General features: G+C 42.6%; 1 protein-coding gene across 2 annotated transcripts; it reads right to left on the bottom strand.

The window, feature by feature from the left end:
• Positions 1 to 53,392: 53,392 nt before the first annotated feature.
• Positions 53,393 to 143,633, bottom strand: tll1 (tolloid-like 1). 2 transcript variants are annotated; one of them, XM_060916581.1, is made up of 23 exons: positions 143,412 to 143,633; positions 137,472 to 137,850; positions 112,425 to 112,535; positions 110,947 to 111,027; positions 108,426 to 108,602; positions 104,801 to 104,918; positions 94,046 to 94,224; positions 93,816 to 93,921; positions 93,598 to 93,722; positions 87,243 to 87,358; positions 87,063 to 87,165; positions 86,799 to 86,915; positions 86,445 to 86,590; positions 84,716 to 84,911; positions 84,452 to 84,577; positions 77,196 to 77,356; positions 72,403 to 72,583; positions 71,288 to 71,389; positions 68,614 to 68,739; positions 66,817 to 66,944; positions 59,955 to 60,168; positions 55,660 to 55,910; positions 53,393 to 55,503 (listed from the first exon to the last, which is right to left on the bottom strand). In XM_060916581.1, exons 2-23 carry the CDS (start codon positions 137,647 to 137,649, stop codon positions 55,369 to 55,371), a joined length of 3,177 nt encoding a protein of 1,058 aa, XP_060772564.1. In that variant the 5' UTR covers positions 137,650 to 137,850; positions 143,412 to 143,633; the 3' UTR covers positions 53,393 to 55,368. The 2 variants fall into 2 exon arrangements, with proteins under 2 accessions (XP_060772564.1, XP_060772563.1); XM_060916580.1 differs by lacking the exon at positions 71,288 to 71,389.
• Between the last annotated feature and the right edge of the window lie 546 nt (positions 143,634 to 144,179).

The following is a 144,179-nucleotide window of genomic DNA, read 5'->3' as shown; positions in this document are numbered from 1 at the left end:
TTTTGAAGTTGGGGCACAAAACTGGGGAAAATCATACACAACTTGACAATATGGTTGTGGTTCTTAGTTCTGATTTGTTTTTACTCCAGCTGTCTACAAACTAAGACACTTCGTTCAAAAATAATATCTCAGAGTCATTGTGAAAACACATCTGTTCAAACAACAAATACTGTACAGTCCCACCAGGATTGCGCGATGTTTTTTCGTGAATTATGCGATCAAAATCACTGATTTTGCGGCGGCATTTTCTCATTTTATGTGAAGAATTATGCGCCCCTTTTTTGTTGTTTTATTTACTTTTAAACGACATCAAAAAGTGAATACAGGCTTAATAAGACTAAATCACGACAGACAGGTTGAGAAACACTGTTTCCTTTTTATTTTTTTGCCAGAATCATTACTTTTCTACTGGAGTGTAAAACCGAACTTAACCCAGTACTGAGTGATGCTAGATAATTATTAGTTATCCAAAACAAAAAAGACAAATGATTGGCAGTCTCTCATATTCACAATACATAAGTGATTCCCATCCCATCTGGACAATGAGAAAGGTCTAATGCTTTCCATAAGTCAAGAACACATTTTCACATGATGGCGCTGCATTGTGGGTGATTGTGGGTGCATTGGCATTTTTGTGACTCCTCAACACACTGAAGACAACATGAACAGACAACCGAACAATAGCAAAACGAAAAACATAGTCCCATGGGCATTTACATGTCAATTTCATCATGTGGCTCTTCTGACTCAAAAAGACCACACTGAATTTTCTGGTTGTAGTAAAGGAAAACTAGAGCCTTCAGGTTGCTACATGATGTTGACCGCCTCCTGTTGGACAGAACAAGTTTGTATATGCTGTTGCTGCGCTCGGCATCGGCTGAATTTGACACAGCATTCATGTACATCAAAGCCAACTGGCTCATGCTTGGGAGCCTTTCTCGCAGGCCAAGCCAAAACACATCAAGGTCGACAGTTCCACTGTCAGCAACTTGTAGTGCTTCCGGACCAAACTTGTTGAGGTAGTTGCTGAGCTCCTCACTTGGCACTGAATCGAAGCCAGGGATGGCATTGTAGCTTTTTGGGCAAGTTGGCATGAAAGGAATGCATTTTGGTTGGAAGACCCTGACCTGTTTCAAAAACTCAATCCCAGGTTATCCGTTGGACATGTATTTTGTAACCTTTTCTTCAGCTGCACCCAATGCTTCCTCAACCTGCCTGAGAATTTCTGACTTTTGCACCCCAGTCAAGGGAAACTGAGAGAAGTACTCAGCACAAACATCTTCATGGAGCGCTTTGTTTGCTGCTAGGTTCATCTGCAAGTCTTCAAGGTAATTAAACACCGTTGTGACGGGGGTTCTGCTTTGGAAAACATCCAACAGTTGCAACATCACCTTGCACTTGTCTGAAATGATTCTCAACTGGATTTGTCGACACTGGACTTGGACAGGATCTTCGAATACTTCATGAAGTTTTTCCACTGACATTGGGGCACTACAACCACAAACCTGAAGGAGTAAAAGGAAAAAAGACAAAAGGATGTGATGAGATTAAACAAATAAAGCTAATGTAAATTTCACCTGTTTCATTACTATTATCTGAGTATTGGGAGCAGCAGGGCCTATGGAATTGATGGATAATGATTATTAATACTAGGACAATGAGACATAACACAAGCAGCCTAGCACACGGGTCCCAAACAATACGCCTCTATACATTTTTAATCACTTAGGTATTTTAGCTTTTTTCACAGCAGTGTTAATGTTACATGGCAAATTTACATGATGAATTTACTTTTGTGCCTACCTGCATTTCTGACTGAAGAAACTCTCGGTAGAAAGAGAAGTGTCTTGCGTGGTATTCTGCTGCACAGAACCAGGAGTTCCAACGGGTAGCACAGGGATTGGGTGCCATTGTTGCCTTGGAGCCTTCCATTTTGGCTGCCAAGTGGGACAGGTATCTTCTTTTTCGTCCTCCTGCCATGTAGAACATCTGACTAAAGTGCATCATGAATGCATTGAGTTCAGTGAAAGTCTTGCGGAAAGCACCTCCAATCAAATTCATGATGTGTGCCGTGCAGGTTATGTGAATGGACTGTGGAAACAAAGACTTCAAAGCTTCGCGATAAGCTTTCAGCATGTATGCTGCATTGTCTGTGTCAAACACAATGACATTTTCATTGGCGATGTCAAACTCCTGCAGTGTTTTTACCACAGACATGGACACAGTGGAATGGTTGCACACATCCAAAAAAATGGTGTTGGCCAGGTAAGCTACAATTCTTCCAGATGGGTCTTTCTCCAGGGGCGCAAGCAAAATGTTGAGAACGCACCTTCCCTCAACATCAGGTGTCTCATCAAATATGACTGCGACATGTTTCCCAGATACCCTTTTCTTTAATTCAGACTTCTCCTTTGCATAAAGATCTCCCAAGTACTTTTCCTGCAGCTGGTGAGACCTTGGAATGCTCCCTCCATTTATTACTTTTTCTGACAGGAATAGTCTCACCAGGGGATGGTCCGTCTTTGATAGTGGAATATTGAGTGCGGTGCACATGCGGACCCAGTCTTCACAAGTCTGCAAAAATACCAAAATACAAAATTTGAGTGATTTTAGTCCACTTCACCACACAAATCACTGCTTCAACCATCTGCCATATATTCATTCGTTATTTTAAATTAACTTTGGTAAATGTAGTAGAATGCCTCTCAGTCCTGAACAGGAAAACTTATTTCTTTAATTAATTCACTCATTCATTCAGCTCCAGACACACCATCGGTGCCTGCACAGGTATGTGTTGGAGCTGTGTCTGAGTGCCCGTGAATGAGGGGGAGACAGACAAATGAAGAGAACAACAGTCATTTGTAGGTGTTGTATGACGGACCATTTTTTAAAACCATGAATAGGACTGATGTTTTCTCTTGCCAATCTATTTTTATTTTTCTGACGGCTGGTCGCAGAGGTATGACTTCAAGTGCATTTTAGTCATGGCACTGAGTAGACCTAGGCTAAGTCGCTCCAGCCGTCTAAGTTCCATCATGTATACAGCCACATGAAAATCTTGCGGATGTTACAGACATAAACAGCGGCGTTCATGCGCCATACTGTTGTGCGAATTTATGATCAGTCATGTTACGTTTGTATGCCAAAACGCATGCAAACGTTCCATTTCAAGAGCTAGCATTACCTCGATTGACCCCAAACGAGCTCGCTAGCAACAGACCATCACACTTAGCGGACGCTTTTTAAACCCAAAGCGGCTTCGACAATCGTTTACAAATAGTTGTCAAAACCTCAATTCTAGACTTTATATGACAATAACGTTGTGTCTTACCTGTACACGTTCAGCTGTTGCCACCGTTGTTCTGTTTTCTGATGATTCTGTCATTGTCATTTGTCTTTGCCTTCTGGACCGCCAACTCTCTTCAGCCTTCAGGTGCTTCTGGCCTAATAAGTGGTGTTCTATAGTTGACTTTCGGCGATGGTCTAGTACTTTGTTACATGGGCTACAAAATAATTTTCCCCCACTGGCATGTAAAATCGAGGGATATTGCTTCGCTCGGTCACTTGCTGATATAAATGACGGCAGGTGCGACTTGTTAGTCGCCATGACTAATGATTGTTCCAATCCTTTCACGTGAGTGTGTGCGCATGCGTGAAAATGAAATGATCAGTGAAAATGGCTGTGCACGCGACCGATGATGTCACTTTTCCCCACAATGCCACCAGTAGATTGTGTTATTTTGCGATAATTATGCGACATAGTAGGAAATATGCGGCCTCGCGGAAATATGCGGCATATGGCTGATTACGCGTGAATCCACGCGATCGCAGAATCGCGAAAAACTGGGGGGACTGACTGTAGCACAACAACAGATGAAAAGAGTAGAGCATTGTCCTTATGAGCCAAGTTTTGCAAAATGCGTGAAGGCAATACAAAAACTGTGAAGTTTTCAATTAAATTTGAACTTGATTTAAACTTATTTGAATGACCGGGATGGCATTGTCAGAAAATCAGTGTTCCTGCACTTCTTTTTTTCCACTTCAAGCACTGTCCTCAGGGAGCGAGTTTCAGTAGACTGCGAGACTAGAGACATGAATAAAGAAAGGAGCGAGGCAAAACCAAAAAAGGTGTATTGCCGCTACTTGCCCAAATGGCAGGACGAATTTAATTTTGTGAAGAAAAGTCAGTTCGATTACCGACTTTCTGAAATTTTCGGAAATTTCGACTTTCTGAAATTTTCCCTTATTTTGAGTTAAAAATCTGGGAAATATCCCTTTTTTCAAACCTCAAAGTTGACAGGTATGCCATTACCTCCTCTTATTTTCTCAACTTTATCCCCATTCCTTACATATCTTTATAGCGCTCCCCTTCACTGTTTTTTTTTTTTTCTTTTCCATTTCAGTCTCTGGTCATTTTTTGAACAGCTCTTTTACTATAATTATTTTTACAGACATTATTTCAGTTTATCTTTCTCTTTTGTATAGTTCTTCCTTCCTTTCTATCTGTTTATTTAAATACCACCCAGTGCTTTAAGTGGGAAAAAATAAGTGCCGGTACTCACATTATTCGACTGTTGCCAGGTAAATTACGCGGTGGGTGACAGTAACAGCAGACCAAGTAATATTTCAATAATTTTTACATTTTACAAATATTTTTACAAAATAAGTTTGTTTTTTATTGAGCTTTCACATTTCCAGATAATTTATGTTTATCTTGTTCATTTGGATATTGGCCCAAGGGAGGTCATCGGGGGGGAGAACCTCAGGCTGATGCACAAGGGAACTGTGGACACACATGAGAGAAATACAGAGATGAAAGATGTAGACAGTCCATGTCATGGAGAACATTGGAGAAGTAAGCTATGCAGTTGACAAGTAAATCAATCAGACTACATGACACACTCCTGAGATTGTGTCTATCATAACACAACAGTAGACAGAGACTGAAATATGTTAGACCTGATTGTGGTGTGTAGCTTAGCTGGGCAAATTCACACATTTGGGTGGACCAAAAACATGACATTATAGATGAACAAGATATCCATATACTTACATAATTAAGCTCAAGTCCTGATGGTAGGTTAGTTCGCTAAATTAAACTAAATTACCTCAGACCAACCGCAGAACCAGAGACCACCACAATGACCGCCCAGTAACTCAAACTCGCGCTAATGTTCAGCAGCACTCAACGTTCGCGAGACCTAGCGACACTTCAATATCCCTCCTCCTCTTGTCTACTCCGTCCTCTGTCCTCCTCTGCTGTCAAACACACAGACTGTATACGGTCTATGGCAGCCCTATGGTCAAACACAGTGCCGGAGGGCAGAGGACACGATTGGAGGAGAGATATTGATATGCGTGACCATACAGGAAGAGTATGATCACAAATCGCAAGGAGAGAAATAGAACTTTCTAGACAGAGTACGATGAGCTCACGAGAAGTGCCGGTACGCCGTAAAAAGGCCCGGTACGCTAGGGGCTAAAATTGATAAGTGCCGGTACTCCGTACCGGTGCGTACCGGCCCACTTAAAGCACTGATACCACCACAAAGGCTATCCTTCCTTTCTGTTTAGGACAGCTGTTGAAACAGGAATATTTTCTCATGTGATTTGCCATTTTCACTTCATTCTTACAGTCAGGTTTTAACAGTATTTATTGGTCACAAGCTGCATGGATATTGTGACAGTGAATTATGTGACTTTGCAGCTTTGCTGAGATTTCGTCCATATAGCGTTCCAGTGTTCTCCCAACTGAGCTGCTTTGCCTGAAAATCAGTGACGTATGAGGCAAAAATCAGACGCTTGGTCCAGGAGCAAGGTGAATCCCATTTGATCTGATGACCACGTTCGTAGAACAAGCCCGACCCTGCCACCATCAGAGCTCTGTTCTAATGCTCCCCGAGCCACCATGTTGCACCCAGTGCACACATTTCTTTAACTGCATGGACCAAAATTCACAGCCATGACCCATTTTCATCTTTAACAAAAGTTATTTCTTTGTCCATCATTCAAAGTGGGCAAAAGCTTTTAAAGGTTCCACCAAGAATTGGACTCGGATGACTGGATTCAAAGGCCAGAGTGCTAACCGTTACACCATGGAACCAAGTTATGCTCCGCTTTTAATTTTTAGAAGATGAATACAGACCCGGGGTGTTGCTAGACATAAAGCTCTATTGGGGCACAGTCTCCCCCCCCCCCCCCCCCCCCCCCCCCCCAATATCAAAGGTTTATGGTAGTTATTGATTTTCACCCTGGCAAGACTGCATAGTTTTTGTAGCTTATATAAATGCTAGTGTGCACTGGCTTTTGAGTGCTACGGGATTCTGTAGATTAGAACTAACTAACTACTTTTTACAATGCAGTGAACTTACTGAAGGTTGACAGCCGTAAATCAAATGCATACAGCATCAACAACTAGCATCACTGTTGCCAGCTGACAGAGCATAGCTCAATGATGATAACATTAACATACAGCTAGATCATCTTACCTCCCTCCACCTTATCCACATCTCTCCTTACTGCTTCTCTCCCTGCCTCTGTTTTGGATGAAGAATTTCCTGATGCCCATCTGCAGAGGTAATTCAGTAATGTTTAGTGGAATAGAACATACAGTTTCACTTAAAAATATATACTTTTGCTGCGGGAACTTGTGTCCCTACAGGCCTGTACAAACCAGCCATCAACAAACAATTTGGAAAGATCCATTTGTATGTTTTTAATATACTTTTTGAAACTGTACTTTTAATATACTCTTCTGTTTTATCTAAATGTTCTGTTGTGAATCTGGTACAATACAATTAATATCCTGCACAATGTGTTCAGATCATTAGGGGATTTTGGCACAGGCCAGAGTCTCCAATATACAGTGCCTTGAAAAAGTATTCATACCCCTTGAACTTTTTCACATTTTTCCACCTTACAACCACGAACTTAAAAGTTTTTTATTGAGATTTTATGTGATAGACCAACACAGAGTAGCACATAATTGTGAAGTGAAATGAAAATGATAAATGGTCTTCAAAATTTTAAACAAATAAAAATCTGAAAAATGTGGTGTGCATTAGTATTCAGCCCCCTGTACTCTGATACCTCTAAATACAACCCAGTGCAATCAACTGCCTTCAGAAGTCATCTAATTAGTTAACAGAGTCCTCCTACTGTGTGTAATTTACTCTCAGCATAAATACACTTGTTCTGTGAAGGTCTCAGTGGTTTGTTTGAGAACACTGAAGAACAAACAGCATCATGAAGACCAAAGAACTCACCAGACAGGTCAGGGATAAAGTTCTGGAGAAGTTTAAAGCAGGGTTAGGTTATAAAAAAATATCCCAAGCTCTGAACATCTCAAGAAGCACTGTTCAATCCATCATTCAAAAATGGAAAAAGTATGGCACAACTGCAAACCTACCAAGACATGGCCGTCCACCTAAACTGACAGAGCGAGCAAGGAGAGCACTGGTCAGAGAAGCAGCCAAGAGGCCCATGATCACTCTGGAGGAGCTGCAGAAATCCACAGCTCAGGTGGGAGAATCTGTCTTATAGTTATAAGTCATACACTCCACAAATCTGGCCTTTTTGGAAGAGTGGCAAGAAGAAAGCCATTGTTGAAAGACAGGCATAAGAAGTCCCGTTTGCAGTTTGCCAGAAGCCATGTAGGGGACACAGCAAACATGTGGAAGAAGGTGCTTTGGTCAGATGAGACCAAAGTTGAACTTTTTGGCCTAAATGCAAAGCGCTGTGTGTGGTGGAAAACTAACACTGCTCATCACCCTGCACACACCATCCCCACTGTGAAGCATGGTGGTGGCAGCATCATGCTATGGGGATGCTTTTCTTCAGCAGGGACAGGTAAGCTGGTCAGAGTTGATGGGAAGATGGATGGAGCTAAATACAGGGCAATCCTGGAAGAAAACCTGTTGGAGGCTGCAAAAGACTTGAGACTGGGAAGGAGATTCACCTTCCAGCAAGACAATGACCCTAAACATACAGCCAGAGCTACAATGGAATGGTTTAGATCAAAGAATATTCATGTGTTAGAATGGCCCAGTCAAATGGCCCAGTCAAAATAGTTATATAAATGTCAATGAACATGCCATTAATTTATCTAAGTTACCAGCAGCAGCACAGAAAGGAACGCAATAACAAATATCAGACCGTACTTTATCAGCTCTCACAAATGCAACATTTAATACAGAATCTATAAAGTTCTAAATTCGCTGCATTTTCACCAACACTAACCTCATTCTTAAACTCCAATTTTCATTTACAGGGAAATCTTATTCATTTCACCAGTTGGGCAAAATAAACCAACATGCAGAACATCAAACCCATCTGTCAAAATAAAGCCAGCGCTCTAATGAACACACTCAGCACTGTCTACTCCCAGGCCTTTTCTTCTCTATAAACACAATGCTCGAAGTAAATGGGGGTTTAAGGCCCATCATCTTCCCAATCTGGGTTACAGTAAATGTATATACAGCTACACTCTGTTTTGACCAGATCGATGTATTTATTTAGTTTTGTGATTATTTATTTTGATTATTTTTGATCTAACTACTTAATGTATTACATGTCTACAATATTCCTCAATTCCCACTCCAGTGTTGATCAAACTGCCATGCAGTACAGTGGGTTGAACGCAGGCATTAATACACAATGGTGACAAATAAACCCACGCTTTTCACATCTCTCATGGATGAATGGGATGGGAGCGGCATGCATCCATATCCTACATTACAATTATTGGATCATTTCATTATTTCAACTGATTTATTGACTGGGGCGGCACAGTGATGTAGTGGTTAGCGCTGTCGCCTCACAGCAAGAAGGTCCGGGATCGAGCCCCGTGGCCGGCGAGGGCCTTTCTGTGTGGAGTTTGCATGTTCTCCCCGTGTCCGCGTGGGTTTCCTCTGGGTGCTCCGGTTTCCCCCACAGTCCAAAGACATGCAGGTTAGGTTAACTGGTGACTCTAAAATTGACCATAGGTGCGAATGTGAATGGTTGTCTGTGTCTATGTGTCAGCCCTGTGATGACCTGGCGACTTGTCCAGGGTGTACCCCACCTTTCACCCGTAGTCAGCTGGGATAGGCTCCAGCTTGCCTGCGACCCTGTAGAAGGATAAAGCGGCTAGAGATAATGAGATGAGATGAGATTTATTGACTGAAAATGCAGCGAGTCAAGTTTCCAAATGTGGCCACATGAGGGAAACCAACAGCCATCCAGTACATCAATTATTACAACCCCGATTCCAAAAAAGTTGGGACAAAGTACAAATTGTAAATAAAAACGGAATGCAATAATTTACAAATCTCAAAAACTGATATTGTATTCACAATAGAACATAGACAACATATCAAATGTCAAAAGTGAGACATTTTGAAATTTCATGCCAAATATTGGCTCATTTGAAATTTCATGACAGCAACACATCTCAAAAAAGTTGGGACAGGGGCAATAAGAGGCTGGAAAAGTTAAAGGTACAAAAAAGGAATAGCTGGAGGACCAAATTGCAACTCATTAGGTCAATTGGCAATAGGTCATTAACATGACTGGATATAAAAAGAGCATCTTGGAGTGGCAGCGGCTCTCAGAAGTAAAGATGGGAAGAGGATCACCAATCCCCCTAATTCTGCGCCGACAAATAGTGGAGCAATATCAGAAAGGAGTTCGACAGTGTAAAATTGCAAAGAGTTTGAACATATTATCATCTACAGTGCATAATATCATCAAAAGATTCAGAGAATCTGGAAGAATCTCTGTGCGTAAGGGTCAAGGCCAGAAAACCATACTGGGTGCCCATGATCTTCGGGCCCTTAGACGGCACTGCATCACATACAGGCATGCGTCTGTATTGGAAATCACAAAATGGGCTCAGGAATATTTCCAGAGAACATTATCTGTGAGCACAATTCACCGTGCCATCTGCCGTTGCCAGCTAAAACTCTATAGTTCAAAGAAGAAGCCATATCTAAACATTATCCAGAAGCACAGACATCTTCTCTGGGCCAAGGCTCATTTAAAATGGACTGTGGCAAAGTGGAAAACTGTTCTGTGGTCAGACGAATCAAAATTTGAAGTTCTTTATGGAAATCAGGGACACCGTGTCATTCGGACTAAAGAGGAGAAGGACGACCCAAGTTGTTATCAGCACTCAGTTCAGAAGCCTGCATCTCTGATGGTATGGGGCTGCATTAGTGCGTGTGGCATGGGCAGCTTACACATCTGGAAAGACACCATCAATGCTGAAAAGTATATCCAGGTTCTAGAGCAACATATGCTCCCATCCAGTCGACGTCTCTTTCAGGGAAGACCTTGCATTTTCCAACATGACAATGCCAAACCACATACTGCATCAATTACAGCATCATGGCTGCGTAGAAGAAGGGTCCGGGTACTAAACTGGCCAGCCTGCAGTCCAGATCTTTCACCCATAGAAAACATTTGGCGCATCATAAAATGGAAGATACGACAAAAAAGACCTAAGACAGTTGAGCAACTAGAATCCTACATTAGACAAGAATGGGTTAACATTCCTATCCCTAAACTTGAGCAACTTGTCTCCTCAGTCCCCAGACGTTTACAGACTGTTGTAAAGAGAAAAGGGGATGTCTCACAGTGGTAAACATGGCCTTGTCCCAACTTTTTTGAGATGTGTTGTTGTCATGAAATTTAAAATCACCTAATTTTTCTCTTTAAATGATACATTTTCTCAGTTTAAACATTTGATATGTCATCTATGTTCTATTCTGAATAAAATATGGAATTTTGAAACTTCCACATCATTGCATTCCGTTTTTATTTACAATTTGTACTTTGTCCCAACTTTTTTTGGAATCGGGGTTGTATTATTATTCTCATCTCATTATCTCTAGCCGCTTTATCCTTCTACAGGGTCGCAGGCAAGCTGGAGCCTATCCCAGCTGACTACGGGTGAAAGGCGGGGTACACCCTGGACAAGTCGCCAGGTCATCACAGGGCTGATACATAGACACAGACAACCATTCACACCTACGGTCAATTTAGAGTCGCCAGTTAACCTAACCTGCATGTCTTTGGACTGTGGGGGAAACCGGAGCACCCGGAGGAAACCCACGCGGACACGGGGAGAACATGCAAACTCCACACAGAAAGGCCCTCGCCGGCCACGGGGCTCGAACCCGGACCTTCTTGCTGTGAGGCGACAGCGCTAACCACTACACCACCGTGCCTAGCACTGAAGCACCCCACCCCCAGCTATTTCCTGCAGATTTATTGCTGAAACGCTGACTTTAATCAACAAAGGGAACGTGCACTTCCGAAACTTGGCCACACGATGGAGTCAAGAGCCACGCAGAACACACAGCGCTGTCTAACACACCCATTATTATTTACATTATTCGTCAATCTTTAGCATTTCTCCTAGTATTTCCCTACTTAGTTAATTTATTATTATTATTATTATTATTATTATTATTATTATTATTATTATTATTATGTGTTTCTACCAGGCCTGGAATTTCGTCATTTTAGGGGCAAGGCCACTTGGCCTTTTGTGCTGTCAATTTTTTGAGGGCACCAAGGCCAAAAGCCAGGGCACCAAGGCCATAAAATAAAACAATGATTTTAAGTTCACGTCTATAATGAATTTAATTTAAGGACTAATGACTCTTCTGAGGAAGATTGGAGTCTCAGTTGAAACTATCAAGCACGTAAAGAAATGTCTCCTACACTATTATGTCTGAAGAGAAGAAAATATTGAACACATCTAAACTTATCAATCCATCACTCACTTCAAAAATTGTAAAACTTATTAAACCTATATCCTCCCATAATTTTTGTTCAATTGACACCGAATGTGCAAGAGCATCTTCAGACTGTACTACTACGCAGATTTTTGATTAATCAAAATTGAGCCTGGAGTTCATCAAAATGTTTGACTGTAAATGGAACATATACTAGCATGCAGGCTACTGGTTAACCCATAAGAGCCCAGACCGATTTCTCAATCAAGGAACATTATTGAGGAAATAAAATGAACTAAATAGATGACAAAGAAAACATTTCTGACCTTCTATTTTTTTTAAATAGCACGTTCATGTCTCAAGATCTGAAATATTAAATTGCAAATTTGCGGAACACTGCAACACTATTACACTGTTAACCCGAAAGTTCATTCTATGCAAACAGTTTGAGTAAATACCACTTTTAAAGATTAGTTTTATTGCATTACTTAAACAGTATGAGTATATGAAGAGTATATGAGACAGTCATTGGGTGTACTCATTTTTGTAATTTAAACAAACTTAAACTATCATGTTTTACCTCAGGCCACAGTGCTGCCCTGTTGTGATTGGCTCAAAACTCAAGACAAGTCTGTGCTTGTCCGTTGACGGCTACAGAGGAAGTTACGCCATTTTCTAATTTACACAGAGCAATTTAAGGTCTTTGCACTTTTGACAGCAAGCTAATTATAGCATTTGTTACCGGCTACAGTCGGTACTCGGCACGTTAAAAGTGGGTCAACGTTGTAACGACATAACATTACTGTACAAGCAATGCTTATTTAATGGTAACAAACTTAAGCCCTATATGTTTAAATTCCTATCTTATTCGTTCGTTAATTTATCATACAGTCTTACCTCAGTCAACTTCTTCCCTCCTTCTGTGAAAATTCAACGTCTCAGATGTGGACACGAGTGGGCAGGGGATGCGTTTGATTAAGTATCCTGGTTGGCTGGTGATAGATTGGCGTCATTATAGCACGTCGGCGCGGTTCATGCCAGGCTTGAGTCCGATCCACCACTGATGAGTTGCCCAAAAAGAATCCAGAATGTCATCAAAAGACGTATTTTTTTCTCAATAGACGCAGGTGATGTTAAAGCCTATTAGCAGTCATGAGGCAGAGTACAAAACCGCAAAACCACAGGGCATCAAGGCCACTGTGGCCTTATGGCATGTATTTTTTTCCAAGGGCACAAGGCCAAATTGAGAGGGCATGAGGGCCATGGCCCTCGTGGCCCTCATGAAATTCCTGCCCTGGTTTCTACATTTCTCAGTATATAGATGTTAAACCGGATTTGTCCTCAGGAGCGAGCTACAACTAGTAGCTGAAGGTCCAAAGGAATTTGTTTCTTCATAAGCATCATTTTCATTTTTCCAAAACTTTCCGCAATATTCTCGCTGTTCCTAACAAGGCAGTCTTTTGGATATGCTCTATTTTAATACTTATGTCGATCTTTTTAATCCATTGACCTAATTATTTGGTTCATTCTATAATTAGGGGTACATGTCATGTCCACAGGTTGTATTTATCAATTTTACGAAATATTCACTTCAAAAAATTATCAATTTTACATTGGTACACATTCTTTTTTAATTTGATACAAAACGTCAGCAAGTCCCATCGTTTATTTTGCAGAAATTGCGTACACTACATTGGAATTTTTTTTTGTGCTGTCCGATTTGTTAAAGGTCAAGGTTTGCTCTCCAAATTAACAGTAGGATGCATGTTTTTGTATATTATTTCCATCATTTCCATTATTTCCATCCATATATACACAGATAGACATGGCCTTATATGCGCAAGCTTTACTGATACAGACACACACATATATACAGATAGACATGGCCTTATATGCACAAGCTTTACTGATACAGACACACACACACACATATATATATATATATATATATATATATATATATATATATATATATATACAGATAGACATGGCCTTATATGCGCGAGCTTTACTGATACAGACACACACATATATACAGATAGACATGGCCTTATATGCGCGAGCTTTACTGATACAGACACACATATATACAGATAGACATGGCCTTATATGCGCGAGCTTTACTGATACATACACACACACATATATATATATATATATATATATATATATATATATATATATATATATATATATATATATATATACAGATAGACATGGCCTTATATGCGCGAGCTTTACTGATACAGACACACATATATACAGATAGACATGGCCTTATATGCGCGAGCTTTACTGATACAGACACACACATATATACAGATAGACATGGCCTTATATGCGCGAGCTTTACTGATACATACACACACACATATATATATATATATATATATATATATATATATATATATATATATATATATATATATATATATATATATACAGATAGACATGGCCTTATATGCGCGAGCTTTACTGATACAGACACACACATATATACAGTGGTGCTTGAAAGTTTGTGAACCCTTTAGAATTTTCTATATTACTGCATAAATATGGCCTAAAACATCATCAGATTTTCACACAAGTCCTAAAAGTAGATAAAGAGAACCCAGTGAAACACATGAGACAAAAATATTATACTTGGTCATTTATTTATTAAGGAAAATGATCCAATATTACATATCTGTGAGTGGCAAAAGTATGTGAACCTTTGCTTTCAGTATCTGGTGTGACCCCCTTGTGCAGCAATAACTGCAACTAAACGTTTGCGGTAACTGTTGATCAGTCCTGCACACCGGCTTGGAGGAATTTTAGCCCATTCCTCCGTACAGAACAGCTTCAACTCTGGGATGTTGGTGGGTTTCCTCACATAAACTGCTCGCTTCAGGTCCTTCCACAACATTTCCATTGGATTAAGGTCAGGACTTTGACTTGGCCATTCCAAAACATTAACTTTATTCTTCTTTAACCATTCTTTGGTAGAACGACTTGTGTACTTAGGGTCATTGTCTTGCTGCTTGACCCACCTTCTCTTGAGATTCAGTTCATGGACAGATGTCCTGACATTTTCCTTTAGAATTCACTGGTATAATTCAGAATTCATTGTTCCATCAATGATGGCAAGCCGTTCTGGCCCAGATGCAGCAAAACAGGCCCAAACCATGATACTACCACCACCACGTTTCACAGATGGGATAAGGTTCTTATGCTGGAATGCAGTGTTTTCCTTTCTCCAAACATAACGCTTCTCATTTAAACCAAAAAGTTCTATTTTAGTCTCATCTGTCCACAAAACATTTTTCCAATAGCCTTCTGGCTTGTCCACATGATCTTTAGCAAACTGCAGATGAGCAGCAATGTTCTTTTTGGACAGCAGTGGCTTTCTCCTTGCAACCCTACCATGCACACCATTGTTGTTCAGTGTTCTCCTGATGGTGTACTCATGAACATTAACATTAGCCAATGTGAGAGAGGCCTTCAGTTGCTTAGAAGTTACCCTGGGGTCCTTTGTGACCTCACCGACTATTACACACCTTGCTCTTGGAGTGATCTTTATTGGTCGACCACTCCTGGGGAGGGTAACAGTGGTCTTGAATTTCCTCCATTTGTACACAATCTGTCTGACTGTGGATTGGTGGAGTCCAAACTCTTTAGAGATGGTTTTGTAACCTTTTCCAGCCTGATGAGGATCAACAACACTTTTTCTGAGGTCCTCAGAAATCTCCTTTGTTATTGCCATGGTACACTTCCACAAACATGTGTTGTGAAGATCAGACTTTGATAGATCCCTGTTCTTTAAATAAAACAGGGTGCCCACTCACACCTGATTGTCATCCCATTGATTGAAAACACCTGACTCTAATTTGACCTTCAAATTAACTGCTAATCCTAGAGGTTCACATACTTTTGCCACTCACAGATATGTAATATTGGATCATTATTCTCAATAAATAAATGACCAAGTATAATATTTTTGTCTCATTTGTTTAACTGGGTTCTCTTTATCTACTTTTAGGACTTGTGTGAAAATCTGATGATGTTTTAGGTCAGATTTATGCAGAAATATAGAAAATTCTAAAGGGTTCACAAACTTTCAAGCACCACTGTATATATACAGATAGACATGGCCTTATATGCGCGAGCTTTATTGATACAGACACACTTATATATACAGATAGACATGGCCTTATATGCGCAAGCTTTACTGATACATACACACACACATATATATATACAGATAGACATGGCCTTATATGCGTGAGCTTTATTGATACAGACACACATATATATATACAGATAGACATGGCCTTATATGCGCAAGCTTTACTGATACATACACACACACATATATATATACAGATAGACATGGCCTTATATGCGCAAGCTTTACTGATACATACACACACATATATATATATATATACAGATAGACATGGCCTTATATGCGCGAGCTTTATTGATACAGACACACATATATATACAGATAGACATGGCCTTATATGCGCGAGCTTTATTGATACAGACACACATATATATATACAGATAGACATGGCCTTATATGCACAAGCTTTATTGATAAAGACACACACATATATATACAGATAGACATGGCCTTATATGCGCGAGCTTTACTGATACATACACACACACATATATACAGATAGACATGGCCTTATATGCGCGAGCTTTATTGATACAGACACACATATATATATACAGATAGACATGGCCTTATATGCACAAGCTTTATTGATAAAGACACACACATATATATACAGATAGACATGGCCTTATATGCGCAAGCTTTATTGATACAGACACACACATATATATATACAGATAGACATGGCCTTATATGCGCAAGCTTTACTGATACATACACACACACATATATATATACAGATAGACATGGCCTTATATGCGTGAGCTTTATTGATACAGACACACATATATATATACAGATAGACATGGCCTTATATGCGCAAGCTTTACTGATACATACACACACACATATATATATACAGATAGACATGGCCTTATATGCGCAAGCTTTACTGATACATACACACACATATATATATATATATACAGATAGACATGGCCTTATATGCGCGAGCTTTATTGATACAGACACACATATATATACAGATAGACATGGCCTTATATGCGCGAGCTTTATTGATACAGACACACACATATATATACAGATAGACATGGCCTTATATGCGCGAGCTTTACTGATACATACACACACACATATATACAGATAGACATGGCCTTATATGCGCGAGCTTTATTGATACAGACACACATATATATATACAGATAGACATGGCCTTATATGCACAAGCTTTATTGATAAAGACACACACATATATATACAGATAGACATGGCCTTATATGCGCAAGCTTTATTGATACAGACACACACATATATATATACAGATAGACATGGCCTTATATGCGCAAGCTTTACTGATACATACACACACACATATATATATACAGATAGACATGGCCTTATATGCGTGAGCTTTATTGATACAGACACACATATATATATACAGATAGACATGGCCTTATATGCGCAAGCTTTACTGATACATACACACACACATATATATATACAGATAGACATGGCCTTATATGCGCAAGCTTTACTGATACATACACACACATATATATATATATATATACAGATAGACATGGCCTTATATGCGCGAGCTTTATTGATACAGACACACATATATATACAGATAGACATGGCCTTATATGCGCGAGCTTTATTGATACAGACACACATATATATATACAGATAGACATGGCCTTATATGCACAAGCTTTATTGATAAAGACACACACATATATATACAGATAGACATGGCCTTATATGCGCAAGCTTTATTGATACAGACACACACATATATATATACAGATAGACATGGCCTTATATGCGCGAGCTTTATTGATACATACACACACACATATATACAGATAGACATGGCCTTATATGCGCGAGCTTTATTGATACAGACACACATATATATACAGATAGACATGGCCTTATATGCGCGAGCTTTATTGATACAGACACACATATATATACAGATAGACATGGCCTTATATGCGCGAGCTTTATTGATACAGACACACATATATATACAGAGAGACATGGCCTTATATGCGCGAGCTTTATTGATACATACACACACATATATATATATATACAGATAGACTTGGCCTTATATGCGCGAGCTTTGATTGTGCACTGCTTGCCTGTGACCCTGTAGAACAGGATAAAGCGGCTAGAGATAATGAGATGAGATAAAATCAGCCCATTTGGTACTAACAACTATGTCACTGAGATATCTTTTTACCCCCCAACTTATTCTGATGCTTGATGTGAACAGCTGATAACTGAAGCTCGACTGATCATTTCATACATTACAGTGACTGGATGATTAGATAATTGCATGAATATTCAAGTGTATAGTTGTTTTTACATTTCACATTCGAGACATTTAATTTTTTACGTGGCAGATAGTTTCAGCCATAACAACATATAGGTAATGCAGAATCCTATCACCAAGCCATCAAAGGTTAACCACTCAACAATTACACTTTTTTTTTTTAGTTCTGGGATTTTGAACTCACAACCATACCACGCCCGATCAATCTACAAAAGATTGTTAAAGTAAATATATTCCTCTACCACATCCTTATGTCCTAAACCACAACAGCAACTGACATGTAAATGGAAAATGCCTTCAGAAGAGTTATGGGAGTTACTCAAGGGTGCAATAGTGGCATCCATTAGCTAACGCCAAATCCACTGAGCAATCTGATTGTGGACATGCCCTGATTTGTGGTTGGAGGATGTAGTTTCTATACAGGGGCGATTTCTCAGAGACAACAAGGGAAGCCGAGCTTCCCCTAAAATTCTCTCCCCAAACTGTGGCATCTACGACGTTGAATTCTCATTAAAACAATAACTTGCATAACATAATATATGCCCAAGATTGTATTTACGTTCATAACTATCCTGTAACTTATTTGAGTGATGTCTGACGAACTTGCAGTTCGCTACGAGAATCACCTTTGCTGCCAGGCTGTAACCAGCGTTGCCAGATACTGCTGACGTTTTCCAGCCAAAATATGTTCAAAACCTGCCAAAATGCACTTAAAACCGCCCAATCTGGCAACACTGGCTGTAACCTTTCTTATTTCAATGGGCTCTATGGCTGGCAGCCGGGTATCCGTTGCAGTCTATGAGAGGGCTCTGAACAGCCAATTTCGGCTAGTTGTTATTGGTTAAAATCGACAAAATCGTCACTTCCAGGGAAGCCGGGCTTCTCTGGGACTAAACGAGACAGTGGGAGGGACAAGAAGCCGGGCTGATGAAGGATTATTGGAGGTAGTGTTTGAAAGACATGAGGAGGGCGGGCTCTGTACTTCGGCGTCGGCGAGGAACACGGAAGTATGATCAGTCAGTCCCCAGCGGATGTCAAGAAAGTGTAGTCGTGTGCCAAAGTGCTGTCCGACTTTTTCATATAAACGTTTCTTCTCATTGATGTCTCTGTACATTACTCTGTAAATAAATGTAAATATTACTCGTTGTGCTCCGTTAACTTTCATCCATTCTATCAGTTTGATCATTCGCAAATTCACTCCTTTATTTCATTTGTAGTTCAATCTGGTTGTAGGCTAGCTTGAGCCTTATTGGGATCTGCAGTGCTAGCTGCTAACAGAAATTGGTGAAGTCTCTGGAAAGCACAACCAGCTGGTATGACAGGGTCACAGACCATTTTCTGGAAAAGGAGCGGAGGGCAGAATTTGTGTATAAATAGTGTGCATCATATAATGTTCATGAATCTGAAGTGTGTATATTGTTCAGTAATGTTAAGAGAATGGTGGGCTCTGTGTTATAGGTTATACCTGGGTATAATATTCAAGGTTCTGTGTGTTGCATAGCCTACCTGGTTATGAATTTCCAGACTGTGTTGCAGAAGATGTTCAAGGATGTGTTGCACAGCTGGGTGTTGTGTTAAAGACTCTGTGTTGCATATCAGGGTATGATGTTCAAGGCTCTTCGTTGAATAGCCAGTGATTTTTGGATGTTTGATATTTTTGATTAAGGATATGAGGCACTAGCCTGGCAAGCCAGACTATAACATGAAATGTACAAGCAAAAATACTTTCTGCCACTAGGTAGTGTTGTCTAGTTCACTATGCTAATGGGGCACACCTTTCTATGCTTTGATATCCGGCCTACAGGTTTTACGATGAATGCGTAAAATGGGCTTCCCCTGTTTTAAAAACCAGCAGCCGCCACTGTTTCTATATTTATCTTTGACTCAGGAAGTGCTAGTGTGAATGCTCCACTTCTGCTTGGAGTTTCTGCACTTGTGTTGCTGTGTTTTTACTTCGGTGGATAATCTTCAGGGTGGTGGTAACAATAACTTTATTGTTCTTATATCAATGCACCCTCAAGTGTTTTACTCCTTACTTTATTTTGAACTTGATTCCTGGTTAAGATACATGCAATGATAAGCTGTCGTCTTATAAAATACTGTAGTATTCAGGCACCACAAATTACACACATTAATCCTTTGTGGCGGGTGGCATGGTGGTGTAGTGGTTAGCGCTGTCGCCTCACAGCAAGAAGGTCTGGGTTCGAGCCCTGTGGCCGGCGAGGGCCTTTCTGTGCGGAGTTTGCATGTTCTCCCCGTGTCTGTGTGGGTTTGCTCCGGTTTCCCCCACAGTCCAAAGACATGCAGGTTAGGTTAATTGTGGCCGGTTTCACTAAAGTAGTTTAGACTGGTCTATGGGTTAAGATTGGTCTTAAGTTTCTTTATAGACCAGTCTAATGCAAGTAAGACAGTTTCACAAAAGTTAAGACTAATTTTTTAAGTCTAATTTTAGGCTTAAAAAGTAAGACACCCTCCCCCCAGTCTAATATGGGTCTAAGGGCTATGTCCATCACAGCGTAGAGGACAGAGAGGATGAAGAGGACCAGCAAGGAGCTGGTCGATTTGTGCGCCAAATGTATGTGGAGAGAATCTTCAATGCACAAGACTGACCAATCTCCAACAGAAACTAAAGACCACTTGCATTGTGTGTTAGCGAAATAGTGTGTGAATCAGTGTGTGTGTGTGTGTGTGTTATTATTATTATAGTGTTGTTATTGTGTTCTTGTTATTATTCCTATTGTTATTATTATTACTATTGTTACTATTATTACTGGACATACTTTCTTAAATTAATAAAATTTAATTTAAAAAAAAACAGTCAAGCCATAAGTGCCATCAATGTCAATAACTACAAGAAAGCTTGAAATGTTAAGGCAGTGAAGTACATTGCAAGTATGTAATACACAAATTTAGGCTATTATAATCTAACTATAAAGTATTCAATAAAGAACAAACAGTGTAATGCCAGCTTATTCATTTTATTACTTATAAATAATATAAATATATATAAATAATATAAATATATCAATTCATTTATGCATATGATTACATCACCACTCATCACTTATCTCTCTCATACACTCACACACACACACACACACACACACACACACACACACACATTACTACATCACTCCTCCATCTGCGCGAGTCTCTTCAATTTAAGTTGCAGTCTTTCCTTTTGGAGCTGCAAGACCTCAATCTCCAGAAGGAGTTTTTTCTCCTCCAGATGAAGGTTGTTGTATTGCTTGTCGGTGGTGGCAGATGTCTGGGAGTCCTCCACAACCGGTTCAGGGATCAAGGAAACTTAAAAAAAAAAAATCAGACCAAGGTTTTCATTATTCGAAACTGTAGTCACACCACAACATAGTATTTAGGTCAGCTTGTTCCAAATGTTTTTCCTTACGTGTACTACCTACTGTAGCAGAATTTAAATCTATGTTGGTCAAACCAATGACTGTATAGTCTATGGGTCAAACCTCTGTTCCATCGTTTAGTAACAGACCTTGGTATCAACCGAGTGGAATAGCTATTTCGCCATCGCAAGGTAACTGTAGCTTAGCTCAGTGCTGTGGGACCATAATCTCCCTTACCGTTTATGCTGAAATGACAATAAAACCCCACTTGACAACGTTTATAACTTAAACAAGACTCTACCTGTAATTTCCTCCTGATCGGTAGGCTCTTCGTGTAGTGTCACATCCGCGCAGGTACTGGGTGATAACAACTCCGAGGGTGAAGGAGCCTCAGCTTCAACGTTGCTAGCAACGTTGCTAAGGGAGTTGCTGCTGGATCTGGCGAAGCCGGTTACTCCGCTCTCCTTTCCTCCTTTCACTCCCCAGAATAAGGGCGACTCGTCACCATAAATGTTGATGACCATTTCGGTGGTTACTTTTAGTTTCTTCAAACCCCCTCCTCCAGTGGGGGTGTTTTTACGTTTGAAAATTTCTTTTTTTTGCTTCTTGGACCATATTTTTAAACCGTTTCTGCACGGCAGCAACATCTCTTCTCGCAGATGGATTAGCGCTATTCACAGACGACGTTATTTTTTCCCACACTTCATGTTTTTTCTTATTGCTACATTCTTCGCTGAATTTGCCTAATAAAACGTCTTTGTAGGAATTAAATTCCTCTAATATAGCCAAATTTTATATATTTTATATATAAATATATATAAAATATATAAATAAATATATATATATATATATATATATATATATATTTATATAGCCCTCAATCCCAGCTACATCAACTGACTGCAGCTGATCTCAAGCCAGCCCACATCAGCTGTCAGCTCAGCTGATTCCCTTCTATGCATTCTATTGGAAAATCTCTCATAGAGCACCTTATTTAAGCTGCCTTAACCTGCCTGCCTTTGCTGCTTCCTCTGCAAGCCATTTTGCAACCCACCTCCAACTCCTCCCCTTTCATGATGTCGAAATTTAAACAATGTAATTTCTGTATCATTGATGCCAGCTCACAACCCAGTCCAGGCCACCTTCTTCCATTACTCCATGGTCCAGTTCTGATGTTCACATGCCTATTGTAGGCACTTTCCTTGGCGGACAGGAGTCAGCATGAGCAGCCTGACCAGTCTGCAGTTCCTCAGCCCATACAAAGCAAGCTGTAATGCACTGTGCATTCTAACACCTATCATAGCCAGCATTAACTTTTTCAGCAGTTGTGCAGATACTCTTCTGTGGTCACAGATTGTCTTTCCTCAGCCCACTTCCTGATGGATGATAATTGCTGCATACTGGGAACACCCCCATGACCTACAATTTTGGAGATGTGTTGACCCAGCCATCTAACCATTGCATTTGGCCCTTGTCAAAGAGGCAAAGATCCCTAATCGATGCCATTTTCATTGCTGCCACCTTCTTTGCTTTAGCCATTCCATGTAGGCACATGGAAGGGCAGGGAGGTGTGCTCTTCCTGCCTCAAGGCTTTCCACGTAGGCACGTGGAATGGTAGGGAGGTCGCTTAATCCATGACATTTCCATTGCTGCTGCCCTCCCTGCTTTAGCCATTCCACCAGGCACATGGAAGGGCAGGGAGTGTGCTGTCCCTGCCTCAAGGCTTTCCTTGTAGGCACGTGGAATGGCAGAGAGGTACCTTAATCCATGCCATTTCCGTTGCTGCTGCCCTCCCTGTTTTAGCCGTTCTATGCAGGCACATGGAAGGGCAGGGAGGTCCCATATTCCAACTTTAATCAATGTCATCTCTGTTGTCATTGATGCCTGCTCTGTTCTGTACCCTATTGGGGGGGGGGGGGGGGTTTGCTGTGGCTCTCCCTGCCTTAGCCTTTCCATGTAGGCACATGGTAGGGCAGGGAAGCGTGCTCTCCCTGCCCCAAGGCTTTCCACTTATGCACATGGAAGGGCAGGGAGGTTCCAAAACGGGTCCACCTGCCAAATACAACTTGTTGCAAATATTGCAATATAAATAATGTTCCTTGACAGAGTGGTTCTGACAGAAATAAAGTCAGGAGATTGGCGAGGCCATGCAAGAACATTCACCAACTTTTTTAGAAACAAGTCTTGAGTTATTTTGGCTGCATGTTTGGGGTTGTTGTCTTGATGAAACATCAATCTTCTCCCGAGGTATAGTTGTTAGCACTGTCACCTCACAGCAAGAAGGTTCTGGGTTCGAGCCCAGTGGCCAACAGGGGCCTTTGTGTTGAGTTTGCATGTTCTCGGCATGTCTGCATGGGTTTCCTCCAGGTGCTCCAATTTCCCCCAAAGTCCAAAGACATGCAGGTCAGTGTTGTTTTTGGCAGCCATTTTTGATTTAGTTTTAGTCTTTTGGATGAAATGCTTATTAGTTTTAGTCACATTTTAGTCAATTCCATCCTTGATAGTTTTGGTCTAGTTTTAGTCGACGAAAACTAAAATGGTTTTAGTTCAGTTTTAGTCATTCATTTTAGTCGAAAAAATAATTACTTTAAAACATTAAATTAGGCCAATACAGAGATAGGAAATTGTAATCGAGGTTGACAGGTTGTGCATAACATACTCTCTACATAAACGCTGTCTAGTGTGCATGCTCTCTACATAAACGCTGTCTAGTGTGCATGATCTCTACATAAACGCTGTCTAGTGTGCATGCTCTCTACATAAACGCTGTCTAGTGTGCATGCTCTCTACATAAACGCTGTCTAGCATGCATGATCTCTACATAAACGCTGTCTAGTGTGCATGCTCTCTACATAAACGCTGTCTAGTGTGCATGCTCTCTACATAAACGCTGTCTAGTGTGCATGCTCTCTACATAAACGCTGTCTAGTGTGCATGCTCTCCACATAAACGCTGTCTAGTGTGCATGCTCTCTACATAAACGCTGTCTAGTGTGCATGCTCTCTACATAAACGCTGTCTAGTGTTCATGCTCTCTACATAAACGCTGTCTAGTGTGCATGATCTCTACATAAACGCTGTCTAGTGTGCATGCTCTCTACATAAACGCTGTCTAGTGTGCATGATCTCTACATAAACGCTGTCTAGTGTGCATGATCTCTACATAAACGCTGTCTAGTGTGCATGCTCTCCACATAAACGCTGTCTAGTGTGCATGCTCTCCACATAAACGCTGTCTAGTGTTCATGCTCTCTACATAAACGTTGTCTAGTGTGCATGCTCTCTACATAAACGCTGTCTAGTGTGCATGCTCTCTACATAAACGCTGTCTAGTGTGCATGCTCTCCACATAAACGCTGTCTAGTGTGCATGCTCTCCACATAAACGCTGTCTAGTGTGCATGCTCTCTACATAAACGCTGTCTAGTGTGCATGCTCTCCACATAAACGCTGTCTAGTGTGCATGCTCTCTACATAAACGCTGTCTAGTGTGCATGCTCTACATAAACGCTGTCTAGTGCGCACTCAGTCTACTTACCTGAACCTGTCGCCCCCCCCTTTACCAGAGCACACCTGCTGTGCCACGAAGTAAGCCCATCACTGAAGCTGTGCCTGATGTCATGGCTGTTCTGCATAGGATAGTGGAGGATAACCAGAAAATGCAGCAACAGATGTTGGACCTGCACAGGCGACTCGACACTAACGCTGCACTGCCACACTCACCGTCTCAACCGCCATCTGCCCCTCCTCCTTCTCTTCATATGCCTGCACCATATCCACGACTGCGTCCTATTAAGCAGGAAAGGGAGTGGTCCCAGTCGTTTGGACCGCCACCGCCACCACCTGCTCAACCCAGTGCATACATGTTGCCTCCAGGAGATGACGGTGACTGGCCACTGCCTCCACCTCCCGTAGCAGAGGAAGCGGAGCAGCCAGCCTCTCCGGTAAAGGACTTAATGGAAGAGCTTACAGCACGCCTGAGGGCATTGCACCCAGTTCAGCCGCGCCCAGTGCTGTCTCAACCTCCACCGCCAGTACCCAGGGTACTAACACCAGAGTATTGTCTACCATACACGCCATCAGCATCAGAGTTTGGTGAGCCAATATCTGCCCCCCAGAGGGAGAGAGTGTACCGTGGGCCCAAGGCAAAAATCCCTCCATTCACCAAAGGAGATCCAAGGGAGTTCGCGAGGCTGAAGGATGCACTGGAGAATCTGCTGCCAAGGGACGCAACAGAGTGCTTTAAGTTCCAGATACTGGTCGATCACCTAAAGTATGAAGACGCTCTGCTCATCGCCGATTCATACACCAACTCCCCTCAGCCCTACACCAATACAATGGCCAGCCTTACAGAGCACTACAGACAGCCACACCAGCTGGCACTCAGGTACATCGCGGACCTGATGGATGCCCAGAGCGTTGCACATGGCGACACCAAAGGCTTCAAGAGGTTCACACTCCAAGTAAGATCACTGGTGGGCCTACTGAATCAGCTTGGGACGAGTGGACAGACCGAACTCTGTTGTGGCTCACACGTATCCTGGCTCTTGTCTAAGTTGCCCCAGGACATGAGGGCAGAGTTCAAGAGGCTCCTGTACCCGCAGCAAGTCACCATACCTACCCTCCTGCACTTCTCTGACTGGCTCAATTATGAGTTGAAGATGCAGCAGTCTATGTGTGAGCCTCGGGACCATGATAAGAAGAGCAAGGCAAAGTCTAGGACTGACCGTCGCCAAGACAGCAAGGGTGCCAAAGTCACTAGCGTTTTGCACACTACAGATCAGCCTGAAAGTGCTCCAGTAGCAGCTACGCCACCCTCCAATGCCAAGCAGGTGGAGAAAACCTCATATTGCCCCTACTGCAACAACAACCAGCACTTCCTTGATCATTGTGCTAACTTTAAGCTGCTCACTGTGGAACAGAAGACAGCGTGGATCAAGACCAACAGAAGATGCTGGCGTTGTGGCAGACTGCACCAGGCCGCCCAGTGTCATCTGAAAATGCTGTGCCAAAGGTGTAAAGGCAAACATCTGCATGCCTTACATGATGTGAATGCCAAGTCTGAAACCGAGACAAAGAACCTAGCCTGCTTTGTTAGCACACCCAGTGTCAATGACGTCTTGTACTTGGACAGGCGGTCAGGCTGCAATCAGGTACTCCTGAAAGTGAGTCGAGTGTTACTGCGGAATGGCCCTCACGCCCTAGAGACATATGCCATTCTCGATGATGGTTCAGAGAGGACCATTCTACTCCCAGCAGCTGCCCACAGCCTTAAGCTCACAGGCCAGCCCGAGGACCTGGCCTTGAGGACAGTCCGCCAAGATCTCAGAGTCCTACATGGCACTACCGTGTCGTTCTCCATCTCGCCAGTGGACCAGCCAAAGCAGTCCTTCAAGATACAGCGGGCCTTTACAGCTGAGCAGTTGAGTCTGGCAGAGCATTCATACCCGGTGAAGGCTCTTCAACGAAAGCACAAGCACCTGAGAGGTATCCCGTTCAAGGCTCTAGATGGAGTGCACCCACTGCTTCTAATTGGGTCCGACCACCCTCACCTCGTCACTCCAGTGGAACCAGTGCGCCTGGGACCACCCGGAACTCCAGCAGCAGTGAAGACGAGGTTAAGCTGGACACTACAAGGGCCAGTTCTGCAGAGGAAGCCACAGCCGTCTGAACAGAGCTGCATGCATCTGTCAACCTTCTCCCCCCGCTGAGCTCCTGCATAGTGTCGAGAGATTGTGGCAGTTGGATGTTCTCCCCTACAGGAGTGAGAAGCTGGTCACCCCCTCCAGGCAGGATCAGGATGCTATCCACCTGTTGGAAGAGAAGACCACACGCATCGATGTAGATGGTATCCAACGATACGCTGCTCCACTCCTACGGGTGAAGAATATGCCACAGCTGCATGCACCCAAAGAGGTCGTGCTGGCTAACCTCCGCAGCACAGAAAGGCACCTACTGAAAGACACAGAGCGTGCAGCGGCGTACTGTGCAGAGATCGCCAAGCTGGAGACGGCCGGCTACGCGGTCAAGGTGCCAGAAGAGGATCTCAAGAGCGCAGCAGAATCGTGGTACATCCCGCACCACATGGTGTCCCACAACGGCAAGAACAGGATTGTCTTTAACTGTTCATTCGTGTACAAGGGAGACAACCTGAACGAGCTGCTGCTGCCAGGGCCCACTCTAAGCTCCAGCCTAATTGGTATCCTACTGCGCTTCAGAGAGCATGCCGTTGCAGTCAGCAGCGATATCAAGGGCATGTTTCATCAGGTGAGGCTACTCCCCAAAGACAAGCCCTTGCTTCGCTTTCTGTGGTGGAACCTGGAAACAGAGAAACCACCGAACACCTACGTCTGGCAAGTCTTGCCCTTCGGCACAACATGTAGCCCCTGCTGTGCTATCTTCGTGCTGCAGAAGCACGTCCTTGACCACAGCCCACAGCTGCGTCAATGGGCTAGTAACGTCCCTGACTCGATCAGCCACTTGCCAAGGGAAGCCAGGTCGGAGAGCAGCGAGCTATGGCTCAATGAGTCCAGTGCCGACCCACAGGAGCTAGCTCTAGGGCTCCATTGGCTCTGCAACTCGGACACCTTGAGGTACAAGTACCGGATGCCAGACCATCCCATACCCACGATGCGGAACATTTACAGAGTCCTGGCCCGCTTGTATGATCCCTTGGGATTCATTGTCCCTTTCACGACACGAGCCAAAGTCCTAGTGCAGCACTTGTGGGACAAGCGAAGGGAGTGGGACGATCCCTCACTTCCAGAGGATGTGCTGCAACCCTGGCTGGCATGGGAAGAGGAGCTGCAGCATCTCTCAGAGATCTCCCTACCCCGTTGTTACATGAGCCGTGAGCTGGACATCTCAAGCTGCCAGAGAGACCTGCATGTCTTCGCCGATGCATCCGAAAAGGCCTACGGTTCTGTAGCCTACCTGAGAACGAAGAGTCCTGATGGTCGTGTGGAGGTGTCCTTCTTGTCTGCAAGATTGCGAGTAGCCCCAAAGAAACAGCTGTCGATGCCCAGGCTCGAGTTGTGTGCTGCACTGACAGCAGCTCAGTTGGCTTCACTTCTGCAGCGAGAGCTCACATTGCCCATCAATGAAGTCGTGCTGTGGACCGATTCCACCACAGTCCTTACCTGGCTCCGTTCTGACTCCTGCCACTACAAAGTGTTTGTGGGGACGCGGGTAGCCGAGATCCAGGACCTGACTGATGTCCATGTGTGGAGGTATGTGGACTCGGCCAATAACCCAGCTGATGACATCACGTGAGGCAAGACGCTGCTAGAGCTGAGCGGCAACAACAGATGGAGCGAAGGCCCAGGTTTCCTACAGCAGTCGGCTGACTTCTGGCCTACAACACCTGCCACAGCAGAGCTGGAGGACACTGCTGAGCTGCGGAAACCTACAGTCTGCTGCCTCAACACAACTGCTCAGAGCTCATTGCCTCCTGCTGCTCAGTTCTCCTCCTTCAAAGACATGGTCGAAACTGTTGTGCGATCCCACCACGAGGCGGCCACTGACCAGGCCAATGTCTCGGCTGAGGACTACAGGGATGCGGAGCGAGAAGTCCTGAGACAAGCCCAGCAGGAAAGCTTCCCGGAGGAGTTCGACCTGCTATGTGCCGGCAAGCCAGTGTCTATGACCAGTCGGCTACGTACTCTAGCCCCAGAGTACGATGACACCATGTGTCTCATTCGGGTCGGAGGGAGGCTTCGCCGCAGTGACCAGCTGGACCTGGATGCCATCCACCCAGTGGTCCTCGACCCCCAGCATGAAGTCACCCGCCTCATCATTCAAGACACAGACAGGAGACTGCACCACCCTGGTTCAGAGCGCTTGTTTGCAGAGCTGCGTCACAAATACTGGATCCTACAAGGCCGTGAAGCTGTCAAGCGTCATCAGCATGCCTGCACAGATTGCCAGCAGTGGAGAGCTACGCCCTCTGTGCCCAAAATGGCGGACCTCCCACCAGCAAGGCTGCGACTGATGAAGCCCCCATTCTTCTCGACGGGAATGGACTGCTTTGGCCCCTTTACAGTGAAGGTGGGCCGCCGTCATAAAAAGAGGTGGGGTATCCTGTTTAAGTGCCTCACAACCCGGGCAGTACACCTGGACAACCTGTCCAGCCCCGACACAGACTCCTTCCTAATGGCCCTCCGCAGGTTCACTGTACGGAGAGGCAAGCCTGCAGAACTCCTATTGGATCAGGGGACAAACTTCCGTGGTGGGTATCGAGAGCTGCAAGAAGCCTTCAGAGCCATGCATGCCACTCTTCAAGATCACCTGATGAAGTACCAGATCCAGTTCCAGTTCAATCCTCCCAGCGCTCCACATTTCGGAGGTGTTTGGGAGCGGGAAGTGAGATCCATCAAGGCAGCACTATACTCCACTATTCAGCTTCAGCCTGTCCCTGAAGAGGTTCTTAGGACAGTGCTGATAGAAGTGGAGGGGGTATTGAATTCGAAGCCTCTAGGCTATGTTTCCACAGACGTAGCTGATGTGGACCCCGTGACACCCAATCTGCTCCTCATGGGGCGGCTGGATCCCTCACTCCCCCAAGCAGTCTACACAGAGTCTGATCTGCTGAGCCGCCGCCGCTGGAAGCATGCTCAGGTGTTAGCAGATCAGTTCTGGACCCACTTCATCCAGCGTTACCTCCCGTCACTGCAGACCAGGTCCAAGTGGCACAAGGACCCACTGCAGCTGCAGCCAGGAACTGTTGTGATGGTGGTGGACCCCCAACTGCCAAGGGCCCTGTGGGTCGTGTCACCAGCGTCATCCCAGGCATAGACGGACGAGTCCGCACTGCTGTCGTCCAGGTGAAGGAGAAGACCTACACCAGGCCCGTGGCACGCCTCATCGCCCTCCCTGACCTTCCGGACATGGACCCTGTCAGCCCTTCCGCAAGTGACAAATTTGATGGGACAAATTTGGGGGCGGCTGTTACAAAGGGCTGACCTGTGCCAGAGTGCCTATTCTATTAATATTATTATTAGCCAATCAGAGAGCGCCTCCTCCCGCGCAGGCATGCGAAGGACGCCTGCCACTTTAATATTCCAGAAAAAAGTTCGGGGTGAGGTCGCCATTTTAGACTGATGAGTCAGCAGTGTTTCTAGGTTTACTTAGTGCCTTGATTTATGCCATTGGTTTCTTGTGTGCGTCCAGAAATAACAACCACACACACACACACACAATCTAATTAATATGTCATTGTTGAGTTCTTATTAATAAATCCCCAAGAACCTTATCTTCCACATCTTCAATTGTGCATTCTTACCGATGCCCCTCAGTGGCCACAACTTTCCGCAAAGAACATATCATTCACCAAAACAGCAGACATCCCAAGTCTCCCGGAAGTTCCGGGAGTCTCCCGCATATTGATAGTGGCTCCCTGATGCCCGCAAATTGGATAATATCTCCCGGAATCTAGAGCAAGCGAGCAAGAGCGTGCACGTGAAACATTAATATCTGCATCGCGCATATGATGGAGTGCGCAAGGGAGAGCGAGAGAGACTGCGTGTGTGCCTGTTCATGTAACGCATGCTAGACAAAGAGCATCCTGATTGGTTTACAGACATGCAAACTCATTTCAGGGAGGTGTCATGACACACACCCCACTGATGGGAAAAAAGTCATGCGTCACAACACCTCCCTGAAATGAGTTTCTGCAGGTTGGGATGTCCGCTAGTGTGTATACTCTCTACATAAACACTGTCTAGTGTGTATACTCCATTGTTCACAGACTCGTGTTTCTGCCTCCGTTTAACATGTCACAATGTGCTGATAGAGCACAAACATGTCATGATGAACACACAACTAGAAGATGACCACGCTGTCCGTTTATGTAAATATGATGGCTAAATGTGCTGCTAACGTTAGAGTAGCCAGGTGTGCTGCTGCTCATTTAGACATATTAAGGCACAGCAACCGGTCTGAAAAGCGACATTTCCCCCCATATGTTTCACAGTAACTCAAATATGGGTCAATATATGACAAAGCATTCAGTTGCTGTCCCACCAATAATCCCTGCAGGACAAGTTTTACTCATGACATATTAATTGAATTTAAGTTAGCTTAACCAAGCCAATTTTAGCATGAAGCTAGCGGTCCCATTCATTTTCGCCAGGTCACGGTATTTTGGAAAACTTCATAGGAAATTCATCACATACCAATTGTTGAATGACATTAACCAAAGCTAGCAAACGTATACATGATCTGTTAAGGACTTCTTGTAACGTTAACTTACCGTCGCAGAAATAGCAGCATGGTGAGCCTTTAGATGCCTCTTGAGTTTGGTTGTATTCTTGCCACGTAGTTTATAGCCACAGCGTGTACCTCTGTCTCCCACTACAAGGCATTCCATTTTATTTTCTGCTGGATTACAGTATGTGTAAAGTATGTCCATAAATCATTGCGTCTTTTCCGCCCACCAAGCCCTTGTGCTGGCATTGCCGATGGTCCATGAACTGTGTGTGGCTGCCCCGGTGTGCACTGTGCCCGGACATGCCTGGTGGTGGGCATGACCAAACAAGGACAGGATGCAGGTGCATTGCTGATATTTTCAGCATTTGGCAGACAGGTTGCACGCACCGTTGGAGGAAACGCCATGCATTTTGATAGTCCTATATCCAACCCACTAACATTTTTGTCTCGTCTCATCGACGAAAGCAACAGATACGTCTCGGCATATTTTCGTGATCAAAGAGTTATATTTAGCTCGTCACTGTCTCGTTTTAGTCATGAAAAAAGGTGTGTTAACGAAATAATTTTGTCATCGTCATCATTAACGAAAACAACACTGATGCAGGTTAAGTTAATTGGTGGCTCTAAATTGACCATAGGTGTGAATGTGAGTGTGAATTATTGTTTGTCTCCTATGTGTCAGCCCTGCGATGATCTGGCGACTTGTCCAGGGTGTACCCCACCTCTCACCCATAGTCAGCTGGGATAGGCTCCAGCTTGCCCACAGCCCTGCACAGGATAAGCAGTTACAGATAATGGATGGAATGGATGGAATTTAACTTCTCCTCTAATACGTCCTGGTACAGCTGTCCATTCATGTTTCCTTCAATGATGTGTAAAACCCTAGTACCATTTGCAGAGAAGCAGCACCAGATCATGAAGCTCACACTCCATACTTCTCTGTGGGTATGGTAGTATGGTGCACATAACCCTTCTTTCTTCAAAGAGGACAGGCTGAATTATCTCCAAATTATTGTGCATCTCTGTGCTTCTTGGAATTTTGCATGAGGTGCAAAGTTCCTACTTTGATTGTAGTGCCATTAATTGAGTTTTGTTTTCTGTATACCGTATTTTCTGGACTATAGAGCGCACCTGTATATAAGCCGCATCCGCTCTATTTTTAAAAAAAAATTAAAAAAAAGATATACAAGCCGCACCGGGCTATAAGCCGCAGATATCTATGTTGAAAAATTAGATATTTACTGCATGTACAGAACGATTTTGTACTGTAAATGTACATGTATGTACCTGAACAGATTCTTTCCGAACAGTGCCTTTTAACACAGCAGCAACTTTGCTGATTAAAACGGAACAGAACCAAGAGAAAATAACCGGTATTTATTTACCTTCATTTCTCCTGTGTTTGAAACCACAAGTCACTTTAATCATCTTCGCTGGATTTGAAAATAATTACCAGTTAGTAATTTGTCGTGCGTGTTCTATCTGCTAAAGATCTGCTAATTCTTCTTTGCATTGATTTTTCGTCTATCTTATTTTTGATTCTACTTCCGGTTAGAGCGCCCCTAGCGGTGGAAGAAAAATCCACAGAATAGCCGCACCTTTGTATAAGCCGCATGGTTCAAAACCTAGGAAAAAAGTAGCGGCTTATAGTCCAGAAAATACGGTAACTGTTGTTCCTGCTACTTTCAGGTCCTCCTGCAACTCTTTTCAATTGACTGCTGGCTTCTCTTGCTCCTTCTTTATCATTAGTCAGAGAGTTTGGAGTGAAATCTTCCTGTCTTGAGTTGATTATCTGAGGTTCCATAAAATTTTCACCTGCATATTATCAAATTAATTGGAGTGAAAAGTCTTTGCTATGAGTCTGTATTGCTCTTTCTATTTGAGTGTTGTTGACGAGAGAGAGAGAGAGAGAGAGAGAGAGAGAGAGAGAGTGTTAATGCTGTCCCTAAGAACTTTAGGAAGCTCCTTCACCTTCAGTAGAATTGTTACTTGTTGTGTGAAATTTTCCCAAACAATGGCAGTGCCTTTTAAAATGACATCAGGTGCAATTTGCCTGAGAATTTTTGCAGCTTTGTCATGTAACCTTTACAAATTGTACTTTGCAAATTGGTGTTTCAAAGATTCTTCCTCATAGTGTGTTAGGACATTTCTCACTTAAAGTATACAATGAAGACTTCATATCTTCTTTCAAAATGACTGTACTAGGGCAACACTGAGCATGGAAGAAATTCTCAGTCCTTCTTCCTTCTCCTGCTTGCTGTTTCTTCCCATTTTAAAGTGAAAAACATTAGCTTCAATCCAGTGGCGGCTGGTAGTCTTTCAAACAGGGGAGGCTGGTCGGTTACGATATTTCCAGATTTTAAAAGAAAAAAGAAAAAACACATCAATTTTGCCCATACTCTTGCCTCTGATCTGGCTGATTGTTGGCAGGGTCACAAACTGTGAAATAACAGGTTCTTTTGGCCCATTAGCCTACTGTCCAATATACATGATGGTGGTGTTGGGGGGGGGGTATATTTTAACATTTTATATTTTAAAATTGTGGCATGTGGCATGTTGTTTAAAAATTTATCATTATTGAAAGCAGCTCTTTGTCAGGAACCTCAGCAGTAACAGTAGAGTGTTCTGGAATAGGCACAAGCACTGACCTTGGGGAGCCAAACATAGAGCTGGGTGCCACACATTTCATTCAATGACACTTTCCCTATATTTTACTTATTTTGACTGAGAAATGTTTTATTGACAATTTTGATAACCCTTCACTTTTAATCCAGGTCTGTAATGTGAAATGTTCTCGGCTGTGTTTTTGTTTAAAAATGTTTTCCAAATTGTAGCTGTGTTTAATTCATATCCAGAGAAATATATATTCCAATATAATATACTCAGCATAAACATTTTAAATAGATTCTATATTTTTGATCCATCCATGACATATTACTAAAGTAGCCTATTTACTGTTGTTGATGTGGGTCACTTGCTGTTAGCCAATTCACTTTCTCATACCAGGAGAGCTGAAAGGAACGAGTATTATTCCCTACCTTTTTCACCAAGTCAATTTGAGGCATTGGTCTACCCTGCTCTTTAATTTTAATTTTTTCCTCGAAAGGAAGACTGGCAAATGGCTTCACCAAAATTAAATCAACAATGCTTGGCATCCGTGCGCAGCTTTCTTGCTAGCTGACTAGCCCCCTCAAGTTCAAGTTCAGTCACTCAAATAAACGAAATTTCTGGAACTAAGATAGCAAACTTGACAACACTATATTTACACTTTATTTACAATGAAAATAATTACAAACTAAAAAAGCTGGTAGAAACCGTATGTAATGGGAGACTTCCGGTTGCGCGATGTGGTGTTAAGACGTGTGAGCCTGAGCTCCGATACTTTCCAGTTTATAACTTAACGAAAGTGCCTTTACCTTTCACGCCTCTTACATTAGGAGTGATATTGGAATATACTAGTATTTTACAGCTATTTGCAGGACAAAGAGTAATGCGCAAGATGAGGAAAACCAGTGGAAGAACAACGCCGTCCCCGACCGACAAATCTGCTGCTAGCAACATGGCGGATAGTCCTCCGCTAACCACTGAGACACTGGTTGTGGAGCTTGAAAAACTCCGAAAAACAATGACTGACGAACTGACTACTCTGTTGAGCAGCTCGTTGGAGTCTGTGCGTTCTTCTGTGGAGTCGATAGAGTCTACGCTAGTTACTCAGGCTGGTACAATCAGGGAAATGGAGTCTACCCTAACTGACCATAGCGACCGCGTTACGCAGCTCGAGCATGATATGTGCGTGCTTCAATCAACGGTGGAAACATTAATGGAGGAGAATGCTGCGCTCCAAACTAAGGTGGAAGATTTGGAATCTAGATCTAGGCGTCAAAACCTCCGTGTCCTGGGACTTCCGGAGGGTACCGAGGGGAAGGACTGCAGAGACTTTATGGCCAAAATGTTCCATACCCTGCTGGGCGGGCTGTTGTCTGAACTACCTGTATTGGATCGCGCTCACAGGAGCTTACAGAACCAGCCCAACAAGCGAGCAGCCCCGCGCGCTCTGATTGTTAGGTTTCATAGATTCCTTGAAAAGGAAACGGTGCTGAAGTGGGCAAAAGCGCACAAAGATATTTCATACGAGGGCCACCGAATCAGAATTTTCGAGGATTTCAGCGCAGCAGTGGCGAAGAAGCGCTCAGCCTTTAACGATGTCAAAGGGCTCCTCTACAAAAAAGGCGTCAAGTTTGGCATGATCTACCCAGCCCGTCTCCGTCTCACTTACAGGAGCAGAGTGCACACCTTCGACTCCCCAGCGGACGCGGAGGCATTCTACGAGCGACACATCTCAACCACTGACCGTATACAGCCACTGGTTCCAATTACGGAGGACTCATCTGCCGCGGACCCGTCCGATTAAGCAACGCGCTGACCGCAGGTGATAACTAGCCTTTGGCTGGCTGGTTTATTTGTTAAGAAAGAACATTTAGGGGCTGAATGTTTACCCTGACATAGTGAACTGCAAAAGACTTTTCAGTTTTTCTCCCCTTTTGTGTTCTTATAATTTTTAGCAGTCATTTTTCTCTTTGACGCTTAGTTTACTATGTGATCCAGAGGGGTTTATTTTTACTCAGATATCTGGGTTAAAGCAACTGGTGCTGGCAACACTGCACTCTTTGAGGTCGCCTTTAGTGGCTATCTTGCTGTTTGCTTTTCAATGACGTGTTCTCTCTCCTTACAGCTCCATTTATTTCCTCACTTATTGATTATTTGCTGGTTCAATGTATAATGCCTTTTTAGTTCAGGAGCAGGATTAACACAACACAATTAATCGGATGCATGTTTACCATTTCTGGCTACTCGCCGCTCTGGCGGACGAGCTTCAGAATCATTTGTCTGTTATGTTTACTGTTTTAATTTTGGGGTCGTGGGGGTGGGGGGGTTGGGTGGTTTTTCTCTTAGGCCAATTGTCTCTTTTTTGTGTAATTTTTCCTTCTTGTTTTTCTTTCTCTCTTATTTATTTTTTTATCTTCCTTTTAACTTTGTGTCACGAATCCCCATTTTTACTTAAATTGTCTCTGATACAGCTCCCATATGATTCATGTAGAACTAATTATCTCCAAGACTTGATATAGATGTCAACTTCCTCTACAATGCAAGGTGGGTCGAATAGGCACCCCATTAAAATAGTTACCTGGAATGTACGTGGGTTAGGTGGGCCAATTAAACGATGTAAAGTTCTCTCACACTTAAAGAGCCTTTCTACTGGTATAGCTTTTTTGCAGGAGACGCACTTACGCAGGGAAGATCAGGTGAGACTACGCAAACCTTGGGTTGGTCAGATTTTTCACTCCAATTTTAATAGTAAATCCAGAGGTGTGGCTATTTTAATTCATAAAAGAATCCAGTTTTCTCCTGACCAGATACACTCTGATCCCTGTGGCCGTTATATTATAGTTTCTGGCTTGCTCTTTAAAACTCCTGTGGTTTTAGCGAACTTGTACGCACCAAACTGGGATTGCCCAAATTTCATGTCCACTGTTTTTTCTCATTTACCAAATTTGGATACTCATCAGCTAATCCTGGGTGGAGACTTTAACTGTGTCACTAACCCTGCTATTGACCGCTCTCAGTCTAAAACAGTAACACCATCAGCTATGTCTAAGGCGTTAAAAACTTTCATGGAACAAATTGGATGTGTTGACCCCTGGCGCTTTTTCCATCCCAGCGCGAAGGATTTCTCCTACTATTCTCCTGTCCATAAGGTTTACTCACGTATTGACTATTTTTTTATTGATAAATCTCTTCTACCTCTTGTTGGTACTACACAATACTCCGCCATTGTAATTTCTGACCACGCCCCCCACATTCTAGACCTGTGTTTACCATTAAGTTCCCTCAGTCATAAAGGTGGTTGGAGGCTTAATTCCAGCTTGCTTGCTGATTCTGATTTTTGTGATTATGTTTCTACAAACATTAATTTTTTCTTAGATACTAATAGATCTGAGCATGTATCGCCATCACTCTTATGGGAAACATTAAAAGCCTTCATTAGAGGGAGTATTATATCTTTTAGTTCTAATTTAGCTAAAAATAGAAGATTGAAGCAGCAAGAATTAACAGATGCCATTCTAAATATAGATAGGCAACAGGCATTATCAATTAATCCTGATTTAACTGCCAGGCGTTTACAATTGCAGACTGAGTTTGACCTATTATCCACTGGGAAAGCAGAATACCTATTGCAGCGCACAAGAGCCACATATTATGAGCATGGGGATAGAGCTGGCCGCCTTTTAGCCTCACAGTTGAGACACGAATATGCTTCACGTTTTATTTCACAGATTTATGACACTTCTCATAATCTGACTACAGACCCCGCCTCCATAAATTCCGCCTTTTCCTCTTTCTATTCTACTCTTTACCAATCAGAACCTCCTTCTAATAGCTTTTCCATGGACTCATTTCTAGATAACTTAGAATTTCCAACTTTAAGTGAGGATATGTCGGGAAGTTTAGATGAACCCCTTAAGTTAGAAGAAATCACTTCCTGCATAGCCCAAATGCGGAGTAACAAAGCCCCTGGCCCAGATGGCTATCCAGTGGAGTTTTTTAAGAAGTTTTCTATTCAACTAGCCCCTTTACTACTGGATGTTTATAATGACTCATTGGAGCAGGGAATTTTACCTCCAACTCTCAATCAGGCTTTGATTTCCCTTATATTAAAGAAAGACAAGGACCCAAATCTATGCGGCAGCTACAGACCCATCAGTCTTCTTAACAACGATGTTAAAATTCTGGCAAAGGTGCTAGCACGTAGACTGGAGACATGTCTCCCTAAAATTATTTCAGAAGACCAAACAGGTTTTATCCTGGGCCGTCAACTATCATTTAGTGTACGCAGACTCTTGAACGTGGTTTTATCTCCTTCTGCCTCTCCAACCCCTGAGCTGGTCATTTCCCTTGACGCAGAAAAAGCGTTTGATCGCGTAGAATTTAATTACTTATTTTCTGTATTGCACAGGTTTGGGTTTGGAACTAAATTCATTTCTTGGATTCGTCTTCTGTACTCTGCCCCAACTGCTAGTGTTAAAACCAACTCTGATATATCTCCTGCCTTCCCTCTAACACGTGGCACACGTCAGGGGTGTCCCTTGTCACCTTTATTATTTGCAATAGCCATAGAACCACTTTCAATTGCCTTGAGAACTTCCCCACTATTCTCTGGTATTATTAGAGGAGGCCTTGAACATAGAGTCTCGCTCTATGCCGATGATTTATTGTTATATGTGTGTGACCCTCTTAACTGCACTGAGAAAATAGTGGATTTACTTAAGACATTTGGAACATTCTCAGGTTATAAATTGAACATTGATAAGAGTCTCTGTTTTCCTGTCAATCAATCTGCTAAATTAATCCTTCCAGGTACACTACCCTTTCAGTTATCCCCTAATAGCTTTAAATATTTAGGCGTCAATATCTCTCATTCACTTAGCTCTCTTCATAAAAACAATTTCATAAAACTTGTTGAGAATATAAAAGCAGATCTTCAGAGATGGCATGCTTTACCCCTTTCACTTGTTGGCCGAATTGAGACTATTAAAATGAATGTGTTACCCCGTATCTTATTTCTGTTTCAGACACTCCCTCTTTTTCTTCCGAAATCTTTTTTTAAGTCACTGGACAGAAGTGTGTCCTCTTTTATTTGGAATGGCAAGATCCCCAGGATTCAGAAAAGAATGTTAGAGAGACCCAAGCTTGTTGGGGGTTTTGCTCTACCAAACATGCTGTTATACTATTGGGCCGCTAACATTCAAATGCTTAAGAAATGGTGTCATTACCCAGACATTAACTGGTGTGTAATAGAAGCAAACTCTTGCATTACATCTTCATTACCAGCCTTGCTTTTTGGTCCTCTCTCTATACGCCCTTCTCAACACACTAATAATCCTTTGGTGCGTTCCTCCTTAAAAATCTGGAAGCAGTTTAGAAATCACTTTGGTTTAAAAGCTCCATCTGTCCTTCTTCCCATCTGCAATAATCACTTGTTCTTACCTTCCAGTATAGATAAGACCTTCATGTTGTGGAGAAATATGGGCCTGGTCTCTTTCAATGACCTATATTCAGTTAATTCTTTTGTAAGCTTTGCTGACCTGGTCAAAAACCGTGGTGTCTCAAATCAAGGTCTTTTTAGATATTTTCAATTAAGAGACTTTGCAAAAACTCATTTTACTTCCTTCCCTACATTGCCAGAAAAAACTCTGTTGGAAGACATTATGTACAATCCAGTTATAAACAGCCGCATTTCCTCAATACACAATCTCCTCCTCTCATCCCAGTTGTCTCCTCTGTTATGGCTTAAGGAGAATTGGGAAAAGGAACTTGGTCTTCCATTGGAAGATGTCTGGTGGATGGAAGTCTTGGCCAGGATTAACACCACCTGTATTTGTGCACGAATGAGTCTTATTCAGTTCAAAGTGGTTTTCAGACTTCACTACACCAGGGCCAGGCTGAAAAAACTGTTCCCTGAAGCGGATGATCTCTGCATCAGGTGTTCTCACTCTCCAGCAGATCATACACACACTTTCTACACCTGCACCAAACTTAATGCTTTCTGGTTATCTTTCTTCACCACCCTTTCTGAAGTCCTGAATATTCCTATCTCCCCATGTCCTTTAATTGCAATTTTTGGTGTGTCCCCTGTTTTAGGGAAATTTAACAGTTACCAAGCTGATGTTATTGCATTTGCTGCACTAATAGCCAAACGTCAAATACTTCTTCACTGGAAGAGCCCTAAACCACCTGGCTCTTGTTCCTGGCTTGGAGAGCTTATGTCTTTCCTACACCTAGAGAAAATAAAGCATACTGTTAGAGGATCTTTGAGAACATTCTATAAAACGTGGGAGCCCCTCCTTTCCTATGATCTACTTAACATAAACCAACAATTAGACATTGAAGACTAGTGACACTTTCCCCTTTTTTTTTTTAATTTATTGTACATATTGTTTTAAATTGTTTGCTTTTTATTAGTAGTTGTATCATTATTTTATGTTTATTATTATTATTATTTATTTATTTTTCACTCTGCTTCATTTTAATGTCTTTGTTGTCTTTGTGTATATGTATGTATCTTTATGGGTAGATATGCATCTACTAGTTCAGGCCGATTTGCCCTTTCTTTATAATATTTTAAGTTTCATTTTCAGTTTATGGGAATTATTGGGATGGGGAGGGTGGGTGTTTTGGGTGTTGGGTTCTTGATTTAAAAACAAAAACAAACCCATGGCCTGTAAACATTTTATACTTTGACTGTGATTCTCTTTGTGGTTTGCCCAATAAACATATTAATAAAAAAAAAAGAAACCGTATGTAATGAATGAAATTGAAATGTAAGCTGATCTCTTACAATACACCACACCACTTGCGAATCCGCATGGGACTGAACTGAAATTCACCGCTGCCTGTCTATAGTTGAAACGAGCTGTCGATCAAAGAAACTATCCGGCCGCTTTCACCAATCACCAGTCTCCTCGTGGAAAGCTTTGCCATGCCCCTCTCATTGCCTCCCACTGTGAGGCTGGGAGTCCGTGGGCGGGTGTTTTCGCAGTATTTGTCCAATAATCGTCTTGCATTTTGATATTGAAAAGCGCATAGCTCCCAAATGCCATTGAAGTCCACTGAGGCTGGGCTGCATCGCGTTGTCACGAGGGGGAAAAACTCACGCACACATTAGGCGAACTGGGGAAAGTTATAACGGAATGATTTCGCACTGTAGTTGGGTTGAGCACATATATTTCTATGATTCTGGATCTGAAATAGCAATGTTATAAGGTCGGCTATAACATAAGCCTAGCGCAATTCATCCTACACGATGTTCGTCATTTTTAGAGGAGGCTGAGCCTCCCTCGTTGTCTTAAGCTGGGCATACACTGTGCGATTTTTTTCAATCGCGGTATTCAGCTGCTGCTCACACTGTACGAGTGAATCGCAGGGGTAAACAGCACACAGCTTACGATTCCTGTTCTCACACTATACGATCCGATGCTCGGATGCGATGCTCGCATGCGATGCTCAGGATTTCTAACAGGTTTGATTTTCATCCGATTGATCGGGAGGAGGTCGTGAGGTGTTAATTGCTTGTCGTTACCCCATGTATACTACACGATCCGAGACGCACGATTGAGCCAAAACTCGGCCCGATCTCCAAAATAGTCGCACGAGTGAAAATCGTGTCAAAATCGGGCCAAAAATCGCACAGTGTATGCCCAGCTTTAGAGCAATCGCCCGTGCTTCAATCAATGACTCTTGCTCACCATTTGGCAAGTGAGATGAAGCACTTTTCTGGCTACATCAGCAATTAACAATTACATCAAATAAGAACTGCCTGTGGTAAATTCTGTGAACTCCTACCCATTCTGACAAGTAAAAGCCTTTCCATGAAAACCCAGGGCAGTATTTATAACATCTGTGTGAGAGGCGCAATGCTATATGCCAGTGAGTGCTGGGCCTTGAAGAAGGCTGACTTTTGTAGACTGCAAAGGAACGAGCAATCAGTGATCAGGTGGATTTGCAGAATGAGAGGAGACAAAGACATCCCAACCTCTTCCCTGTTTGAGTGGCTTGAAATTGTGGACCTGAAGACAGCCAATTCAGGCAGTCACCTAAGATGGTTTGGACACGTGCAATGCAGAAATTCGTGGATTGCCAAGGTGACCAGCCTTAGCATGGAGGGACAGGTGCCTAGGGGCAGGCCACGGAAAACCTGGGCAGAGGTCATCCAGAGTGACCTCCATGAATACACGCTGGAGGCCTCTGACACATTGAATAGATGGGGATGGAAAAGAAAACCCAAAATTGCCATGCAATGTCATACTTGCCTCCTGGTAGAGAAACCAACATAAAACCGGCTAGAGAGAGAGAGAGAGCACAGCAATACAATAAAAGGTTATTATAAGCAGAAAAAATATAATTATTGCATTTCCTGTTTAGTGTACACAATCATTTTTGTTTATTATTAAGGATGCCAATAATTCTGGAGCTGTCCACAGGCACACATCCATCCATCCATTATCTGTAGCCGCTTATCTTGTGTAGGGTCGCAGGCAAGCTGGAGCCTATCCCAGCTGACTATGGGCGCAGGCACACATCCATTTGGAGCTCATGTGCTACCACCTGGTGGCTATTTACCATCACACACCTATTTACAGTTCAAGTGATATTTCTCATCTCATCTCATTATCTCTAGCCGCTTTATCCTGTTCTACAGGGTCGCAGGCAAGCTGGAGCCTATCCCAGCTGACTACGGGCGAAAGGCGGGGTACACCCTGGACAAGTCGCCAGGTCATCACAGGGCTGACACATAGACACAGACAACCATTCACACTCACATTCACACCTACGGTCAATTTAGAGTCACCAGTTAACCTAACCTGCATGTCTTTGGACTGTGGGGGAAACCGGAGCACCCGGAGGAAACCCACGCGGACACGGGGAGAACATGCAAACTCCGCACAGAAAGGCCCTCACCGGCCACAGGGCTCGAACCCGGACCTTCTTGCTGTGAGGCGACAGTGCTAACCACTACACCACCGTGCTGCCCAGTGATATTTCAGTTCCAGATATTAAAACAGGGAAAACTCTTAAAATGTCAGTGTCAAATTAAAAAAACACATTGACTTTGAAAGTTTATCTGGGTGCTGCAAATACAAATGGTGGGAAAGTGCAAAAGTTTGTACACCCTTAACATCTCATCTCATTATCTCTAGCCGCTTTATCCTTCTACAGGGTCGCAGGCAAGCTGGAGCCTATCCCAGCTGACTACGGGCGAAAGGCGGGGTACACCCTGGACAAGTCGCCAGGTCATCACAGGGCTGACACATAGACACAGACAACCATTCACACTCACATTCACACCTACGGTCAATTTAGAGCCACCAATTAACCTAACCTGCATGTCTTTGGACTGTGGGGGAAACCGGAGCACCCGGAGGAAACCCACGCGGACACGGGGAGAACATGCAAACTCCACACAGAAAGGCCCTCGCCGGCCCCGGGGCTCGAACCCAGGACCTTCTTGCTGTGAGGCGACAGCGCTAACCACTACACCACCGTGCCGCCCCGCCCCACCCCACCCTTAACATATCTCACGTATATCATTCTGTGGATAATATGTGTAGTGTTTTGTCATGTTTTGTTATGGATCTTCATAATAGTTTCTATTCTGGCATATTCCCTTCTTTCTTTTAATCTATTCTGTTGTATTGTCACGACTGTCTATTCTTTTCTACAAACTAAAAAGAATATGTGTAGCATTTTGTCATACTCTTTTCTACATCTTCAAAATGCTTCCTATTCTATCATATTCCCTTCTATTCTCTCATAGTATACTCTATTATTTTTCTTTGTCATGTTCTCTTCTATTCTGTAAACATACATTCTATTTCCCTGTGTTCTATCTTAAGATATACTAATTTGTCATATTCTATTCTCTCCTAAGTTATCCTACTCTATTCTCTATTTCTATCCATAAAGCATTATACTGTCATTCTTGGTCCTGGGTATGACTTTAAACTGCAACTGGTGGTGAGTCTTAGGTCCAGGAGGACTTGAGTATTGGGGAAAGTGGAGTTACCCCTTAATCACCATTGCTCCCAGGTCCGCTCTGACCCGGAGTGGTAGCACTTGCCTGGGTTCCAGCTATGGGTTAAATAGTACATCACCAATAAGGCGCTGGCAGCAGGACACTTTTCAGTGCAATGTGGCAGATGAACCCAATAGCATACCTGCCAACCTTGGAAAAAAATTCTGAGTAGCAACTTATCGCGTCGGTGCAGCGCAGCACGGCGTGAGGTCAGGCACATTTGCTGATCAGTATTGATTGTAATGAGTGAGCATGTGAACAATGTATTACTAAGCACAGAGTTCCCACTCACCACCATATCTAGTTATTCAACATACAAGTAGACTATGAAGAAAACAAGAACTCTTTTCATGAAAAGGCATGAATATGTACTGCCTTTGGCATATTGTGTCTTAAATACATTGGGAATTATAAACAACAAAGAATCCCAAATAGCATGCTATGTCCCTTTTGACATTTAGCATTATATTGTATAGATAACAGAAAAACCAAAGGGCTATAGCCTATCTCTTTTAAAAGAGACGCCGGCAGTCTGCAAAATACACACACACACACACACACACACAAAATCCTTTTTTCATAAATTTAGTTTTGACCATAAAAAAGATTCTGTTGCTCCTTCCTACACTTTGAACTAGGCTACACTAAACATCTAAAGTGAATATTCCAGAGTACCTATATAAATATATATTTTTCAATATTAATATTTAGTAAATGCAAACTGATAACCACACTTACAGAAAAAATTATAGGCTACTCTGGCCTATCCAATAGCACAGGCTTTATAATATTCATATTCACTGACCTGGCCTAATTTGGAAAAAATAATGGCCTATGTATATAAATGCAAGCATTTCTATGTTAGCAATATTATTACCTGTATTTCCTTGATGGCTAATGTCAAAATCATAATTGCACACTGTGGAAAACGCATGATTAGGCAGTTTAGAGGGGCGGAGGCATGGCCATTGATCTTGATACTTCGTTAGGAACTTCTGAGGGGCATAGACTCGCTTCTTTTTAGATTTGCTTCCCTCTCTCTCTCTCTCTCTGTCAGTATCCTCATCTGACGTCATGTGTATTATTAACTGCAAGGCACGCACATAAACACATCATCATCCACCACACACACTTACGTGAAAACACTTCATGCGCTGCTCATTGAATCTCACATGCACGAGTAGCCTAGTTCAGAAGATTTTACCGTGTCTATCGGTTGATTGGATGGAAACGTCAGTAGGCCACTATATTTTCACTTTAGGCCATGCAATATTTTTTGGATTGAGAAGCCTGGGTCAAATATCAAAACAAGCTGGAACAAATATTTCCTTCAGATAAGGCGGAACACTGTGCTTTGAACTATGACGTTAGGACGGTTGTCCTTGCTTTATTCACAATACCCTTGCCCTGCCCATTTACCTTCGAAACGGTGTTTAGCGCCGTCCTCCCTTGTAAAACCAGTCACAGTATGAAGATCAACTGAGAGGGATGAAAATCAATTTCGTTACTTTCGTTTTGACGGTTCCTCGGCTCTCCGCTTAGCCTCATAGCCTAGGCCTATTTGAAGAGTTTAAAACTAGCGCTGTGATTGGTCGAAGTCTTCTTTTCTCTACAGGTTGCTGGTCAATGCGGTTACACCCATAGACGAGTTACCTAGTGCACGAATGCACAGACGGTTGAACCGGAATATTAAAGATCTTTGAACTCAAAGCCATCAATGGCTTTTTGCGTATTTTGAAGTGTTAAATCGTAGCAGTGTAGTTTGATGTCTAAATGCGTATCTGCTAAGCAAAATGTGTAAAGGTTGGCAGGTCTGCAATAGGGTCAATGGCACACCACAAGATGGCATGCGGAAGAGACACTCAAATGGCCAACAGATGGCATCACCCGGCAAATCAGTTGTCACTGCAGGGCAACTTCCGTACCTATCAGGTCTGTGGCACTTTTGTGCACCACTTGGCATCAGGTCTGAAAGTCCAGAGAGACAACATGATGGGGGCACGACATCATTTGTCTTACCTTACTGTGCAAGGCACTTCATTAGGAAAGGAGCTCTGGTGCAGGCCTCGTGGCTCATCTCTGTTTCTGCATGTCCTAATGAAGCAGTCATCATCGTTCGCAATGGACAGCCGATGACAACAACGATCTCACATATAAGAAGTAACAATTTATCAAATAGTGTATGGAAGATATTATTACTATTATTTCCTGACATCTGTTCTAACTTTGCCAAATCACTTGGAAAATTGTTGCATCCTTCTTCTTGACATATCTCTGATAACCAGATGTCATACACAGATTTCTTCATATCAGGTCTGGAGACACAGCGGATTGCCGCAAAACCTGTTTTCAATTTATATTTCTGTTGATTTTTCCATATGTTTTAGATTTTTATGCTGCTGCTGATGTCATTGGAGAGAAAAAGATAAAATGCAAAACACGTGTATACATGCTATATATATATATATATATATATATATATATATATATATATATATATATATATATTCTATATTCCTTTCAAAAACCATGGGGGTGAAAACTCGGGGCACCCAACTGTAGATAAATGAATCCACGTGTGGCTCCTGAGTGTAGGGGAGAGCGGGGAAACTTAGGAGGAATAGTTTGTATTCCCTTGAATTAATTTTAACCTCTCAGGTTTTAGATGACATCAGAAGTTCGATGTTGCCCTTCAGAGTAACCTACTTCCTTTGGAGACACAAAGTTGGACACTGCAGTAAGGTTTGTGCAGTTCAATATTTTATCAACCAAAACTTGTATTTTCTACTTCCCCTTCACCTCCATTCTATGGTGGAATGTACGCTGGTGAATTGGGGATTTGTTAGGAATTAAAGTCTGTAGCTTAGAGTCACCATATATAGTATTATTTATTAAACTTACATTCTTGGGAAAAAACATTTAAAGATTTTTTTTTTCAAAATGTCTAGATGGGGAGAGCTGGGACAGTTCATCATGTTACAGGTTTTTTCTTGTGGTTTACAAATATAAAATTGTTTAAAATGTGCGTTAAAAATGTGGGTGTCCCCCTGCATGAGGATGAAACTTATTTTTTTTCCTTCTTGAGAATGGAACTGTTTTGTTGAGTCAGGTTCTGGGTAAATTGACATTTTTCAATTGTTGTACCAGTATTGTGTGTTCATACAGGTCATATGGTACAAGTTTTGATAATAAATAAAAATTAAACGTGTATAATCAAGGTATTTTATTTTTGCCCCAAGTCTTCCAACATAATGTCCCATGTCTCCCCTCAATATCTCATGTCTCCCTGTAAAAAATAATGACAGTAAACGTGAAGCCTGAAGGCCAAGAGATGTGACAAGCTGAGAAACTAATGTTGTGGTAAGAGGGTATAGTAAATACACTCTAATGCAATATGAATATGACGCTACCTGCAAAGAATTTCACACAATCTACAAAAGCTGAAAACTTCTTGAAAACCAAGTCTCCCCGCATCCTCATTGTAAAACAATAATAATAATAAAGAATGCCATTATGTCAAAATGCAGCTTTACTGTACATTATTATACAGTATAATTAAACACGACTGTTGGATGTGGCACGGTGGTGTAGTGGTTAGCGCTGTCGCCTCACAGCAAGAAGGTCCGGGTTCGAGCCCCGTGGCCGGCGAGGGCCTTTCTGTGCGGAGTTTGCATGTTCTCCCCGTGTCCGCGTGGGTTTCCTCCGGGTGCTCCGGTTTCCCCCACAGTCCAAAGACATGCAGGTTAGGTTAACTGGTGACTCTAAATTGACCGTAGGTGTGAATGTGAGTGTGAATGGTTGTCTGTGTCTATGTGTCAGCCCTGTGATGACCTGGCGACTTGTCCAGGGTGTACCCCGCCTTTCGCCCGTAGTCAGCTGGGATAGGCTCCAGCTTGCCTGCGACCCTGTAGAACAGGATAAAGCAGCTAGAGATAATGAGAATGAGATGTTGGATGTGTATCTGAATACATGAATACAGATCATAATATAATCTCATGTTCTATATGTAAATTCAAATTCTTCGCAAACAATGGTTAAGTAATGTTTTTGTTGTCATTAGTGTCAAATGTGAGCTACAGTGATGACTGAAAATTTGTGAACCCTTTAGAATTGTCTATATTTCTGCATAAATATGACCTAAAACATCATCAGATTTTCACACAAGTCCTAAAAGTAGATAAAGAGAACCCAGTTAAACAAATGAGACAAAAATATTATACTTGGTCATTTATTTATTGAGGAAAATGATCCAATATTACACATCTGTGAGTGGCAAAAGTATGTGAACCTCTAGGATTAGCAGTTAATTTGAAGGTGAAATTAGAGTCAGGTGTTTTCAATCAATGGGATGACAATCAGGTGTGAGTGGGCACCCTGTTTTATTTAAAGAACAGGGATCTATCAAAGTCTGATCGTCACAACACGTTTGTGGAAGTGTACCATGGCACGAGCAAAGGAGATTTGTGAGGACCTCAGAAAAAGCGTTGTTGATGCTCATCAGGCTGGAAAAGGTTACAAAACCATCTCTAAAGAGTTTGGACTCCACCAATCCACAGTCACACAGATTGTGTACAAATGGAGGAAATTCAAGACCATTGTTCCCCTCCCCAGGAGTGGTCGACCAACAAAGATCACTCCAAGAGCAAGGCATGTAATAGTCGGCGAGATCACAAAGGACCCCAGGGTAACTTCTAAGCAACTGAAGGCCTGTCTCGCATTGGCTAATGTTAATGTTCATGAGTCCACCATCAGGAGAACACTGAACAACAATGGTGTGCATGGCAGGGTTGCAAGGAGAAAGCAACTGCTCTCCAAAAAGAACATTGCTGCTCATCTGCAGTTTGCTAAAGATCACGTGGACAAGTCAGAAGGCTATTGGAAAAATGTTTTGTGGATGGATGAGACCAAAATAGAACTTTTTGGTTTAAATGAGAAGCGTTATGTTTTGAGAAAGGAAAACACTGCATTCCAGCATAAGAACCTTATCCCATCTGTGAAACGTGGTAGTATCATGGTTTGGGCCTGTTTTGCTGCATCTGGGCCAGGACGGCTTGCCATCATTGATGGAACAATGAATTCTGAATTATACCAGCAAATTCTAAAGGAAAATGTCAGGACATCTGTCCATGAACTGAATCTCAAGAGAAGGTGGGTCATGCAGCAAGACAACGACCCTAAGCACACAAGTCATTCTACCAAAGAATGGTTAAAGAAGAATAAAGTTAATGTTTTGGAATGGCCAAGTCAAAGTCCTGACCTTAATCCAATGGAAATGTTGTGGAAGGACCTGAAGCGAGCAGTTCATGTGAGGAAACCCACCAACATCCCAGAGCTGAAGCTGTTCTGTACGGAGGAATGGGCTAAAATTCCTCCAAGCCGGTGTGCAGGACTGATCAACAGTTACCAGAAACATTTAGTTGCAGTTATTGCTGCACAAGGGGGTCACACCAGATACTGAAAGCAAAGGTTCACATACTTTTGCCACTTACAGATATGTAATATTGGATCATTTTCCTCAATAAATAAATGACCAAGTATAATATTTTTGTCTCATTTGTTTAACTGGGTTCTCTTTATCTACTTTTAGGACTTGTGTGAAAATCTGATGATGTTTTAGGTCATATTTATGCAGAAACTGATTTTATTTTGAAATATAAATATCTGCTAGCTGAACTTCAGTCCTGAGTACTCTGGAAGTTTCAGTTTAAGTAAATTTCATGTAGCTATTATTGTATTATTGGTATGTTTTACCAATGTTAGCTACTAGCTACATTATTAGCTTTCTGCTACCATGTCACGTTTGACTAATCTAAGACAAAACAAGGTTCAATTGTACCAGGTTATACATTATCCCTCGCATTCATTAGCTCACAGTGCACAACCACACCTCCACATTCTACAATGAAGAACTGAAGACATCCCAGTTTCTACATTTCATTTTTCAGAATTTATCCCCTTTCTATGGAAAGTAGGAAGTAGGAGGGGCTAATCTTATAACCATTACGCTTACCAATCACAAGGTGGATGTTGCTTGTCCTCTTACGGTACTTTTTTTTTTAAATCAAAACTGTTTGCTTACTCTGCACATGATTGTAAACAGTCTCTGAGTCTCACCACCCTAGTGCATAAAAGCTAACTAGTGAGCAACAGCTAACCTGCCATTTTTGGGTTTGTTGTTGCATTTTCTGATTCGTTGTTTTTAGTTTTCTCCTCACACTTTCTGATTTTCTGTTGCTTTTTTTTCCCCATTTTGTTTCCCGATCTGCTGTATATAGTTTACATTTTTTCTTTGATATTCTCCTGGATTGTGGATTTATCTGTGTGGTTGTTGTGGTTTTTGGTTTTACTGTTGTGTTTTCTTAACTTGTTGCATTTTTTGTTAGATTTTTGCATTTCTTGTTTTATTGTCATGTTTTTGAGTTTGTTGTATTTTTATTTTTGTTATCTGATTTTTTTGTTGTTTTTCTAAATTAATTGCTTTTCTGATTTGCTCGGTGTTTTTGGTTTGTTGACATCTTTTGCAGTTCTTGAACCACTGTAACCCTCACCGTCAGCTGAACAAAAACACGCATGAGTAAAAAGGGAAGGAAACAGATGAAAAGACTGAAAATAACACAAAACACATCTTTGACCTGACACCAGTTTAATCACCAGCAGGGTGATGAGTCTTTTTTTTTTTTTATCAGACAGACACAGAGAGGGAAGAAAATCATATTTCATATTCTATCAACTGAATTAGGGTGGAGTGGGAACTTGGCACATGAAGAGACACCCACAGCAGAAAGAGTTATAAAATATCCCAGGGGCTTAGGTGTGTCTGAGTCGCATACATACCCATGCACACAAGCATACACACACTCACATACACTGCTCATTATCAGACATACCATGGGCTTCGATTATCAAGCTGGATACAAACAAATGTATTTATTCGTAAATCATTCTTAGGAGCATTTATACAAGAAATGTAGTATTTGTGAGAAACCAGTTTGTTCAGGAAAGTTGTTTGTATCCTATGAGAGCTCCTGAGTTCATGGACATTTATGTAAAAGGAGACTCACTAAAGTGAACATCGAACAACCGGCTACAAATAATATCACTGATGATGAGTTACAGCAATACACACACATTTTATATATATATATATATATATATATATATATATATATATATATATATATATATATATATAAAACTGTCAAATTTAAATGCGCATTTATTTTAATGACAAGAATTTAGTGGATTTTCTTGTCAGCTGTTTCATATAAATAATTTGCAAAAAAGCATTCGAACACAAATCCATAAATTAAGTAAAATAAGTCTGTTCCATTAGATCAAAAGAAATGGCACCTTATAAAAGAGGAAAAGTTAACGTGTGTCTGTTGTAGCCGATGCGCTGCAGTTGCTGAGCTGCATTACTGGAAGATTTGGTATACACCGTATTTCAATCTTTTTGTGTATGAGCATCACATAATGTAAAATCAGCTGTGCTGTGAACACACTTGGTTATTTACAGATTATCGTCACTTATCAACATACACTCGCCAGCCACTTTATTAGGAACACCCTGCTGTTTTTATGCAGTTCTCTAATCAGCCGATCCCTTGACAGCAGCACGATGCATAAAGTCATGCAGATACAAATCAAGAGCTTCAGTTCATTTTCACTTCAAACATCAGAATGGGAAAAATTATGATCTCAAAGTGACTTTCACTGTGGTATGGGTGTTGGTTTGAGCCAGATGGACTGGTTTGAGTATTTCAGAAACTGCTGATCTCCTGGGGTTTTCACACACAACAGTCTCTAGAGTTTACACAGAATGGTGCGAAAAACAAAAAACACTGAGTGAGTGACAGTTCTGTGGGTGGAAACAAATGCCTTGTTGATAAGAGCGGTCAGAGGAAAATGGCCAGATTGGTTTGAGCTGCCAGGAAGGATATAATAACTCATATAATCACTCTTTACAACCATGTTGAGCAGAAAAGCATCTCAGCATGCAACAGCAGAAGAACACATTGGGTTCCACTCCTGCAGCCAAGAACAGGGATCTTAGAATCATCTCATCTCATTATCTGTAGCCACTTTATCCTGTTCTACAGGGTCGCAGGCAAGCCGGAGCCTATCCCAGCTGACTACGGGCGAAAGGCGGGGTACACCCTGGACAAGTCGCCAGGTCATCACAGGGCCGACACATATGCCGCTTTTCCACTACAAACGCGGCTGAGCCATGCCGTGCTGAGTTGGGCTGAGTCGAGCTGAGTGGGGCTATTGGAGTTGCATTTCGACTACAACCGCGCTGAACCGTGCTGGCTGGAAGTGGGTGGACACATTGGGTGGAGTTAGCGAAAGTGGGTGGACGTCACGTTATGTCGTTAAGCGGCGCAAACAGTGACATCAGTGATCTTTTAAGTGGTAGTCTCACGCCCCGGATAGTAAACAATAAACATGGAGGACATGGAGTCGTTAGTGTTGCTGGTCTTGGTTCTGTGGCTTGTTGTCACCGACAACGCCAACAGATACTGGCAAGAGCGTATAGATGAGGCGAGGCGCATAAGGCTTCAGAAATTCTCGTAATTCTTCTTCTTCCAGGTTTACGGTGTTTACAGATCCCAGCGTGCTCGCGGGGCGTGTGTGGGCATGTGAGGACACTCCTCCTCACCAGTCAGTGCACAGGGGAGTGTCTGCTCACGCCCCCAGCCTCACTCAGCTCGGTTTGGCTTGCTTCAGCCCCACTCCAAAACCGTGCGAGTTTTGGGTGCTAAGCAGGGCTGAAGCGAGCTGAGTCGTGCTGTTCTGAGGTAGTCGAAACACAAGCCGTGTCGGGCTGAAGTGAGCTGAAGCGAGCTGAAAAAGGGTAGTGGAAAAGGGCCAATAGACACAGACAACCATTCACACTCACATTCACACCTACGGTCAATTTAGAGTCACCAGTTAACCTAACCTGCATGTCTTTGGACTGTGGGGGAAACCGGAGCACCCGGAGGAAACCCACGCGGACACGGGGAGAACATGCAAACTCCACACAGAAAGGCCCTCGCCGGCCACGGGGCTCGAACCCGGACCTTCTTACTGCAAGGTGACAGCGCTAACCACTACACCACCGTGCCGCCCTATCTTAGAATCAACAAGTTCCTATTAAAGTGGCCGGCGAGTGTATGTGCATGAGTATAAAGTGAAACTGCGTGACTGAAACTTTGATCTGGAAACACAATTTTCCTAAAAGATTGATAAATGGGACCCATTGTGTCTTGTTACAAACCAAACATTTTAAAATCGTGTGTGTGTGTGTGTGTGTGTGTGTGTAAATCTGTACTGGAATTTGGAGAGAAAGGAAAAACTTTCGGTCAGACTTTGTTTTTTTAAGGATGATTGTTCAAGTTCATTAAATTCAATATCAAATAAAATACATTAATAATTAAAAAAAAACATTGACACAACAAACATTATCTACATAAACATCCACATGTGCAATAATATACATTTTGGTTCTAAGGCCATAGTTGCTCGTCCACAATAGACGTGCTGTCAATGATGTGAGTGTGCTAATGTCACAGCGTTCCTTTAGCGCTGCCTGTAAATCATGAACAGTGCACACCGAGTGTCTGGATCATTGCATCACAGGATCTGTAGTTCTGAAGCTCTGAGTAGCACCATTAGGATTTCCCTTCCACAGCGTTCGCCTCGCCGTCCGCTTGCCTCGTGTGTGTTTTGAGGAGAATAAATCTCAAAAAGAATACGAGTTCCAGGAAAAATGTGTCTCAGTGATCGTCCCAGGAAAGTTTCCCTGTGACTGAGTCAACTCCGTGGGACTGAATCGACTCTGAGACTGAATCGACTCCTTGTGACTGAGTTGATTCTAGTCCAGTTGCCTCCAACAACACTGGAAAAGTTAGTTAGCTTGGAGAGCATGAAGAGTTCGGCGCACAGCGGGACAGAGTCTCTCTTCCTCATCCTCTGTGCTAAGTGCATGTTAAGCGCACAGGATTCTGGGAGTTTTCAATCGCTGTACAGTAACACTCACTTCATACAAGGCTTCACTTCTGCTTTACAGCTTTTGTAAGAAAAACACTCATTGTGTACACCCTCATAAACAAACAAGACAAAGTTCATGTACGGGTTTCACGGACTGGGAGAAAAAAAAAAACACTATATATGCGAGCTCTATGCTCTTAATCAGAATGAAATGACGTTGAAAATATGGTAGACCTTACAAGCCTGTTGACACTGAAAAACATGATTTCATCCGTCGAAGTAATGAGAGTCGGATTCTAAGGTTGCTCTTTATCTCTGCATACTTCCTTATATTCATATATAAATTAGATATCATTGCATGTAAACAGCCACAGACGTCATAACATTAAAGAATTCTTTTTGATTTCTTTTCTCTCTTTTTTTTTTTTTAAAGAAAAATCCCACAGGCATGTACACGCACCGAAATGAAAACATGCAGACGAGTGCACACACATTTTAACTTACAGTGTGGCGACAGCAGCTTAGTTGCTCAGAATCAGACTTCGCATTTCGTCCTTAGCTTGTAAAATTATGACACATAACACAACAACAGGTTTTGGTTTTTTTTTTAAATCCACAGGCTTGAAAATGGCCTACTCGTTTTAAGACTTTGTCTCTTTTCATGTGCAGCATCATCTACAATAAGCTTGTCTCCTGAAGAGAAGCTTTTCAGTTTTTTTGAATATTATTGTGTGTTTTGTGTGAATAGTATAGACAGGAGTTTGAAAAGGGCTGCCCGCTACGGTCCCATCGAGCGTCAATCTGTTGGAAAACGGGCGGAGCTTGCCTCGATTTTAGGGATTGGAGCAAGGAGTCTGATGAGCGGCTCGCTCCTAGTGGCTGATACATGGAGGCAAGTCCAGTGCCTTTGAGTAACTTTACTCTCGAGTGTTTGTGTGCCGAACTCAGTGTCCTGGAGGCATTCGGTGTGTGTGTGTGTGTGTGTGTGTGTGTGTTTGAGTGTGTGTGTGTGTTACTTGTGCATGTGTAACTCCTCCTGGAACTTGGTGCTGGTGTAACGGATATGAAATCCTTTCTTACTGATGGTGTCGTCGCTGTGGAAGCGAATCATCATGGTGTCGCTGGCGGAATACAGTTCCTCACGAGGCTAGAGAGAGACAGAAGGAGAGACAGACAACAGTTTTAGTATATAACAGCAATAAAATACAAACGTGAAAAGCCTATTTGTGCAGTACTGAGAATTAACATCAATACTGAGTTCATCAATAAATATGTTCGTCATGCGCGCTGCTTAGGTCCTCACCCCTGAACCACAGAAGCGTCCCAGTTTGTGAGCTGACGTATCATGCCCATCGTAAAGCTCGATGTAGTCATACCCACACTCTGCTTCTTCCTCCAGCTCAAAGGTGGTGAAGGTGAGCTCAATGCTGTAACCGGCCTCGGCTGTGATTAGCCACTCGCAGTCTGTGTGGCCCGGATAGTTATTATCTCCGAACTGTGCGTGAGAGTACAGGTTCTTGTGCCTCGCCTCGGCCCTCAGCCTGCCTCCACACTCTGCACACGTGGACACAGAATATGATATTGTTATTTATTACTGAAGTTTCATATTCTATTCATTTCTATACCTGACAATGGCAGGACCAACGTAATTACGATATTTAGTGCATCTCAGTTTATGAAAGTCAAAAATCAGTCATTTTAGACAACTATTTCACGTTAATGACTATTTAACTTATTAATTCTCTGTAATATACACTACCGGTCACTTTGAAATGTCCTTATTTTTGAAAGAAAAGCACTGTTCTTTTCAAGATCACTTTAAACTAATCAGAAATCCACTCTATACATTGCTAATGTGGTAAATGACTATTCTAGCTGCAAATGTCTGGTTTTTGGTGCAATATCTCCATAGGTGTATAGAGGCCCATTTCCAGCAACTCTCACTCCAGTGTTCTAATGGTACAATGTGTTTGCTCATTGCCTCAGAAGGCTAATGGATGATTAGAAAACCCTTGTACAATCATGTTAGCACAGCTGAAAACAGTTGAGCTCTTTAGAGAAGCTATAAAACTGACCTTCCTTTGAGCAGATTGAGTTTCTGGAGCGTCACATTTGTGGGGTCGATTAAATGCTCAAAATGGCCAGAAAAATGTCTTGACTATATTTTCTATTCATTTTACAACTTATGGTGGTAAATAAAAGTGTGACTTTTCATGGAAAACACAAAATTGTCTGGGTGACCCCAAACTTTTGAACGGTAGTGTAAATGTTTTTGCTCAGAATCATATACTTTTTTAGGTTTTTTTTTTTTCACATTTAATAATAGGACAAGACGGTACAGGTTTATGCCAAGGAAGAGCACGTCGGACGCAATTTTTGCTTTAAGAATGTTAATGGAGAAGTACAGGGAAGGCCAGAGAAAGCTACATTGTGTGTTTGTAGACCTGGAGAAGGCATACGATAGAGTGCCGAGAGATGAGTTATGGTATTGTATGAGAAAGAGTGGAGTGAATGAGAAGTATATTAGAGTGGTGCAAGACATGTATGAGAACAGTGAAACGGCAGTGAGGTGTGCAGTTGGAACGACTGAATGGTTCAAGGTGAAGGTGGGACTCCACCAAGGATCTGCTTTGAGTCCTTTCTTGTTTGCCATAGTGATGGATAGCTTGACGGACGAAGTGAGGCAAGTGTCACCATGGAACATGATGTTTGCGGATGATATTGTGATATGTGGTGAAAGTAGAAAGGAGGTTGAGTTGGGTTTGGAGAGATGGAGGTATGCTTTGGAACGAAGAGGAATGAAGGTGAGCAGTAGCAAAACAGAATACATGTGCATCAATGAGAATGCGGATGAGAGTGTAATGAAGATGCAAGGAGTAGACGTAAAGAAAGCTGGTGAATTCAAGTACCCGGGGTCAACTGTGCAGGAAAATGGGGGCTGCGATAGTGAGGTGAGAAAGAGAGCGCAGGCAGGCTGGAGCAGTTGGAGAAGGATTTCGGGAGTCATTTGTGATCGGAAAGTCCCAGCAAAAGTGAAAGGTAAGATGTATAAGACAGCAGTGAGACCAGCTGTGATGTACGGATTGGAGACCGTACCCTTAAAGAGACAGGAGGCAAAGTTGGAGGTGGCGGAGTTGAGGATGTTAAGGTTTGCGATGGGAGGTTGGACAGGAACGAGCACATCAGAGGGACAGCACATGTGGAGAGCTTGGGAATGAAGCTAAGAGAGATGAGACTGAGATGGTATGGGCACATCCTGAGAAGAGATGCAGAGCATGTTAGAAGGAGAATGTTGAGGATGGAGCTGCCAGGCAAACGAAAACGAGGAAGGCCAAAGAGGAGATACAGTGCCTTGAAAAAGTATTCATACCCCTTGAACTTTTTCACATTTTTCCACCTTACAACCACGAACTTAAAAGTTTTTTATTGAGATTTTATGTGATAGACCAACACAGAGTAGCACATACAGTAATTGTGAAGTGAAACGAAAATGATAAATGGTCTTCAAAACTTTAAACAAATAAAAATCTGAAAAATGTGATGTGCATTAGTATTCGGCCCCCCTGCGTCAATACTTTGTAGAGCCACCTTTTGCTGCAATTACAGCTGCAGGTCTTTTGTGGTATGTCTCTACCAGCTTTGCACATCTAGACACTGAAATTTTTGCCCATTCTTCTTTGCAAAATAGCTCAAGCTCAGCCAGATTGGATGAAGAGCATCTGTGAACAGCAATTTTCAAGTCTTGCCACAGATGCTCTGGACTTTGACTGGGCCATTCTAACACATTAATATTCTTTGATCTAAACCATTCCATTGTAGCTCTGGCTGTATGTTTAGGGTCATTGTCTTGCTGGAAGGTGAATCTCCTTCCCAGTCTCAAGTCTTTTGCAGCCTCCAACAGGTTTTCTTCCAGGATTGCCCTGTATTTAGCTCCATCCATCTTCCCATCAACTCTGACCAGCTTCCCTGTCCCTGCTGAAGAAAAGCATCCCCATAGCATGATGCTGCCACCACCATGCTTCACAGTGGGGATGGTGTGTGCAGGGTGATGAGCAGTGTTAGTTTTCCGCCATACATAGCGCTTTGCATTTAGGCCAAAAAGTTCAACTTTGGTCTCATCTGACCAAAGCACCTTCTTCCACATGTTTGCTGTGTCCCCTACATGGCTTCTTATGCCTGTCTTTCAACAATGGCTTTCTTCTTGCCACTCTTCCAAAAAGGCCAGATTTGTGGCGTGTACGACTTATAGTTGTCCTGTGCACAGATTCTCCCACCTGAGCTGTGGATTTCTGCAGCTCCTCCAGAGTGATCATGGGCCTCTTGGCTGCTTCTCTGACCAGTGCTCTCCTTGCTCGCTCTGTCAGTTTAGGTGGACGGCCATGTCTTGGTAGGTTTGCAGTTGTGCCATTCTTTTTCCATTTTTGAATGATGGATTGAACAGTGCTTCTTGAGATGTTCAGAGCTTGGGATATTTTTTTATAACCTAACCCTGCTTTAAACTTCTCCAGAACTTTATCCCTGACCTGTCTGGTGAGTTCTTTGGTCTTCATGATGCTGTTTGTTCTTCAGTGTTCTCTAACAAACCACTGAGACCTTCACAGAACAAGTGTATTTATGCTGAGAGTAAATTACACACAGTAGGACTCTATTAACTAATTAGATGACTTCTGAAGGCAGTTGATTGCACTGGGTTGTATTTAGAGGTATCAGAGTACAGGGGGCTGAATACTAATGCACACCACATTTTTCAGATTTTTATTTGTTTAAAATTTTGAAGACCATTTATCATTTTCGTTTCACTTCATAATTATGTGCTACTCTGTGTTGGTCTATCACATAAAATCTCAATTAAAAAAAAAAATTTAAGTTTGTGGTTGTAAGGTGGAAAAATGTGAAAAAGTTCAAGGGGTATGAATACTTTTGCAAGGCACTGTACATGGATGTGGTGAGAGAGGACATGAAAGTGGCAGGTGTGGTAGAGAAGGATGCGGAAGACAGGGAGCAATGGAGACGAAAGATCCGCTGTGGCGACCCCTAATCGGGAGCAGCCAGAAGAAGACGAATAGGACAAGACATAATATTTAAATATTGCTAAATAAAATGTCAAGCAATCTTCATTTGATATTGATTGTTGTTTCATTTCATTTTTATGTGATGAAAAAATTCCTGGTTGATCTCAATTTTATCCATTACACACATTAACCAAACACTAGTTTTATGTATGACATGTACTACTTTGGCCAATAGAGAGCACTGCTGGACATAAAGTCTGTTAATCTGTTAAAGCCCCTTGGAAGAGTTCAGTTACCTTAACTTACAGTTAACTCGAATAATTTAATAACCTGGATATCTGAACGTCATACATCTTTGTTTTATAAGTTGAAATGACTGAAAGCTATTGAATCAGGATGTTTAAATAACTATGCAGTCACAAAAACATGGATTCCTGTAATCGGCGCTCTGTTGGTAATCTTGAAGCATTATGCTGGTCCTGCAAGTGGTATCTTCTCTGTCTAAATGTCCTAATAAATCCTACAGTGAAATAATAACAGACATATAATAATAGCCAAAAACTGTAGCACGCACACATGGACTGACCTGTGGAGTGTGTAGCGTGGAAGCCCTTGCGCTGCACTGACGCGTCGGAGATGAAGCGGAGGTAAATCCTGTTGCTCGTGGAGACGAGGGGCTCTGGAAGCTTGCTACCACAGAGCCGACTCAAAATGGGCGCCTTGTCCGAGTCACCGTCGAAGGCCTCAAGGTGATCGTACGCGCATTCCTGGTGCTGCTCAATCTCAAACTCGTTAAACGACTGCAGAAGACAGAGGAGGATGAAGAAAAGACGTCAGTGAACCATCAGTCGCCGTTATGTCCAAAATCTGGAAGGAAGCCTTCTGATCTGTTTCTTCTCCTTTGCCTGTTATAATTAGTATCTCCCTCTCCATCTACAACCCCGATTCCAAAAAAGTTGGGACAAAGTACAAATTGTAAATAAAAACGGAATGCAATGATGTGGAAGTTTCAAAATTCCATATTTTATTCAGAAGAGAACACAGATGACATATCAAATGTTTAAACTGAGAAAATGTATCATTTAAAGAGAAAAATTAGGTGATTTTAAATTTCATGACAACACCACATCTTAAAAAAGTTGGGACAAGGCCATGTTTACCACTGTGAGACATCCCCTTTTCTCTTTACAACAGTCTGTAAACGTCTGGGGACTGAGGAGACAAGTTGCTCAAGTTTAGGGATAGGAATGTTAACCCATTCTTGTCTAATGTAGGATTCTAGTTGCTCAACTGTCTTAGGTCTTTTTTGTTGTATCTTCCGTTTTAGGATGCGCCAAATGTTTTCTATGGGTGAAAGATCTGGACTGCAGGCTGGCCAGTTCAGTACCCGGACCCTTCTTCTACGCAGCCATGATGCTGTAATTGATGCAGTATGTGGTTTGGCATTGTCATGTTGGAAAATGCAAGGTCTTCCCTGAAAGAGACGTCGTCTGGATGGGAGCATATGTTGCTCTAGAACCTGGATATACCTTTCAGCATTGATGGTGTCTTTCCAGATGTGTAAGCTGCCCATGCCACACGCACTAATGCAACCCCATACCATCAGAGATGCAGGCTTCTGAACTGAGCGCTGATAACAACTCGGGTCGTCCTTCTCCTCTTTAGTCCGAATGACACGGCGTCCCTGATTTCCATAAAGAACTTCAAATTTTGATTCGTCTGACCACAGAACAGTTTTCCACTTTGCCACAGTCCATTTTAAATGAGCCTTGGCCCAAAGAAGACGTCTGCGTTTCTGGATCATGTTTAGATACGGCTTCTTCTTTGAACTATAGAGTTTTAGCTGGCAACGGCGGATGGCACGGTGAATTGTGTTCACAGATAATGTTCTCTGGAAATATTCCTGAGCCCATTTTGTGATTTCCAATACAGAAGCATGCCTGTATGTGATGCAGTGCCGTCTAAGGGCCTGAAGATCACGGGCACCCAGTATGGTTTTCCGGCCTTGACCCTTACGCACAGAGATTCTTCCAGATTCTCTGAATCTTTTGATGATATTATGCACTGTAGATGATGATATGTTCAAACTCTTTGCAATTTTACACTGTCGAACTCCTTTCTGATATTGCTCCACTATTTGTCGGTGCAGAATTAGGGGGATTGGTGATCCTCTTCCCATCTTTACTTCTGAGAGCCGCTGCCACTCCAAGATGCTCTTTTTATACCCAGTCATGTTAATGACCTATTGCCAATTGACCTAATGAGTTGTAGTTTGGTCCTCCAGCTGTTCCTTTTTTGTACCTTTAACTTTTCCAGCCTCTTATTGCCCCATCCCAACTTTTTTGAGATGTGTTGCTGTCAAGAAATTTCAAATGAGCCAATATTTGACATGAAATTTCAAAATGTCTCACTTTTGACATTTGATATGTGTTCTATGTTCTATTGTGAATACAATATCAGTTTTTGAGATTTGGAAATTACTGCATTCCGTTTTTATTTACAATTTGTACTTTGTCCCAACTTTTTTGGAATCGGGGTTGTACACTCCCTTCCTTCTTAGCAAGCCACAAATCTACGAAGCAGTCTAATCAAAGGTTATTAAGTGATATTATCTTTGTGCGTTGGCAAATAATGTCTCTATTAAGAAATAAATTCTGAAAGGATTTTGGAATTAAGAAACTGATCTGCGAGTCTACATGTATACATAAATCCCCTTCTGAACATTTCACAGACTGTAGCCCCATGACCTGGCTTCTCATCGTTCATTCCCGTGTGTATCTCTGTTTCCTGAGACATTAAAAGTCACTTAACACATGCAACCAGGCCTCTCCTGACAGCTCTCTTTGATCACATGGACCTGTTAAAATGCCTGCGCCGACCCCCCTGGCCAAGAGGGATTTCCTGCGTAGACACACAAATGTACTAAAATCATAAAATATATTTCAGAAGAGCTTCCAGATGAAGCAGCTGCTCTGGGAGTGTGTGATTTATGAAGTTAATAGATTCACTTCAGTGATGATTTATATGTTTGAGGCATGGGACAGGGCATGAATATATGATATGATAAGATATGGGAATAACGCATATGTGTGCATATCATATAAGATATACAGTATGTGTGCGCGCGGGCGTGTGTGTGTGAGGGATGTGTTTTTGCATGCCTGACAGTAATTAATGCCCGAAGGTGCGTATAAGTGTGTGAGACAGTTTGACATGAAGACAAAAAGAGTCTGTGTGTGTTATGCTAATACTGATATGATAATTTAGCAAGAGCAGGTTATGTAAGAAATAAAACACTTGGGAGTAACAAGGTGGTGTGTTTTACTCCTGCTATAATTTAACAATTAAAGAATGACATGCCATACTTTTTATCTGGTTGTAGGTGGACCGTCTGTGAAACCGGCTTCTCTTTTTCTCTCTTAAAGTTGATAATACAGAGAAGAAAAAAAAAAAACTCTGACCTGAAGACTTTGTCCTGAAAACTCTAAGGAACAGCTTTACTCTGACTGGTACAAAGGACTGACACTGGAGACTCCTTCCATAAACGCTCAGTAAGCATCTCTTCATATCAACAATTACATGTTTTTTAATCTGTTTATGTAAGATGTCCACCATACACGTCCCAGTGTACGAGCTTACAACAGAAATGATAATGAGATCGAAAGAGTGCATTAATATTACTACTGCCTGAGCTGCTGTTATAGAAAATTATTGTACATACAGGACACTTTTTTGATGGAATAAAAACGTGTTCTGTTCCCTTCTAGCGGGTTTCATTCATTCGGTTTGATAGCATGCGATATTGTTAGCATATCGCGTATCCTACGTGTATTACAGTACGTCACTCTACCCAGTGGAGAATGAGCGATGAATACGGTTTACGATATTGCATGGTTGTCAAGACAACATGATGTCACATGTCGGAGCTGATGCGAATATTCAATGAGAGAGTTTTCTGCTGCGCGTGCGCAGAAGCATTTCTTTGTTCGCCGGGAAAGAGAAAGACGCGTTGAAAACCCGAAAGGCTACCAAAAGTTCATTAGGTATTCTTCACACATATTTACAAGAGAGAAGCAAAAAAACAGAAAAGAGAGTCTCATTCATCTCATTATCTCTAGCCGCTTTACCCTTCTACAGGGTCGCAGACAAGCTGGAGCCTATCCCAGCTGACTACGGGCGAAAGGCGGGGTACACCCTGGACAAGTCGCCAGGTCATCACAGGGCTGACACATAGACACAGACAACCATTCACACTCACATTCACACCTACGGTCAATTTAGAGTCACCAGTTAACCTAACCTGCATGTCTTTGGACTGTGGGGGAAACCGGAGCACCCGGAGGAAACCCACGCGGTCACGGGGAGAACATGCAAACTCCGCACAGAAAGGCCTTCGACGGCCACGGGGCTCGAACCCGGACCTTCTTGCTGTGAGGCGACAGCGCTAACCACTACACCACCGTGCCGCCCAGAAAAGAGAGTGTGTATATATAATAATAATAATAATGGCTTTTTTCCGTGGTATATCATATATATTTAGAGATGAAAGTGGAACAAAGAAAAAAATCCTGAACTTTTGAAAGTCAAACGAAGATGGCGGGGGGCAACATCCCCTGAAAAAACTTTAATAACATAACACGCAAACCCCTGCATTCTAGTGCATTTTAGTACTTACTTTCACTAAAACAAGTTATAACTTTTAAGCCTTTTTCTTTCATGCACATTAATAATTAACATGTCAAAAATATCTAATTTAATTCCCCGAGTTAATGAGTAATTTTCAGGAGTGCGTTTAGAAAACGCAGTGATTTTCCTGCTACACAGTTCATTACTTTGAAAAAAATCAGACAGTTGAAGGTAAACTCAGCAAAATCCCAAAACAGTCCTGTTAAAAAGTAAAGGTCTGTTAGAGTTTCTAAAGCTTTCAGGTTTCAATGTTGGGGACATTGAGCCTCGTTTATCAATCTTTTAGTCGAGTTGTGCGTTTGCAGAAGCTAAAGTGAACAAAACATTTCCAATTCATGTTTATGCGAGTTGAAGCCAATTGTTTACATTAGTTCGTATTGTCTGTAAATTTAAACACACCAATGAATACCAAATTTCTCATGTAAATCAGGGCCGTAGCTAGGATTTTTCAGGGGGTGTGTGTGTGTCACACACTGACTGGCAGCCTGAGTACAGTATGTAACAAAAAATAATTCCCATTGCTAGTTTTAGGCAGCTTAGAAACCGGCTCTTCCATTACTGCTGTTTCTTCCACGTTTTCTTGATGTTGTGTTCCAGAAATGGCACTAAAACTTGGCTTCGATGCCACAAAATGCAACTTTGATGGAAAAAAATCTATAATAAATTGCTTACCTCTCTTCACGTCGAAAGGAGGAGGAAAGTTTTGCTTGTTTTGACATGGCGAATTACTAACACGAGGAAATACTTGTAATTCGCAACTAAAAATACTGTAGCTACACTGGCAGCTTGAACACGCTTTCTGGTGCGATTGTGTTGCGCAGAACGGTGTCAGTCCTGCGCGCCTTAGCTCGTGCACCTGAAGGCGCGCCGTTAACAAAGAACACCTGTCTTTAATCAATGAACTATGGTTGGGCTATTTAAGGACCGCACCCATGCAAGGACGATGCGAAGTATTACGCCGCATCTAGGAACGCAAAAAATCCGAAAAATAAATTTCTCCATTCGGAAAACCGGAGATTTTCAAGAGTTTTGTCAAATATCCGGATTTCCGGGTAAATCCGGAAGACTTTCATTTATATATATTCCATTCAGCTACTCGTCTTCGACTCGTTCAATATCATGCGAAGCTGAATGGAATATATCTGATATACCACTCAAAGCCAGCCAATATTATTTAATTAATCAACACCTTCTGGGCACTCAGAATGGAGCATTCAACAGCACCGTGGTCTAAGTATGTTTAACAAATCGCTCACCAAGTAGGATTACAGTGTGCACATCAGGGGCGATTTCTCAGAGACAACAAGGGAAGCCGAGCTTCCCCTAAAATTCTCTCCCCAAACTGTGGCACCTACGACGTTGAATTCTCATTAAAACAATAACTTGCATAACATAATATATGCCCAAGATTGTATTTACATTCATAACTATCCTGTAACTTATTTGAGTGATGTCTGACGAACTTGCAGTTCGCTATGAGAATCACCTTTGCTGCCAGGCTGTAACCAGCGTTGCCAGATACTGCTGACGTTTTCCAGCCAAAATATGTTCAAAACCCGCCAAAATCCACTTAAAACCGCCCAATCTGGCAACACTGGATGTAACCTTTCTTATTTCAATGGGCTCTATGGCTGGCAGCCGGGTATCCGTTGCAGTCTATGAGAGGGCTCTGAACAGCCAATTTCGGCTAGTTGTTATTGGTTAAAATCGACAAAATCGTCACTTCCAGGGAAGCCGGGCTTCTCTGGGACTAAACGAGACAGTGGGAGGGACAAGAAGCCGGGCTGATGAAGGATTATTGGAGGTAGTGTTTGAAAGACATGAGGAGGGCGGGCTCTGTACTTCGGCGTCGGCGAGGAACACGGAAGCATGATCAGTCAGTCCCTACCGGATGTCGAGAAAGTGTAGTCGTGTGCCAAAGTGCTGTCCGAATTTCTTTTCATATAAACGTTTCTTCTCATTGATGTCTCTGTACATTACTCTGTAAATAAATGTAAATATTACTCGTTGTGCTCCGTTAACTTTCATCCATTCTATCAGTTTGATCATTCGTGAATTCACTCGTTTATTTCATTTGTAGTTCAATCTGGTTGTAGGCTAGCTTGAGCCTTATTGGGATCTGCAGTGCTAGCTGCTAACAGAAATTGGTGAAGTCTCTGGAAAGCACAACCAGCTGGTATGACAGGGTCACAGACTATTTTCTGGAAAAGGAGCGGAGGGCAGAATTTGTGTATAAATAGTTTGCATGTTCATGAATCTGAAGTGTGTATATTGTTCAGTAATGTTAAGAGAATGGTGGGCTCTGTGTTATAGGTTATACCTGGGTATAATATTCAAGGTTCTGTGTGTTGCATAGCCTACCTGGTTATGAATTTCCAGACTGTGTTGCAGAAGATGTTCAAGGATGTGTTGCACAGCTGGGTGTTGTGTTAAAGACTCTGTGTTGCATATCAGGGTATGATGTTCAAGGCTCTTCGTTGAATAGCCAGTGATTTTTGGATGTTTGATATTTTTGATTAAGGATATGAGGCACTAGCCTGGCAAGCCAGACTATAACATGAAATGTACAAGCAAAAATACTTTCTGCCACTAGGTAGGGTTGTCTAGTTCACTATGCTAATGGGGCACACCTTTCTATGCTTTGATATCTGGCCTACAGGTTTTACGATGAATGCGTAAAATGGGCTTCCCCTGTTTTAAAAACCAGCAGCCGCCACTGGTGCACATATTATGCTGATGCTTTTACAGGCAGAGGCACTCACGATTTTGACGCGATGGCCTGGAGTGGCAGTGATGTCCCAGGTACACTCCTTCCTGCTGGGGTACTTATCAGGCCAGTTGGGGCTACTTATGGTACCGGTGGGGCTGTGGATCTTGTGCTCACACTCCGCTGCAGGATCAGAGAGAGAGAGAGAGAGAGAGAAAGAATAAAAGGAAGGTGCAGAAGAACAGAGGAATGTAATGAATCATGTAAATAAATACAGGTGAAAAGGCAAACAAGATTTAGAGAACGTGTTATAGCATGAAAACTCCTGAGTCTACACTAACTGCAGGTGGAAAAAAACATTCTTCTGCAGAGAATTAGTGAAAGAATGTTTTCTGAACTCTGGCCCAGTTCCCAGGTGTCAGTGCTAGTTCACTGTCACCTGAGATGCACCTTTAAGAGAAGAGGCAGTTTCTCCTTCCCTTTAAGCTGAATCCATGTTCACTTTGAAGCCACATCTGCCTTTTCCCTCTAAGGGAGATTCAGGAACACTAATGGCTGCAGGAGAAACCGCTTTCGCGTAACCCGAGTTTCTCCCTCGGGAAAACTGAGTCAAGTCACCGGAAAGGTTTCGGTCATATGTCTTTAAACAAAAATAGGCTGAAACCTCCACATTAAAAGAAGTCACTCCACCCTCTGGTTAAAAAAAGAGATGTTAGTCACTAATCGAATCATACATTTGTGTGTGAGTCAAAACTGCCCTTTAAAGACAGTGAACTGCACTCTTGGAGTTTCAAAGATAGGTGGAGGATCATTTCAGGCAGTACTGGACTCATACACTCACACAATAATATAGTGGAACACTTAACATAAAAACCTTTGCTGTTAATTATGCTTTGTGTGTGTGTGTGTGTGTGTGTGTGTGTGTGCATACACGCGTGTGTTTTGATATACTACTGGGGACCAAATGTCCCCACAAGGATAGTAAAATATGACAATTTTGGCCTTGTGGGGACATTTGGATGGTCCCCATAAGGAATATGTCTGTGAAGGTTCTCAGTCACTCAGGTCATTGTAAACCGTAGGTGCTAAAGTAGGCAACCGGACTTGCTTGAAATTCTTGAAGTCTTTCATCCGAAAGGCTTCTTCAGTTCTGTCTGACTAAATACCTGGAACTCCCCACTAGTCAGACAGAACTGAAGAAGCCTTTCGGATGAGAGGTGAAACGGCTTCAAGAATTTCAAGCAAGTCCGGTTGCCTACTTTAGCACCTACGGTTCCCCATAAGGAAATTGCTGTTGTTGTGTTTTGTTTTTTTTTAAAACAAATTTTAAAAGACGGCATGGTGGTGTAGTGGTTAGCGCTGTCGCCTCACAGCAAGAAGGTCCGGGTTCGAGCCCCGTGGCTGGTGAGGGCCTTTCTGTGCGGAGTTTGCATGTTGTCCGCGTGGGTTTCCTCCGGGTGCTCCGGTTTCCCCCACAGTCCAAAGACATGCAGGTTAGGTTAACTGGTGACTCTAAATTGAGCGTAGGTGTGAATGTGAGTGTGAATGGTTGTCTGTGTCTATGTGTCAGCCCTGTGATGACCTGGCGACTTGTCCAGGGTGTACCCCGCCTTTCGCCCGTAGTCAGCTGGGATAGGCTCCAGCTTGCCTGCGACCCTGTAGAACAGGATGAAGCGGCTAGAGATAATGAGATGAGATGAGACAAATTTTAAAAAAAGAAAAGAGCTAAAAAGTTTCCTTTTCGTTACTGAGGTTAAGGTTAGGGTTAGGTTGAGGTGCAGGCACAGCATTAATTAACTGCAATAATAATGTCAATACAGGAAAAGAGAAACAAGTGTGTGTGTGTGTGTACCTTCTTTGCAGTCATGCTTGTTCTCGTGCAGTATAAAGCCATTGCGACACTGGCAAACATAACTACCGATGATGTTGACGCACTCATGCTGGCATCCGCCGTTATCCTTTGAGCACTCGTCCTTATCTGACACACACAACAGAGAGACGTGCAGCAAAATCAGTCATGCAAACAATGTAGGAATATCTAGGAATATCCATCACCCAGCAAATAAAATAGTCCATTTTTTATTTAAAAAAATATGTCCAATTAGCCCATATCTACTGTAAGGCTTCTTTGTTAGACCAAATAATTTGGTCAAAGCAAAGGCAAAAATGAAAGGAATAGTAAGAAAAGAACCAACATGTGCATCCATTCATCCTGTAAGAAAATGGATATTGAATTCCAGAGGAAGAAAATTATTTTGTTATAAACAGGAATAAAAACATAGGCCATGGTGTTTGTGTATCCATCCATTATCTGTAACCGCTTATCCTGTGCAGGGTCGCAGGCAAGCTGGAGCCTATCCCAGCTGACTACGGGCGAAAGGCAGGGTACACCCTGGACAAGTCGCCAGGTCATCACAGGGCTGACACATAGACACAGACAACCATTCACACTCACATTCACACCTACGGTCAATTTAGAGTCACCAGTTAACCTAACCTGCATGTCTTTGGACTGTGGGGGAAACCGGAGCACCCGGAGGAAACCCACGCGGACACGGGGAGAACATGCAAACTCCACACAGAAAAGCCCCTGTTGGCTACTGGGCTCGAACCCAGAACCTTCTTGCTGTGAGGTGACAGCGCTAACCACTACACCTGCTAAGGAATAGAGAAATCATTAAAACTTTAGCTATAGAAGAGGCTTTTTTTCCTTCTCTGGTTGCAAGTGCAAGTGGAACTGGAGCTGATCCCAGCGGACTTCAGGTGAGAGGTGGGGTTCACCCAGGACAGGCTGCCAGTCTATCACAGGGCTAACACAGAGATGAACAGCCATTCACACTCACACCTCTGGACAATTTAGAGGAGCCAGTTGACCTAATCTGCATGTCTCTACCAGAGCACCTGGAGGAAACCCACACACGCATGCAAACTCCACACAGAAAGACCCGCAGGTTTGAACCCAGAACCTTCTTGCACCACCGTGCCACCCAGCACCACTGTAGATCTGAATTCAATAACTAGTGACTAAAATCTGATCGTTGGAGTCTACAGTATTTCCCTGAAGACACGTGGTTTGCATTTTGCCTTGCGGTATGTTACCATGACTAATCCAACATTATCAAATTATTGCAAATGCTCCACTGGCTTGCAAACCTCTAACACACTTGGTCACACACACATGAGGATTAGGAATGTGTGGGAGGGCTGTGGGACCTCACGGAACTTGATGGCACAGGGCCAGCAAAGATCTAATACTAGAAGCCTCCTGACAATCACTGAGTTTTTTCTTAATTTACCCACTGAATGAGATTATCGCTCTCTCTCTCTCACACACACACACGTGCGCATGCTCTCGCTCCCCTTTTCTTCTCTGTGCTTCTCCACTTCCCTTTGTATCTATCTCTCTCTCTCATTCCCTTAAAAAGTGCTTCTGTATACCTTTAATCAGGTTTGGCATGTTTTAGTAAAGAGATACACAGTGTCTGTGTATGTGTGTGTGTGTGTGTGGGGGGGGTTTAAACAGTTATTCCATGAAATCGAATTGTACATGAGCTGATAAGTCATGTATGACAAGATTGAGTGGAATAATTGTTTTATTCCATCCACATCCGCCGGATTTTGAGAAAGAGCCTTTTTATTTTTTGCATACACACCAAGTACTCCTTGAATATCTCATCTCATTATCTGTAGCCGCTTTATCCTGTTCTACAGGGTCGCAGGCAAGCTGGAGCCTATCCCAGCTGACTACGGGCGAAAGGCAGGTTACACCCTGGACAAGTCGCCAGGTCATCACAGGGCTGACGCATAGACACAGACAACCATTCACACTCACATTCACACCTACGGTCAATTTAGAGTCACCAGTTAACCTAACCTGCATGTCTTTGGACTGTGGGGGAAACCGGAGCACCCGGAGGAAACCCACGCGGACACGGGGAGAACATGCAAACTCCGCACAGAAAGGCCCTCGCCGGCCACGGGGCTCGAACCCAGGACCTTCTTGCTGTGAGGCGACAGCGCTAACCACTACACCACCGTGCCGCCCTCCTTGAATATTATCAACGCAAACTCTATTATCTCTATTATCATTTCAATGATTAGTCTGGTCACATCACAGCATCATATCGTTGACTGTTTTCCTGTAACAGCACCCCCCCACTGCTTTATTCTGACTTCTCTAATGAGATCCTGTGATCAGTGTTGGTACTCTGAAGGGTCTAGTCAAAACGCTGCTGCTAGCAAAAGCACCTTTTTGTGAAGAGGTAACAGGGGTTTTGACTCTTTAGCTTGGTTTAGTGAAAAGAAAGCTGTGACATGAAAGTCAAGCTTGTCTTCCTTAAACCACACCGTAAACCTTTGCTTGAATGGACTGAACTGATCGATCTGTTCATAGAATCTGACATTAGATCAACAAATGCTGTTGAAGGTACATTTGTTGGCACTAAAAGAAAACACCTCATATGCAAGATAGGTTATAGAAAGGCCAATCCATTCCCCAAAACCAGTCATGGGAGAAGCGGCCATACCTGTGACCTGCCCTATGGCTGCCCTATGAGCAGAAGGACGTGAAGCTATGTCCTGACAGGACTTAAATATAAAGATCCGTGCTTTGCAGGTAGCAGGTTTATCTGTGGAAGAGAATGCTCTGAATATTATAGCATACACACAGTATACACACGCATACCATAAGATTACAGAGAACTACTACACCAAATTATTTACAGTCATTTTTTATATCAGTGCACACGACACACATAGTTTCACAAATATTCTTTCAGCTTGGATTTCACTTTCAAGTTTCTCACAGCCAATCTGGCCTGAATTTTAGTGTAATATATACATTTTTTAATATTCCACATATTTTTCTAGACCTGGCACACTGTAGTCACCCGCATTTTTTGGCACCAAGGTCCACATTATAACACATAAAGAGAATGGATGCAAATGAGGTGTAAAGCAGCATCTCAACCGAGACTATTACATTTTTGGGAAATGATTTCACAAAAGAATGAATCTGTGGGGTTTGTCTGGTTCGGAGCTACGAATGTGAAAGAACAGGAAATATGCCATTGCAACAACACACTGAACGTTCCAGTCATGCTGGTGGTCGAAGTTTGTGTTGGGTTTGGACTAAATTTTGGGTTCAGGTTCAATATTTGTCGCTTTGGGTCAGTCAGCTCAGCCGGAATGTTCTCTACTGTACTAAAATTGGGCAGCGATCAAAATTTCAAGCTGGGTCAAATCTTTAGCGCGCACACACACACACATGATATTTGAAGAGCATTGTATGAGCATGTGTAAATCCAGGCTTTGTTCAAATTCTGCAAAATTCCCAGGACAACACTGTGAGAAAGAACAGGGTTAGAGAAACAGGATGACGGACAAAAAAATGTTAAAAAAGGAATCCAAAAAACATCTTCTGAAATCTACACCACAAAACAACAGAACTTGGTTTATATAACCAATGCCACAAAAGTTGGTTTATACAACCAAGTTCAAAAGCTTTTTTGATGTAATTCAATAACGTCAAACACACACACACACACACACACACACACACACGTCAACCAAATCCGCAACAGAGGCATTTTGGGGTTTTGTTTTTCATTATTGCTCGGACCGAGTGTGAAAGTTCACGTACCAGAAAAGAAGTGTGCTTTGAAGCCTTTCTTTGAAACCGTGTTGTCCGACTTAAACTCGATGCGCATGTTGTTGTACTGGGAAGTGATGACCTCAGGAACTTCTGTGCCACAATATTTCCCATGAAGCTTCGAGTCAGATGAGAGGCCGCTCCGCACTTCCACAAAGTCATACTTACACACCTTTCGAAACAATATACAGACATGCTCTCATTGGATATACAGTACACGTTACTGTTCTTTAACATTATTCATAGAAGTCTGCGCAAAGAAGGTTACGCGCAAAATGAAGTAGATCGTCTCTTTAATGCGAAAGTTCTCCAGAAAATATTGTATGGCCTTCAAGTTTACGCTGCTAGTGTTTTAGGTCTTACTGCTGTCCGATGCTTTTAAAAAAGATGCTGTAATGGACGCGATACATCAACAAGTTTTAACATCTTGGAGCTTTTGGAGAAGCATGACCGATGGCTTTTTAATAAAATCAAAAATAGAGACCATAGCTTCCTCGCTGCTTATAAAGAATCACCTGAGCGTCTTAGAAATAGAACCTGTATCAGATCTAAGATAAACACTGAACATTTTTTTTTTTAAAGATATTTTTTTGGGCTTTTTGCACCTTTATTGGATAGGACAGTGTAGAGACAGGAAATGAGCGGGAGAGAGAGAGACGGGAAGGGATCGGGAAATGACCTCGGGCCGGAATCGAACCCGGGTCGCCCGCATTCATGGTATGGCGCCTTAACCACCTGAGCCACGACGCCCCCAACACTGAACATTTTAAGGATAGTTTTTTAATAGGTTAATATTTAAATATAATGTAGCTATATAATTTTTTTTTAGATTTGGGTTTTTTTTTTCATAATTGTAAATATTATAATTACTGCTCATCTTTTTTAATCCATACTAAATTGTAACGTCTGATATGTACTTTTATCTGGTGAAATAAAAACATTTGAAGTGAATTTGAATTCTGTACGCACAGCTAGGGCTGTGCTCGTTTTCCATCAGTTGCTCACGATATCGTACCATATATATCGCGATATATCGAGTTAAACTATGTCTTTAATGTATTGTAAGCAGAGGGCGTGAATACGTTTGGCGCCAAAATTATTCAATCGATGAGTCTCGAGACGAGGCCAGGGAGACATGGGGGACGTAATTAGCGGCTTGCAGCGTCTGTAGCAGAGCGCATTGAAACTTAACAATCTACTGATAACAACATACCGATTGAGCCACTTCCAGTTGATATTATCCAAGCAAACTTCAGATTTGGGTCACCAAATGTCTAAAGATGTTATCTACTTCGTCATTTGTTGTGTTTTAATAACAAAAGTCGGACAATAAAGGCACAAATGACAGAAGGGGTGCTCACACGGCACATATTTGCATCGATGCTGCACCGATGTATTTTGTTGCGATATATCTTACACCGGTGTAAATTTTGTGAAGCGTTCACACGTCACAACCCTGCTTACTAGAGAGAAGCGTGTTAGCACCGGTGCAGCCCCACTTGCGTTCACACGGCAGTTTTTGCGACCGTGCTATACGATAGTAATAATGCGGAAATGAAATATGCGCATGCGTGAAAATGTACTTCCTTTTCCCGGTTGTCATGGCATCACCAAGCGCCGGGAAAACAACGTGGATGAAGACACCAGTGTTGCCAGATACTGCTGATGTTTTCCAGCCCAAAATATGTTCAAATCCGCCAAAATGCACTTAAAACCGCCCAATCTGGCAACACTGGAAGACACGCAGTTCGGTTGTTGTTGATATTCGCCATTTTGGAAGCGCAAAATACCAGGATGCAAATTATGCAATGCCCGTATGTAATCAACTGTCCTCACGCGTAGTGAGTCTACCCCTGTAGCGTTCAGACGTCCCATTTTATATCGGTGCTGCCCCGCAAACTAGCATTTACTCCGGAGTAAATTTCTTAAACCACCTTCCGAGCAGGGTTAGATTTGCACCGGTTTAAGCAGCTTTCAGGGGCTACACCGCTATAACTTTGTACCGTGTGAACGCTCTACCGGGGCAGCCCCGGTGCTACACCGGAGTAAAAGTTGCCGTGTGAACACCCCTAGAGATATTGGATACTAATTAGACAACAAACAGCCATTACGGCATGCTGCTGCCTTAAGACACTGATTCTGATTGGCTGGCTTATAATCCATCAGCCAATCAGAATGAGGGCTGGCCTAATTTCTAGTGCGCATGCCCTGAGTAACTGGAAGCGCCATTTGTAAATAAAAACGTTTTTGGTTGGAACAGGTTGCAAGCATGAATTTCCATCGACTTCTGGCATGAAACATGCTTTAAATCAAGTGAAAATTGATGACAACCTGCTACAGAACCGGGAGATATGCATGAAATATGTCATATATGGGATTTTTGATTTTCAAGTGAGTAAACGATATCGGATCGTACCCCCGAAAATCGTGCATGATCGAGTATCGCGAGCTGTGAGCACAGCCCTATCAAATTAGTGAATCTGATCAGTTAGAAGGTTGATTCATTTTCTCTAACAGCAGCTCTGACTGAAATATAATTCGAATCTCAGGTTTATGTTAACACCTTCGTTCTAATACGTTTCTATATTAAGGAGCAGTTTATTTAATATGTACGGAAGGAGTCTCCAGTGCAAATATATTGTAACAATCAGGATGTTTTCTGACAAGGGAAAGTCTTCAGGAGAGGGTTTGATTTGGTAGCATCACCATTTGTGATTACAGTATGTTTCTGATAACAGCTTGCTCCAAAGTGTTTTATATCACATTACAGGCATTTAGCAGATGCTCTTATCCAGAGCAGCATACAACAGGACCCTGACACACCCCACCTAGCGAGCAACTGGGGGTTAGGTACCTTGCTTGAGGGTACTTCATTCGTTCCTGCTGGTCTAGGGAATCGAACCAGCAACCTTTTAGTCCCAAAGCTACTTCTCCAACCTCTAGGCCATGGCTTCCCCCGTGTATATTTTATTCCTTACGTACACTACCGTTCAAAAGTTTGGGGTCACCCAGACAATTTTGTGTTTTCCATGAAAAGTCACACTTTTATTTACCACCATAAGTTGTAAAATGAATAGAAAATATAGCCAAGACATTTTTCTGGCCATTTTGAGCATTTAATTGACCCCACAAATGTGACGCTCCAGAAACTCAATCTGCTCAAAGGAAGGTCAGTTTTATAGCTTCTCTAAAGAGCTCAACTGTTTTCAGCTGTGCTAACATGATTGTACAAGGGTTTTCTAATCATCCATTAGCCTTCTGAGGCAATGAGCAAACACATTGTACCATTAGAACACTGGAGTGAGAGTTGCTGGAAATGGGCCTCTATACACCTATGGAGATATTGCACCAAAAACCAGACATTTGCAGCTAGAATAGTCATTTACCACATTAGCAATGTATAGAGTGGATTTCTGATTAGTTTAAAGTGATCTTCATTGAAAAGAACAGTGCTTTTCTTTCAAAAATAAGGACATTTTAAAGTGACCCCAAACTTTTGAACGGTAGTGTAAGGCCCTGTCCACACGGCAACGGATTCAGGTGAATCTGATAAAATTGTTTATCATTTCGGCCTGGCGTCCACACGGCACCGGCGTTTTGGGTGCCCCAAAATGAAATCTTTTGAGAACGGGTTCCAGAGTGAAAAAATCTGGCAACGGATCCGTTGCAAAGTCGTCTGGATGAGTAGAACGGATTTGTTTACGATGACGTCACAACCACATGTGCTTCACGCCGGGTAGAAGTGTAACGAACTCGATGCGAGTTGTCAGCAAATCCTATAACTTGGTTCATGAAACGCGCTTACAAAATATTTTCACTGTGAATATTTATTGTGTAATGGTGCAAAGTGAGAGAGAGAGAGAGAGAGAGAGAGAGAGAGAGAGAATAGCCCTTAGGGCAGAGTCAATCCCGCCAGCAAAAATAGGGAAAAAAAGGAGCGATCTCACCTCTTCAGATGTTTATTCCGGACAATTAAAGAATTCTGGAGGATATCAGAATGTTGGCGTACCGGCTTCCATCTACCCCCATTCATTCCTCTTTCCGCGTCTCCATTCAAAAAACGAGCACGTGATTTAAAGGGACTATATCCATAGGATAGGGAGTGAGAAAGTGTGTGCATGTGACAGTGACAGGGATAGTCACTGTGCGCATGCGCAGTTATGCGCATGCGTCTACTTCTATTGTTCTGGTGTCTCCGATGGGACCGTCTTACAGCGCACGTTGCGGTGTGGCATGTGTATTGCATCGTTTTCAGCAAGCGTTGCGTTGCCATATGTACCTGATATTTTACTGATCCGTTGCCCATGTGGACACGATATTTTTAAAAAAAAATCTCGTTGCCGTTGTCGTGTGGATGTAGCCTCAATCTGCTCAAAGGAAGGTCGGTTTTATAGCTTCTCTAAAGAGCTAAACTTTTTCAGCTGTGCTAACATGATTGTACAAGGGTTTTCTAATCATCCATTAGCCTTCTGAGGCAATGAGCAAACACATTGTACCATTAGAACACTGGAGTGAGAGTTGCTGGAAATGGGCCTCTATACACCTATGGAGATATTGCACCAAAAACCAGACATTTGCAGCTAGAATAGTCATTTACCACATTAGCAATGGATAGAGTGGATTTCTGATTAGTTTAAAGTGAGCTTCATTGAAAAGAACAGTGCTTTTCTTTCAAAAATAAGGACATTTCAAAGTGACCCCAAACTTTTGAACGGTAGTGTACATTATATAATTCTGACACTTCTGACCATGCATGCACGCGCACACACACACACACTTCTCACCTCGTTCCCCTCCAATTCAAAGGCCTCAAACTGCACTGATATGCGGTACTGTGTGGGGGCCACCACTTGCCAAACACAGTTCTTGTTGGGCGGGTATTCTTTTGGCCAGCCTGGGGTCGTGATAGTGCCATTCAGTTTGGACAGCAGACCTCCACATGCGGCTACGAGAGCACAGGATACAGAAACAGAAACAAATATTAACATCTGTTTGGCATTACATAACAGATGAATGATGCACTTGTAAGTCTGCATAAAAACAAAAAGGGTTTGAACGTTTGATGGTCGCTGCATTATTTCAGAGTCACCACAATACACTGTGCCTTGCACTGTAATCTAATTAGAGGCAAAAGATTCACATGGGCTATATGCGGATGTGTGCGCGGTTGTGTATTTCCGATTGTGCTTACATGTGGCAATGTGGTGTGAGGTCACAGTGTGAATGCAGGGTTTCTTAAAAAAAAAGTTTCCTTCTAGCACCCTTTTTCTTTGATTTGTCCTTTTTCACTATATATGCTCAATACATATATAAAAAAGAGCAAATTTTTTTTCCAGTGACATAACATTTCTCACAAAAGGTTCGCATAAGCGACTACCATGACTGAAAGGACGGCGGTTATCTTTTAAAGCATAACCGTTAGTGATGAGACGATTTGAAGAGGATTTGTTCTGTAATACCCCTTCACATTTCCGTTTATGAGTAGCACTGTGAACTTTGAAGAATAAATACACACTGGGAGAATAAATACACAATTCTTTACTTCTCAATCCATGTCGTCAGTTAGCTAATCAATAAAACAAACTAAAAAACTGAAGAACTACTGATCTGAATTTCTGATCTGCCTCTAGCCCTGTCGCTAGTCTATTGTGTGATGAGATGCCTCCAGCTAAATAATTTACATAAATTAATATGATTTACTAAAACAGAACATCTGCTACAGAAGTTGTCTATGTTAAAAAAAAAAAAGCCACAGTCGCGAAATGAAAGGGAGTTTAATTTTTCACATCGCTCTGCTCTGTTCGTCATGCTGAAATACTCTGCTGGATCCACTGTCTGCTGTCCGCCCCTGGTATAATGTGATCATGTCGTGCAGTTCTAACTACTGATGTGTAATATTACTTGGCACACTTTAAATGGAAAATAACGTATGGTATATTATTATGCATACAGGGCACTTTTTCGATGGAATAAATTTTTTTTTTTTTGCGGTGCGGTTTCCATCAAATCCTGTGCTCTGATTGGCTGGCGAGCGGGTCCGTATCCTATGGTACGGACCCCGGTTACGGACCTCTGGCAACTCGCTCGTTCACAACAACAACAAACATAGTAGCATTTTTTTGTCAACATTTATCTTTTTTTTAATAAGATTTATTTATAAGATTATCAAAAATCTTATAAATTTTTGACAGCATTTCTCAGGAGAATAGCATCAATTTTACAGCATGGATAGCGATAACGACAGTGTTCACAGCGAAAGCGAGTTTTACTACCCTGAGGAAGAAGAAAGAAAGGAAAACATTTCAGGAGAAAGCTAAAAACCTGTAACTAACGCCAAGCAAAAACATGGCTGAATCCTGAATGACTCCTATTTGTATAAATAGGGGACTACATAGGCAGCAAAATGTAGTTTTTTTTCCTGCCATGGAAGTGCACTTGTATACCGAGGAGGAAGCCATTTGCATTACAGCCGTGAATGAGGATTCAAAATGGCGGCTCGGCTCGGTTTTCCCTTTCGAGCGCTCTCGTTTTCTGTTAGAATTTGGTAAAGAAAAAAATAAATATATTATTTACCAGCTTAAGGTCGGTCCGTATCGCGAAATACTGTGACCTCGGCCCAGAGGGCCTCGCTCAGTACTTTCAAGACCTCGGTCACGGTATTTCGCGATACGGACCTCCCAGCTGGTAAATAACATATATGTATTCTGTTCTCTTCTGGCAGGTTTCATTCATTTGGCTTGACAGCATGCGATATTGTTAGCGTATCACTTATCCTACGTGTATTACGTCACTCTACCCAATGGAGAATGAGCACTGAATATGGTTTAAGATACTGCATGGCTGTCAAGACAACATGACGTCACATGTCAGAGACGTAAAACTTCCGCACTAGCTAGTGAGCGACTGAGACAATTTGTAAACCAACATGGCCGCCAGGTTTGCTTTGTTAAATACGGAAGATTTTGGGAGAATTCTGAAAGAGAAAGATGCGTTGAACACCTGAAAGGGATGTGTATGTATTATAATAATAATGTTGGCCAGCTTTTTTTTTGTGGTATATCAGATATGTTACCATGAGTTGGCCTAGTGGTTAGCGTGTTGGCCTCTTGATCGGGAGATCGGGAGTTCTACTTGCAGTTGGGTCGTACCAAAGACCATCATAAAAATGGTACCTACTGCCATCTGGCAAGGCATGCTGCAATACAGATGCGAGTGGGGAGTCAAACTCTTGCGGTTACCAGAGGAGCCGCCCCTCACTGTAACCCTAGCTATGCAAGAGGCCAAGGGAAACGGAGATCGGCGCTGCCACATGGCGTGGGAAAGGACTTTGACTTATTTCAGATATGTTCCACTCAGCTAGCAACTTGTCTTTGACTCGTTCAGTATCATGCTAGCTGAATGGAATATATCACCAGAGCTTTTTTTTAATTTTATTTTATTTTTCTATTTTCATTTATTTTTTTTTTTTTTCTGTGTGTTTGTGTAGTTTGATGTTTGTTTGAGTGTTTTGTCCGCCGGTTGTGGTGTAGCTCCAGACCCAGTTTTGGGCGTCGGTTCCCTCCAGGCCTTGGTTTGCCGTGGGTGATGCCTGTGCTCCCAGCTGTGGACTGCAGTGAGCTCGTTGCTCATTTTACATCGTGGTTGTCCAGCGCTCTGCGCTTTTTTTTTTTTAACTTTAATTTTTATTGATGTTTTCATTCAACAGTGAGAAATAACAATCACACACCAAAAGAAAAAAAAAATACACAAAGACAAAAAGAAAAAAAAAAAAAAAAGCCTGAAACTTGGGGAATCACATTGTATTTTCAGTCTTCCTCTCCAAAGTCATTATGACCGTCTATGTTTGAGTCCTTATAACTAGGTAACTATGTACATATAACGCACTAACAAAAATAAAACCCAAAAACAAAGAGGGTTTCAACCTGCGGGGCGGTTTTCTCTTTATCCCAGTGCCCCTGTTACTGGGTGGAGAGGAAGTCCTCTGGTTAGAGGGCCTCTCCCTAGACTTAGTACCACTATGGCTATTTAGTCTAGACACGTCCAACTCCATTCACATCGTCACCCCCCCCCCCCCCCCCGCCCCCCCATCGGACATCGTTGTAAAGGCTATTCCAAGAGATTTTAAATGCTATCATTGATTTCACTATTGCAAATGAAATAAGTTTCACATTCTCTTAAATTCTTGTAACCTCTCCTTAAAGCGTTGTGCTGCCTTTTGTCGAGTCCTCCTGTCACCAGCTCGTTGCCATCCCGCTGTATCCACTTCACCTCGGTCCCGAGTTCTGCCCCGCTCCGGAGCTGATGCACCGCTGCTCTCCCCTGCAGCCGTCGGGTCCCTCTCCTCGTCTGGTTCTTCTACCGCGTAGCCCTTTGCCCTCATCGCTCGCGCTGCCTCTTTCGCATCTTCGTATGTTTTCACGCCATCATCCCAGAATATTCTCATTTTTGCGAGCGGAGTTTGAAATCTGATTCCTTCTTGTTTCAGTCTTTTTTTGAGGCTCGCATAAGTTTTCCGTTTCTGCACAACTTCAGTCGCGTAATCATGGTCAAAGAAAACTTTTTTGTTTCCTATAATTATTGTTTTCTTTTCTTTGCCCCATACCTTTTGCAGGATCATTTCCTTAGTCTCGAATTGCAAGAAATTGACGACAATAGACCGGGGCGTCGCGTCTGGGCCAGGTTTTTTCGCGAGGGCTCGGTGGCAGCGTTGGATGTGGAGCTCCGTTCTTTCTGGTAGACCGAGTTCAGTGATTAGCAGGTGCTCCACATATTTGTTTACCGATTCAAAGTCTCTTTCTGCGTCTTCCGGTACTCCATAAATACGCAGATTATTCCTTCGTGATCTGCCTTCTAAATCGGTTAACTTCTCTTGTAGATGGTGTGTCTGTTGGGACATCTCCCTCATAAGAGCACACGAGTCCGCCTGCCACCCTTCAAGTTCAGCGATACGGGCCTGCGCATCTTCAATGCTAGCGCCCTGTGTTTGTAGTTCCTGTCGGTTTTCAGAGTGCTTGCGGTCCATTTCTTCCCGTATGGTTCTAATCTCATTCTTTATCTCGCTTTTGAACGAGGTTAGGTCTTTGTGGAACTCACTTTTTAGCTCCTTTATTTCTTTTTTGATGTCTGCGAGCCCATCTCTTAGCTCCTCTGTGAGATTCGCCATTTTAATGTCCTCGAGGTAGTCCGCTTTGGCTTCTTTAGAGGTTGTTTCACGTTTCTTCTCCTTGTGATTTTTACTCTTGCAGCTTCTTGTTGAGATTCCTTTACTCATAGTTTGCCTTTATGCCATCGAGTTGTATATTTATGTCTTTTTCCTTCCGACTGGGGGGAGCTGACTAACCCTGCGACCACTCACGCCGCCATCTTCCCTCAACCCCAGCGCTCTGCGCTTTAATGCTTGGCGTGATGTTTCGAGCGATGTTGCTCGGTGGCGTTGCAGCGGCTGTGCAGGCGGTTTGGGACACACCAGCGCTCTGCGTGGCGGAGCTTCTGTGCTCGCTTTGTGGATCCATGGCGTGGTGTTGAGCGATGTTGCTGACGGCGTCGCGGCGGCGGTGCTGGAGATGTGGGACTCGTTTTCGTGCGCCTTTTGGTGGGACTGTGGCTGCTACACCACGGGAATTACATCCTGACCCTACTCGGTGGACTTTTTACTTTTTATTTATTTTTTTTATTTTATTTTTTTTTTCTTTGTCTATAATTGTAAAGCGTCCTTGGGTTTCTTGAAAGGCGCTATATAAATTTAACTTATTATTATAATGATATACCACTCAACGCCAGCTAATGTTAATTAAATATCATGCATTTATTTAGAGATCTTTTCATTCTCATTTGTGTTGACAGACTTGTATTAAGCACCTAAAAGTAGAACACGACACCTTAAACATACAATGTGTCTCAGCAAATGTAAAAAAAAAATTCAGTTAAGATAAATTTAGTGCACTGCGGTTGTCCATGATCAGACAGGTCAACTGTTTGAACTAAACCTCTCTGTCCTTCTGTGCTGAGTGCCCACTTTGCCTCATCATCATCAGCGATGGGAATAACGGCGTTAGAAATTAACGGCGTTACTTTTTTTAGTAACGAGTAATCTAACTAATTACTTTTTACATCGTTATAACGCCGTTCCTGTTACTTACAATAAAATACTATGCGTTACTTTATTAAAGCTGTTCTCATCTGGCACGCTGCTCGTTCAGCCTTTCTTTACTCTGCTTTAGTGTGGGGCGGGGAGATGCGAGACAACGGCACAGTAAGCCAATCAGAGTAGATTTGGACAACATACATAGGTAGGCCACGCTTACTGCACGACTGCGCGCTCTTTCAATCAGAAGACAGCGATGGTGAGCGGTCAGCCCAGCGCTGCGCTTTCACATTGGAAATACAGCCATTACTTTCAGGGATGAGAATGAAAAATATTTAAAAAGTCTGAAAAAAACAGGGCGGGGCCCATGGCCCAGGGGTTCCAGGGGCTAATGATTTTTGGCTATTTATTTATTTATTTATTTTCTTTATTATTAGACAGGGATATTATTATTAGACAGGGAGATTATTATTAGACAGGGATATTATTATTAGACAGGGATATTATTATTAGACAGGGAGATTATTAGACAGGGAGATTATTATTAGACAGGGATATTATTATTAGACAGGGAGATTATTATTAGACAGGGAGATTATTATTAGACAGGGAGATTATTATTAGACAGGGAGATTATTAGACAGGGAGATTATTATTAGATAGGGAGATTATTATTAGATAGGGAGATTCTTTTGTGTAATCTGAGCTGAAGTGGGTTTTGTACTTTGGTTTTTTGGGGCGCGCACGCTCTCTCTGCCATGCTGATCCTGTAGGCTGCACTGACTCAGCTGAAAACTCCGGTCCTCGAGAAAAGAGATAAAAGCCCGCCCACACTGAAAGCTGATTGGCTTATTTTGCTGAGTAACCCAGTCAGGATGCTCTTTGTCTGGCATGCGCTACATGAACAAGCACACAGGCAATGTTGCCACATTGGGCGGTTTTAGGTGCATTTTGGCGGGTTTGGAACATATTTTGGGATGGAAAACGTTAGCAGTATCTGGCAACACTGCACACAGTCTCCCTCGCGCACGCACATTCTAAGATGCGTGATGCAGACCTTAATGTTGCGCGCGCACGCTCAAAAACGATCATTTTGGTCTGAAAAAGTCGGAAATCCGCCGATCGGCAGAAAATTCTCATCCCTGTACTTTTCATTACTTGAAATAAAAGGCAAAAATGTGTACGTGCAATGCACATTATGTCGAGGAACAAAGCGTTTGTCCTCGTCAGTGGCCAGTAATTAGTAACAATTTTAATAACTACAAAAATATATTAAATTTGATGTCTTCTCACATTGTCCCACAAAAATATTAATATAGTGTAGATAATGTTAGTGATTGGTTCTGTTAAGTGTCCATTTCAGTCATTAAACACGTTTAACATTCACTTTTATTATGATTACACTAATTGAATTTGATTTATTTTTTTGGGGGGGGTAACAAAATGTAACGGAATAATTACTTTCCCTGGTAATTAGTTACTTTAATGACAAAGTAACTCCGTTACTAACTCAGTTACTTTTTGGGAAAAGTAACTAGTAACTATAACTAATTACTTTTTGAAAGTAACGTGCCCAATACTGATCAGCAGTCAGGAAACGCTCTGGTATGTGATTATGTATATTTGTGTATTTACGTGTTTGGCTCTAAGGAGCTGCGTGCAAAGATGCACGTGTGTGTATATATGTGTGTGTGTGAGAGAGAGAGAGAGAGAGAGAGAGAGAGAGAGAGAGAGAGAGATCATTGGAAGTTCTTTATAGTCGAGGTTGCTGTGAGTTTGGTTGTGAATAGTTTAGTGTGTGCACTGTTTGTCCCTGTTGTTTTCCTGTTGATCGAGGATGTTTTCTTCAGCCATGTGGTTTGGTCATAGCTTCCGCTGACCATGTCTGGGTCGGACAGGCGGAAGCACCTGCACTCATACGCAAACACACACACACGCACACACAATTTCTCATACCTTCACAACTTTTTTTGTCTGGGGCCAATTCGTATCCAGGATCACACGTACACTTGAAGCTCCCCAATGTGTTCACGCATCTCTGCTCACAGCCACCATTATCTGGCTTCATGCACTCGTCCTCCTCTACAAACAAACACACACACACACAAGTGCTTTATAGGTATTTGAAAAAATAAGCATAAAACATTTTGAGTGAAAGTAACACTAACCGTTTTAACCTGATTATAAATTAAAACGAGAGAGAGAGAGTGAGCGAGAGACCTTTAAAGAAATTTGCAGCGAAGCCAGCTTTATTCACAGTTCCATCTGAAACAAATTTCATCCACAGTGTGTTGGAGCTGGAGCGAATATCTTCAGGGATGTCATAGCCACAGAATCGACCAATCAGTGGGCTGCTCTCAGACAGGCCATCCCGCACCTCCACATAGTCATATGCACAGCTATCGTGCCTCTCGATCTACACACACACACACACACACACACATCAATACAGCAAAGAGTGCTCACGTACACAAACATCCTCTACAGTTCTGCACAATCTGAACATGTTCACACGTATGCACTCAATCAGTGGCGTAGGAATTCACCCGCAGGAACATAAACATATCGTGTGTTCTTTACATTATCAAGTTAATAGCACCTTAGGTGTTATAGCCTTCAAGCATTCCAATGAAAACAGGATCTCACATACCAGATACATGCGTGCGTGCGTGCGTGCGCGCGCGCGCGTGTGTGTGTGTGTGTGTGTGTGTGTGTGTGCGCGCACTGGTATGCCAAGGTCTTTGGGTTAGTACCGTGTCTTCCTCTTGGACTGTATGGGCGCATTAGAGTGAGTGATGTGTATGTGTGTGCAGGTTAAAAAAAAAAAAGTTCCATCCTGTGCCTGTTTATGCGTCTCGCTTTCTCACACACACACAGCTATACACACATTCCTAAACAGTCATGATTAAAAAGGAGAACACTTCCTTTTACTTTCAAAGCTTTAACCTTCCTCTATGGTCTACAGACCCAAGAGGGCTGTAACTATACAACTCCAAACATTACACACACACACACACACACACACACACACACACACACACACACACACACACACGTTTGCCTTCCATTTACATAATCATTAATGTAGCTAATTAATACTACTACGATGCATAAATCTAATCCTAACCTTAATGTCATTACCATGACACAACCCTTTAACCCCCTTTTTTTTTTTGTAAAACCTTTTGTTGTAACTTTTGGAAGTGTTTCTTATGGCGACCATCCCAATGTCCCCACAAGGTCAAAACTGTTGGATATTCCTATCCTTGTCAGAACACACACACACACACACACACACACACACACACACACACACACACACACGGACATCTGACTGTAGTGGCAAGGCACAATCCTAATCTGATTAGAGAGAGATAGAGAGAGAGAGAGAATCATAAACAGTAGCAGGACAGAGGAAAATGAAACTGTAAAAATGGGAGAAAAAGGGAAAAAGAGGATAGAAAGAATCAAATTTACATTAAATCATTATTTGAAATATCCTGATTTTGTAGACATTGCACAAAATTAATCTCCTAGGGCTTAGCGGTCACATGCGTGGACAGCACTTTATGGAAATTCGGAACAAGAATCCACATATGTGGACATTTTCTCTAAAAGTACATCTTATCAAAAGATGATGCTTAGTTTTTATTCTAATCAGGTTCTAATAAGCCCAAATAGCAAAGAGAAATAAAAAATGCATGTAAAAAAAAAACAGCTTGGGCCTTAGAGGAGGTTATTCAAGGCATAAGGCATAATCAACTTTCAGTGATTAAAAAAAAATGTACGGTATGTCATTCTTTTAAATTAAATCAAATCATCAAGCTCTACTTCATATCAGGCCACATGACACTACTAAAACACCACACCCACACACACACAGACCTCTGCCCCAAGTGTTTTATTCCTTACGCAGTCAATGTGAAAATGTAAACATCTGTCTTTGCACCTCAAAGGCCTGAAAGCTGAGGCCCACGCTGTAACCCTCAGACACAGTGATCCTCCACACACACTCCTTAGAGGGCCTGTAATCATCCGGGTAGTTTGGAGACTGAATCTGTCCTGAGTCTTTATTGACGTCCCCGCCGCAAACCGCTACAGGAAAGAACGAGAAGCTCAGTTTAAATAATTTCGTGCCTTTTTTTTCCTATTTAGACCAAGCCGAACTGGAGATAATAATAATCGGAACCGAACTGTGAATACACACTTAGAGTAAACTCAGCTTCTTGTATTTTTCTCATATTTCTTTGTGAACTCTATCCTGATGAAGTAAAAAATCACACAGCGCGGAAGTGACACCCACCTTCATATACGGCAGAGAAACCTTTTCCCACCCAGTTACTGCTGCTGCGAAACTCGATCCACATCCGACTGTCCGTGGAAATCAACGTTTCTGGAATCTTATCACCACAAAAACGACCTGCGCGCCCACAGAGACAGAAAAAGAGAAACATTCACATTTTAGAAACAATAACAGACAAAGACATTTGAGAACATTCTTGAATTATTTATCCGGTTATTGGAATTTTCCTGCTTAATACACATTATTCTCTGTGTGCGTGCGTACCTAAAAGAGAGGCTTTCCTCCAGTACCCGTCCCGCACCTCGATGTAGTCGTACCAGCACAGACTGCTCTTGTAGAGGTCCATGGTGGTGAAGTTGAGCACTATCTGCAAAAGGATTACGAACAGTTATGGATATTATTAAACCGTTACAAAACAGTTTTCATTGCAGAGCTGTGTGCTACCTTCTCCCCAGGTGTGACAGAGATCCTCCAGACACAGTGTGTGTACGATGGATATCCGTTCGGGTAACCGGGAGATGAAAAGTTGCCCGCTGAGTCTTGCAATGTCTCACCACATGCTGGTAGAGAGAAGGAAAGTGAAATCTAATTAGATAGATTTAGATAATATAATGCCTCACAATATGCAGAAATGTGAGATCACATAAACCTGATATTGTTGCATTCCTTTTAGTGTGTCTGGTGACCCTTCAACAAATTATGAAACCTTAATAAGCCAGAAGGGTAGAGAATTAGATGCTGCCCCGTCCAACGAGCCAAATCTGCACTTAACCTCGGCCAAACATTGCCCAATAAAACCTCTTTATCCTCCTAATTAATCAACCACTGAACATATGCCTTTAGGAAGTGCCTTTAGGTTTCTATTATAGAAAAAAATGAAAGAGAAAAGGCAAAATCAACCACTGCCTCTCCACAAAATGCTGGTGGTGGTGAAAATAATAGTAAGCACATGTGTGTAAGCACTCCTTTGCTTAAATGACATCATCTTAATTAAAGCACTGGTTTGAACTGGACCGTTTCGTGTCATGGTCTGCAATCGGACCGTGAGAGAAAGAGGAATGCCTAACTAGTGTTCACTCATCATTAAAGTGCTGATGACACGTTTTTGACATCTTTGGCGACGTTTTATAAAATAAAAAGTAATTCCCAATGATCCATATATTAATTCACGAAGGCGCCTATTTTACAAGTTATGATAAAAAACGCGGCTATTTGGGCAAATTTGACGGGGCTGCAGCACCCAGGAGACGGAGGAGGAGGAGGAGCTATATGACGTCAGCGAAAGAACCTTCCTCCTCACTTACCAGTTTGTTGCTGATGCGATAGGTGTTCAGTTTATCATTATTAGTATTTTTATTATACATACATATATATATATATATATATATATATATATATATATATATATATATATATATATATATATATATATATATATATATTAGTTATTATGCCTTCGCGTTGTGTTGCCGGCTTTTGCTCCAAAACCCACAAGGATGGGGAAAGTTTATTCAAGTTTCCCAGAGATCCCGAGCTGCATGCGAAGTGGGTGAAGCAAGTCAGGCGCACTCGTGACAAGTGAGAGCCCTCACCAACATCCGTCCTGTACTCTGAACACTTCGATTTGGATTGTTTTGACACCCTTCCCAGCTTAAAAGAATCTCTTGGGTGTTCAGTTCAGCACAAACGTGTGTTACTACTATCAGTAGTGCCCACACAGTGTTGCCAGATTGGGAGGTTTCCCACCTAGTTGGGCAGTTTCAAGTGCATTTTGGTGGGTTTTGAACATATTTTGGGCTGGAAAACGTCAGCAGTATCTGATACTGCTGACGTTTTCCAGCCCAAAATATGTTCAAAACCCACCAAAATGCACTTGAAACCGCCCAACTGGGCGGGAAACCTCCCAATCTGGCAACACTGCCAGTATTCCGGAGGGGGTCTACTAGTAGCTATGCTGGATCCAAAGACAGTCCTCCTGTCAGAACATGTGTTGTGAAACGACATAAGATAAAGGTACGTAGAGCTATAGATTCTACATGATAATCATAAATGTAATCATAAAGTCGGCGTGATATCAGTCATGTATTTGCTTGTGAAAGCTTGCGGCTTTCATGTAACTGCTGCCGAGCAACAAGAGGCAAAGGGTAAAGAGGGTAGGCTATCATAGATTCTATTCGGAAGAGATCAACACAATTCTAGACTCCCAGAAGAGGAAGAGCTAGCACTAGAGAGTTCACCGGCGTTTTCATGCGCCATTTCCATTGAGTAGAACCAGAGTAGAACAGCCAGTGAACCACAGCGTGTTCTTCCGCTAACGTCACAACATGGCCGCGAGCCACGGACCCAGTTTTCTTGCGCTGTGCAATTAAAAGTTGGATATTCGCGTAACAACAGCTTCTTTTCACGTAATTATAACAGAAATCTAACATGTTTGCCGTGTTGTATAGTTTATTTAAGAAATTGCATAGAGTCATGTTCGTGTCATCAGCACTTTAAATTAATCAGCTCCTGCTTAAAAGAGAGAGAGAGAGAGAGAGTTTTGTACAGTAATTAGTGTCACCTTAGACAATACATCATTCAACACATTTACACACACACATTTACAGTCACCGTACTCATATCGCTACTGGTATTGACAAAACGCTCATATAGTCATTTGTGCAGATAAATTTGTCATAGACAGTCATTCAGTCGCGCACACAGTTAAGGATAAAAACGATTAATATGTTTGCGTTTATGTCTACAAATGTACAAATTTATCATATGCTCATTTGAACTTTCCAGTCCATTCAGTCATGTAAAACCAAGGACACAAACAATACATAAGGAATACAACACTTGAAATATGCTGTTTTAGGAAGATAATCAACAACAGGGTGGTGTGATGATGCCCGACATGAAGCAGAGATACGGTTACCACCCTGAAATTGATTATTCTCCAAGAATATTTAACAGTTATTCCACAAAATCGAGTCATACGTGAGCTGATAGCCGACGAGGCGCGTAGCACCGAGTTGGCTATAAGCCATGTACGACGAGACTGAGTGGAATAACTGTTTTATTCTATCCACATTCACTAGATTTTGAGAAACAGAGCATTTTTATTTTTTGCAAATTCAATAAATAAAAACTTTATACAAAACATCTGGCAAAATCATTTCCGCTTAGAATGTAAACAAATCAGCGAAATGACAGTCGCAATTTGTGAAAAATGCGATAATTCTTGAAAATAAAAAAAGATACGTTCTTACCATCAAATACTTTTATTCCATATTTTTATGCTTTTTTTTGGGGGGGGGGGGGGGGGGCGTCTTCTTCAGGTTTTTTTTTGGTGGTTGGCAAACCAGCTTAAAGGTGCATTATCACCACCAACTGGGCTGGAGTGTGGAACAGGAGATATTTGGGGGGGAGACGACGACTATATTCTTTTAGCTCTTTCTGTTTCTTTTAAATACTTGATAATTTTTGGGGGTTTGTTTTTGAGTAGAGTTTTTACTTTGTCCTCGGTTGGTTCAGCAACACGCTCCGCCATTTTGTTTTTCTCTACTCACCATATAGATCCCTTGCGCATGACATCACACATCACGTGATAATTACACCTGGGGGTCAAACAGACACCGTCTTTCGTGTAAGCAAGGCTTAATCTGTCTTCAGTACGGTTCATTTTTGCCCTGCTTTTGGTTGTTCGAATCGAGAAATAGATAAAAGCTATTACCGTCTCCTCGCTATCAAGAAAAATGTTAGTAAAGAGAAGCAAATGCTTCAAGAACAATGAAGAAATGAGTGGTTAAAGAGAATATGACAAGAGGCGCTAAGCCTGAAAACTGCACAGAAATTTGCGATTGTATTTAAAATGTATTTTTTAAAAATAGAAAGTCAAAAGGGCGGCACGGTGGTGTAATGGTTAGCGCTGTCGGCTCACAGCAAGAAGGTCCGGGTTCGAGCCCCGTGGCCGGCGAGGGCCTTTCTGTGTGGAGTTTGCATGTTCTCCCCGTGTCCGCATGGGTTTCCTCCGGGTGCTCCGGTTTCCCCCACAGTCCAAAGACATGCAGGTTAGGTTAACTGGTGACTCTAAATTGACCGTAGGTGTGAATCTGAGTGTGAATGGTTGTCTGTGTCTATGTGTCAGCCCTGTGATGACCTGGCGACTTGTCCAGGGTGTACCCCGCCTTTCGCCCGTAGTCAGCTGGGATAGGCTCCAGCTTGCCTGCGACCCTGTAGAACAGGATAAAGCGGCTAGAGATAATGAGATGAGATGAGAAAGTCAAAAGTGATGATGGAAGAGTTTGCTTAAGAATCTCATTTTAGTTTTTCTGCTCACATTCGAGTTAGCTTCTTCATGAAAGTGTTTGATTTTTTTACAGGTAAAGCCGCTTCCTTATTCGACACAGAAAACCCAGATTGGTTTCAAACAACTCTGACATAACTCAGTAAAAAACCAACAACGAACGACGTGCACGATATATCCTGAAAGATTAAGAGCAGAAAGCGCTGCAGCTTTGCTTCTGTTATCAGAGGAGCGCAGTCCTGTGCAAAATGTCACCATGGAACCTACAGTTCGAGAGAGTTCTACGCAAACTGACTGAACTTCACAACAGCTGCATGCATGTGAAGTGGAAATAAATCGACTCAGGCAGGAAAAACTCATCTCATCTCATTATCTCTAGCTGCTTTATCCTGTTCTACAGGGTCGCAGGCAAGCTGGAGCCTATCCCAGCTGACTACGGGCGAAAGGCGGGGTACACCCTGGACAAGTCGCCAGGTCATCACAGGGCTGACGCATAGACACAGACAACCATTCACACTCACATTCACACCTACGGTCAATTTAGAGTCACCAGTTAACCTAACCTGCATGTCTTTGGACTGTGGGGGAAACCGGAGCACCCGGAGGAAATCCACGCGGACACGGGGAGAACATGCAAACTCCGCACAGAAAGGCCCTCGCCGGCCACAGGGCTCGAACCCGGACCTTCTTGCTGTGAGGCGACAGCGCTAACCACTACACCACCATGCCACCCGCAGGAAAAACTATTTTGGATAAAATTGTTATTGTCCGTTACACACTGATCAACCTGTGTGACTCGGTTGTGCCTTTTGAATAGAGAATAAATGAAGAGGGAACTGAACATTAACCGTTTATTGAAATTATTATTACAAGGCTGATTATAGTTACTATATGACTATAGCTACAACTGGAATGTGCTGATTCTGTTAGCGTTTGTAATTATTGTAACATTCACTATAAGATAAAATTTAAATAAAATCTTATAACATGGCGGCACGGTGGTGTAGCGGTTAGCGCTGTCGCCTCACAGCAAGAAGGTCCGGGTTCGAGCCCCGTGGCCGGCGATGGCCTTTCTGTGCGGAGTTTGCATGTTCTCCCCGTGTCCGCGTGGGTTTCCTCCGGGTGCTCCGGTTTCCCCCACAGTCCAAAGACATGCAGGTTAGGCTAACTGGTGACTCTAAATTGACCGTAGGTGTGAATGTGAGTGTGAATGGTTGTCTGTGTCTGTGTGTCAGCCCTGTGATGACCTGGCGACTTGTCCAGGGTGTACCCCGCCTTTCGCCCGTAGTCAGCTGGGATAGGCTCCAGCTTGCCTGCGACCCTGTAGAAGGATAAAGCGGCTAGAGATAATGAGATGAGATCTTATAACCTTGTTTGAAAGGCAAGAGGAAGATATTTTGTTATTTTACAAATAATAACACTTCAGATATTGTTTTAACAATAATAAGCATCACTGTGTAAATGATAGAGTGCAAATAGCTCTGTAACTAGATGTCCTTGGGGTTGCTGAGACACAGAGGGCTGGGAATACCGTCCAGCCCACAGTTCGGGTAAAAGTCCTTTGAGAGTAAATGCTTTGGCTTTCGCAGCATTCTGTTCCCAAAAGCTAATCTTGGGAAAAAGTCTTTACACAATGAAGGTTTTCTTGCTTTTGTAGGTTTTTTTTTTTTTTTTTTAACTGTTCTTCTGTGTCGGGACTCTTCGGAAAAAAGAAGGTACATTCCAACATGTAGCTAACGCTAACGCTAGGCCACAAATCTGCACTGTCACTCCGGTCATTTTAAGGAATTTTGTATGAATCATAACCGCTAATAAACTCTAATTTCCACATATATTTATCCTGCACTTCTTTCTGACTAAGATTATCCAAGTAATCCGGTAGTAGGGCTTTTTGAACTGCCGTTTTCTTCGGCCAACAGCAACAGACGCTAGACATCTTCGCGTGGCTTCAGTATGTGAACAGTATTTAAACAAAGTTTGCTTGTTCCCCAGGCATAAGGTAGCGACGGTTGCTAAAGTAAATGTGACGTCAGTGTAAGGGGTCTATATGAGCTGATACCCTAATAGTAGAGCAGCCAATCAGAGCACTGGCTTGCTCATATCCAGTGTATGGGGATAGAATAAAACAAGTGCAAATCTGTGATCTGCATTAAAGCCAGAACGAGTGTCAGAGCTGCTCTTGTAGGAAATCAGAATGAACAATTCAACAGCAATTCATAAAATTTTGAATTAAGGTCACCCATCTTTCTGTACACACACTGTTATGCATCGGTCACCTTTAACTGTAAAGACTGAAAATTTACATCCGTGACGTACCTATGAAATGAGATCATCTCTCCATCATTCAACATTCACAAATGTTATTAGTCATCTATTGTTCCGCTCCTTTTCTGTCTTTACTCAGCTTATTGTTTGCTTTGGATCACTGTCTAGCCGAGAGCTAAAAAGTACACACTTTAAGCACCTCAAGCTTTTGTGTGTGTGTGTGTGTGCCCACACACAGTCGATTACCTGGACACCTGTAGAGTTTCTTGGCTTGTGAAATGTCTCCTTTGCTGAGCCTGGTTCTCTGTCCGATTGCAGGCCGGACGCCGTTTTCATCACGAGAAGGGAGGATGGTGTCCAAAAACATTCCCCTGAAAAACAAAGAATACCGAATCTGCAGTGTTCAGAACAGAGAGTAATGCTGAGAGTTACATTTTCATAAGTGTTCATACAGTATGTCTCACCTGGAGAAAGTGTTTCTGGCATAATGCATGATGCTGTCGAAGTCGTACGGCTCACCGAGAGAGTTCACCTCACCAGGCTCCATCTTTAGAAAGTTGTATTCCTGACCTGCACATGACCACACACACACACACACACACACACACACCGGGACATGTTCTGGTTATGGAATTATATTATCCTCTCCATTTAGAGCAGACATAAAATAAATATCACATGGGTAAGGCGGTACCAGGCTGAATGTTGTCTCTGATGATGGTCACATGATCGTCACGATCGGGCCGTGTGTGCTCATGCCAGAATCCGATCACATGACCCAGCTCATGAACCACAATGCCAAACTTGTCACAGTTTTTCCCAATGGAAATGGCCTGAGGCCCGTTACCACGACGACCCACATAGGAACAGCATCTGTGATATGAAAATGGATAATAGATCATTAATTAATAAATTAAAGTTTAACGTGCCACGTCAAATCCTTCAGATGTGGACTTTGGCTAAAACACCAACTTCCTCAACTTCCCGTGGAAATAATGCTGTTTATCATCCAGGCATAAGGTAACATTTTAAAACGTTGTAAAACATGTAAACATTTTGGTTATTTGGTTCGCTTGAGTACTTAAATTAAATCCCAGGGGAATTTACTTAAATTTTCTTCTTTGGCCTGATATACAATTAGGTCCATAAATATTTGGACAGAGACAACATTTTTCTAATTTTGGTTCTGTACATTGCCACAATGAATTTTGAACAAAACAATTCAGATGCAGTTGAAGTTCAGACTTTCAGCTTTAATTCAGTGGGTTGAACAAAATTATTGCATAAAAATGTGAGGAACTAAAGCATTTTTTAAACACAATCCCTTCATTTCAGGGGCTCAAAAGTAATTGGACAAATTAAATAATTGTAAATAAAATGTTCATTTCTAATACATGGTTGAAAACCCTTTGTTGGCAATGACTGCCTGAAGTCTTGAACTCATGGACATCACCAGATGCTGTGTTTCCTCCTTTTTAATGCTCTGCCAGGCCTTTACTGCAGCGGTTTTCAGTTGCTGTTTGTTTGTGGGCCTTTCTGTCTGAAGTTTAGTCTTTAACAAGTGAAATGCATGCTCAATTGGGTTGAGATCAGGTGACTGACTTGGGCATTCAAGAATATTCCACTTCTTTGCTTTAATAAACTCCTGGGTTGCTTTGGCTTTATGTTTTGGGTCATTGTCCATCTGTATTATGAAACGCCGACCAATCAGTTTGGCTGGATTTGAGCATACAGTATGTCTCTGAATACCTCAGAATTCATCCGGCTGCTTCTGTCCTGTGTCACATCATCAATAAACACTAGTGACCCAGTGCCACTGGCAGCCATGCATGCCCAAGCCATCACACTGCCTCCGCCATGTTTTACAGATGATGTGGTATGCTTTGGATCATGAGCTGTACCACGCCTTCGCCATACTTTTTTCTTTCCATCATTCTGGTCGAGGTTGATCTTGGTTTCATCTGTCCAAAGAATGTTCTTCCAGAACTGTGCTGGCTTTTTTAGATGTTTTTTAGCAAAGTCCAATCTAGCCTTTTTATTCTTGAGGCTTATGAGTGGCTTGCACCGTGCAGTGAACCCTCTGTATTTACTTTCATGCAGTCTTCTCATTATGGTAGATTTGGATATTGATACGCCTACCTCCTGGAGAGTGTTGTTCACTTGGTTGGCTGGTTTCACTTGGTTTCACCATGGAAATTATTCTGCGATCATCCACCACTGTTGTCTTCTGTGGGCGTCCAGGTCTTTTTGCATTGATGAGTTCACCAGTGCTTTCTTCCTTTCTCAGGATGTACCAAACTGTAGATTTTGCCACTCCTAATATTGTAGCAATTTCTCGGATGGGTTTTTTCTGTTTTCGCAGCTTAAGGATGGCTTGTTTCACCTGCATGGAGAGCTCCTTTGACCGCATGTTTTCTTCACAGCACAATCTTCCAAATGCAAGCACCACACCTCAAATCAACTCCAGGCCTTTTATCTGCTTAATTGAGAATGACATAACGAAGGAATTGCCCACACCTGCCCATGAAATATAGCCTTTGAGTCAGTTGTCCAATTACTTTTGGTCCCTTTAAAAACAGGGTGGCACATGTTAAGTAGCAGAAACTCCTAAACCCTTCATCCAATTTTAATGTGGATACCCTCAAATGAAAGCTCAAAGTATGGACTTTATGCCCATGTCCATTATATAACTATAACTTGAATATGTTTCAGTAAACAGGTAAAAAAAGGAAAATTTGTATCAGTGTCCAAATATATATGGACCTAACTGTATAGGACAGTCATGTAATACATGGAGGCAACGTGTATTAAGGAAGGATTAAAACACTTAGGGACGTGCTATTATAGGAAAATAATCAAAGATAGAACCCAAGTACTCATTTCACCCTGACAATACTTTACACCCTGTAATATTATTACCTCGCCCGGGACGGAGTCCACCAGGGGGCGAGGTACTGTTTTCAGTCGGGTTTCTTTGTTTTTTTGTAAATTATATTACGGGAAAACGGCTGAACCAATCTTCATGACACTTTCAGGATAGATGGACACTGGTCTCAAATACAGCCTCCAACATTTTGTGGGTCATCCGGTCATGGTCAAGGTTTTTTGTGGCTACTGCCTCATACACTCATGTAAGTGTAACAATCGCGCACTGGTGGTACACCATGCGCGTACACGTGTTCCGATTAAAATGGCCGGTGAGTGTATACAACTCAGTTCACCATCCGAAATAAATGGACTAGAGTAAAGAAATTGCTTTCAGACATGTTTATGCTTATTACAGAGCGGAAGCGCGTTCCACTGAGCTCTAGCGCCGGGCCATTTCCGGGAAATAAGAGTTTGGGTCATGGCGACAGCGTGTGTATGTCAGCCTCGGTTCGGAGGTGTCAGTTTCAAAAACTGTAAGAGGTAAGAGTAGAATAATATACAGTACAGACACTTGGTATATTTTACTTCTGTGATTTTTAAATTGTTCATTTTTGGATTATGCTTCATTTTTATGGCTACTGCCTCACAGAATAAATATATATGCTATATTTACTGTATGGGCATGGGATCAGAAAACTATTTTATTTATCAGCAGTAGCCACATGAACCCATAGGGTACCTATTTTTTTTGCAATACCTTCCTTCATATTCATCATAAGTACGACCGGGCAAGGTTCGTTTTGCCTGGCAACCCTTATATAACACTGTATTTACATAATGTGTATGTGCAGAAATGCATGTGTGTGTGCCAACAGGGCTAATCAGTTCATAACCCAGTATTAAGAGGGTTACAAAATTTGGCAGCTTGTGGGTAATTTGGATGTCTTGGCGATGTTGTAATTACAGCTCAGTATCAACCCCACAAAGCTGATTATTATAATCAGCAGTGTTTCTGTGAATGTTCTAGAGAAAAACATAAAGCCATACTCACACTTTTGTCATTAAAAAAAAAAACCTACAAATAAATAAATAAATAAATATTTTTGGTGTCGCATAACTTTTCATGACAATTACATCTTATACTGTATATAATGCTATCTTTTACAACTGTCTTGGCAGAGTCTTGCATGTTCTTATGTAATCCAGAGTCATATTACTTTGGAATCCTATTCTGGTTCCTAGTTATTGAGTTCTTAAGATTTCCAAGTAATTTCCTGCTGCCTGAAGTTGCTGCTTTTGGTGCTCATGTGTCTCAACCCTCCCACTCTGTTGCCAAATGACAAAAAGCCTACATAACTGCATCCTTTGCAAAGGCTATTCTGAGAACCCTGCTCTGCAGCCTGCTGGCTGAGGAACCCGTTCAAAAACTCTAAACATGTTATTAAAGGTAGGCAACGTAGTGTCTCTTGTGGTGTGTCCCTCTTGAATTAGCCCTACATTCAGAATGCTTTGCAGACTCAGTCTACAGATTACTTTGCAGTTCCCACTAGCTAGAGGCTCCAAACCTCTGGCATGACTTTATATTCTGTTCCTGTACTGACGTTACTTCTACCAGGACCTCTGCTGAAGCATCTGCCTATGACTTTCAGATACTGAGCTTTGCTTCAGCCTCCGTTTACGTTCCCATTGCATCTGGCTTTCATCTCAAGCCCTTTGTTCAGTCTTGGTCTAGCTCACTGATATAGGTTGAGGTCACTGTCCGAGCTTGTTCGCCAGCCCTGCTTCTGCTCCTCTTTTCTTCCTGCTCCTGTCCTGGACTTTGCCTTTGTCTCCACTTCTTTTCAAACTCAGTCTTTGATTATGATTCCATATCTATCTTCTTAGCTCCTGACTGGTCTCCTGCCCATATCAGGTAAATCTAGACCAGCTCCTTTCACTGAGTCTTTCCCAGGGTTAAACCCAGCCCAAGAGACTACACCAGTGGTAGATACAGGCTGGGAACCTGGCCCAGTCTCAGTGTCAACCTCTGCTCCTTCCCTTGTCTCAGTTGCAGCCTCTTTCCCTGCCCTAGAGTCAGGCTGTCTGTTGTCTCGATTTCTTCCCCAGATAATTGAACCTTTCCATCAGGTGTCCCAGTGTTCCTTCCTACTGTTGTTCACAGGTCCTGCGCCTTCATCACCTCTGCTCACATGGCTGCTTCCCAGGCTTGTAGTACTCGAATCCAGGACTCGGACTCGAGTCCGACTCGTGCCCTAATTTTAAGGACTCGTGACCCGACTTGGACTTGAGCAATGATGACTCAGACTTGAACTCGGACTCGTGCATTAACTGCCTTCGGACTCGTAAATTGGAGACGAGGACTCAGATTTTTTCGTTATTTTTTTGTAACATGCCATAATAATTTGGCATAAGATACTATATTTACATCTACATTAATTTTGTATTAATTTCGTGCACGAGTGTCACACCTGTGCACCTTGGCATGTGCATCAGATAGACTCTCGGGCGTGCTCCAGACAGGGCGCGTGCCAAGCGGACTCTCGCACGTGCACTGTAAACAACTTGCACCTGCACAGGATTAAGGCGCAATCAGTGCGCCTACATAAAAACTGTGAAAACACACTTACTTTGCAAAGTATTGAGCTGCGTTGCTGATACATTACCGAGCCTTACTTCCTTGTTTGGTTTCCTGATCCCTGATTTCCTGTTTCTTGTCTTTGATTCTGCCGAGTCTACGATAGCCGGTTTGTGTCTCGCTCGACCTATAGATAATTTTCACTGACATCACGGCATTCCGGGGAACGCCCTCCAGCCGCCATATTGTGGGGCAAACAAAGGACCATCGCCATTACTGGCTACGTTATCTCGGACGAATTTATAAAGTTATATAGTCAGTTTTCTAAAATAAAGATCAATGTCGGCAAAATCAAGCAAACGGAAGTATATAGATACATTGGACGACATCGGTATGCAGCCAAACTGGCCTTGATTGGGGGAATTGACCCCTACGAAGTGGACAAAGATGCATTTTCAAGTGACTATGCAGGGCTGCCATCCATATCGTACCCTGATATTGTGAACTATTTCGTGAATAGTAAAAGTGCCTACACACTTGACGACCTCAAAGCATACAAGTCGCTGGAGTCATACAATTATTTTGTCTGTGGCTGGGTCCGTGAAGTCCACCATATAAAAACAAGTGACAGTCATGTCCTAATTACAGCCAAGGTATGTAAACACTGGAATTTTAGAGCTCTCAACACTGCATATAAATATATGTGTGTGTATAATATCGAGTTGATTTAAGACTATTATGAATACTGTGCAATATTACTTTGCATCGGAAAGCTGCGCGCGAAGCTGCGCAAATGTGCGCAGCTTTCCGATTCACTGTTTTTTTCTCATCCTTATACTTCCTATGTTTCATGGACTGTAACGGATTTGCTTAGTTAGTAATTTTAATACAGAATTTACTTTGAAATTATAATCAGACACTCCAACGCCCCCCCCCCCCCCCCAAAAAAAATCGGATCTGCGCAATTCAGCCGTGAAAAAGGTGGCATCCGCCAAAAGGCGCGCCGTTTGCATCCCTGCATACAGAATAGACCTAAAATGTTTTTCAAAAATGACCCTTGCGTGAGTGAAGTGACAAGTGTCAAATAGAAACGTGACAAACGAGCGATATTAAGTGTACATTACAATGTAAATGTACACTCAGCGGTTCCAGTTAGGCATTCTCCAGAGACTGTTTACACGATGTTTTGGTTTCCAAAAACAAACTTAAACACAATTGATTGTTTATTTAAACAACTTACCACTTATAAAATGATCGGAGCAGACTTTGCTGTGTTTGGAAGGCTGATAATCCTTGCGGTTGATTCTCGCAAGCCATAGATTTCTCCTTTGTATGCTGAGTTTCTTTGTTTGCTCGCCTTCGTGCTCCCGTACAGTGGGAATTCCATAAAAGCTCCGCTTGACATCATCATCTGACCTATTACGACAGCCGTGAATACAACAGGTGTGCACCATTGCTAGCTTTAAATAGCCTGCTTAGGTTCTTTTGAAGACTTTGTACTCGCGCGTTACAATGTGTGCTCAGTCACCCGTACGGTAAGCTTGACCCGCAAGATGGCCGCCACTAGGGAATCCCCGACTCTGTGACGTCATGTGAAAACTATCTATTGCCTGTTTTATGATTTTGCCTGCCGTTCTGAATTGTTTGTCTTCACTTGTATTAATAAACACAACTTCTGCACTTACATCCGTCTCCCAACCATTTCTGACAGAATACTTCACACTCCCTGACAAAGAGAAGCACATTCACCTGTTCATACGTCATGTTCAGAAACAAACTAATGTTAATGGTGTTGAAACAGCCACCGTCAAATGGTGCAGATCAGGGGTGGGCAATTATTTTTTCCATGGGGCCACATGAGAAACAGAAAATTTTGTGGAGGGCCGGACCAAAAGGCTGAACTAAATTCTGCATCATATTAAGTGTATTTCTTTTATATAAAGCAATAAATAACACTGTTTTTACAAGCTGCTAAGACTGGTAAGAGTATGGAAAAAACGAGGTTGCCTTACAAAAAATGTAATTTATTCAGTCAAATTTCCCAAAACGATGGTTAACAAAATGTGAACGTTTGTACTTTTTTTTCAGTCACATTCACCCCAAAACAATAAAGACATCACAATATTGTCTTTCTACTCCAAATATCAAGCAAGATACATCATATTATAATAATGATGCCCACATTTGTAGTCTAATCACCTCATTTGATGTTTTTCAGTTTTTTATTTGTTCAGTGAGAGAAATCTAGTCTCTGTTGGTCTTTAACGAGTGCATCAAAGTCAGGTTGAATGTCTGAGGCGGAGATGCGAAGCACAGCTGACAGATGATCATCAGTCCATTCGGTGTAGATATCAGATCTACAGATCGGCTCCGGCTCCTGCTGGTGACGTCACGCTATGTGATTAGCTGGACCGTTTGAAGGATGACATACAAGTTTGTGGTTGGTCTGGACAAATTACGGAAGTAGTTATCGCGGGATTAGGTTTCGTGGGATTTCATGTCATGTTCATGTCGCGCGCATTGCGTTTTTGTTGAACACAACTTCAAAATAAAAGCAATGCACATTCAGTCCATGCATGAGGTAAAATTAGAAAATACGTTTATTTTGTAATTTCTAATTAACCTTACGCGGGCCCGTCAGAATGAACCAAAGGGCCGGATGCGGCCCGCGGGCCGTAAAATGCCCAGGTCTGGTGCAGATGGAGTCTTGTTCTCGGACTCAACTCGGATCAATAGTTGACTCAACTCAAATTTTTTTTAATGACTTGGACTTGACTAGGACTTGAACACTGGGGACTCGAGACTGGATTTGGACTCGAGGTTTAGTGACTCGACGACAACACTGCTGCTTCCTTCGAAGTGTTACTCACAGGTCCTGTTCCCACTGTAATGTTCCTCACAAGTCCATGTTCCCTTCTTAGTGTAACTAACTGACCTGCTTTCCTTCCCATCATTGCTCACAGGTCCTGTTCTCTTCCCATCATTGCTCACAGGTCCTGTTCTCTTCCCATCATTGCTCACAGGTCCTGTTCTCTTCCCATTGTTGCTCACAGGAACTATTCTCTTCCCACTGTTGCTCACAGGTCCTGTTCTCTTCCCATTGTTGCTCACAGGAACTATTCTCTTCCCACTGTTGGTCACAGGTCCTGTTCTCTTTCCAGTGTTGCTCACAGGTCTCATTCCCTCCCCAGTGTTCCTCAAAGGTCTTGTTCCTGCCACAGTGTTGGTCACAGGTCCTGTTCTCTCCCTTAATGTTCCTCACTGGTCCTGTTCCCTCCTCAGCATTGCTCATAAGTCCTGTTTCCTTCTCAGTGCTCTACACAGGTCCTGTTCCCTCCCCACTGTTGCTTACATGCCTTGTTACTTCCCCTGTTGGCCTCAGACTTTAAGACCTTGTTCCTTTTCTAGTGTCTGGCACAGCCTATGACTCAGTCCTGATTTCTATCCCTGGTCCTGCTCTACTTGGCCTTTTCTATGTTCCTTATTCTGTCTCTCATCTTGTTTTAGGCTTCACTCTGCACAGCATGTGCCACCCAGTTCTCCAAGTCATGCATTTTTTTTCCAAAATAAAGTATACAAATAAGAAAAAACATACTCTTAGTGCTATATGCTACATTCTGCTAATCCCTTAATGGCGGTGTTTCCACTCTTGGGAATGGCAGCTCAGGAACCATAATACAATCTATTATGTAGAAAGAGACATTCAAAAAAAAAATGACTACATGATACTGCATGATATTGCAGAGAAGGGTCAGGATAGTAAAGTCAAAGCTCAAGCAATAGAGTGAAACCTTGAAAGTCAGTACTTATGCATGGCTAGGACACACAGGCATACACGCTGTCGTAATCTCAGTCAGGGCTCTATTTATATTGTGGATTAGAACACCTAAAGCCCTTATTTCATTGCCAATGATAGTGCAGTGCACGCACGCACACACACACACACACTCCGAGCACAGATGCAAGGAGCATTCACTGGCACTATCTATGACCAATCCTTCATACATACTGCAATTACACACATCACAGTGCAGTGCAGATATGTTTACGTTTACAAACTGGTGCACATGTGACTGGCACCTGACTGTTATAAGTCAAGTCGAGTCAAGTTTATTTGTATAGTGCTTTTAACAATAAACATTGTCACAAAGCAGCTTTACAGAATTTGAACGACTTAAAATAATGAGCTAATTTTATCCCTAATCTATCCCCGATGAGCAAGCCTGTGGCGACGGTGGCAATGAAAAACTCCCTCAGAAACCTCGAGAGGAACCAGACTCAAAAAGGGAACCCATCCTCATTTGGGCAAATGAGCCTGCATTTTATTATAACAGCCTGCAAATAATGTTATGTAATGCCTCGCTCCGACATTTCTTTCTCTCTTTCTCCCAATGTCTCCTCTCAACCTATGACCTTTGGCAACTTCCAAAAGGATTTTGTATTTCCATGAGTCTTTTCAGGCAACTCCAAGTTTGAGGTGTTTTCTCCTTCCAAAACGCTCTATCACACAAATATGGCAATGAAAAGACATTTTCTGAATGTTACTTGCCAAGAAGGACTGCATGTTCATCAGCTGGATAGCTGGAAATTGGAGAAAGACCAAACACCCCCTTTTTTTTTTGATGAACATGTGCCAATCTCGGCATGGTGGTGTAGTGGTTAGCACTGTCGCCTCACAGCAAGAAGGTCCGGGTTCGAGCCCCGTGGCCGGCGAGGGCCTTTCTGTGTGGAGTTTGCATGTTCTCCTCGTATCCGTGTGGGTTTCCTCCGGGTGCTCCGGTTTCCCCCACAGTCCAAAGACATGCAGGTTAGGTTAACTGGTGACTCTAAATTGACCATAGGTGTGAATGTGAGTGTGAATGGTTGTCTGTGTCTATGTGTCGGCCCTGTGATGACCTGGCGACTTGTCCAGGGTGTACCCCGCCTTTCGCCCGTAGTCAGCTGGGATAGGCTCCAGCTTGCCTGCGACCCTGTAGAAGGATAAAGCGGCTAGAGATAATGAGATGAGATGAGATGTGCCAATCTGGTACCAACAAAGTACTGAGACCCCATTCTGATGTTTGATGTGAACAGTAACTGACGCTCTTGCCCTGCACCTGCAGGATGTTATGCATAAACATGCTTCCGCATGATTGGCTGATTGGATAATTGCATGAATGAGCTGGGGTACAGGTGTTCCTATTAAGGTGCTCGGTGAGGGCATACAGACTGTATATTAGACTCCAATGCCATATTCGCCATGCTGGACAGGTGTTGATTTAGTGCTGCTTTTCTAAGTCTAGTCTCTCATTATTCTTCCTCTCTCCCTCTCTCTCATTATCACGCCGGCTCGTTAGATGCCATTCCACAGAACAATGGCCGGCCTGCTCAGCGTGGTAACGAGGCAGGAAGGAAAAGTGAGCTGACTGTAGTAAAGTCGTCTCCTCTGACACACACACTGCTTTGTTTTAAAAACACACACACTACAGGATACCCACATAACAATGAGAGGTGAATGAGTAAGAGAGTAAAAGTGTGTGCATGCGTATGTGCATGTACGTTTGCGTGCATCTAAAACTTTTTTCAAACTGCAGCAAATCTCATTTGAAGGAATACCAAACAAGCAAGCATCCAATTATCCCAAATCTACATTTACTTTAGAGCATGCCATCTTCTCTCTCTCTCTCTCTCTCTCTCTCTCTCTCTATTTTCTTTCTATTGAGACAGCCAAGAGTGCTTCTAAATCGACTGTGATGTGTTTCAGCATGAGTGCCAATACAAACAATGGTGTCATTTATTAACTCCACAAAAGCCAATCAAATCATCAGACCGTGTCAAGTACAAATCATCCCAACAGTCCGATCCTTTGAAATGAGTGCCACAGGAAAGTGTTCATCAAACGAGTTGCTTTTGTACTTTGACTAAGGCCTTATAAAGTGTTATACTCTTTTACATTGCAGCGTATGATCTAACGATTCAGCACACACTCACACACACACAAAGACGCACTCATACATGACGTCTCACCCGCAGGGACGGTATGTAAAGACGATGTAGCTCTCTTCATCTGTCTTTTCAACGAAGGTCACACAGGTCTGTTTCTCCCAGTGTCTCATGGCCTGCTTAAACATTGCTCGTTGACTGCCTGAGAAACACACACACACACACACACACACACACACACACACACGGACCATTTCCATGAAATATAACACCATGGATATTTTGTTTCACCTTTTCATATGAGTATTAAATACCAAAACCTAACAAGCATAGACGCCTCTACGCATGCCTGCATGAACACACACACATACACTACCGTTCAAAAGTTTGGGGTCACTTTGAAATGTCCTTATTTTTGAAAGAAAAGCACTAGATCACTTTAAACTAATCAGAAATCCACTCTATACATTGCTAATGTGGTAAATGACTATTCTAGCTGCAAATGTCTGGTTTTTGGTGCAATATCTCCATAGGTGTATAGAGGCCCATTTCCAGCAACTCTCACTCCAGTGTTCTAATGGTACAATGTGTTTGCTCATTGCCTCAGAAGGCTAATGGATGATTAGAAAACCCTTGTACAATCATGTTAGCACAGCTGAAAACAGTTGAGCTCTTTAGAGAAGCTATAAAACTGACCTTCCTTTCAGCAGATTGAGGCTACATCCACACGACAACGGCAACGAGATTTCTGTTTTTAAATATCGCGTTCACATGGGCAACGGATCAGTAAAATATCAGGTACATATGGCAACGCAACGCTTGCTGAAAACGATGCAATACACATGCCACACCACTACGTGCGCTGTAAGACGGTCCCATCGGAGACACCAGAACAATAGAAGTAGACGCATGCGCATAACTGCGCATGCGCACAGTGACTATCCCTGTCACTGTCACACGCACACACTTTCTCACTCCCTATCCTATGGATATAGTCCCTTTAAATCACGTGCTCGTTTTTTGAATGGAGACGCGGAAAGAGGAATGAATGGAGGTAGATGGAAGCCGGTACGCCAACATTCTGATATCCTCCAAAATTCTTTAATGGTCTGGAATAAACATCTGAAGAGGTGAGATAGCTCCTTTTTTTTTTCCCTATTTTTGCTGGCGGGATTGACTCTGCCCTAAGGGCTATTCTCTCACTCTCTCTCTCTCTCACTTTGCACCATTACACAATAAATATTCACAGTGAAAATATTTTGTAAGCGCGTTTCATGAACCAAGTTATAGGATTTGTTGACAACTCGCATCGAGTTCGTTACACTTCTACCCAGCGTGAAGCACATGTGGTTGTGACGTCATCGTAAACAAATCCGTTCTACTCATCCAGACGACTTTGCAACGGCTCCGTTGCCAGATTTTTTCACTCTGGAACCCGTTCTCAAAAGATTTCGTTTTGGGGCACCCAAAACGCCGGTGCCGTGTGGACGCCAGGCCGAAACGATAAACAATTTTATCAGATTCACCTGAATCCGTTGCCGTGTGGACAGGGCCTGAGTTTCTGGAGCATCACATTTGTGGGGTCGATTAAATGCTCAAAATGGCCAGAAAAAATGTCTTGGCTATATTTTCTATTCATTTTACAACTTATGGTGGTAAATAAAAGTGTGACTTTTCATGGAAAACACAAAATTGTCTGGGTGACCCCAAACTTTTGAACAGTAGTGTACCATTTCCGAACACACATTTCACATCACACAAATAGTGGAAGATACAGTGCCCTCCACGATTATTGGCCCCCATGTTATATAAAGATCAGAAAAACAGGTTTGAAAAAATCCACCTTTTGGTGAAGTCGCGTCATGTCACACTGAAAAAAATGAGAAAAATCCAACCTTTAATTGAAATAAATGTATTCAGAGAAAAACAAATCCCTCATCAAAAGTGCCACACATGTGACACTATTGTTGGCACCCCTGCATTTAATACTTTGTTCAACCTCTTTTAGCAATAAAACAGCTCTGAGTCTCTCCTATAACATTTTATAAGGTTGGAGATCCAGAGCAGGGCATCTGAGACCATTCCTCTTTACACAATCTCTCCAGATCATCCAGGATCCTCGCCCCTCTCCTGTGCTCTCTCTGCTTCAGCTCAGCCCACAGGTTTTCACTGGGGTTCAGGTCAGGGGACTGAGATGGCCAGGACAGAAGCTTGATTCTGTGCTCAGTGAACCATTTCTGTGTTGATTTGGACATGATGCTTTGGATCATTGTCCTGCTGGAAGGTCCAGTGACGAACCAGTTTTAGTTTCCTGACAGAGGCGGCCAGATTCTGATTTAAAATGTCCTGGTGTTTCATGGAGTCCATGATGCCATGTACCCTAACAAGGTTTCCAGGGCCTTTGGAGGAAGAACAGACCCAAAACATCACAGAAGCTCCACCATATTTTACAGTTGGGATCGGATTCTTTTCATTAGAGCCATCCTTCTTTTTACACCAAACCCACCCTGAGTGTTTATTGCCAAAACGCTTGATTTTTGTTCCATCAGACCAGAGAACACAGTTCCGGTCAAAGTTGTAGTAACGTTTCACAAACTTCAGGTGCTTACGTTTGTGCTTAACTGACAGAAAAGGCTTTTTCCTGGAACCTTCCAAATAATCTGTTGGCATGGAGGTGGAATCTGATGGTGGTTTTGGAGACTTGGAAACCCCAAGATTTTACTTTTTCTTGTAATTCACCCACAGTGATTCTTGGGGATTTTATTTTTTGCCTCTTACTCTCCTCCTGACTGTACATGGGGCAAAATAAACTTGGGTCCTCTTCCAGGCGAGTTTGTAACAGTTCCAGTTGGTGTCCACTTTTTTTATAATTTCCCTAACAGTCGAAATGGACATTTTCTGGCAAGGAGCTATTTTTTATAACCATTCCCTGACTTATGAAGGTCAACACACTTCTCCCTCATGTGGTTTGTGTGTTTTCTTATCTTTCCCATGTTGACAGATGACTAAGGGAATTTGGCCTCTGTGTCACCTCATATTTGTTCCCCAGTTAATCAGGAAGTCATGGATTACAGCTTGAAAGTTCCTATACATTCCAATAAACTCGAGCATGTACAATTTAAATGGGACACATGCTTCAGGTACATTGTGTTCACTGTCATTTCCAGGAGTGCCAATAATATTGGCACATGTGTTTTGTTGAAAATAATGATTTCTTAATGATGGACTTGTTTTTCTATGAATAAATTTATTTCAATTAAATTGTTTGGGGTTTTTTTTTTTCATTTTTTTCAGTGTGAGATGAAGCGACTTCACCAAAAGGTGAAATATCAAAATGTCATGATAATGACTGTGTCTGGAATAAAACACTTGAGGTTATGCTGTCAGAGGAATATAATCAACAACGGGGTTGGCGATTTGTCTCGAAACTGAGCTAATAGTATGTCCTTAAGTTGTTTTATTCCTCACAATAATTTGCCAAGGATTTTTAAGTTATTGTCCTTCTGACCAATCAGATTTGAGAACAGCTCTGTGGTATAAGTGAATATAAAAAGAATTTGCCCTGATGATGCTTAAATATTAAAGATGAAAAAGTGAGCCATTTCTGAGACCTTTAATCACGTCTTTGTGCTTTCAGGCTCACTCTGATTGGCCAGAGGGCTGTAACAGAGCAAAAACAGAAACAGGTGCACACACACAGGTTACTCACCAGTGAAGTTGCCTCCTATAACGTAAGGGATGACACCCCCAGGCCAGATTCGCTCTGCTCTGGAAGTGGCAGCTCGTGGGAAACGAGATTTACCCCCTCTCACCCTTCTCTCTCTTTCCCCACTGCCCACTGAGCCAGCTCGCGAGCTCTCCTCTTTACTCAAGTTCTTTGACAGGTCTGTACAAAGGAAGTAAACACATGCAAATATTACATCTTTATACCCACTAGGGGTGTACCACAATGCCACTATCCGGATCTGTACTAGGTTTTAAACCTAAGTGGGTGTGGCCTAAACTAAACTTTCTTAAATTTGCCGAAACAGGGACTCTACCACTATCCCCCATAAGTAGAAGTGGCAGCACCATGAGCACGGTGTGTGAATTCTGGCTCTGAGAGTTCCTCTACCTCAACTACAGTGGTGCTTGAAAGTTTGTGAACCCTTTAGAATGTTCTATATTTCTGCATAAATATGACCTAAAACATCATCAGATTTTCACACAAGTCCTAAAAGTAGATAAAGAGAACCCAGTTAAACAAATGAGACAAAAATATTATACTTGGTCATTTTATTTATTGAGGAAAATGATCCAATATTACATATCGGTGAGTGGCAAAAGTATGTGAACCTCTAGGATTAGCAGTTAATTTGAAGATGAAATTAGTCTCAGGTGTTTTCAGTCAATGGGATGACAATCAGGTGTGAGTGGGCACCCTGTTTTATTTAAAGAACAGGGATCTATCAAAGTCTGATCTTCACAACACATGTTTGTGGAAATGTATCATGGCACGAACAAAGGAGATTTCTGAGGACCTCAGAAAAAGCATTGTTGATGCTCATCAGGCTGGAAAAGGTTACAAAACCATCTCTAAAGAGTTTGGACTCCACCAATCCACAGTCAGACAGATTGTGTACAAATGGAGGAAATTCAAGACCATTGTTACCCTCCCCAGGAGTGGTCGACCAACAAAGATCACTCCAAGAGCAAGGCGTGTAATAGTCAGCAAGGTCACAAAGGACCCCAGGGTAACTCCTAAGCAGCTGAAGGCCTCTCTTGCATTGGCTAATGTTAATGTTCATGAGTCCATCATCAGGAGAACACTGAACAACAATGGTGTGCATGGCAGGGTTGCAAGGAGAAAGCCACTGCTCTCCAAAAAGAACACTGCTGCTCATCTGCAGTTTGCTAAAGATCACGTGGACAAGCCAGAAGGCTATTGGAAAAATCTTTTGTGGACGGACGAGACCAAAATAGAACTTTTTGGTTTAAATGAGAAGCGTTATGTTTGGAGAAAGGAAAACACTGTATTCTAGCATAAGAACCTTATCCCATCTGTGAAATATGGTGGTGGTAGTATCATGATTTGGGCCTGTTTTGCTGCATCTGGGCCAGGACGGCTTGCCATCATTGATGGAACAATGAATTCTGAATTATACCAGCAAATTCTAAAGGAAAACGTCAGGACATCTGTCCATGAACTGAATCTCAAGAGAAGGTGGGTCATGCAGCAAGACAATGACCCTAATCACACAAGTCGTTCGACTAAAGAATGGTTAAAGAAGAATAAAGTTAATGTTTTGGAATGGCCAAGTCAAAGTCCTGACCTTAATCCAATGGAAATGTTGTGGAAGGACTTGAAGCGAGCAGTTCATGTGAGGAAACCCACCAACATCCCAGAGTTGAAGCTGTTCTGTATGGAGGAACGGGCTAAAATTCCTCCAAGCCGGTGTGCAGGACTGATCAACAGTTACCGGAAACGTTTAGTTGCAGTTATTGCTGCACAAGGGGGTCACACCAGATACTGAAAGCAAAGGTTCACATACTTTTGCCACTCACAGATATGTAATATTGGATCATTTTCCTCAATAAATAAATGACCAAGTATAATATTTTTGTCTCATTTGTTTAACTGGGTTCTCTTGATCTACTTTTAGGACTTGTGTGAAAATCTGATGATGTTTTAGGTCATATTTATGCAGAAATATAGAACATTCTAAAGGGTTCACAAACTTTCAAGCACCACTGTATATCTCTAACCCTGACCAGGCAATTACTGATGAATGAGGCATGTTAATAATAGTGCGTATCCTATCCATATCTGTATTTGTATCTGTTTAGATCACATTATCGGTTCATTTGAAATAATATCCACACATTCACAATTAGAAATGCATTATTTACAGGGTTAACAGGAATTTGTTCCATACACCGTGCGTGTAATTATATGCCACATGCGGTATTGATGCAGTATCATATCGTCAGATTTCCTATCCACAGCAGTGAGTGGGAGTAGATAAGCTGCCCTGTCCTGCTTCCTAAGGCTCTTCTCTATGTGTTATCAAAGTCTTCATGTCTAAATGCCATGGTAGGAGGTTATGAAATTGAAGGGATCAGCAGATACTAAAATCAAACACCACGAACTATAAATATGCTCAAGATTCGGCTCAGTAAAGGTCAAACCCAGAAAATGAGAGAGACAGAAATGTGGACATGCCAATGCACTTGCACAAAAGTGACCTTACCGAGACCCAGTCGTCGTATTCTCTCTAGTAGGAGGTATAACTGCCCTCGCTTTTTCGTGGCGTCATGCTCTTCTGCTCCACCTGACAGAGACAGAAGGGAAAGGAAAATGCACGCTGTTGTATGTCAGGTGCTATGACATTGTGGGCATCTGATAAATGTTATGAATGCACCTCTTCCTGGCCAAGTGTATCAGGAATTCCACTGTGTGTGTGTGCGTGTGTGTGTGTGTGAGATCTTTACTGTCTTACTTGCCTTTTCATTTCTCTTCTATGGTCTGTGCCTCAATTGTCGTCATTCCGTCATCTGCTTTTGTCTCTTATTCGTTTTTCTAACTCACTTATTTATTCTTCTCCTCTTTCCTCTCTCTCTCTCTCTCTCTCACACACACATACACACACACACACTCTTGGTGTTTCCCTCTTTTTCAGTAACCCTCACTTGCTCTCTAATTCTCTCCCTCTGGAATGTCAAAGTGGACAGGAAAATCAGGAACAAACAAAACTGGCCAAGTCCGAGGCGCAGGAAAAGGCTGAGGTTAGGGATATGTGCACACACACACACACACACTGCAATTTGGCACTAACAAAGCTGTATACATTAATGTCTTCTCTGTATTATATGAATATGTCCTCAGTGTCTCATTAAAACACTGTGCTCGGTGTCAGTCATGTCCATCCTGGCGCGTTGTTTTTCATGTGCCGTGATCAGCAGCTCAGCCAGTTCTACTAACATGATGTCATTTGGATCGCATGGACTCAACTGACCCTCAGGATGCATTAAACATAAAAACCAGACATTATCCTGACACTAGATTATGACTAAGGATTAATGTGCACATCATCGAGGATCATCCTACAACCTCATGGCCCCTGAAGATGTCAGGTGAATCATGAAGAAGTACAGGGAGGATATTATTACAGAGCAACTCTCGTCACAACTCTATGTGTACGCACACACACACACCCAGATGCTTTGCTGATGCTGCTGCAGAGATGAGACACTGGCATTTATCAACTCTAATCTCCTGGGACCTTAAACTCCACCAATATCAACTCCTCCAAACATGTAATCTACTAAATATCATCTTACTCAAGCCCGCTAATCCGTTCATATCCTCCGTGCTGTCTCCCAGCTCGATATTTTGTACCTTATGAGTCTAAAATACACAAATACACTTCCTATTGCTCAAACTCTCTCTTGTTTATTCATAATATTTTCCATAAGCTAGCGTCTGGTGAAAATGATATTTAACAGCTCGTGACGGTTTCAAGCCAAGCTCTTAATAAAGCGTCATTCAAAGCGTGATATGAGATTAAGACATCGACCAAACATGGGGTTAAATGCAAATGTAAAAACTCGCTCAAGTTACACAGCAGAACCCACAGAGGGCTGCAGTGTGTATCTAACAATGAGTCTTCTGAATGCTGAATGGCGATGTTAGGTCATATGCTAATGCATGAGAAAGGTGGACTCTTACCTGACGTGTGCCCTTGCCTCATGTGTCGGTGTTGCGTGAGGTCTATCGTCCTGTCGACCTGAAACATTTTCAGATCCTCCTCATCCAAAGCGATATCTCCCCAAAAGACCGCTGTGGAGAAAGAGACAGAGAGAGAGAGAGGGAATACAGTATTAGGAAAGAAAACATACATAAACGCACATCGCCGAGACGCAAACACACTATTTTGTGAATTTCTACACGCTCTCCAGAACGAGTCATCGCTGTTTTACTGTAATCGCCGATTTAGGGTGTATTCAGACCAGGATAGTTCGATAGTTCACTTGCTTTGGTCCGAACCAAATGTTTTTTTTATTTTTTCATTTTGGTGCGGTTCGCTTTCACACTGTACATTTTAGTAAGCGGACCAAAATCTGTCAACAAAGCCACGCGCCCTGAGGTCGTTCAGCTATTGGTCAGAGACGACACGCGCACAAAGCGTTAAGTTCAAAAGTAGTCATGGAGGCTTTCCGTGCTGTTATTCTTTTTAATGTCATCAAAGCTATATGTTTTTTCCAGTTTTGACTGTTTTCACAATTGTGCGATTACTATGCTGTTGTACAAGTAATTTATCAACGACGACGACAAAGGGCAAGGCGGCTACGGAGGACAGCGCTGATGAGCGCACATCATGTTGTGACAGTTCTGGCTCTTCACGCAATAGATGAATTTCTTTTTTGCGTCGCTAGTACCGTCACTTTTTGAAAGAATGTCCCCAATTTTAATGTAGGTCTGACGGAGTTTCTTCACTTTTAGCCGACATTGTTCTGGGGAGCGCGTGAACCCCTTCTCCTTCATTTTCTCACTGAATACAGCAAACACGTCGGCATTTTTGTGTGTTCTCTCCAAAAGCTCAGATATGTGGACATCTGCCCATATATCCACAAGGGTACGCGTTTCTTCCTCGGCCCACGTTTGCCCCTACTCATTTTTTGTACTCTGTAGTCTAGCCTACCACTGGTCTGAATGACTGAACGACTGTTGTAAGGTTCCCTTGACAACCGAAACAGTGTTTGCACTTTGCGGTGGAGTGTCAAGACTCTGTTTCCCATAATGCTCGACAAACGACGGAAGCTCCCGAGGTACAAAAAAGCAAAACTGTCGGATTAGGTCCGGTCTGCTTTCACACCTCCAAAAGATCCGCACCAGGGTTCCTTTGGTCCGGACCGAGTCCGACCTTGCAGCTCAGTCTCGGTCCGCTTGTTTGGTCCGGACCAGAGTTCGGTGGTTTGTATTCAGACCAACCCAAAAGGTCCGGACCAAGGGAAATTTGGTTCGTTTGGTCCGGACCAAACAATGTAGGCGTGAATACGCCATTAGATATTTAAAAAACAACAAGGTCCACTCAGCCGCTGATCCTGCTGATGACATCATTTCTGAAGAAAGAACGAAACCCTAATTAGCTTTAACACTGAAACTATTCCTAAAGGATAAAAGTGGTGGTTGTGTCATTTTGTCTCACACAAGGACACACAGAGAGTTAGTCAAACGTTGCATCACTTTCCAAGAATTATCCCAATTTCCTTCTGACTCTAATTCCCAGTATGCTGTGCCCTAGCTTATTCCCGGACACGCCCAGTATGTCGTATGACATTCTTAATATAGGCTGTTGCCGAGGAGATCGTAGAAATGCCTGTCATAGAGAACATAATGAAATGTGCGGATACGCATGTGTGGCAGAAACAAAGAGGTATTTAACCTTGGTGCTGAACAAAAAATAATAAAGGGGAAAAAAAAAACAATGCAAGGCTTGTGTTTCAATGAAATCGAAATGGGTGCACACCCATGTGTGTGCGTGTCCATTCTTCATTCTCTGCTCTCGCACAATACTCTTCTCCAGTCTCTAACAGCGCTCCGTATTTGATAAGTATCAGCGTCTTCTGTCTCTTGGGACACTTTCAGTTCTCATTAAACACTGGATAATACCCTCTATTAGAAAACACAAAACCTAAGTATAGAGCTCATGTCATCTCACTTCCGCCCTCCGTGATTGATGATTTAGCCTCAGTTTTACTGCTTGCACGAAGTGAACTTTTCGTTAAAGTGTTACTTTCTGCACCGATGATTGTGATACACTCTAAATGACAGCAACGTTGGCGCTATCGATGTTGCAAAGTCCAAGCAATCTATAGAGGAATAAAGAATGCATGAATCCATACACTTGTATAAAGGGATTCAGTGGAAATGCTGAAACAGCCTTGAGAAAACGCTGAGGTAACATCTATCTGTAAGAACACTGCAAGCATGTGACTAGACAAACTGAACCAACACCAGGGGTGGGCAAATCAGTAGCCCGGGTGTCTGGGACGAGCAAATCTGGTGCCTTGGTTATTCGAGTTTATTTCGTAAGCTGAATCCAGCAGTCAGTTCAACAATGAGAAAAAACTGGGTACTGAATAAATACAGCTTCATACAGTGGTGCTTGAAAGTTTGTGAACCCTTTAGAATTTTCTATATTTCTGCATAAATATGGCCTAAAACATCATCAGATTTTCACACAAGTCCTAAAAGTAGATAAAGAGAACCCAGTTAAACAAATGAGACAAAAATATTATACTTGGTCATTTATTTATTGAGGAAAATGATCCAATATTACATATCTGTGAGTGGCAAAAGTATGTGAACCTTTGCTTTCAGTATCTGGTGTGACCCCCTTGTGCAGCAATAACTGCAACTAAATGTTTCCGGTAACTGTTGATCAGTCCTGCACACCGGCTTGGAGGAATTTTAGCCCATTCCTCCGTACAGAACAGCTTCAACTCTGGGATGTTGGTGGGTTTCCTCACATGAACTGCTCGCTTCAGGTCCTTCCACAACATTTCCATTGGATTAAGGTCAGGACTTTGACTTGGCCATTCCAAAACAGTAACTTTATTCTTCTTTAACCATTCTTTGGTAGAATGACTTGTGTGCTTAGGGTCGTTGTCTTGCTGCATGACCCACCTTCTCTTGAGATTCAGTTCATGGACAGATGTCCTGACATTTTCCTTTAGAATTCGCAGGTATAATTCAGAATTCATCGTTCCATCAATGATGGCAAGCCGTCCTGGCCCAGATGCAGCAAAACAGGCCCAAACCATGACACTACCACCACCATGTTTCACAGATGGGATAAGGTTCTTATGCTGGAATGCAGTGTTTTCCTTTCTCCAAACATAACGCTTCTCATTTAAACCAAAAAGTTCTATTTTGGTCTCATCCGTCCACAAAACATTTTTCCAATAGCCTTCTGGCTTGTCCACGTGATCTTTAGCAAACTGCAGACGAGCAGCAATGTTCTTTTTGGAGAGCAGTGGCTTTCTCCTTGCAACCCTGCCATGCACACCATTGTTGCTCAGTCTTCTCCTTATGGTGGACTCATGAACATTAACATTAGCCAATGTGAGAGAGGCCTTCAGTTGCTTAGAAGTTAACCTGGGGTCCTCTGTGACCTCGCCAACTATTACACGCCTTTCTCTTGGAGTGATCTTTGTTGGTCGACCACTCCTGGGGAGGGTAACAATGGTCTTGAATTTCCTCCATTTGTACACAATCTGTCTGACTGTGGATTGATGGAGTCCAAACTCTTTAGAGATGGTTTTGTAACCTTTTCCAGGCTGATGAGCATCAACAACGCTTTTTCTGAGGTCCTCAGAAATCTCCTTTGTTCGTGCCATGATACACTTCCACAAACATGTGTTGTGAAGATCAGACTTTGATAGATCCCTGTTCTTTAAATAAAACAGGGTGCCCACTCACACCTGATTGTCATCCCATTGATTGAAAACACCTGACTCTAATTTCACCTTCAAATTAACTGCTAATCCTAGAGGTTCACATACTTTTGCCACTCACAGATATGTAATATTGGATCATTTTCCTCAATAAATAAATGACCAAGTATAATATTTTTGTCTCATTTGTTTAACTGGGTTCTCTTTATCTACTTTTAGGACTTGTGTGAAAATCTGATGATGTTTTAGGTCATATTTATGCAGAAATATAGAAAATTCTAAAGGGTTCACAAACTTTCAAGCACCACTGTATAACTCGTCTCCTCTCATTATCTCTAGCCGCTTTATCCTGTTCTACAGGGTCACAGACAAGCTGGAGCCTATCCCAGCTGACTATGGGCGAAAGGCGGGGTACACCCTGGACAAGTCGCCAGGTCATCACAGGGCTGACACATAGACACAGACAACCATTCACACTCACATTCACACCTACGGTCAATTTAGACTCACCAGTTAACCTAACCTGCATGTCTTTGGACTGTGGGGGAAACCGGAGCACCCGGAGGAAACCCACGCAGACACGGGGAGAACATGCAAACTCCGCACAGAAAGGCCCTCGCCGGCCACGGGGCTCGAACCCAGACCTTCTTGCTGTGAGGCGACAGCGCTAACCACTACACCACCGTGCCGCCCAGCTTCATATATTTAAGCCAAAAAAAAAAAGCATTACAAAGTCATACAGTGGATATAAAAAGTTCACACACCCCGTTAAAATATGTTTTTCTGATGTAAAAAAATAATAATAATAAAAAATGAGACCACAATAAATAATTTCAAAACTTTTCCCACCTTTAATGTGACCTATAACCTGTACAATTCAATTGAAAAACAAACAAATCTGTTTGGGGGAAAAAAATAAAAAATGTACAATAAGCTGGTTGCGTAAGTGTGCACACCCTTAACCGAATACTTTGCTGAAGCACCTTTTGATTTAATTACAGCATTCAGTCTTTTTGGGTTCACACCTCCCATCAATTAAAATGACTCTGATTCACCCCAAATAAAGTTCAGACATTTACTCAGTTGCATCCTCCAGCAAAAGCCAGGGTTCACAGAGAGCTCACAAAGCATCAGAGGGCTCTCATTGTTGAAAGGTATCAGTCAGGAGAAGGGTACAAAAACATTTACACAACATTAGATATACCATGGAGCACAGTGAAGACAGTCATCAAGAAGTGGAGAAAATATGGGACAACAGTGACATTACTGAGAACTGGACGTCCCTCCAACATTGATGAAAAGACAAGACGAAAACTGGTCAGGGAGGCTGCCGAGAGGCCGACAGCAACACTGAAGGAGCTGCAGGAATTTCTGGCAAGTACTGGTTGTGTACTACATGTGATAACGATCTCCCGTATTCTCTATATGTCTGGACTATGAAATAGAGTTACAAGACTGAAGCCTTTTCTTACAAAGTAAAACATCCAGGCTCAGCTAAATTTAGCAAAAAAAATAAAAAATCAACTCTCCCAAAAGCATGTGGGAAAATGTGTTATGGTCTGATGAAACCAAAATGGAACTTTTTGGCCACAATTCCAAAAGGTATGTTTGGTGCAAAACCAACACTGAGCATCACCAAAAGAACCCCATACCCACGGTGAAGCACGGTGGTGGCAGCATCATGTTTTGGGGTTGTTTTTCTTCAGCTGGAACAGTGGCTTTAGTCAAGGTGGAGGGAATTATGAACAGTTCTAAATACCAGTCAATTTTGGCCCAAAACCTTCAGGTGTTTGCTAGAAAGATGAAGATGAAGAGGAATTTCATCTTTCAGCACGATAATGTCCCCAAGCATACATCGAAATTAACAAAAGAATGGCTTCACCAGAAGAAAACTAAAGCTTTGGAACGGCCCAGCCAGAGCCCAGACCTAAATCCAATTGAAAATCTGTGGGGTGACCTGAAGAGGGCTGTGCACAAGAGACGCCCTCGCAATCTGACACATCTGGAGCGCTTTTGCAAGGAAGAGTGGGCAAATATTGCCAAGTCTACATGTGGCAGGCTGACAGACTCCGACCCAAAAAGACTGAATGCTGTAATTAAATCAAAAGACGCTTCAACAAAGTATTAGTTTAAGGGTGTGCACACTTATGCAACCAGCTTATTGTATGTTTTTTTATTTTTTTATGTTTTTCTCCCTAACTTTGTTTTTCAATTGAATTGTACAGGTTATAGGTCACATTAAAGGTGGGAAAAGTTTTGAAATTATTTATCGTGGTCTCATTTTTTTTTTTACATCAGAAAAACCGATCATTTTAACGGGGTGTGTACACTTTTATATCCACTGTATGCAATAACATTAATGACTAAACAGCTGTCTTTGTACTGAAGACTCGATTTGGCATCAGCGTATCCTGAAGGCGCGAGCGGCCAGCGGAGCTTTGAGCTGGCACGACAATCAGAGAGAAATTTCCTCCAGCGCTGAGACAACACTGTTCCGATGACAGGCTGCAAGTAGACAAACAATGAGAAAATGTTTGTGTAATGTTTGTATAACCCGGCCATTAACACTACGCATGCACGGCAAACTCAACCACGAACACCAGTGCTTCGTTTTCATTTGGTATCTACTTAAAATCCTGCTGGGACATTAATGAACTTTATACCACAGCTTTACTCTGATGAATTCAGAAGACTAAACTCAAAAGCCCTTTGTTACAATATGCATTATAAAGAAATTCGACTGAACGGGATGACAGAGCTGGGATTTGGGATTGGGGGCGAGAAAGGGTTTTGTGTAATCTGCACTAGAATGAAATGATTTGACACAACGAGGAATTATAATGTCAGTGTTGGGATGGGTGCATCGGATAGGGGCTGTGTTATTTAATCTGAGCAGTGTAATCTCCACTAGATTGGGTCATAAAAAATATGAGATTACACCTCATCCCAGTGAGTCATATAAGAAGTTTAACATACCACCTAGCTTATCCTTTGATTTATTCTTACGAAGTATGAAATTATACAAATTATTGACAATGAAAATAAGGTGTTTGGAACCAGTGTGTGCGTGTGTGAGGGAGAGAGAGAGAGCGAGCGAGAGAGAGAGAGAGAGAGTGTGTTATTTGGGGTCAGGCAGCTGGTTTAATCCATGAGAGCTCTGTCCTTAGATGATATGTTTATCTCTCTCCAATTACAGAGAAGGGACAAAACTAGTTCTAGGAAAGAAAATGACACACCACACATCCACAAACACGCATAAAAAAAAAAAAAAACAGATAATTGGCACTTACAGAAAGATTGTGAGGTATTGCTAACATTGTTGTTGGTTCAACATTTTCTGAAAATCCTTCTGTTTTCCCTCCATTCCCTTGCTTTGACAACAGAGATAATTAGTCATGCTTTTGCTTTATGTTTCGCTCACAGGTAGGAGCCGAGTTTCAAATCAGAACGGAGTACGATTTATCCGTTTATGTACTGCGTCTGCCAGACAGTCCCCTGTGTCCATGGTTGCTAGAAGAAAATGTGATTTCCTTTGGACAAAAATAAAATGAGAAAATGAATCCAAACACGACGATTGAGAATGCAGCGGCATATACGCAACGATATCTGAGTAGTGTGTTTGTGTAAACACGTGCGGACACACACACGCATGCACACAGTCACTCACTCACTCACACGTCAGTAGTTATATAAATGAGTATCCGGGGACGATGAGGAAGTGTTTCTTGAACTAACGCAACAGGAGTCCTATGAGGGACATGAGCAACTGAAGTGACGCAGAGCATTCTGGGTAAAAGCCAACAGCAGTTCCTTAGAGGTCTGACATTCTAAGGAAGAACAGACTCAAACACTTAATTTAGTGATATCAGAAAAAGATGGGGGTGGGGATTTTTTTCCACGTCATCAAATAAACTCAAAGGTCAGGAGTAGTACGTCGGAAAAGCATATTGCGACTTAATATGTCATATTGTGTTCCATACAGGACACTTTTCCATGGAATAAAAACGTATTCTATTCCCTTCTAGAAGGTTTCATTCATCTGGCTTGATAGCATGCCAATTTGTTAGCATATCGCGGATCCTACGTGTATTACAGTACGTCACTCTACCCGGTGGAGAATGAGCGATGAATATGGTTTACGATATTGCATGGTTGTCAAGACAACATGACGTCACACGTCGGAGCTGATGCGAAATATTCAATGAGAGAGTTTTATGCTGCCCGTGCGCAAAAGCATTTCTTTGTTTGCGAGGAAAGAGAAAAACATACCAACGGACATCGATAAACTGGAAAAGAGACACGTCGGAGACGTAAAATTTCCGCGCTAGCGAGCGACTGCGACAATTTGTAAACCAGCATGGCCGCCAGGTTTGCTTCGTTAAATACGGAAGATTTTGAGAGAATTTTGAAAGAGAAAGATGCGTTGAACACACGAAAGGAATGTGTATGTATAATAATAATAATAAAAATAATAATAATAATAATAATAATAATAATAATAATAATATTGGCTGGCTTTTTTTCATGGTATATCAGATATATTCCATTCAGCTAGCATGATATTGAACGAGTATTTAAACATGAATATTATATCATCATGTTGCCTGGCTCTTCACCAGACTCTCACCAGCTTGTTATGAGATCAAGAAACTATGAAGCACAAACTCCTCCATCCTGAAGTCATGTTTATGATGGAGGAAAGTACATTTTGAAACTTAGAATTTGAGGAAATCATGACAGGGGATATAGAAATCCAAACTCAAGATGCATTTCATCAGATTCATAAAAAAAAAAAACCGAAGATGAGTTTGAAGATGAAACTGAAATTATTTGAATCATGTCGAGACCTGACACTGAAATTACTCTAAACTGTGAGTCCGGACAGTGATATAAAATGAGTCTCTATAGAGACTGAAAAAGTCCAACTTTATATGAGGACAACATCTCTCTCTCTCTCTCTCTCTCTCTCACTTTATCTCAATTCTCATATCCTCAGAAACTGTATGTTTGTGAGCTGAGCAGCTGGCGGTTGCGCATCACAGAGATCCTTTCACACGTCGCTGTGTTCAAAGCCGTAATTGCTTAATTAGTAAAATGCATTCTGGGAGGAAGTGTGTGCGCTGCTGATTCACGCTTTTCCTCTCCAAAGCAAACAGTCGGCGACGGGGCGAAGCGCTGAGTCGGGAATATTCGGCAAAATTTCGGAAGCCGGCTGTCAGGCCGGAGTGCTCCTGGAAAATCCTGTTTAACAGAATGTGACTCCGCGGATGAGCTTCCCTTCTGCCCTTGATACACGCATGCACACACACACACACAGTCTACGTCCTGTGTCACATGTCAAGTCCAACTTATTAAAAAGACAAACTTGCTGGCAAAATGCCAAAAATCCACAGCTTAAATATTTGCCCCTGTTATACAGACACACCCTGTGCGGATTTGCTGAAGTTAGCAAACAGCAAAGACATTAAAGAGCAGACTCGTGTACTCACACACGGTGCATTTTGCTTTCTCTTTCGTTCCCTTGGTCAGTACTGCTGTGTGTACATTTTTATTATGAAAACATTCTTTTGTGCATGAATGAGCATTTGAGCTGCATACAGACAGAGAGAGAGAGAGAGAGAGAGAGAGAGAGAGAGAGAGGAGACTCTTCTCTAGCTAAGTGGCAGGATGCAGGCTACCAGGAAGAGATAAGTGCCTGAATGAAGTGGGCTCCCACACTTGCTCCTCTTACACACACACACATATAAACACACACAGAGGGAAATCAGCGTACAAAGAGATGGAAATGTGTTTAGTGCACTCTAATGCCATGAGATAAGCACAAAGCCAAAATGTTCACACTCGGTTTTCCCTGGAGCAACAGAATCAAGACCAACGAGAGCACAGGGTCATTTCCATGTTACATACACACACGCGTGATACGCATGCACGCACTGTACGCTCGCAAGGTCACGAGTTTACACTCAAGGAAACGTGAGAGAAACCGAACTGCACATGCCAATACAGAACAAACAGAAATGAGACCTTCTGCCCAATTCAACAGGAAAACAAGATCATGTATGAGGCGCAGTGCAGACATTTAAAGACATGTCAGTTCTTCAAAACATAATCACATGACTTTCACTGCCTGTGAAAAGACACTCAAATGGGAGACAGTATATGTACAGTACCTGTATACACCAGCGGTTCTCAACCTTTTCTGCTTTGACGCCCGCCTAGTCATACTTGTAACGAGTCGGGGCCCATTAAAAAAGATCCCTAATTATTTTGGCTCATCTATTAGAGTCTAATAATCTATTGTAAAGTGTATTAATGAGATGTAACAACACTTCCCTGCTACAGATGGGAATTAAAATAAATGCAATAAAAGCAAACTGATTTTAACTGTAGGTACTGTATTTAAAACTGTATGGATGTGCATGCAGGGTAGGGTGTGGCTGGTCCCCACCAAAATCTAAAATGTTATTATATCTTACCTGACTTTTTTTTGGTAATGAGGTTACACATGTAGAGTATAATTGTGAAATTTCATCAATTTTGAAGAAGTTTTAGGGGTGGCTGATTGCAATTTTATTTTTCATGCATTTAAAAATCAGACGAAAAATATCAATGAAGGAAAATAAATTTATTTTGTACTCAGATTGTACTGCTATATATATAACACATTCAGTAACTCACTTAAGCCCCGTCTACACGATCATACATTTGTCCATGGACATCGTCATACAAATGTATGATGATGTTCATGGACAAATGTATAATCGTGTGGACGGTTTTCCCAACAAACTTGAACAACGTCATACTTGTATGACGTTGTATGATGTTCAAATTTTTAGAATCGTGTTTCTACTTTCCAACAAATGTTCACAACATCTTACAACATTTTGGGTCATCCACCAATCAGATTGTTAATTCGGGTCATGTGATCTACACTGCCTGTCATGTGACATACAAAATGTATGATCGTGTGGACAGAAATCCACAACATGATCATACAAACTTGAACATCATCATACATTTGTATGATAATGTTTTGGACAAATGTATGATCGTGTAGACGGGGCTTTAGATTATTAATTATTAAACACAAAAGACTTAATATCAAAAATGACATAATAATTTAGTCATTTAATCTAGTATTAAGCTCCAAGTTTCCGGATCTAGGCACTTTTGTCGTTTACGCTGGTCTGGAGCATTCTTCCTGACATTTTCAACCACTTGCAAAATCTGTTAGTATTTGTCCCCATTCTTTGAAGACTGCAGAAAGTCTGCTGCAAGCTTGACTCCTCTCTCAGCACTGTCATTTGACACTCTTAATGCATCTACTATCTCTTTACCTTTCACATAGCTATCATTTTCGGCCCACTCTTCAACAGGCCTGTCCAAAAAGGAGCTATCAATATGAAGCAGAGTGAAGAATCGCCATGAGTCAGTTCCAGCTAGTTCCAGCTAGTACTGCAGTCACGCAAGGATCTCTCTTCATTACATTTAATACAAGAAAGTTTTGACCATTACAGTGAGCCACCAGTTGGCTTACTGAACTAAACATGAGAAAGAAACTGTCAAGACAGGTTAAATCTCATTACTTTTACCAAAGGAACAATTTACAAACCTTCTTTGCAATATGTATTTGAATTTATAATTAGGCGACATACGGATTTAATGAAAATTTAGCACAAATGTTGACATACAATCAGCCACCCCTAGACCTTCATGAAATTACATGAAATTTTGTACTTTTAATATTGATACCAAACCTCACACAGAAAAAAAAGTCAGGCTTTATCAGAGAAAGTTGGGGGATCAGCCACACCCTAATGCAGGGCATTCTCAGCCAAAAGGGATTAATGATCCAAAACTGGAGTCTGGTCCATTAACACAAGAACTTATTGCCATGTTTGTGTTCAGCAAACAAGCAAGTTATTCAAACCAAGAAGTCCACTCAAAAGAAGTGGATATAGAAACCACTCAATGGGATTAGATCCTTACACGCTAACAAAGAAAGATTTTTCCTAAGAAAGGAAAATTTACTAGCTAAATTTGACATTAGTAGAATAAATTTTGATCCTATTGTAGCCGGAACTAAATACAAAGACAATAGTTATGCATACTATTAACTTAATGTGAAAATAATTAACAGATAGTCAACCGATTTTAAGTTTTTTTTTTAAGATTGTGTTTATTTTTAGTCTTTTGTATTTGTAATTATTTGTATCTGTACATGCACAATCCCACCAGCTCTGCTGATCAACTTATCGTCTTTAAATAAAGTTGTTCATGGGAATTGGGAACTCAATTAACTGGAGAGGTCTGGGAACGCGCTGTAGGTAGGATACAGTCTACTACTTCTTGTGCTCGTCTTGGACTTATCCAATTCAAAGTTTTACACAGGGTCCATTTTTCCAAGTCAAGACTTTCTGAAATGTATCCAGAAGTAGAAGATACATGTGATAAGTGCCATGGCTCTCCCTGTCACCTCAGCCATATGTTTTTTCTTTGCCCTGAGCTGTATAGTTTTTGGACAGGCTATTTTTCCATTATGTCCACTGTTCTTGGTGTAAATCTGCAGGCTTGCCCGTTGGTTGCCATTTTTGGGATTCCTGATGCCTCACTTGCACTGAATTCTATACTAAAGGATATTATTGCTTATACATCCTTACTAGCAAGACGTTCTTTACTGTTGCATTGGAAATCTGCTAAATGTCCTTCCATTTTCAGGTGGCTTAAAGACACCATGTTTTTCCTAAAACTGGAGAAAATTAAGTATACATTGAGAGGATGTACGGACAAGTTTTTTCACAAATGGCAACCCTTTATTTCATATTTCACTAACTTGGAGGTACTGCCCAACTGAGTGTGTCTGTTGTACTCAGGAATGCATCGGTAACCAGTATCATTTTTTTTTTTTTTTTGTCAGGACGAGCCGTGGGAGACGGGAGGGGCGGGGGGTGGTAGGGTAGTGTTTTTTTTTTTGTTTTGTTCATTGTTCTTTTTTTTTTTTTTATATATAATTGAAGTTTTCATGTGTATGTAAGTATGTATATATTATGTATATATATTTTGGTATATTGTATGTACATATGCATATACTGGTATGTATGTGTTTAACTATTAAAAAAAAATGTAAATTGTAATTCTGTGACTGGAATTTTCCTGATTCTCTTTTTCAATAAAAAAAAAAAAAAATTGTTCATTCATTCATTCGTTATGAGTGGGAAAATTATCCATGCGTTGAGTTCCCCGACGTCTCAAACTACCTGGTGCTGCAGACATTGTTCTACACGAACACACAGATGAAAACCTGGAAGAGCGTAGAGGAGTACAACTTTTTATATGTGGCTGGGTTAAAGATCTCGGGATCAGGACACTACAAGATAAATCCTGTATCATTTTTGCCTGGGTAAGGAGGAGTTTCTGGGCTTTTTGTACGTCTTTGCGATGGTTGGTAGGATGCTACAAGTTTTAGTATCGGGTGTAAACAAACGACACCCGCTCGATTTGCAATCCTCCCTGCTCTTCTCTTCCAGCAGGCATCACAGTTCCATAGAATTTACCCACAAACGTATTTATTTATCTCTCTCTCTCTCTCTCTCTCTCGGTGTGTGTGTGCGCATGTGTGTGTGTGTGGGGGGGGGGGGGGGGGGTTAGGCGCCTTGCTCAAGGGTGCTTCAGCCCAACCTTCAGGCCATGGCTGCCCCATATTAACTTAACCTGCATGTCTTTGGACTGTGGGGGAAACTGGAGCACACAGAGGAAGCCCATGCAGACATGGGGAGAACATGCAAACTCCACACAGAAAGGCCCCCTGTTGGCCACTGGGCTCGAACCCAGAACCACTACACCACCGTGCCATCCGTTAAACATCAGTCCTACATTTAAAAAGATGCAATGTTATTCAAACCTTCTGTCATTCCAGCATTTGGTATGTAGCAGGTTTTAAAAAGCACTCGTCTCTCATGTATACCGTAAGGAGTTCTTGTGGAGAGTCTGCACTATTTTTACTCTGATTCACTGTAATCAAACTAAACTCTACTTGTTTACTAAAGCTTCATACTGTATGAGGTTAGCAGGTCAGTTCAGTCATGCCCGCCTGGGTTTTTTTTAACACCGTACCCATCAAAAGTTTGTACACCTTTGTGGCAACGGGGACATGGCCAAGCAGCAGTCTGTGAATGGAGGGCGGGGTCGGGGAAGGTAAGTGGCTAAGTCATTACACCTGCTGTCAATTAATGTGTGTGGGTGAGTGTGTGTTTGTTGCAGGGACGGAGCATAAAAGGAGGGGGAGAGCAGAGAAGAGGGACTCTCTCTCCCGACCAGAATGCATGTGTGTGTGCATGTGTGGGAGTGAGTAAGCCGAATATATATATAAGTTTGTAAGAAGGGCGGCATGGTGGCGTAATGGTTAGCACTGTCGCCTCACAGCAAGAAGGTCCAGGTTCGAGCCCCGTGGCCGGCAAGGGCCTTTCTGTGAGGAGTTTGCATGTTCTCCCCATGTCCGTGTGGGTTTCCTCTGGGTGCTCCGGTTTCCCCCACAGCCCAAAGACATGCAGGTTAGGTTAACTGGTGACACTAAATTGACCGTAGGTGTGAATGTGAGTGTGAATGGTTGTCTGTGTCTATGCGTCAGCCCTGTGATGACCTGGTGACTTGTCCAGGGTGTACCCCGCCTTTCGCCCGTCGTCAGCTGGGATAGGCTCCAGCTTACCTGCGACCCTGTAGAACAGGATAAAGCGTCTAGAGATAATAAGATGAGAAGTTTGTAAGAACTTCGGTTCCCCCCTGCCGTGCTTCTGTACTCCACCCACATCAGGGATTTGTTACAGTGGCGCCCAAACCCGGGAACGAGTACGGAAGGGAACCATCCCATGGAGTCCTCCCCAATTATGGAGCTCGTCCATGCCCTCGCTGCTGCCCAGCAGAACCAGCATCAATCGCTGACCGCCCTCCAGAAGGACCAGGAATAACACTTTGAAGCCTTGATGCTGGCCCAGCGGGAAGCTCGCCAGGCGTTCCAACATCCAACAGCGGCCCAAGCGTGGGGGTGGCCAATCAAGCAGTGCGTGGCCCGCCTCCTCCCGCTCCTGACAGGTGAGGCGCAGCTCGCAGTGCAGCAGATCCCTACTGACAGCCGGCTCAACTACGCAGACCTCAAGAGGGCCATTTTGCAGCGGGTCAGCCGCTCCCCGGAACAACATCGCCAGCGGTTCCAGAAGCTGACACTGGAGGAGGTCGGCCGACCATTTGCATTTGGCCAACAATTCCTGAGAGCGGAAGACTGCGATGCCGACCAGATCATCGACCTGGTGGCACTGGAACAGTTCATCTCTTGGCTTCCAGAAGGAACGGCAGAAAGGGTACAGTGTCACCACCTGGCGTCGCTCCAGCGAGCCATCGAGTTGGTGGAGGACCATCTGGCAGCGGTTCCGACGACAGGCGGGCGAGGCGAAGGCGCCTCTCCTAGTTTCTCTTCTCTCCCCCTCCCTCTCTCTCTCGCCCCATTCCCCCACTGCGGAGGCGGGGGCCGACCCCTCCCCAGCCGGCCCGTCACACCTGTGGTGTCCTCCCGTCTCCCTCTTCCGTGTCTGTGTCCTTCCCCCCTCAGGTGAGTGATGCCCATAACACTGGTGCAGAGGGAAAGCCTGGGCCGGTGTGCTGGCGCGGCGGGGAGCCGGAGCATCTCCAGAATCAGGGCTCTGCAAGGGAGGTGGAAGCCATGATCCGGATCCCTGGTGCGCCAGAGACCGCCCCCAATCGGGCCGGAATGTATCACATACCGGTAAGTGTTCAAGGGGATACATATCATGCTTTGGTGGATTCCGGTTGTAATCAGACCTCAATTCACCAACGCCTGGTGCAAGGTGAGGCACTGGGGAGAGCACAAGCGGTGAAAGTGTTGTGTGTGCATGGGGATGTTCACAATTATCCCTTAGTGTCTGTCCCTATTCTATTTCAGGGCCAAATGCATAGAATAAAGGCAGCGGTTAATCCTCATCTCACCCACTTGTTGATTTTGGGTACTGATTGGCCAGGGTTTAAAAAGCTGATGGAATATTTAACACATAGTGGGTCCTGCACTAGTAGGTCATGGGAAGATCCCAGTGTGGCATTGACTGGAGAAGCTGTCACAGAGCTGTCTATGTCAGCACCACGTCAGAGTGAGGAGCAGCCTGCTCCTCCTCCCTCTCTCAGGGATTCCCTTGAGGATTTTCCGTTAGAGCAGTCGCGAGACGAGACTCTGCGGCATGCGTTTGACCAAGTGATGGTCAAACTCTTCAGCCAAGCGCGACACCGACCTTCCCTTATTTTGCTATTATTAAAGATAGATTGTACCCAGTGACGCAGGACACTCAAACTGGAGAACGAATAACCTAATTATTAATCCCAAAGAGCCATAGGAAACTCGTATTCCATGTGGCTCACTTTAATCCCATGGCTGGACACTTAGGGCAAGATAAAACACAAGCCCGAATAATGGCCCGGTTCTATTGGCCAGGGATTTGCGGGGATGTCCGTCGGTGGTGTGCGGCGTGCCGTGAATGCCAAATAATAAATCCCGCGGCCACTCCAAAAGTGCCTTTACGACCTCTCCCTCTAATTGAGAGAATTGGGATGGATCTCGTTGGGCCATTAGATTGGTCGGCACGAGGATATCGCTTTATTTTAGTTCTGGTGGACTATGCAACGCAATATCCGGAAGCAGTGCCTCTCTGCAATATCTCAGCATGCAGTATTGCAGAAGCTCTCTTCCGTATTATCTCCCAGGTCGGGATTCCGAATGAAATCCTGACAGACCAAGGCACTACATTTATGTCACACACACTGCACGAGCTGTATGGGTTACTGGGGATTAAATCTGTCCGCACCAGTGTCTATCACCCACAAACGGATGGCTTAGTGGAGCGTTTTAACCAAACACTCCAAAACATAATCCAGAAATTTGTAAGTGAAGATGCACGTAATTGGGATAAGTGGCTCGAGCCCCTGTTATTTGTAGTACAGTATGAGAGGTCTCACAAGCCTCCACGGGATTTTCTCCATTTGAATTATTATATGGGCGTAAGCCGCGTGGCATTCTGGATGTGCTATGACAAAATTGGGAGGAGGGACCTTCGCTGAGCAAAAACGAAATTCAGTACGTTCTTGACTTGCATGCAAAACTCCACACCCTCACACACCTAATCCAGGAGAATTTGCGGCAGGCACAGGAACATCAAATCCAGCTGTATGACCGGGGCACGCGCCTTAGAGAGTTCATGCTGGGAGACAAAGTACTCATATTATTGCCCACGTCGAGTTCTAAATTAATCGGCAAGTGGCAAGGGCCCTTCGAGGTCACATGGCGAGTCGGGGACGTCGACTATGAGGTGAAGCAAACGGATAAGGGTGGAGCATTACAAATTTACCACCTCAACCTTTTAAAATGCTGGAATGAGGGGGTCTCCGTGGCGTTGGCGTCGGTAGTCCCGGAGAAGGCAGAGCTGAGGCCGGAGGTAAAAAAGATAACATCTCGAACCACTCCGGTCCCTTGTGGAGACCACTTCTCACCGGCCCAACTCACGGAGGTAGCCAAGTTGCAAAAGGAATTTTCCTACGTGTTCTCGCCCCTTCCCAGTCATACCCACCTCATAGAACATCACAAAGAAACGCCCCTGGGAGTGGTAGTGCATAGCCGCCCTTACCGCTTGCCCGAACACAAGAAAAAGGTGGTTCGGGATGAACTCAAAGCCATGCTCAAAATGGGCATAATCGAGGAGTCCCACAGTGACTGGAGCAGCCCAGTGGTCCTGGTTCCCAAGACCTACGGGTCAGTCCGGTCCTGTGTGGATTATAGAAAAGTCAACGCTGTATCTAAATTCGACGCATACCCAATGCCTCGCATTGATGAGTTGCTTGATCGGTTAGGCACTGCTCGCTTTTATTCGACACTGGATCTAACAAAGGGGTATTAGCAGATCCCCTTGACTCCTCTATCCCAAGAGAAAACAGCCTTTTCCACACTGTTTGGATTACACCAATTTATCATGCTCCCTTTTGGGTTATTTGGAGCGCCCGCTACGTTCCAGCGGCTCATGGACAGGGTCCTCCACCCTCACGCTGCCTATGTGGCTGCATATCTAGATGATATAATAATCTACAGCCATGATTGGCCGTGGCACTTGGAACATCTGAGGGCCATTTTAAAGTCGCTGAGGTGTCCAGGCCTCACAGCTAACCTGAAAAAGTGTGCAATTGGGCGGGTGGAAGTACGGTATCTGGGGTTCCACTTGGGTCATGGGCAGGTGCATCCCCAAATTAACAAGACTGCAGTGATTGCGGCCTGCCCGAGGCCCAAGACCAAAAAGGAGGTGAGACCGTTCCTGGGGCTGGCTGGCTATTATCATAGGTTTATACCTAATTATTCGGATGTCACCAGCCCGCTAACCGATCTCATTAAAAAGGGGGCTCCAGATCTGGTCCAGTGGACGGAGCAGTGCCAACAGGCTTTCTCTGAGGTAAAAGCTGCACTGTGTGGGGGGCCACTTTTGCACTCCCCTGACTTCTCTCTCCCCTTTATTTTGCAGACTGACGCATTGGACAGAGGGCTGGGGGCCGTTTTGTCCCAGAAGGTGGAGAGTGAGGAGCGCCCCGTGCTGTAAATCAGCCGTAAACTCTCGATGCATGAAAGCAAGTACAGCACCATCAAAAAAGAGTGTCTTGCCATCAAGTGGGCAGTCCTCGCCCTCCAATACTAGCTGCTGGGGTGCCCTTTCACTCTCTGTTCGGACCACGCACCCCTCCAGTGGCTCCACCGCATGAAGGATGTCAATGTGCGAATCAGCTATTGGTATCTCGCCCTCCAGCCGTTTAAGTTCGAGGTGGTCCACAGGCCAGGGGCATAGACGGTGGTGGCAGACTTCCTGTCCCGTCAGGGGGAGTCAGCTTCAGGCCGGATGGCCCCCCGGCCTGAGTCAGGCGGTGGGGGTATGTGGCAGCGAGAGCGTGGCCAAGCAGCAGCCTGTGAATGGAGAGCAGGGTCAGGGAAGGTGAGTGGCTAAGTTATTACACCTGCTGTCAATTAATGTGTCTGTGTTTGTTGCAGGGACAGAGCATAAAAGGAGGGGGAGAGCAGAGAAGAGGTACACTCTCTCCCGACCAGAATGCACGTGTGTGGGAATGAGTAAGCTGAAAAGATCTCATTCTCATCTCATTATCTCTAGCTGCTTTATCCTGTTCTACAGGGTCGCAGGTGAGCTGGAGCCTATCCCAGCTGACTACGGGCGAAAGGCGGGGTACACCCTGGACAAGTCGCCAGGTCATCACAGGGCTGACACATACGCTACGTTCACACTGCAAGGCTTAATGCTCAATTCCGATTTTTTTGTGAAATCCGATTTTTTTGTGAGGTCGTTCACATTAACAAATATATGCGACTTGTATGTGATCCTCAGTATGAACGAAAAGCGACCTAAAAGTGTTCCGCATGCGCATTGCAGGATATGACGACGTCACACGCAGTGAGCATGGCCAGTGTTTACGGAAGTAAAACCGCCCGGTTGCGGTATGACCCATCCAATCTAGCTTGAATAGCTGTATCCCCCCAAATGGAAATCAGCTCCCTAACCTCTGCGTCCTTCCATTGAGAAGATTCAGAACCTTCACAGCCCGAAGCGTCCCTCGCATTGATGTCATGCGCAGGGGCACAGATACGTTTTTTGAACTGGGGGGGACAAAAAACTGGGGGGGACAAAGCTGCCAGCAAACCAACACCAACCCCGATATGCCTGTCAAACTTGTTGTGGGTTACCATAGCAACCAAGCTCGAGCTCGCAACCTGTGCAGTCTGCGCAGCTCAACCAACCGAATATCAGTCTTTGTTTTATGTGAGTTGTTGCAACTATGTATACACTGCTGTGCACCTCAATAAACCGAATGGTAATTAGTCTTTTGATTTTTCCGTGAGGTTTGCCTTATGCAAAGAAAGACAGCATAGACGTTTTTTCCTCCCTATAAGTGGGGAGGACCGAACGAGGTGAATTTAAATCTGGGTGGGACGAGTCCCACCCTCTATCTGCGCCCGTGATTATGCGCCATGTTGTTGTAACTTTTTTTGAGAGACCCGCCGCCTACTTCAGCGCAGAATAGTGACGTTTGTGGCTTGTTGATGACGTGCAAGTCGGATGAATGCGACCTGGTGGTTCAGACTGAAGTCGCATATGAAAAGAGCGGATAGGAATCGGAATTAGGACCACATATCCAAACGGCCTGGGTCGGATTTGAAAAAATCGGATCTGTGTCGTTCATATTGTCAATAAAAGATCGGATACAGGTCACATATGGGCGAAAAGATCGGATTTGAGTCACTTCAGCCTGCAGTGTGAACGCAGCCATAGACACAGACAACCATTCACACTCACATTCACACCTACAGTCAATTTAGAGTCGCCAGTTAACCTAACCTGCATGTCTTTGGACTGTGGGGGAAACCGGAGCACCCGGAGGAAACCCACGCGGACACAGGGAGAACATGCAAACTCCACACAGAAAGGCCCTCGCTGGCCACGGGGCTCAAACCCAGACCTTCTTGCTGTAAGGCGACAGCACTAACCACTACACCACCGTGCTGCTGCTGAAAAAAAAAAATATATATATATATATATATATATATATAAAAAATATAAAGTTTGTTAGAACTTTAGCTCCCGCCTGCCGTGCTTCTGTACTCCACCCACATCAGGGATTTGCTACAACCTTCTAATTCAATGTTTTGTCTTTATTTTTATTAATTAAAAGTCACTCCATGTCTTAAAGTAATGATGGACATTGTTTTTCTTTACTTAGTTGAACAGTTCTTGACATAATATGGATTACTACAGTTGAGGTGTTGAATTTATTATAAGGTATTTTTATTATTTACTCTTTACTGTTTGATCTCAAACGCATTAAGAAGGCAAGAAACTCGTCCACTAATTACCTTTTGACGAGGCACCTGTTAATTGAAAAGCGTTCCAGGTGACTCCCTCATGAAGCTAGTTAAGATAATGCTAATAGTGTGCAAAGCGTCATCAAGGTAAATGCTGAACACTTTGAAGAGTCTAAAACATCATACATATATTTTGTTGTTTTTTAACTTTTTTTTTGTTTCCCACATAATTCCACATATGTTCCATATGTTGTTTCATAGTTTTTATGTCTTCAGTATTGTTCTACAATGTAGAAAATACAAAATACAAAAAAACATGTACATGAATGAATAGGCACATCCAAACTTTTGACTGGTACTGTATATACCTACCCTGTGTCCAAAATCACTCCCTACTCAGTGTCCAAACTCACTCCCTACTCACTATACAGTGAGGACGCCATTTTGTAGTGCTGTCCGAAACGATAGTGAGGATTATTTACACCCTATATAGTGCACTCAAAGTATCCCACAATGCATCACGAAAAGTAGTGTCCAACCGATGATCACTAACCAAGCAATATATCCCATCATGCATTGCGGTCGCGCTGTAAAGTCTCAAATTTTTATTTAATAAAAGGCAGCGGCAAAGAAGAAATTATTCTGCCTTGATTTAAAAGAACTGAAAGATGCAGGTACTTTGTATTGATTAATGTGGGGAAATACGCTCGGTATAATATGGATTTATCACAAAAATACATGCATGTGTTTATTATTTTGAAACCCACCAGCCGACTGATCTGGCACGTTTTAATTGTGCGACAGTAATGATGTAAATACCAGCGTGACGGACTAATGTCCAAAAGCGTTTTTTCATTTTACCAATGAGCTCACTATATAGTCCTCTATATAGTAATTCCCTATAGGGAGTAGGGAGCAGTGAACAAGTGAATGATTTTGGACACACGGCTAGAGTTTTTCCCATAAAAAAAAAAATTCAACCTTGCAATGCAGGCAGTTACAAAGTACACTACACCACCGTACTGGGCGGCATGGTCGTGTAGTGGTTAGCACAGTCGCCTCACAACAAGAAGGTTCTGGGTTCGAACCCAGCAGCCGGCGAGGGCCTTTCTGTGTGGAGTTTGCATGTTCTCCCCATGTCTGTGTGGGTTTGCTCCAGTTTCCCCCACAATCCAAAGACATGCAGGTTAGGTTGACGTGGGGCGGCCTTGGGCTAAGGTGCCCTTGAGCAAGGTACCTAACCCCTGACTGCTCCCCGGGCGCTCTGGTGTGGCTGCCCGCTGCTCTGAGTGTGTGTGTGTGTGCGCGTGTATGTGTTCACTGCTTCAGATGGGTTAAATGCAGAGGATGAATTTCACTGTGCTTGAAGTGTGCATGTGACAAATAAAGGTTTCTTCTTCTTAAAGTACATACTAAATACAGGGTCCATCTGTGCCATGAGTAAAGCACGGCCATAAAATGCATCAGCAGCCTGTGGGTTAATTTAGAGGACTCCGATACTACACACAAACAGCCAGAAGCACAGTTGCAAACTCAGGATCCTGTGATACCTGTATTCAGGGTTTGTGTGCATGAGTGCATACAGTATATATGTGTGTGTGTGTGTGTGTGTGTGTGTGTGTGTGTGTGTGTGTGTGAAATGACAGTATTGACAGTCTGAAAAGAGATATGGTTTTTAAAGCCAATCCCTTTCATTATGCTGTAAAATACCCTAGCATTAACCCCCCCAACACACACACACAAAACATATCCTTGGGTTAACCTTGAATTGTAGTGCACTATAATCATGCACAACCTGCAAACACACAATCCTGGAAACATGTATGGAGACAATAGACAGAGATTTATCTCACACACGCACACACACACATTAGGCAGTAGCTCAGGCTTGTTTGTGTTTCTTTGCTCTTTTATTTAGGAGGCGTGGGCTGGATTTGCATAATCTCAAAGGATTGGTTATTCTGCAGTGACCGGGCCATTATGATTACAATGCCTTAAGATAACAGCAACAGATAAACGTGCTCTAATGACTGCATTACTGGCCTATTGAAACTAATACAACTTGTTTTTTTTGTTGTTTTAAACTACTAGTTTCTGTAAATAAAAGAAAACCAAACATCTTATCTATGAGTAAGAAAGGCTACATCTCAGCTCAAAACTCGACACAATTACACTTTATCAAATGTGCGGCGTGTTTATGAATGGAGCGCCCTTTACAGAAATTCGGGTGTAGACTTAGATCCCTATTGAGCAAACCAATGGTGAGGAAACGCTCCCTGAGGAAGAAAAAACTGGAAAGGGGACATCTTCTGTGCATGCAGTCCTGAGTGTGTTCAGGATGATTAGACTGGTACGAGCACAGTTTTGAGAAGGTACAAAGAAAACAAACAAACAAACAAACAAAAAAAGATCACTTTGATAGTGCTATGGACTCTTAGGGTATGTGTGTGGTGTGTGCTTTAGTATCTTAGCTAGCAGTGCTAGAAGGCAGCAGTTAAAATGCTCACTCAGCTCGCGTTTGCTTGAGTGTGATGCAGATCGAAGGTGTTCAACGGCTCGGTTATTTTTAGCCGGTCAGCATTTCACATCACACGACGAGAGTCAGAAAATATAACTTATCGGCACTTTTTGTTGCCATGTTTACTTCGTAATGCATTACCTGGATATTAGCGGCTGGTTTGTATTGAGCACGATGTTAAGAAAATATTTAAATAATGAAATAACACGTCCTGAAGATGAGTAGGACGTGCATCAAGTGTAGGTGAACCTACTTTAAGATTGTGCTACAAAAAAACAAGATATTGCTTTTGGTTACTGAGTTATTATTGTTAAGATGTTAATTAGGTGCATTAATAATTATGTCAGCAGAAGGTCCTCACAAGGACAGTAAGACAAATGTGTGTGTGTGTGTGTGTGTGTGTGTGTGTGTGTGTGTGTGTGTGTGTGTGTGTGTGTACGTGCATGAGCAATGATCTAAATATTGTCCGCCCTTTCCCTTAAGTGATTCTCACAAATGTTTTTCAGTTTAGGAAAACAGAGGTCCTCCCTAGAACCATCCCATTCCCCCCCCCCCCCCCCCCCCCACCCACTCCTTAAACGGCTGTTTTTGATGCTTTAAAGTTGGAAAACAGCTTAATGGTTGCAAGTTACAAACATTGTCTGAACAGTGAGACAGTGACTCAGATTTACAGTTAACGTGTAAACATTACAAGCAAGATGACAGCAAGACAGACGCATGCAGAGGCAGAGAGAGAGAGAGAGAGAGAGAGAGAGAATTTAAAAGGACTTTAACTGTAAAAAGTTTTAAACATCTGTTCAGCCATGGGTGAAGTTTCTCACTCTTTCTCACACACAGCTATCAGTGTGTCCAGATATGTAAGATGTGGAAAGATATCCAGTTGTCTGTCATATTAATAACAATGTAGGGGTGTCATATTTCATAACTGTGCGCACTTGCACATGCACGTGCGCGCACACACACACACACACACAGCTGTACAGCATTCATAGAGTCAGTCCCTACCAGTTTCATCACACAACACGCTTATACTGAAAAAACTGAATTGGTGTTGTACACCTTACAGGGCAAGTTCTGCCAATCATGAAATAATACCTACAATGCTGCATGTTTTGGGCTGTTTTGACACTTTAGGAGATAATTTCACACTCTGGGTGTTAATTTTACACTTGGGATCTACCCATTTAGTAATGTGTGGGTGCATGGTGTCCTGTGATGGGACTGGCATCCCATGTAGGGTGTCATACCCTGATCAGGATAAAGCGCTTACCTAAGATGAATGATTGGATGAATGGATATGTCGCCCACCCCACAGGATGCCAGTGAAAACTCTCTCTCACACACACACACACAGAGACAAGCTTAATCTCTGCTCTGGAGCAGGTGTGACTCTTGCACACATCTGCTCACGGTCAAGGAGAATGTGTGCGCGGTCAGGTGCCCGCGTAGCAGCGATGTGCATGTGGCCTGAGGAACTGCGGGATCATCCCGTTTGGGGGCGGGCGGGGAGTTGGAACCGCAGGCTGTTAAAGCGCTGGCACAGCAAGTCAGTGAAGGAAGGAGAAAGTCATCACTATTCAAAACAATCTCTACATTCGGTCTTACTACCATCACTGCGGCTAGAAAAGAATCACAGGCTTGCGGGCGCCAAGAAATACACAAATAAACAGAGTAATCCAACAACAATAATAATAATAATAATAATAATAATAATAATAAACTTTTGTGGTCAATTCAAGGTGAGAGAAAAGGTGACAAAGTAACTGTTAATTTGCTGTAATCATAACCATTCAGGTAGGTCTATAAATATATCCTATGGTGCTAACAAAGATTAAAAAGCAAAAACACAATAATAATAATAATAATAATAATAATAATAATAATAATAATAGTCTTACCAGCTTTGCAGGGATCTTTGTAGTCTATGGTCTCCGATTTCTCCTCTTCATAATAATCAAAGCTCTCTTCGTAATCTAAACAGTTGTACACGGACACTTTGCCCCAAAAAGTGAAGCTGGCCAGCAGCAGGGTGATCCAATGCATTTTACTAGTCCGTGTTGAATGCATGCAGTCCATCGGGGGGAAAAAAGCAGAGTGTGCAGGCTTGAAGGGCTCACACTGCAATTTAGTGGCTCACGTGGACCCTCATTGGTCCGGTACGACGAGCAGGGCAGGACAGAGCGGGGGCTCACGCAGGTCTCTCAGAGGACACACACCACCACCACCCCCCGACATGCACACACTCCTGAAGAGCAGAGCTCCGGGGGTCAGAGCTCACTGAGAGGCAGAGAAAGAGAGAGAGAGAGAGAGAGAGAGAGAGAGAGAATTATTAGTTTGCACTGAGTAATTATCAGAATTCGTATCTTTTGTGCGCAGTTAAAAGCATCATACGGCAGCTTTACATTATGCAAACAATGTCAAATCAATAACCCGAGAAATGAGCGCAGAAAAATAGTGACTAGTAAACAAATAGTCTACAGAGACAAACAGTCTACTGGGTATTTAAGCAAAATTATTTCCAGCAGATCGTTTAAAATTATTATTAAAAGGATGTGCAATCTGGAAATATTATGGTAATCCTGCAATAAATGTAATCACTTCCTGATTTGTCAGTATTGATGCTACTTAAACCTCCAGCCCAACACTTACAGTAAGTGCATGTTATTAGCAGTAGTAACAGCAGGTGAAAAAAGTAGTGTAGATCTTCTTCTTCTTCTTTCTTGATAAACGGTCAAAAACGTCCTTATTTGTAAATCTTTTATTATGGCTATTCTTATTTGTAAGCAGATCTCGGTAAAAAGAAAGAACATTTTGATGCATGATGTATTTGTCATCAGCCCTGTGATGACCTGGCGACTTGTCCAGGGTGTACCCCGCCTCTCGCCCATAGTCAGCTGGGATAGGCTCCAGCTTGCCTGCGACCCTGTAGAACAGGATAAGCAGCTACAGATAATGGACGGATGGATGGATGGATTTGTCATATATAAACATTTCATGAAAAACGCCTTTGAGTCGCTTAATGTGCATATCACAGGTAAATTCAGGAGCAAGATCAATGTAATTCTCCTATTTTATATTAAACTTTGGTCAAATATCTGTCACATTCTGCATTTTGTGCAATTTTTTACCTTGCGCAATATCAGAAAAATTCAGTTAAAATCAAGCCATTTGAAGTAAATTGGTAAAGGGACATACTTTCATATAAAAAAAAAAATTGGTCCAGAATATGCACTTTAAGTGTCGCAGTATTTGTGATCCTCACACTCCCAGAAATAAAGGTAGAGGTTCTATGAATCTTTATACATTTTTTTAAACAAATAATCACTCTAAAAGCTAAAAGCATTTAATTAATGTAGGACCACATGCACCTTATATAAACATACATAATAAAGCACAGCACATGCATCCTCCATGGCACCACTCCAGCTTCAAGGATCAGTTGATTTCGGGGAGTCTATGTGATCTATGTTGTTGTGAGTGATTTAAAGGCTTTAGCAAGAATAAGTCTATACTAGACTAGTATTTGAATTGCACTGAGAGAGAGATGATGATCAGTGTGCAAAATGAGAGGGAGTCTGGGGGGGGTTTGACCCCCCCCGCCCCCCAAAAAGCTAAACAAGCCCCCTCAAAAGATGCATTTTAAAAGACCAGGGTGGGTCCCAAAAAGACCCCTCTAAAACCTGTGCATGAGCAAAGTATTGTAAAAAAAAAATTATTACAATTGATTACAAAGCCTGTGGTAAAATATAAACCATTGAGAGATATTTCTGCTCTATACTATTATTCCATCCTGTACTATTATTATCACTCAAGAATTTCTTGGCTATACTACTTGGGCCTGCACTGTTATTAAGACAGAGAAAAACTACCTATACTATTGAAAAACTACCTATACTATTATTCCTACCTGTACTATTATTTGGAACATGAGAGTAAGTCTATGATTGATAAGTAGTACACAGCATCTAAATTCTAACAGTTACAACTGCAAACTATGTTATAGATTAAGACTTATAATTATAGTTAACATAGTGACTCACTGAGAATAGTCTGAGATTGAATCACAAATAAGTACCTACAGTACAAAAAGAATATGCATTGTTAATATTTGTCACAGCAAAACTGTGCAATTTCAAAGAGAGATGTTGCAATAAATGCACAATGGTGAATCTGTGATGAATCATAGTCTATAATGGCCAACACATGCCCTTACCAGTGCACTGATAATGCTTATCTAGGGTAGACATCATTAGCCCCTGGAGACCTGATATTATAGCAAGTTAAGATTTTGATATTATCAGTGGCATTTATCACAGTGTTTGTAAACACAAATTGTTGTGAAATGAAAGATCATAACCTCATAGTCATAGGGTTTCTCTCATCTCATTATCTCGAGCCGCTTTATCGTGTTCTACAGGGTCGCAGGCAAGCTGGAGCCTATCCCAGCTGACTACGGGCGAAAGGCGGGGTACACCCTGGACAAGTCCCCAGGTCATCACAGGGCTGACACATAGACACAGACAACCATTCACACTCACATTCACACCTACGGTCCATTTAGAGTCACCAGTTAACCTAACCTGCATGTCTTTGGACTGTGGGGGAAACCGGAGCACCCGGAGGAAACCCACGCGGACACGGGGAGAACATGCAAACTCCGCACAGAAAGGCCCTCGCCGGCCATGTGGCTCGAACCCAGAACCTTCTAGCTGTGAGGTGACAGTGCTAACCACTACACCACCGTGCCGCCGCCATAGGGTTTATGTTTTAAATAAATATACAAATATTGACTGTTGTTTATATTAGAGTGTACCATGGAGAGAAAAAGAAAATTAGAATATCTACCCCACCTGTTGGCAAAAGAACCATTTTGTCATACTTTACTGGTACATCTCATTATCTCTAGCCGCTTTATCCTGTTCTACAGGGTCGCAGGCAAGCTGGAGCCTATCCCAGCTGACTACGGGCGAAAGGCGGGGCACACCCTGGACAAGTCCCCAGGTCATCACAGGGCTGACACATAGACACAGACAACCATTCACACTCACATTCACACCTACGGTCAATTTAGAGCCACCAGTTAACCTAACCTGCATGTCTTTGGGCTGTGGGGGAAACCGGAGCACTGGGAGGAAACCCACACGGACACGGGGAGAACATGCAAACTCCGCACAGAAAGGCCCTCGCCGGCCATGTGGCTTGAACCCAGAACCTTCTTGCTGTGAGGCAACAGCACTAACCACTACACCACCGTGCCGCCACCATAGGGTTTATGTTTTAAATAAATATACAAATATTGACTGTTGTTTATATTAGAGTGTACCATGGAGAGAAAAAGAAAATTAGAATATCTACCACCTGTTGGCAAAAGAACCATTTTGTTATACTTTACTGGTACATCTGGTTCCAAAACTAAAGGTATTTAAAATTACTAGCTGACATTGAATTCCATAAGTACATTAGCAAAAATATTTCAACGTTATCAGAAATGGTGCCAGGCGGCACGGTGCTGTAGTGGTTAGCGCTGTCGCCTCACAGCAAGAAGGTCCAGGTTCGAGCCCCGTGGCCGGCGAGGGCCTTTCTGTGAGGAGTTTGCATGTTCTGTCCGTGTGGGTTTCCCCCACAGTTCAAAGACATGCAGGTTAGGTTAACTGGCGGCTCTAAATTGACCGTAGGTGTGAATGTGAGTGTGAATGGTTGTCTGTGTCTATATGTGTCAGCCCTGTGATGACCTGGCGACTTGTCCACCCCGCCTTTCGCCCGTAGTCAGCTGGGATAGGCTCCAGCTTGCCTGCGACCCTGCAGAACAGGATAAAGCGGCTACAGATAATGAGATGAGATGAGAAATGGTGCCTCAAGAAAACGGTATAACGTATTATTACGGTATAACAACATCTGATTCCCATAAAGTTTATTATCTAAGTTTTGGGTGACTGACACTGACCCCCCCAAACCAAAATCTATTTCGCACACTAATGATGATGATGATGATGATGATGGAAGTCTCACATTCTGGTGCTATTTGACAAAAAGCTCGCTTCGACTCGATGGCACGAGTCCAAATCATGAAACTTACCGAAAGTTGGCGCGCGCGTCCGAATCTTTGGCAAATTACAGCCTAAATAATAACAATAATAATAATGATAATAATAATAATAATAAAGCGGTTTGCGCACACACGTACACGCATGCGCGCGCACACAGTCTCCACGACGCCGTGCACGTGCTGCTGAGACCTGGCACCCGCTTTTTATCCACCTGTGTGTAAATCTCTGAAATGCCACCTGACCTATTGTAGCCGCAGGCGTCTCTCCAACCCGAACAACCGGTTTTATTTCCCTTTGTTCCCCTTTTCTCCCCTCCTCTGGACCGAGCCGGTAGCTGTAAAAGTAACACGGCGCCTAAAATTTCAGTAATCTTCCTATAAAAGCCCGCGCGCGCACAGGGGCGTCAGGATGTGAGGTAACTTTCCATATAGGTGACACAGGAACCGTTATAAACACCGCTGAGGCTTCATTCAGCCTGCGGCATTTCACAAACCTAATTTACCTCTTAATTTGGGGTCCGAGAGGTAATCAGAGACACAGACTCCTCATGCTCTCTCAAAAAAAAAAAAAAAAAGGGGCACTAAACCTTTACCCTTCCTTGTCAGTCAGGTCCCTTTCTTTAGCACTCTGAGTCTGAATAGTAGCCTGTTCTTATAAACGAACCTTAAACCTTAAGGGTTGTTTTGCAATCAGGGTACACAGTTTGTGTCACAGGGGTCCAAAATTCAAACTGATTCCTACGTGAAGCACAAGTTAAAGAACAGATTTCAGGTGATTTTTTGACATGTGTGTATGGTAGTTTTGTGTAATCTGCTATAAGATAGGAGAAACAAATGAAGTGATTCTCAGAGAGGACTCTTTTTTTTTTTGACAATTCAGAATCCACTACTTCCATAGTGCTTTTAAATATAAGGATGAAAATAATCATTTTAGATATGTTATTTTATTGAAAAATTAGCTGTCTCGGAGAGGACATTTTTTTTTTTTTTTGACATACTAATTTGATCGAAAACTTACTGGCATTCAACATTAAAACTTAACTATGTTTCCAATGATATGGAACCAAATATTTGTTTTATGGTATAAAGGATGATTTAAGTGGTCAAGAAAGCACTTTTTCTAAATGACACGAGTAATTTTTGCTAAATATGACATAGCTATACATTCACCAAAAATAACGTTATCACCTTTTTTTTTTTTGCATGGGAAATAGAGCTATCACAGGGCTACAATAAACAACCAAGTTTATTTAGTCAAGCCTTTTGATATTGAAGATAATAAGTGTTAAATGTGATTTTTAGCTTGCGTACCCTGATTGTAAAACAACCCATAAGTCCTGTAATAAACGTCCGCCATTTTGTAAACTAATTAAACAATTAGCCGGTTATTGGCTGCGTCCTAAAGCGTCAAAATTAATGCATAGTGTGATCAGGGTGCAGCCTGATCATCTCTCTCAGCCTGATTCACAAAGAAAGAAAGATTTTAGGATTTTTAATGATATTATAATAGCGTAGGGTTTGTAAATATTAACGCGCTCGCGCTCCTGTACCTGGATAAAGGCAGTTCTGAGGTAAATAATTTCAAGCGGAGTGAAATCCTGACTCGGTGCTTATTTAAACTTTAGGGTTGAAATTTTATTACACAAGCAGTGTGTGTGAACAAGAAACTGAGCGCCACTCAGCCCATAAAAAAGTAGCTTTACCTGTGTAGCTAATAAACTATTCTGAAGCAGGGTTTTACACTCCGCTGTACAGAGAGAGAGAGAGAGAGAGAGAGAGAGAGAGAGCTTACCTCAGGAAAAAGCCCTCAGGGTCTGTCCGCGGCTCCCCAGTGCAGGCTCATCCTCCCCGGCTGTGTGTCTCAGTCCAGCCTCACAAACTCTCCTTCCCTCTCGGTTTGTCCCTCTGTTGACTCGGTACCGTGTTTTGTTTGTTTGTTTGTTGCTTGTTTTAATGTTTCTAATGTTAATGAACGGTCCCGTTTCCTTGGAGATTAGTGCGCGCGCCTCTCCAGGCTCGCGCTCGCTCTCAGCCGGCCGCGCGCGCACAGATTAATCTCCTCTCCCCTCCCGCGCCGCTCGAGGTCGCTGCCTGCTGACGTCACCTCATCAATCCATTTCGCGGCGCGAGACACCGCCGAAGATCGTCAATGATACATGACGTCAGTGTCATTTTCAAAGAGGTGCACGCTTTAAAATAAATAAATAAGTTACTGCAGATGACGACACGGGCTAATTTACATATTCATAGTTTAATTTGCATATCCGCGACTCTATCAGGTGTCGTGATGTGATGCAGCCCGAGTTCCTTAACCTCAAAATAGATTATTTTTCCTCGAACAGCATGTAACAAAGGGTTTTATACCGTAACTTTTAATTTTTTAATGCTCATTTGGTGTGTATGACCAGGGGCGTCGTAGTGGGGGGAAAAGGGGGACGGATGCCCCTTTTCCACCAAAGCAGTTCCAGGGCTGGTTCGGAGCCAGTGCTTAGTTTGGAACCGGGTTTTCTGTTTCCACTGACAAAGAACTGGCTCTGGGGCCAGAAAAAACGGTTCCAGG

This window comes from Neoarius graeffei, chromosome 3 (genome assembly GCF_027579695.1).
Source record: "Neoarius graeffei isolate fNeoGra1 chromosome 3, fNeoGra1.pri, whole genome shotgun sequence".
Lineage (NCBI taxonomy): Eukaryota > Metazoa > Chordata > Actinopteri > Siluriformes > Ariidae > Neoarius > Neoarius graeffei.
Note: the sequence above shows the minus strand (reverse complement) of the source record. Positions and strands in the feature narration are given on the sequence as shown.

Excerpts from the sequence above, each read along its gene's own strand:
- tll1 (XM_060916581.1), bottom strand. The coding sequence starts at position 137,649 with ATGGACTGCATGCATTCAACACGGACTAGTAAAATGCATTGGATCACC. Across the intron at positions 66,945-68,613 it reads CAAGCATGACTGCAAAGAAG|CGGAGTGTGAGCACAAGATC; the intron begins GTACACACACAC and ends CTGATCCTGCAG. Across the intron at positions 55,504-55,659 it reads GACGCTTCTGTGGTTCAGGG|CCTCGTGAGGAACTGTATTC; the intron begins GTGAGGACCTAA and ends GTCTCTCTCTAG.